This window comes from Leopardus geoffroyi, chromosome A3 (genome assembly GCF_018350155.1).
Source record: "Leopardus geoffroyi isolate Oge1 chromosome A3, O.geoffroyi_Oge1_pat1.0, whole genome shotgun sequence".
Taxonomy (NCBI): Eukaryota; Metazoa; Chordata; class Mammalia; order Carnivora; family Felidae; genus Leopardus; species Leopardus geoffroyi.
Genome location: NC_059336.1, coordinates 134802863 through 134947041, shown reverse-complemented (window position 1 = coordinate 134947041; position 144179 = coordinate 134802863). Strand labels below are relative to the sequence as shown.

Genomic DNA, 144179 nt, shown 5'->3' with positions numbered 1-144179 from the left:
TTTTGGGTATTTTTAATCATTTTTAACATTTGACTTTATGGCTTCTTTCAGATTATTCTGTTTCAGACCCTAGGGCGCGAATTTCATGTTCATTGCTTTGGCTGACTGTCTGTTACGGTTGTTCATTTTCTCAAATGGTGCATAATTTTGTTATATAAGCTCCCTTCAGCAGGGTCTGGGATTTCTGTGGGTGTCCCCTACACCACACCGTAGTTATTCCTATGGAGCCGTTTTATATTTGTTTGCTGTTGGCCTAGGGCTTGGAATTTTCCTGTACTGGATTCCATGGTCACTTCTCAGCACCTCTCTTCGTTGTGCCACACTACTCACAGGCATAAGCCTGATTCCTTAGTAGAGACATTTCACCTCCATCCAGAGCCCTGGGCAAATGGTAAGCCTCCTTCTGGCTTCTCCAGGTCCCACATGTGGTTTTTCTGGTACATTCCATTGAAGCACTGATCATTCCTGGATCCTATCCTTTTACAGGGACTCCATCTTCTCCTCTCCAGCTGGCCCAAATCAGGATCGACAGCGTCTTGTGTGAGCCACCAACTTCTAGGGCCCAGGTCCGATCACTGGCTCTGGGGATCGCCATGATTCCAAAAGAACCCCACTGCTTAGACTTTACATTCTCTTTTGCTACTCTCTCTTAGGTTTTGGTGTTCAAATACGTTCTCTTCCTCCTTTTGAGCATGCCTCAGTATTTTGCAAAATTGTTTTGATATTTGATACTCAGAACTTTTTAAAAAGATATTTATTCATTTTGGGGAGAGAGAGAATGTGCACAAGCAGGGGAGGGGTAGAGAGAGAAAGAGAGAGAATCCACACCCAGTGTGGAGCCCAATGTGGGGCTTGATCCCACAACGCTGGGACCATGACTTGAGCCAAAATCAAGAGTCAGATGCTCAACCTACTGAGCTACCCAGGTGCCCCTGTGGCTATACGTATTTTTAAATCACAGACTCAGGTATGAAAAAAATATTACTTTATTCATTGACAATTTAACTTCATATCCATCTTGCGCTTACCTTTCAACCTATCACCAAAAAGTAAACCTCACTAATTCAAGGACAACTCAATCACTTCTGATCTCTTTTTTCAGTCTATCAGTAAATTCAGATTGTTTTCCCCTTCCTTTCTTCTCCCTTCCAACATGGGCTTATAGCACTCCCGGTGTGCCAACATTTCACACGACATCTGGAGGAAGGTGGCCGTATTGAGGTCAGACCGCATCCCCCGCGGGCATCCCTCAAAACAGAGCCCAGTCTCTGCTCAGCTTCGCTCATTGGCCCTTAGACCCGCTGCAGCCCCTGCTACGTCCTTTGTCCAGCCACCATCTCTGCTCTGGGACACGTGTAGTCTGTGTCACAACTAGAAAGACCATTTCATTGGCTCTTATCTCCACTGGCAAAGAGTAAAGACTCAGGACATGTTAAAAAGTCTACGGGGCCCTCCCCCGTGCCATGCGGATGCCTCTGTTGAGTTCTCCTGCTCTGGCACCAGTCTGGATGGGAGACTCCCCTGGGGCGTTAGGATGAATTCTGTAGAAGCGAACCACAGGTTCCCTGGCTTTTGCATTTTGCCACACTGAGGGAGGTTCTGGGACTAACTGCTCACATGCTCCATGAAGCGAGCACAGAAGCAGGAGACCCCCACTCTCTCTAACACTTACCTGTAAGCAGCTCTCCAGAACAAGTACTGCTTATACGACGAATCCAGTTATGTACATGTTCTATGAAATCCTGTCATTTGCAGATAAACTAGATGCTAATTCCTTCAAATGTTGGTTCCCGATAATCAAAGCTGAATTTCGAAACACTCAGCTAAGTTATGACTAATGTCTTTCTCGCTGACTTTCTCCAATAAGGACCCTGCTGGTAGGGGCAGGGGGAAATATGGAAAGAAGGGATTTTACAGTCACATATTTTCATTTCAGATCCTACCCTCACTGCTCTTGCATATACCGTACTGCCATTCTTCTGGTATGTATTATTATTACGGTGGTCTCCACAAAGAGAAGCGAAAGGACATGCCCATCTCTTCGAAATACAAGGCTCTGATGGAATGACTTCGGGCGCCAGTCTAACCAAAGCTCAGACTTCAGTTCAGTTCTAGCACTTGTGACTGTTGAAACATCTGCCACTATGGGCATGGGGACAAGTATTATCTATTCCACATCTGAAAACAAACCATTCAGCTTTTCTTTTTAAATTAATTTTTCCGTAACGTACACTGTAAGTATGGTAACAGGTGTCCAACGAATATAGTAAAATGCATACTCATTAACTACATGTAAATTTCATTTTTTTTTAATTGCGTACTACTCCAGTCCTTAATTACTGTGTCATCCTTGGCTCTTCCTGAAGCCCAGAACTCACCCTGGTATTAGCAAGGGGCTGATGGTCAAGGAGGAAGCGAAGATTTCTGTTACATTACTCCATAATATCTTTTCCTTAATGAGAATTTAAAGTGATTTCTATTTTAAATAACGAATTAGGTGTGAACATTCAAATGCCCGTAGAATCAAAGCAGCCTCGTCGTCACAAACACATCCGCAGTGATAACTCAGCACTTACGTTACATGTAAATGACAGAATAGGTGTGAACTAATATTTCTCATTCTCCATCTAAACGTCTTCCCACTGATGTCTAAAGTGATGGCATTTTATGTGACACATCAGTATCTTAAACCGTTTCTCTAGCTACTGTAGAATGAGCATTAATATTAATACTATAGAATGAGCATATTATAATACAGACTTAAAACTTGTAATCAACTTTCTAATTAATTGGTGTGTTTTTTTCCCCCTAGGAACTGAGTTAATGAAGCATATTTAATTAATGATAATAATGACTAGCTTGTGTAGGGTGAACTGGATTCATTACAGACACCATCGCATCGCACTCTGGCCACAACCCTGAAGGACTGGGGCTCCCCCTGTGCTTAGCCAGAACTGGGAACACAGTCAGCTTGAGGTATTTGCCCCAGTCCCCCGGCCAGTAAGTTGTGGAAACAAGATCTGAACCCAGATTCATCATTCTACTCCTTCTTCTACAACTAGCCGGCTTTCCCAGTTAAATCTATAGGTCTGAGTTGGGCAGGGAAGTGGTTTCTCTTCTCGTTAAGTTTTATCTGTTTTTTGCATTCCCCTCCCCGCTCCCTGCTGCGCCCCCCCCCCCACCGCCCCGCAACCAAGCGCCTCCCTCACCTTGTTAAGGAGAATATGAAGGCTTCTGTCTACTCAGACATTCCTCTGATGGAAAGTGAGATCTTTGCCACCTTCCTCTCTAAAATGAGAGCATCCCAGCCAGTGTTTGCTGGGGATGCTCTGCTGAAGAGATCATCCCAGCTCCCTAATGGTGTGGAAAGAGATTTCACATAAGCCTATTTCAGAGCTGCACACTCCTTCCATTAGCCAGTCAGAGAGAGAGAGAGAGAGACAGACAGAGAGAGAGACAGAGAGACAGAGAGAGAAACACTAAACACTCCTTGCCTTAAAGACCACTGTAATTAGAAACAAAATGGATGCGGTATATTCTAAACCTTGCGAGGAAGTCAGCTTTCCCTGGGAAACCTGTTTGCAAATGGTACCATGCTCCTGCATTTTTCCACTCTGTGGGTTTTCTGCATCTGCCCTTTAAATATAACAGCACCTATGGTAGCATCGTTTTGCAAAGCGGCATAAGAGAAGATGAAAAAACCATTACTCTCGCTGCTTCTGCTCCCCGACCCAGCCCTGGCCGTGGGGAGGTGCTGGAGGGCAGCAACCTGGTGGGAAGAGTGAGGGCCACACTCGGCCTACCTTCCTTCTCCTGTGTCACCTGCTCCCGGGGTTTCAAGTTCTCTCCCGCCTGATGGTCCAAAGCCCATTCATCGTGGATTAGTAGGACCCAAGTAGCACGTTTCCCATGTGCTCTTAACACAGCTATTTGATGATCGATGGAATCTTCATACTTGCTTTATGTGGGTCTGTTTCAGACATGAAAAAGCTGTTCGAGTTTCACTTGGTGATGAGTTGGGAGCATTAAGAAACCTCTGCGGTCACCTCATCTGCCCTTCCACCAGCACCTCCTGTCGTCTACACCCACTCGTTCAGTGACACAAGCGGCCGCTACTGGCCAGGCAATCATTCCATGATTGAAGGAGAACAGCCTTCTCCAGTCTCCAGCTGAGATGTTCCTCTTCCAATTGGGAGTCTGCTAACTCTCAGTGAAGGGGGCTTCCCCCGGAATGACGTTTCCTCACCTTGCACGCGCCTGACACTCCCTCCAAGAGCAGGGGAAGCTTCAAGCTGGGCTGGGCAGGACGTGCAGGGAAAAGTGAAGTCCCTAACGTCCACCAACTGAGCAGAGCAGCTCTGAGACCCAGGAAACTGGGATAGGGAGGCAGCCTACCCCGAGGACAGGCTCAGGCTAGACACACACCCCGCCCAGGGAACCATGTCAGTTTCTCCCAAGTTAATTCTGGAACAAAGGACCTCGCGCCTCTCTGAGGTCTCGCTTCCCAGCAGGTGACGTGGGAGACAGATGCGACAGTCAGCATGGCGCGGAGCCTGTTAGGAAGAAAGACTCTCAGGTCCCACCCTACAGGTACCGATTCCAAGCCACCGGGTCTCCAGGTCCCTCCTGGGCACATGGACATGTGAGAAGCACCACACTGAAGCCCTGGTTTTCAAACCTGACCTCAGTGGAATCACTCAGGGAGCTTAAACAATTTCAGAGGCCTGGGTCCTGCCTCCAGAAATTCTCATTTAATCGGTCTGGGATGCAGCCGTGCATAGGAATTTTTAAGTCTCTAACGGTCAGTGGCATGTGAGAACCGCTTCTCCGAGGTACACGCCCCACTCTCAAAGACTCCTCATGCTGCTGTCGCCAACCCCCTGGCAGCTCACACTCCTGTGGATGCTACACGTCGCCGCCCCCTCGTCTGGGGAACACAGTGAGGACACCGCAGGCTCTGATCTGGCTCTGCCGCCCTGGTATCTGGCTTGCCTCTAACAGGCGACCAACGGCACCTGCCTCTTCAGTTTGATGCGCGGGCGAAATGAGAGAGGCAGGAGGGGGCAGGCCGAGCCTTTGTGACCTCTCCTCCCTCTAAAGAACCGTCGAACCACCACTGCAGAAACACCCATAAAACCCAAGTTGTCTCCAAAATGGGGAAGGGGGCAGAGGTTGGCGGTCAGCAGGTACAGAGTCTCAACCAACTTCTTTCCGAAAGATGCAAAATGGCTGGAAACCTGTTCCAGCAGCAGGGGGGGGCAGTGTGGAAAATGCTGGAAAGGGATCAGCAGTGGTGCGGGAACACCCTCCAGGAGATCCGGGGCTGACTCCACGGGACCAGGAGGTGGGTGAGAGGGGCCAGTGGAAGCACGGGCATTAACCACCAGCCACGGTCCCGCTCGGCGCCCACCCTGCCTTGCCCTGTCCCTTGGAGAAGCTGTCAGTTAGGGTTTCCTTGAGCAGCACAGCCCTTTGTCCCACAGATAATGGGTCCCCTTTCTGGGTCTCAGGTGTGTACCTACTAGCAAACGTGTCATGCAGTCCTGACACATGCCTTTGTCACCTTGGTCCCATGCAACCCATGATGGCAAACGGTCCACTCAGATGGGGGTTTGTGGAAGCAAAGCGCTTTCTCTGATTTGCGTTCATTCTAGTCCATAGCCTGGCGGCCGCTCTCTCACCCCATGTGTGACACACGCCTCCTTAAGGAAGCTTCCTTGAGAGCCGCCGTGCTCCTCTCCTGGCGCTCCTCTCCAGGTATGCCACCCCTTCCAGGAACCCTACTTTCTAGCCACGCCAAATATGAGAGCTCGAAATAAAGGCATGTTTGGGCAAACGGCTAGGCAACGCATCCCGGAACCCAACGACCCCTAGCTCGTCATCTCCCGTGAGACGGCATTTCCTTAGCAAGGCACCCTCCGTCCTCAGTCTGCTCCTGGGTCCTACCTGCTTAGTCATCATCAAAATAGGCAGGCTTTAACTTTTTTGACGGTCTCCCATCAACCAAGCTAGCAAGACTGATTTGTAAACCAGACGCCGACTTGTTGCCGATCGACCCACTTTGATGCGTCAATTCTGCCTTTAGATATTAACGCAGTCAATCAATGCATTCAGTTCATTAAAGCTAAGACGTGCAGACTTGGAAGCTATTCTGATGTATGAAAGTGCTCTTGCCTGTTTGTGTCTCCGGACCCATGTGGTTTCTCGAGGAGCGCTAGAGTAGGGCCGCTAGATCTGGGGGGCCGGAGGGGGGAAGAAACACCTTGATGTAGGCCACAAGAGTCCAATTAACTGCTCGATCCTGAATGTCCCAATCTGTGTCTTCACAATCATTCTTCTCTCTATCGGAATGCCCCTTCCAGATTCAGCTATTTTTAGGGCCCAACCCAAATGATACTCTTCTCATCAGCTTGTCTTGAATCCCTTAAGCAGCTCCTTTGAACACCTGCTATGCTTGGCTGATATTCCTATGATAGAACTCATTTTATGTCAGGTAACAGAGAGCACTGGGTTCTAGGGCTGTGGAGACATATAAGGTGTGATCTCTGCTCTTGAAGAACCAAACGTTAGCGAAGGAGATGGGAATTTAAACACCGAGTGGTTTTATGATTTAACCCAGCCTCGGGTCTCGTAACAAGGTCGTAATAAGGAAACCCCATTGTTTTGTCCGGTTATAACCAGGGCAGCGAGAGCACTTAGTTGCAAGCCCAAGAAACGGCGTCTGGCTGAGTGAAGCATAAAGGGACTTATTAAAATGTTGCAAAATGAACTTGCAAAAATCGCCGGGAGGACTTGAAGAGCAGACTTGGCGGGCAGCTCCCCAGGAGCGGTGCCCCCCAGTCAGGCCGCAGAACCGGTCCGCTGGAGACGACCCTTTGCTGCTGCCCGGCAGTGGGCTCCCCATCTTGCCCCCAGACGCCATCCAGATGCTGCTAGTGCCGCCTCCCAGTTAGCAGCTGGGCCACAGCCACCACTCCCACACCACGGTTGTCTGTGGTCTCGGCATCGCTGTTTACGCCCGCGGCAGGCTTGTCTAGTGGCGGATCCCAAGTCTGCGCCCTTGCTGCACGGAGGTCCTCATGGCAAAGTATCTGACACTTGAAGCTTCTTCACTGAGAGGCAGGTGCATGTGGCCCCTATGGAAGTGACCGAAGGTCTCCAGAGAAAGATGTTCAGCCAAAACAACGAGAGAAGACCATAACGATAAATATCTGGGTTTTTTATGTTTATTTATTTTGAGAGAGAGAGAGAGAGAGAGAAAGAGAGGGAGAGCATGTGCACAAGTGAGGGAGGGGCAGAGAGGGAGACAGAGAATCCTGAGCAGGCTGCACGCTGTCAGCACGGAGCCCAAATCGGGGCTCGATCTCACAAACCATGAGATCATGACCTCAATGTCAAGAGTCGGATGCTTAACCAACTGAGCCACCCAGGTGTCCCAACAATAAATACCTGGTTTTAAGGAAGCAAGACACTTGAGGAGAGCTCCTAACAATGATGGAGGCCAATGTCTACGTGGGAGCAGGACTGGGGTGGGCGGGGTGAACAGGGACAAAGATGGAACCCCATCTTCCTCCTTCTCCTTAAAAGGGTCATAGATACAAATACACAGAGAATGAAGTGTAGGATTGAGAGGAGCCCCAGAAGGTGTTTAGTCTAACTGCCTCACCTTATGTATTAAACTGGGGCCTTGAGGGGCACCGGATGGCTCTGTCAGGTGAGCATCCAGCTTCGGCTCAGGTCATGATCTCACAGCTCGTGAGTTCGAGCCCCACGTCGGGCTCTGTGCTGACAGCTTGGAGCCTGAAGCCTGCTTCTGATTCTGTGTCTCCCATTCTCTCTGCCCCTTCCCCGCTCATGCTCTGTCTCTCTCTCTCTCCTTCAAAAATAAATAAATGTTAAACTGGGGTCTTGAAAGTCTAACGGTCTTACCCCTGACATGCAGCAGGTTGGAAGTCAAGCTCAAACCAGACGTGAACTCCCCAGCTTTCTATCCAGTTATCTTTCTAGTAATTACTTTTTTGAAAACGTTTACTCCCTAAATCACCTCTGAAAGATCGGGCACAATACAGATTTCTGTGCAGGTTGGTCTTTGGCAGGTCAAAATTATATCAAGAAGGTCTGGTCCATAATAACTACATTTAACTACCAGCCTCAACAATATGTAATTAAATATGTCCCAGGAAATGTCCCAGATCCCCCAGGCCATCATTCTTACAAGCCCAGACACATAGTTTAAGGTAATTTCACTGCCCATAATGCAGGTTTAGAACCTGAACTATTTTGATTTGCTCTGGCCCAACAATATAAAACTGCACACTCTGGTTGGTTGATTGGCACATCTGAGTGGTTCATTCTGGTCGGGGGTGAGATATAAAAAGCATGTTTGGGACAGTTTTCTAGCAACGAATGCTCCACGCAGACTGTGTGGGTGATGGATGGTGCATCCGAAGCAGCATTAGACATTCGGGTTTCAATCTCTCCTTATGGGCTCTTTAAAATCCAAGCTGTGAAACAGCAGCTGAAGCTTTATGTCCGGCCACTGAAGCCAAGACCACACAGAATGAGGCGAACACGTGTGCAAAATGTGGGGCGGGCTGCTGTGGGCACAGCCCGGGGCTTTGTCAGTAGGTCATGCTCAGGAGTCCGTCACTCCTGATTATTTTACAAGACCCTCACTCAGCCTCTTCCTAACTCAGAACCGAAGGGGAAGGGTTTAGCAAGAAAGAAGCAAGTGGTCTCAATGACTTGAAGCCTAAACTGGAGGAAGGGTTTCGCCATCACTGAAGAAGAACAGAACGTTTCAACACTGGAGCCAACTTCTCCAGTCCTGGAAGCTCTCACGTGATACTCTGAGGTCTCAGAGGGACCTCACCTGGAACCATCCCACAGCTGGACTTTGCACCTTCCCTGCAAACCTGCTCCTTCTCCAGAATCTTCCTCGATCTCTGGGGCCACCTCCTGCTCAACCCCTGTGCTAGTGGAGAGTGAGGTTAAATGTGTTGTTTGCTATTCAGAGGGCTAGAAGCTCTGATCACGGTCATGTCTCATTCCTGGAGAAGTGACTTGATTTCTTGGAGTCCATAATTCTTTTACTTAGCAAGATACCTTAACGGGACTGTTCTGCACTGGGGCAGTTGAAGCCCCCGAGACTTGGCCTGGAAAAGAGGAGGTGAATTACTCTGCAATACAAAGTAAGGATGTTCGGGCACTCTAAGCAGGCAAGATGCTCCGAACAGAAAAATGGAAAAAAAGCAGGAGACGCATAATGAATCATGGAACACATTTTGTAGATAATGGTGAAGTCAGAGGAGCAAATTATCATGAACAACTAAGGAAAACATATGTTAACAGCTCTATACCATTCTGAGGCCAAGCACAGTCTTACATGGACAGATTTGAGGAAGACAGGAAGACAGTCCCGGGAATGAAGGGCAAAGCTCCGGGGATGGGGGGCAGGGGGTGGCCAGCTGTCCCAGCGGGGCAGGCAGTAAGAGCTACATTAGGTGAATGTGGCAAACACAAGTCATTGCAGACAGACAGCTGCAATCCAGAGGGAGGGTACAGGGAGGACCTCAGTGTGGAGTGACAGACCTCTAAGTCACAGCTAGTCCAAGTCATGAGCGGCACCTGCTTCTGATCAAGGCTCCCATATCCTGTTGTCAGGGTCTCTACTCGAGGGAGTAGCCACTGGACTTCCTCTCTCTTCCTTGGAGTCTGATATTCACCCAGATGGCACTGGCATGTCCAGATAGAGTTGGACATTTTGGGGGGGAAGAAAGGAAGTTACTAAATCCTTCTCAGAAAGGCTCCATGGGTAGAGAATAGCGATAGAAATGGAATGCTATTCAGAGAATTGTGACCAGTTTTAAGAGAAATTCCCAGGCCCCCATGCCTTGTTATTTCCTAGGACTAGATTCTAAAATTTTCAAAAGGCTAAAGAAAACACAGTGCTCGTACAAATGTAAACTCATGCCGAAGATTTATTCAGCTCCTTAGTTGGTGAGGAAGCCACTGAGATGTTAATATTGGTTCAAATGAGAATTTGAGGAGCTGTATCTCTGTATGACTTAATAAAGGAATGTTCTAAAGATGGCTCAGTTAGATGCGTAGCTGCATAACATACTATAGGGCCCTACATATAATCTTTGTGGCTATTTTCCCCCCACTGGACCGAAATTATTTGCACCCCTCCCAGATAAAATCTACACGCTAATCTCTGCATCACAGAATTGTGCAATAGGCCAGTCAACAGGAAGTCAATCAAAGATGCAAACCCAGCCATGCACTGAGAAAACACCTCATAATCTTATGTGCATACTTCCAAATTTCACATAAACTTTCTCACACTAGAAAGCTCTCCAGTACTCCCCTTAGGATGCACAGACACAATTGTTAGCATGAACGACCAAAAAAAAAAAAAAAAGGTTCAAAGACCCTATTAATTTCATGAAAGACTTTGAGGTATGGATGAGATGAGAACAAACATGCCAGAGAATGAGGCTCCAAGAGCCTAGACAACAGTTGGCCAAGTGAAAGGAACAGACTGCTCAGGTGCACGTGTATGAAAGGATGTTTCTTCCCCTTCTGACACAGATGGAAAGATTTCGTGGAGCACAGACTCCCATAGGAATGCCTTCTTTTGCTAGTCCTCTAGTGGATGAGGGTCAAGTTGATCTTTTTTCCACATAGGATGCATACATCAAATTTCACATCTAGGGGAACTTACTCTGTTTATGTTTGTTGTATTTGTTTTGTCTCTGAGCCCAAAGGACTGGATGGAGTCATCCATCAATGAAAAGGAAGAAATTATTGGGCTCCATAATGCTGGCCTCTGTTCTTTTTTACATGCCTTTATTACCTCACCCTTCAGAAGAGATGTGTTTTCTCAGATACAGGTGTCAGCATAATCCTTTATTTCAGAAGACTACCTTAGCAATTGCATTTTTAGCTGGTCCTGCATTTAAAGCTTGAGCAGACATGCATGATTTTGTGAAATGGTGAGTCAGGAAGAACTTTGTATGATAACAGGTGTCCCCCTGAGAGCTGAAATGGCCCCTACTCAGCCTAGAGGAAATTCAAGATCCCCCCAGGTAAGGTGACTTGGCAGAATCTCTGTGGAGGGCCAGCAGACCTGAGTCCCCCTCTTGAGAAACAGACGCAGGCCCAGGGGACACATCCTGCCCTCTGGGTCCACAGTTTCTAACACCTCTGGTCTTCCATCGGATGTGCAATAAACAGACAAGACAGAAACCTTCCCTGGACCAGGGGTGCCCCCCAACCCACACCTGGGACCAATTTGGGGTCTGGCCAGGCTCACCAAGTAATCTGAAATTGTTATACTCTGGGATTTTTTCTGCTCTAGGAATGCTCAGCCAAATATCTTTACAGCCAGAATTTTCAGTATAACAAAAAGATTTCCAAGTCCTAGTCCCATTTAGATCAAGGCACATTAACATAACAGATTTCTAGGTCTCACTCAAGAATTTTGATGATCTATTACAGTTTGTCATAATGGGATTTGGCCTTTACTCTAACTGAGGGTAAGAAACACAGAACTGGACCCTGAGCCCAACAATGTTGTGAGGAAGAAGCTCTCTTCAATCATTTTATAGAATGCGTTGATGGCTGGAAATATCATCTTACTCATTCCATGTGTTTCTAGATTTCAGTTTTCTAAGTGCCATAAGCCTACCTAATTTTACCATGGGGCATCTGTAGATATATTTCTAACATGGAACAAAAACTTCAATAAATCTATCCAGTTAGCTGTGGATGCCATTATAACTTCAAGGTTTGTTTTCTTCTCTTTTTCTATGCAAGTTAATAATATTTAAACTGTTTAAATGACCCTTTTCCTGTTTCTAAGCAGAAATTCAGAACTTATTTGCGTATAATGCTAAAATTCTGGCCAATAATGCCTTGGCCTGGCATACTCTAAATCCTCCACTTAAATGGAAACCGATACCTTCAAAGTCATAAAAGCTCTGCCAGTGAGAACAGCATCAACAAAACCAGAAGCCCTCATGATGCCTCAGCTCCGAGGCAGTACCTTGGTCAGGGCATGAAAGCTTGAAAACTCAAATCAATACGGTCTCCAGAGTAAACTATAAAGTGGACCGAGGAAAAGTGTGGGCCCAGCGTCCTCTATCAAGGATTACAGGAGCAGTTTTGTGACCCTCTCAAACACCACTCACATATTTTTAGCCTTATGGAAACACATCCCTTCTCTTTTATATTCACATCTGTTTCCTATGTTGGAATATAAACATCTTCAAGGAACATACATAAATCTTTTTCTCTACTTCCACATATTTAAGACAGGCATGCCCTGTAATTGCATGGACCGATGGTACCGTAGGAAGGCTCTGTGTATTCTTTTCTGGCGAAAAGTATTCACATTAGTACTTCCTAAGAAGAATGTGCAAGAAGGAATGGATAAAATGAGCCTTTCTCTCACCATTTAACATTATACATGTTGTCACTTTTATCCCCCAAACAGAAACACGTGAGGGTAAGAGAATGGGTTCTTTACCTGAGGTTGCTATTCTCTACCCCATCCCCCACACATACACGTGTGTGCACACACACCCACATACATGAGTCACACGTGAAAAGCTGCAAAGATGTGGAGCGGAGCTTGAGCGTGAGATCAGGGTGCTGAGTCTCAGGAAGGCAGGGAAGGGGCGAGGGGACTCCAGAGGTCAATGAGGTCCATGTGGAGACCTTCTCAGGAGTGGGCTAGGAGTCCAGTCTTGCCTGAAGCGATGGGAGGAGGACCCTCCATCGGGTGCTGACTGTTGTCTATTGTCAAGAAGTGATGCTGAATGAAAGGCGTCTACAGTACCTCAGAGATGTCATGAGTGTGAATCAGGGAAGAGACCATGACTCAGAGAGGAAGGAAGTGTTTCTTCACACACTGTGAGCAAATCCGAGTGATCGGCCATGGCTGGAGGTGGACAGAGAAGTGTGAAAGCCCAACAAGACACCACACAACTGGGCTGGGGGCACAGCCGCGGGGACAGTGAGAGGAGGATCGAGCTGAGGGGTCATGGATGCTGTGCAAACCTCAAGTCCTAGCTTAAGAGAGACCCCTCCCGATCCTCAACAAATGGTGCTGAGAAAACAGGACAGCAACATGCAGAAGAATGCATCTGGATCACTTTCTTACACCACACACAGAAATAAACTCAAAACAGATGAGAGACCTAAATGTGGGACCTGAGGCCCTAACAATCCTAGAAGGGAGCACAGGCAGTAATTTCTCTGACATTGGACGTAGAAACATTTTTCTAGATATGTCTCCTGAGGCAAGGAAAACAAAAGCAAAAATGAACTATGGGACTACACCAAAATAAAAAGCCTCTGCACAACAAAGGAAACAATCAACAAAACGAAAAGACAATCTATGGAATGGGAGAAGACACTTGCAAATGACATATCTGATAAAGGGTTAGTATCCAAACTATATAAAGAATTTCTACAACTCAACCCAAAAAACAATTAATCCAATTTAAAAATAGGCAGAAGACATGAACAGAACATTCTCCAAAGAAGTCATACAGATGGCCAATGGACTTATGATCAACATCACTAATCATCAGGCAAAGGTAAATCAAACCACAATGAGATGTCACCTCACACCTATCAGAGTGGCTAAAATCCCAAACACAAGAAACAACAAGCACTGGTGAGGATGTGGAGAAAAAGGAACCTTCAAACACTGCTGGTGGGAATGCAAGCTGGTGCAGCCACTCTGGAAAACAGTATGGAGGTTCCTCAAGAAACTGAAAATAGAACTACCCTATGACCCAGCAATTGCACTAGTGGGCACTGACCCAAAGAATATGAAAACACTAGCTCGAAAAGATACGTGAACCCCTATGTTTACCATTATTTACAATAATCAAATTATACAAGCAGCATCATTAGATGAATAGATACAGAAGATGTGAGATTGTACACACACACACACACACACACACACACACACAATGGAATATCCTTCAGCCATAAAAAAGAATGAAATTGTGACATTTGCAACAACATGGATGGGTCTGGAGGGCATTATGGTAAGCGAAATAAGTCAGAGAAAGACAACGTTTTACTCATATGTGGAATTAAGGAAATAAAACAAAGAAAATAAGAAACAAACAAACAAACCAAAACAGACTCTTAACTACAGAGAACACAATGGTGGTTACCAGAGGGAGGTGGGTGGGGGACGGAATCGGTGAAGGGGGCTGAGAGAACACTTATCATGATGAGCACTGAGTCATGTACAGAATTACAGATGTACAGAATCACCACACTGGAATTAAGTTAAGTCTATTGGAATTAAGAGTTAAAAAAAAGAAAGACCTCTCCTGCTGCACAGACCATGGAATATTACTCAGCCATGAGAAAGGAGACTACCATTTGCAACAAGACGGACAGAGCTTGAGGGCATTGCACCAAGTGAAACAAGCCACAGAAAAGCAAAGACCACATGATGTCACATGTGGAATCCAAAAGTCAAACTCAGGGAAACAACAGAAAAGTGGTTTCCAGGGGCTGTTGGGGGGGAGGGACTATGGCAGGGAGAGGTCATTTCAGCTATAAGATGAATAAGGTCTAAGGATCTAATGTATGATATAACATGATGACTATAGCTGATAACACTGTATCGTATGTGAATTTGCTGAGAGAGTAGGACTTCAGTGTTCTCACCAAAAAACCAAAATGGTAAGTGTGTAAGATGATGGAGGTGATCACTGACTACATAGGAGGAACCTTTCACAGTGGGCCCACAACTCATCCCAACATGCACTTTAAACATCTTACAATTCCAGTGGTCTATTATACCTCGATGGGGCTGAAAAAGATTAATGACACTATTAGGGGAGGAAGGAAGGAAGAAGGAAAGAGGGGAGGGAGGAAAGGAAGGGGGAGGGAGGGAAGGAGGAAGGAATGAGGTAAAGAAGGAAGAAAGGAAGGAAGGGAGGAAGGAAGGAAAGAGGGGAGGGAGGAAAGGAAGGGAGGAGGGAGGGAGGGAGGAAGGAATGAGGGAAGGAAGGAAGGAGGAAGGAAGGAAGCAAAGAGGGGAGGGAGGAAAGGAAGGGAGGAGGGAGGGAGGGAAGAAAAGAGGGGAGGGAGGAAAGGAAGGGGGAGGGAGGAAAGAAGGAGGGAAGGAAGGAAGAAGGAAGGAGGAAGGAAGGAAAGAAGAAGGAAGGAAGGAAAGAGGGGGGAGGAAAGAAAGGGGGGAGGGAGGGAGGGAGGAAGGAAGGAAGGAAGGAAGGAAGGAAGGAAGGAGGAAGAAAGCAAGGGAGGAAGGAAGGAAGAAATGAAGAAATGAAAGAAGAAGGAAGGAAAGAGGTTAGGGAGGAAAGGAAGGGGGGAGGGAGGGAGGGAGGGAGGAAGGGAGGAAGAAAGGAAAGAAGGAAGGAAGGAAAGAGGGGAGGGAGGAAAGGAAGGGGGAGGGAGGGAGAAAGGAAGGAGGGAAGGAAGGAAGGAAGGAAGCAAAGAGGGGAGGGAGGAAAGGAAGGGAGGAAGGAGGGAGGGAGGAAGGAAGGAGGGAAGGAACAAAGGAAGGAAAGAAGAAGGAAGGAGGAAGGAAGGAAAGAAGGAAGGAAGGAAGGAAGGAAGGAAGGAAGGAAGGGAGGAAGGAAGAAGGAAGAAAGAAACGAAAGAAGAAGGAAAGGAAAGAGGGGAGGGAGGAAAGGAAGGGGGAGGGAGGGAAGGAGGAAGGAATGAGGTAAAGAAGGAAGAAAGGAAGGAAGGGAGGAAGGAAGGAAAGAGGGGAGGGAGGAAAGGAAGGGAGGAGGGAGGGAGGGAGGAAGGAATGAGGGAAGGAAGGAAGGAGGAAGGAAGGAAGCAAAGAGGGGAGGGAGGAAAGGAAGGGAGGAGGGAGGGAGGGAAGAAAAGAGGGGAGGGAGGAAAGGAAGGGGGGAAGGAGGAAAGAAGGAGGGAAGGAAGGAAGAAGGAAGGAGGAAGGAAGGAAAGAAGAAGGAAGGAAGGAAAGAGGGGGGAGGAAAGAAAGGGGGGAGGGAGGGAGGGAGGAAGGAAGGAAGGAAAGAAGGAAGGAAGAAGAAAGCAAGGGAGGAAGGAAGGAAGAAAGGAAGAAATGAAAGAAGAAGGAAGGAAAGAGGTTAGGGAGGAAAGGAAGGGGGGAGGGAGGGAGGGAGGGAGGGAGGGAGGAAGGGAGGAAGAAAGGAAGAGAGGGAGGGAAGAAGGGAGTAAAGAGGAAGGGAGAAAGAGAGAGAGAGGAAGGAAGGAAGGAAGAAAGGAGAGAAGGAAGGAGGAAGGAAGGAAGGGAGGGAAGGAAGGAAGGAAGAAAGGAAAGAAGGAAGGAAGGAAAGAGGGGAGGGAGGAAAGGAAGGGAGGAAAGAGGGAGGGAGGAAGGAAGGAGGGAAGGAACAAAGGAAGGAAAGAAGAAGGAAGGAGGAAGGAAGGAAAGAAGGAAGGAAGGAAAGAGAGGGGAGGAAAGGAAGGGGAGGGAGGAAGGAAGGAAAGAAGGAAGGAAGGAAGGAAGGGAGGGAGGAAGGAAGAAAGAAGGAAGAAACGAAAGAAGAAGGAAGGAAAGAGGGGAGGGAGGAAAGGAAGGGGGAGGGAGAGAGGAAGGAAGGAGGGGAGGAAGGAAGGAAGGAAGGGAGGAAGGAAGGAAGAGAGGGAGGGAAGAAGGGAGTAAAGAGGAAGGGAGAAAGAGAGAGGAAGGAAAGAAGGAGAGAAGGAAGGAGGAAGGAAGCAAGGGAGGGAAGGAAGGAAGAAGGAAGGAAGAAAGGAAAGAAGGAAGGAAGGAAAGAGGGGAGGGAGGAAAGGAAGAGGGAGGGAGGGAGAAAGGAAGGAAGGAAGGAAGGAAGGAAGGAAGGAAGGAAGGAAAGAGGGAAGAGAGGGAGGGAAGAAGGGAGTAAAGAGGAAGGGAGAAAGAGAGAGGAAGGAAGGAAGGAGAGAAGGAAGGAGGAAGGAAGCAAGGGAGGGAAGAAGGAGGGAAGGAAGGGAGGGAAGAAGGGAGTAAAGGGGGAGGGAGAAAGAGAGAGAGAGAGAGAGAGAGAGAGAGGAAGGGATGAAGGAAAAGAAGAAGACAGACAGACAGACAGACATTACCCTAATTTCAGTGACTTCTGTGGAATGTGTCTTGTTCTTACACAACTTCAGAACCGGACCTAAGAAAGACCCTACGAGAGGCGACTGAGCCCTCTCCCTCCAGTTTAGGCACCCCGATCACTTCTCCTTTCCTCCCTCCCCCTCCCCAAACCAGCCTGCTCAGTCCTTTCTATGTGGGTGGGGTTGGGGGGGGGGAGGTCACATCATTTACCAGCCAGAGCTCTACGGCTTATCACCTGCACTGGACACTCGGGGGGTAAGATGGCAAGAATTAACAGTCGTTCCGGGACATGCCCACAACCTGGGGCTCAATCCCAAGGATGTGATCGTCAAATTTGTTCTTCAATGTGGGTTTAAGTCAATAATTTAGCCTTTCACCTGGACACTTCTTTTCTAGATTTTCTCCCATATTACTGTGGCTTTTAGGAATCAGTGAGCAGATGCAGAGAGTTTAGTTTAGGTGGCAGAGAAACGTGGCTCTCTTCCTGAGGAGACAAGGAGGAGACCCTTACCCTGGCTCCACCGGTCATTTCTCGTGTAACGTGTGCAATCTCCCATAAGCCCTCTGCAACTCCATTTCCTCATCTGCGTGGTGAGGAGACGATACTAAAAAATGCTGAAAAAACAGTGTGACGATTTCATGACCAAAGTGACGCCTGCTGTTCTATTTATGGTTGCTGGCACGGTCATCGCCATCACCCTCTGCTCTGAGGAAGGCTAAGGGCACCCTGAAACTACCCTCTGGAGCTTCCGTCTTGTTCCCACTTACTCTGCAAACGGCTTCACGCTTCCATTTCACCCCCCCAGAACTTCACGTGGGCAAAGGGTAACGTGGACACGTAGGCTAAGAGGCGCGTGAGCCCAAGACACGCACAGACTTTGGGCGAAGGCCACATCCCAACATTTATGAGGAGGCGTGAGCGTTTACCAAAGAGCGCCATGTGAAATCCATTTTCTCAATTTCGCACGTTCAGTGCTCCAAAAGTTAACCCTGGGCAGCCTTAGAAGTGCGTGTGTGTCTGGGGGCAGGGGGACAGTTTAAATAACTTACGTGAAAATATGTCTAACATCTCAAACCTCAAAATACAACACAATGAAGTTGAAAGTGAGCGATTTATTCTCAAATAAAGAAAAAGCCAAAGAGAGTTTCCTAAAAGAAGGGAGATGGGAAGGGTCCTGGGAACAGCAGGAAGAGAATCAGTCCAGCATCTCAGCCAACCGAGGGCTTTAGGACTGAGAGGTCCCCTCTCACTTCTGGGCGGGACACATCCGGGGGCCTCTGGCTCTCCCCTAACTCCTGCTAACACCCTGTGATTATTCGAGAAAGGGAAACATGACGAACAGTAGAGCGAAAGACAGCTCACAATTCCGTACCGTCTGCTCCCCGCGTGACGGGGAAGGGGAAGGGGAGCCGCTCAATTGTGCGCCTCTCTTTCATGTCTTAATGATGATAATGTGACGATGATTATGTTGATAAAACATGCTGAGGAAACCTTTTTGTGTATAGAATACAATATTTTCCATGGCACTTTTCTTTCCTAGTGGGAATTGATTTGAATCACGATGCGTTACACGCAAGTTCCTTATCTGTAAAATAGTCAGGAGAGATTTGGAGTCAGACAGAAACGGGTTCTGCCAGAACTCTGCCGAATCCTCAGAAGTGGCCATGTTTTCTCCATCTGTAAAATGAGATTAATTCCTTACCATGGAGTGCTACGTGCAGTATTGTGTGAACAGCATTCAGCACGGTGCCTGGAACACAGAAAAGCTCAAAGGGTTGGCACATTTCCCTCACCCAGAAACTGGTATTCACTACTGCCTACCAGCCCTCTCCTGGGCACCTGGGACGTGACGACAGAAAGAACTGTCCTTGCTTTTGCTTTCAGGGGTCTTACAGCTGATACGAGGATATCAAATAAATAACAGCAGTACTACAAATATAACTGCAAATTTTGACAAGGGCTGCTATTGAGGAAGAGAAGGAAAAAAATGAAACCAACGGAAGCACTGAAGCCAAAGACCTAATCTAGTCTGAAGGGTTGTGAAGTCTCCTCAGATGAAGTCACATCTGATGTAAAATCAGAAGAAAAAGAATAGACAGAATCGGTATGGAGAAAGAGTATCTTTGTATGAAAACGGAGGACGTGCAAAGGCCCCGAGGTGGGAGGCAACCTTTAAATGGAGTTTTACATAATTTTCACACCAAGGAAATCTTTGTGTTCCAACCTTTTGAAAATATAAAAACCAGTCTTAGCTCATGAGCTGTACTTTGCCAACCTGAGCTAACCAATTGTTGAACTTTCTTCCAGGCATTCTGTGTTGCGCTCAGGGCACTCCAACGTCAGGCAGGGGTGAGGGTGGTGATGAGTATATACCGACATGAGCCCCCACTGTACCTACCCACGGCTAAGCTCTGATCTAACCAGAGGTCCTACCACAAAGGAAAGAATTCAACTGGCTGGTTGAATGAAAAAGTGAATTAAATATGAAATGAGTGAATGAATGAATGAATGAATGAATGAATGAATGAATGAAAACAAGTAGTTAAAAAAAAAAAGAGGGTTTGCCTGGGTACTAGAAGCATCTGATCCGGATCTACCTCATGACTATTCTTATACTTTCATACACTTCCCTGACAGTTTTCAAAAGCAAAGCCCCAATTTGCATCTCTAATTAGAAACATTTTGTGACTTGAGAGGGGGAGTGGAGACTGGTCTGCATGCTATTATATAGCGTTGGGACACTAAAAATTATCAAGAAAGAAGGCCATGGGTCTGTGCTAGGAGATGCATCTCCGAATCCCCCCAAAAGTGGGTTCAATCAAGCCAGCATATGCAAAAGATTCACAATTTTGTATTTCAAATAAGAAACATGCTAGGGAGCAAACAAGAAGCTCTGCGGTTACAGAGAAAAGGAGAGAAACACACAATCCCTCTTAGTCTGTCATTTCCCCCACAGAGCAGTAAATAAGAGCTTTGATACATAAAAGCAGTTATCAAACAGTAACAAATTAGTTCTTCACCATCTGTGATCCATGAGAGGGGGTGACAGTTTTAGTGCAAGATTTTAAAATATGAAATCAACTATTTATGAACCGGGTTCAGAGTCTCCATGTCTACCCGGCCTCTTAAAGCAGAACCACAAGAAAGCGCTGAGGTTTTCAACTAACAAAAGCCAGCAGTTGTGGCTCCGCTCTTTAAAATATGCTAATTACCGCCTGACATTTGTAAACAAGATGTTTCCTTCCCGACTACAGCTCACTCTGCTTTCATACTCTGCACATCACTTTAAGAACCAGCTTCACACGAGAGTCTGGTGATTACAGAGCCTCCAGGCAAAGGAAGTCCACACTCCCTTGCTACCTTGGTCTGGATCTCATCCAGACACGGATCAGCCAGATTCTTTGCTACCCAAAGCCTCGCCCTTGGGCGCCCCTGAAGCCCAGCTGGGACCTCCCACCTTCTGCCTCAGTGTCCTGCATGGCACCATTGGCCTTCCACAGTGCTGGGGGTCAGGCTGTGCCTGATTCAGGCAGCCCCAGAGGCCTTGGACTGAGTGACGACCTCAAGTGCCTCCTTCCCAGGGTCAGGGAGCCACACTGTCACCCAGTCTCCCTACCACCTACCTGTATGTTGGCAGCAGAAATCAAAGAATGCCGGACGCTGGTCTCCATCCTGGCTTGCTGCCTCTGCTCCCTAATCTTATCCTTGTCCTGTAACGCAAGCCATTTCCGAAGGATAAAGGGGTCCATTCCGAGGGAGGGGGGTACAAATCCTCAAAGGAGCTAGTGATTCCTATTTTGGGAAGTGGCTATAGAGTTCAGAAATGAAAGCAAATGGTTTTCCAGAAACAGAGAACACTACCACCCCCCCCCCAACTCCAGGATGTTAGATTTAACTTCTCTTTTGCGTTTTTCTTCCTCAATGAGTTATTGTGGATGTTCAATGTATGTCCCTGCTTCTATGTTTTGTTCTCTATTTTCTTCTCCTTTGTTCTTTTCCTTTTCCAAGTAGAGGCAGAATGGAAGTAAGTAAATAACAACTTACTCTATTTGCAATTCACTATAATGTTATGGTAAGATAATGACTGGCTTGCAGTCAGAGAGAGAGGTGTTCACATCTCATCTTGGTGTCACAGCTCAGCATGTGAGGCAGGCAAATCGCTCCAACATATCGTGCCTCTATTCTCTTGCCTGTAAAATGGGAACAATTTCAAACAGATCAGCGAAGGGAATATATACGAGAGCGGTTCTTATACCGTCTCGGACGATGGGAGCCTACAGTCATGCGGGCAGGTGAACTTCGCCTGTCTGCAGTTCAAGAGCGATCTCGTAAACGGGGACCCTCTGCAAACTGCAAAGTGCTATACGAGCAAAAGCCAGCACTCGAGGCTCTGCAAGCAGTTCGTGGGGGAAGCTCAACCACATCATTGAGGTGTCCACATCTGACAATTGCTAAGGCCCCTTCCAGCTTCATCAACCAACGGACCCCACCGGTGGGGATTTTTAAGACTTTTCAAGAGGTGCTGTGAGACACGTACTTGAGGACTTGGGAGGACTCGTACTTGGACCACTCATCAGCCACTGACCGCACGATTTCCTGCACTCTCTTTCCTGCTGTCTCTTTCCTTCCGGGGCGATTCGCAAGAGCCCCGGTTTTCAGTAACTCTATCTGGAAACTGGCTGCGTGTTTATAATTCCAGGACAAAGCGTACTTAGATTCCTCGGCTCTAAAATTAAAGGGTATCTCTGTTATTTATTTACAGTATTTATGTTGTACTGCCATAATTCAAACCAAATCAAACTCCAGCCCCAGAAACAATAGCCTGATGAATTTTTCAAGAAACTTTCCAAAATAAATCTATTTTCTTGGCTTGGGTAAAGCAGGGGAAGTTTCCACCCCTAAGGAAGAGCTCTGCTTGGCGTACTTGCTTTGTGAACTCTAGCAGGCATTCAGTACATCATCACACAAGGCGTCCCGCTGTCTCAAATAGGATACGCCACTGGCAGCCAAATATGCAGGAAAATCATCATATTAAGAGCTATTATTTGTCGGCATTGAATGGCTTGCAATGTGTCAGACATCACTTAAAAACTGCACATCACTTAAATTCTGCAATACTAATGTTATTATCTCTATTACAGCCGTGAACGGAGTTCAGAGAAATTTTATGGCTTGGACAAGATCAGACCACGATGAACGGAAACTCAAACCGAAACATTTCCCCTGCAAACCCCACGTCTTTTCCCTTGACTCGATCACACGGCCCGTCTTCCACACAGCTGCTCAAGTCTTCATTGTTGTTGGTCATTTTGTTTTGTTTTGTTTTTCCCCTAGTGTGTTTTCTAGCGAATATTTTCAGGAAGTCCCAGAAGGCATTCGGATCCCTCCCTAGGAAGACTGTCCTTTTCCCAGTAAATTTTTGCCCACAATCTTGCCTGTCTTCAGTATGTTTCTCAGTTCATATGGCGTCCAAGTCAGCCCTTGGCATACCATATTGCACCTGAGAAAATGCAGTTAACAGAAACAGATAAGCAATTATTACATGTAAGGGAACTATTTTAGTGGTAACTCCAGATAAAATCCCCAACAGAAACGTCCCCACAGAACCATCAGAAATGCGACTGCATGAACGAGACAAGTGAAGAAATGAAAAGGGGAAGCAGGACTCAAATATAAACTCACGGCTTCACGAAAACCCAGCAGAATCGAATTCTCACTTCGCCACTAATTCTCCTTCACTTTGCTCCTGTGGTTACTGAAACATAATTTATTGAAAATGTGTCTCTGTGTTGCTTCCTCCGCCAGAAAAAGAAGTTAAGTCGGCCTTGAAGCTTCCTCATCCCTCCCCCCAGCCTTTCACCAAATGCCAGTCCCTTGCACCCTGCTCCCCGCAGTGTCACCACCTGGTCTGGGCCACCAACTAACTGGTCTCTGCTTCCACTCCAGTCCAATCCAGATTCAACCAGGGGTGAGAACAAGGCCTGTCAGATACATCTGACCTTGATGCCCCTGGAGGAAACCCTTCGAGGGCCTCCCGTCGCTCCCAGTACCTGTAAATCCATGAAGAAGGGCCCGGACTTCTCCCTCACTACACTCCCAGCCCATGTTCAAAGCCTAGTTTTTAGCCACATGGTCTTTCCTCCTTCTCTCCTTCCTTCCTTCCCTCCTTCCTTCTTTCCCTCCTTCCCTCCTCCTCCCCTTCCTTCCTTCCTTCCTCCCTCCCTTCCTTCCTTCTCTCCTCCTCTCCTTCCTTCCTTCTCTCCTTCCTTCCCTCCTTCTCTCCTTCCTTCCCTCCTTCTCTCCTTCCTTCCCTCCTTCTCTCCTCCTCTCCTTCCTTCCTTCCCTCCTTCCTTCTTTCTCTCCTTCCCTCCTCCTCCCCTTCCTTCCTTCCTCCCTCCCTTCCTTCCTTCTCTCCTCCCTTCCTTCTCTCCTACTCCCCTTCCTTCCTTCCTTCCTTCCTTTCTTCCCTCCTCTCCTTCCTTCCTTCTCTTTCCTTCCTTCCTTCCCTCCTTCTCTTTCCTTCCTTCCCTCCTTCCCTTCTCTCCTTCCTTCCTTCTTTCCTTCCCTCCTCCTCTCCTCTTCCCCTTCCTTCCTTCCTTCCTTCCTTCCTTCCTTCCTTCCTTCCCTCCTCCTCTCCTCTTCCCCTTCCTTCCTCCCTTCCTTCCTTCCTTCCCTCCTTCTCTCCTCCTCCCCTTCCTTCCTTCCTTCCTTCCTTCCTTCCTTCCTTCCTTCCCTTCTTCTCTCCTTCCTTTCTTCCTCCCTCCCTTCCTTCCTCCCTCCCTCCCTTCTTTTTGAGCTAAACACACCTCTTGACTCTTCCTTCAGCCTGAACTGACATTTTCCTGTTGCCTCACCACCTGCTATTCATCTTCCAGTCTCTGGACCGTGATGTCCTCTGGGAGGCATTCGCTGTACCCTCTTCAGACTTGGTGTGAAGCCCGGGCCATGAGCTTCCACTGGCACAGCGTTCCTTCGTTTGTGTCACAGCGACTGCTTGTCTTCCCCACGATCCACAGGCTCCGTGAGAACAGGTTCTGTGCCCTTCTCACAGTCTGAGTTCCAGGGCCTAAGCCAGCAGTCAGCACACCATGTGCACCCTGTCAGTGTTGCTTACAGGAACGAATGAGTTTCAAATATACTGAAACATTAAGTAAAAAGGGGTATGCCATCCAGCATGAGCTTAGGGCACCAGCCTCCCCAGGTGACTTTTGGTGCAGCTACAACGAGAGCTCTTCTCTTCAGACTCCTCGCTTAATACTCTTGTAAATGCAGCTTAAAGACATGAGCTTGGTGTATAGGACTGGGTCTGAGCAATATCATAATGAGCCAAGTGACCTTAATCAAAGAATGATCCTCTTGAGCCTCAGTTTCCTCATTGGTAAAATGGGCATAATCATACCTCTCTTGTCTTCCTCTCCAGGCCATTAATAGGCATCTAATGTGATAAGGCATAAATGAAATGCACTCTAAACCCCAAAAGGGCTAAAAAAATAAATAGTATCTGGGGCACCTGGGTGGCTCAGTTGGATAAGCATCCAACTTTAGCTCAGGTCATGATCTCTAGGTTTGTGGGTTCAAGCCCCACGTCGAGCTCTGTGCTGACAGCTCAGAGCCTGAATCCTGCTTCCGATTCTGTGTCTCCCTCTCTCTCTCTCTCTCTGCCCCTCTCCCACTTGTACTCTGTCTCTCGGTCTCTCTCTCAAAAATAAATAAACATTAAAATAAATAAATAGTATCTTATTGGAAGGAAAGAAAAGAAGGGAGGGAGGGAAGGAGGAAGGGAGAGAGAAAGAAGGAAAAAAAGGAAGGGAAGGGAAGGGAGGAAGAAAAAAAAGAAATGGAGAAAGAAAAAGAGAAACAAAAGAGAATACCAGCAACTTTAACTCTAGGAAATAAAAGGTAACACGTACTGTCCGTTCCCCGTGTGCCAGGCACTGGTCCATGTTCCGCCCACTCATTCCTACCAACCCCTCTAGGCCTAATGAGTGGTTTTCTCTGCCTACAGCACTATGGAGGAAGAAAACTTGTAATCAGACCCTCTGTCTTCCCTCAGCAACACTCGCTGGTATCTGCCGTGTGACGGCATCGGAAGTCCCCAGCGATCACCGTCCTGGAGGCCACGTTCAACAGCAGGGCACCACTGTGGCGACGTGCACTCAGTGTATGGCTCTCCGGGGCTGCCATACTTAATTGGCACAAACTGGGCAGCTTACGACAACAGCAATGTATTGTCTCACAGTTCTGGAGGCCAGAAGCCTGGAATCAATGTGCGGGCAGGGTTCGCTCCCTTGTGGGAACTCGGAGGGACCATCTGTTCCTTGCCTCTTCGGCCGTATGATGGCAGTCAGAACCCTGGTGTCCCGTGGCTTGTAGGGACATTGCTTCAATCTCTGATGCCATCGTCACGGGGCACTCTCTTCTCTCTCCGTTTCTGTTTTCACATCTCATAGGGATGCCGGTCACTGGATAAAGCCCACCCCAGTCCAGGATGACCTCGTTTTAACTAATTACATCTGCAAAGACACCAGTTCCAAATGAGGTCACTGCTATGAACTAAAATATGCCTTCCCAAAATTCAAATGCCGAAGCCCGAACCACCTATGTTTGCAGATAAGGCCTTTGGGAAATAATTGAAGTTAAATTAGGTCTTAAGAATAAGTTGCTAATCTGATAGGACTCCTGTCCTTGTAAGAAGAGAATGAGACACCAGAGCTCTTTCCCTCTCTCTTTGCACCGTGTGCGGACACAATGAGGAAGGGAATGTCTGCAAGCTAGGAACAGAGCCCTCGCAGAGATCCTCACAGAGCTCGACCATGCCAGTACCTTGATCTTGGACTTCAGCCGCCAGAACCCTAAGAAAATACATTTCTACTTTAACCCACCCAGTCTGTGATACATGGTTATGGCAGTCTAAGTGGCCTAAGTCACACGACAAATTCTGGGTGGACACGGACTTAGAGGGACGCCGCTCACTTCAGCATCGTCATAAACCCCGTTAGCTTTTATGTCTTCCGAGGTCAGGGAGGCAGAGGAGACGATACGTTACTTTCAGAGATCTTCATTGAGATTTAGAATGCAAAGTCTCATTTCTGTGCCAAAGTACGTCGCAAGGATCCGTGTGTCTGGTCATGCAAAACAAACGAGGAGTCCCTGTGATACGGAGAATAATGGCTATTCTTATTATGGCTCAACTTGGGGAGGGGGGGTACACATTTGCCGTAGAAATGGTTGCCTTTCGCGGGTTTGCGGTTTTGCTCGTTTGGAAATGGTATTTCCGTGGCAGTCGAGTCTGCCTCTGCACATGCACTCATTATCCCGTTCTCGCATGGACATATGGCACGGAGAGCTTAGAAAATAGTGCCCAATTTGTCTAAATACCAACTCCCAGCCTAAGTCACCACGGCGCCCGTCCTGCCGGGAGGGCACAGCTGGTATAACCTTACCAGCACTGGCCGAAGGAGGGCCCGCCAGTTCAGGGCTAAGCCAAGACTCCTATTTGCCTTGGCACTTGTGGGCTGCGTGTTTGGAATGAATGGGCGATGAAGGAGTCTGAGGGGCCAGGGGAGGGAAGGTGGAGAGTCTCGGTGTTCCTGCCCTCTCCGTAAATTCAAAACATGCAGCCAACTTCGCGATGCCAGAGAATTTCAAGATGATTTTACCCCCTCTGGAATCTTCTCCAAGATGAGTCCCTTGGTTTTGTTGTTTGTCTTTTTTGTTTCGGCACAGGACTCCGCAATCACCGAACTAATGATTTCCCCGAGGGGGGAAGAGGGTGCCCCCTTCGCCCATCCCAACTCACATTCGTCTGGAAACCAGAACTGACGCGGAGGTCACGAATCTCTGATGGCCTGTTTTCCCTCCTGGACTAGCCGAATACGGGGGCAGGGAAACATTCAGATCATTTAATCGATGGATAATTTCTAACAAACAGTATCAAGCAAAGCACGCGGATAGTAAAGAAGATCATTTCTCATTAGAAACGCACGAATCCAGTCCCTGGATGTAAACTGAACACTCGCTATGTGTCAGGTGCCGCACTCCTAGGGGAAAAGGCTGGAGCCATGACGCCAGCTCAGAAGGACCCTGCACTGGGGGCTGGGTGGGGAGACACACAGCTTTGTTCTTCCTTGCAATGCAGCAACATGATCTGGGGCAATTTGCGCTACTCTTGGGGCCTTTGTTTTCTTATCCATACAGTGGAGACAGCAATAATAATACCGTGAGTATAGAGTGCCGTGCGGACGAAAGAGACTAAAATTAGGGTCACACTTAGAATGGTTCCTGGCTGGGAGTCTGAGGAGGAACCTCACTACGTGAGGGTACAACTCTTACCACCGAGAGCAGGACAATTTTGGTTGGCAGGTGAAGTGGAGGTGAGCACAGCTTCAGGGAACAGTCCACCTGAGCGTGTGTCTCTGGGAACCGGCCTCAGGCGGGCCCACCAGCTCTCGGCCTCAGACGACCTGTGCTCCCACGCTTCCAGAACTGTCTGGAGGGCACTCGGGGCCCTGGACTTGAACACCCTTGGGGCTGCTTGACGATTTCACCATGAGCGTGCTTTGCCTTGCTACGACCTTTGAATACAGAGGACGTTCTAGCTAATGTCTCAAGGCCATTCTCCAGCTCAGACGTGTTCTACGGCCTTTGTCAGCCCTGGTTTGCCCCCGTCTCCACTGACCAGAGCACAAGGGATGCGGGTGCGGGGGGGTAGAAGGTGGAAAAGCCTTGCAACGGGAGCCCACACACGAGCTCCTCCTCTGTCGGCTCTCTCGGCACGACGCGTGCCATGTCAGGCTGGGGAAGAAAAGGCTTGTTTTCTGGGCACTGCCTCAGCCCAGAGGAGGAAGGAGTGGAGGGCCTCGGGGCGTGCGGTCCACGTTTCCCCCATGGACGTGCCGTACATCGGGCGCGTGTCATGTCTCGGCGTGGCCACGGACTGGGAGCCCCCCAGGGCAGGCGCTGTAGGAATCGGACATCGACGCCCCGACACCGGCAGAATGTCGCAAGGGCCGCGAGGTAGGTGCTGACCAAATGCCTGAGGGACCAGTGATGCCGGGCGACGGGGGCGACCCACCGACCCAGGCAGGGCTGAGGCGGCTTTCCTCCCAGGGTCTCAAGCCTCTGCTTCTGCAGTTAGGGCCACTTTTGGGAAGACCCCAAACTCACTGACTGCGGGGTCCACCCTGGGCCAGGGGCCTCGGAGAGAGGCTGTCCCCTGGTGGGAGCCTGTACCAGCCGGCTGCTCCTCAGGTAGGCACAGACTTCCTCTGCGGGTCTGGGAAGCTCCGGGCATGGCTGTCTGAGAAGCCATGGGGAGGGGACCTGCCTGTCCTGACCCCCAGATAGGCCACGCAGGCCTTCCTGCAGGGAAGTGCAAATCTGTCACTTCTACCTCCTCGCTTCCCATGAAGCTTTTGGGAGGAAAAAAGGACAAAATCTGCAGGTGTGCAAGCCTGTGTGACAGAACAATTGGTGAGGTTTCCTCTGGGTTGCGGAGGACAGAGGAGCTGGAGACGGGGGAGGTCGCAGGGCCGGCCTAGCCCTGCCGTGAGCTTCGTGCACGTTTGGGGAAATCATTTACACTTTGAGGGCCCATCTCGCCATCTATTACATGAAAAAGTCGCCTTGAGTACCTCCAGACAAGGGAATACTATTCAGCACTAAAAGGAAAAGATACGGAGCAACCTTAAGTGCGCATTCCTAAGCGAAGGAAGCCAATCTGAAAAGGCTTCAGACTGAATGATTGCAACTACATGACATTCTAGAAAAGGAAAGAACTACAGAGGTAGTAAAACAATCAGTGGTTGCGGGGTTTGGGCAGCGGGAAGGATGAAAAGGCAGAACACAGAGCACTTTCAGGGCATGAAACTCCTCCGTGTGACACCATATGACACGTGTTGCCATCCATTTGCCCGAACCGACAGAATGGACGACACCAACAGTGAAGTCTAACGTCAGCTATGGGCGTTGGGTGCTTATGGTGAGTCGGGGTGGGTTCACCAGTTGTAATAAATATCCCACTCTGGTGGGCGATGTGATGTGCACGTGGGACAGGGACTACGTGGGACATCTTGATCTTCCTCTCAATTCTGTGAACCTTAAAATGCTATGCACCTTAAAATGCTCTTAAAAACAAAGTATTTAAAAAAAAAAAGTCACTTTGATGATGTCTAACACAGCTTCAGCCATAATTTCTGGTGTTCTCATCCCCCAAAAGGGGCCACTATTTCCAAAGAAGCCTACTGGGTGACTGGCGCCCCTCCCTACAATTCTCCTCCTGGGGCTTTAACCAAGAGACCCAAATATGTAAATGCTCCTTTTTGTTGTTTTCTGTTTTTTTTTTTTTTTTTTTTTTTGTCATCCAACAGACATGCTCATCTGATTCAACTCTAATTGCAACTAAGAAGAGCCATAGCAAGTGAATTATGCTCAGTTTCTGCCTCAAAAATACCTGATAGGGTTTCAAATGCACAATTACAAAGAGTTTAGATGTCACCACGGCCAAACCATATGTCCTGTGTTACCAGCTTGTGTTCTGCGTTATCTACTCAATGATCGGGTTTTTAAAAAATTGATTGCAGTGTTTGTGGACTGCAGTTAAATCTGCAGATTACATAAACTGGGGATGTTTTGTGTTTAGTTGCTAAGGAAAGTTGCCCTTAACTGGATAGACTAATTGCAAACAGATCTCTTCTGTTTCTTCTCTTGCGAAGATTATTCGTGGAGCTGTGACTTCACTGGATCTTCAGGCCTGAGCAGGAATAACATGGTACAGATAATACTATTTACTTGCAAAATGAACTGTCAGCCCATTGACCAAGACTTTGGAGGTAAAAATCACACAACAGGCCGTTTTCCTAGCCTGATGCTGGGAAAATCTTCAGGCCCTCCTCCACCAAAATATCCGAGATGCTGCCGTCATTAATTCACTTTGCATTTGGATGACCTTTGTCGTCGCTCTAATGGCAAAGTTGGAGGAGATCCACTCCGTTTCTTCAAACCCCTTTGCACCCAACTTATATTTCTTACAAGAACTTCTACTGACAAAATACGTTACATATACAACTACCAGCTTATGTAGTTACATATACAACTACCAGCTCATGTCTTTTAGAGCGTGTAACACAATCTTTAGGTGCAGGAAGTTGGAAAATCAAAACAATAACTCCTCTGCACCTTAACAAACGCCTCAATGGGTCTGGTGTCCTTGGGCTTTGGGCTACAGTGCTGATTTACATACATCTACGTGTTTCTCCAGCCCCCTCGGTGGTCTCCTTCTCCTCTACAGGCCCCCGCTCCACATTGATGATGTATCAGAAAGGATATGGCATCTTCGTCGAGTGTGGAAACAGATACAGCCCCATCACTCGTTTGGAATGACTGGTAGAGACGCTCAGACATGGGGATCTCGTTCCTTCATTCTTCCCGTCCCAAATCTTTACGGGACTAATTATAGGGGGGGTCCTCCATCCAGCGCCCCTGAAAGTCCATGCTTTCCTTCACTTTGCCTTCAACTCTCCCGCTGCATTTGAATGAGACTGACTTCTCCATCCTCCCCTACTTCACGCCCCACTCTGATTCTTCCTATTTTGTTCTAACACCTTCTGTTCCTTCCCCCTTTATTCCAGCCTTTCCAAATCCTGACTTTATCCACACCCATCAAGAGTCACCTGTTCGATACTGAAGTGTTGCTCCCGTGTGTGGTCACCTCCACCCCACCATTTGCCCACTCCACCGTCCAGGTCTGGCGGTGCCTACCTGCCCCTGGATCCTTTCTGCTCGTGCAGGCACTCCGCGTGCACAGGCGGGCTCAGAGCATCCAACTTAAGCCTTCAACTCTGGCTGATCCTTGCCTGAATTGATTTTCTTTCTTTTTTGTTCTTTCTTTCTTTCTTTCTTTTGCACTCTCTCTCTCTCCCTCTTTCTTTCCTTCCCTCCTTCCCTCCCTCCCTCCCTTTCTCTCTCCTTTTCTTTCTTTTCTTTCTTCCTTTCTTTCTTCTTCCTTCCTTCTTTCCTTCCTTCCCTCCCTCCCTCCCTCCATCTCTTTCTCTTTCTTTCTTCCTTCCTTCCTTCCTTTCCTTTCTTCCTCCTTCCTTCCTTCCCTCCCTCCCTTTCTCCCTTTCTTTTTCTTTCTTTTCTCTCTTCCTTTCTTTCTCCTTCCTTCCTTCCTCTTTCCTTCCTTCCCTCCCTCCATCCTTCTCTTTCTCTTTCTTCCTTCCTTCTTTCCTTTCTTCCTTTCTCCTTCCTTCCTTCCCTTTCTTTCTTTCTTTCTTTCTTTCTTTCTTTCTCCTTCCTTCCTTCCTCCCCTCCCTTTCTCTCCCTTTCTTTTCTTTTCTTTTCTTTTCTTTTCTTTCTCCTTCCTTCCATCATTCCCCCCTTCTCTGTTTTTCTTTTCCTTCACGTTCTCTTACTCGATTATCTAAGTTTTTGTTTTGTTTTGTTTTTGTGGCCCCTTTCATTGGTCTATGGGCACATTTGGGCAGTCCTGTCCTTTCACTGACTGGGCACCCTGTGAGGAAGAGGAGGACTTCTTTGTTCCTTCTAGCTCCCCCCCTCCACCCAGCCTCATTAACTGCTCTGCATGCCAACACCATCAAAGTATTAAGATTTATACAAAACACATTCCCAGAGCTAATACATTCTCAGTCTCCAGAGCCCACGTGCTCAGTCGTGTTCCAGAGTCTGCCCTATCTATGGTGTTAGGCCCAAAATAATAGACATTTAAAAATCCATTCCATGTATGTGCAATAGAAACCAAGGACTATGTCTGCAAGTCGTTATATTCCTAATTGTTATGTTTCTTTTCATACACAATGTACATTTGGGGAATTGTTTGCTTAAGGAAAAGTCATTCATTCATTCATTCATTCCACAAATACTGAGTAAGAAACCACCATGATTTTTGTAACGTCCCTGGTGCCAGAGATGCAAAGATAACGCCCTCCCCTCATGGATGTCTCAACAGACATGCTTGTACCTAATGAGCGCAACACAGATGGTCACTCCAGCCACTGAGGGACACACGATGGTCACTGGGGGCTGCTGAAGGCACCGAGCGGTGTCAGGAAGTGCTACGCAGAGGAGGCGGCATTTGAGCTGAGGCCCCCGGACAAGGGGGAGCAGCCTGGCCGTACAGGTGGGCACAGGTGTGGAAGGCAACAGAAAGGGCACGAAGTTTCTCAAGTCTCATCAGCTTGGCAACCTCATACCCTGAAACAAGATGCCCATGAAGATGGTTCTATAGTGCTCTGACCGGCGCGTCCCAGATACCAAATTAGCTGCATTTCCAGTGGTCTTCGCGTGGGTTTCTATCAATGTTGGAAGCCCATCACTAGCTTCCTGGCTCTTTGCCACTCAATGGCATTTGACCAATTGTAGGCCCTTAGCATCCCTGGGCTGCTCACCTCAGTGATTCTAGCGACACCAACACTCAGCACGCGTTTGGTCTAATTTTCAACACTGCATGTGCCAGATCCCAGCCAGGGGAAACGAGCTGGTCCTATCATGTGCCAGCCACCAGGCGGTGAGAGTGGGTTTTGCCCCTCAATGGTCTTTCCACACTTGGCACCTTCCTTCGTTGCTGGTGAGCAGACAGGCACAGAAGTCTGTCCCCCACAAAGCTAACTGCCCCTTGCTGGCCTCACGGTTTGGCCACATCGTGTGGTCTCTTTGAGCCTCTGTGCCATTGCCTGTAAGATGGGACACTAAGAGTGACAGCCCCACAGTCACTGCTGTGAGGACAGCATGGGTTCACTCATGGGAAGTCTCAGAACGGTGCCTGAAAGCGACAAAGTGTCCAGTCATGTCATTTTATTTTCTTTATTAAGACAATTAACGTAGACTTATTTTTTCAAGACTAAAACTTTTCGTATTAACTGGTCTTGACTTTATGGGCAGGAAGTTGTGACCAGCTATAAAGGACCCAACGTCACCACCCAGGGACTCCCCGGCTCTGTCCCCATGGGGACTGGGCTGCAGGAGCATTTAGTTCAGGATTTGGGTTAGTCCATTCCTTCCCCAACTCCTCACTCCCAAGACTCCTGCCTGGGATTATGTGGGTCCCATTCGGTTGTGGGAGCCCGTGCGGTTTTGGCTTCCAATACCAACCAACCTACTCTCCGACACCAGCTGGATGTCCACCATTTCAGTCGTGTCCTGACATGAGCCCAGAGTCAGCACAGACCTCACGGGTTAGGGACTCAGTCCCACGAGATGGCCCCACTTCAGACACCAGCTGAGACTGCGGGGCTCAGACCACCCCACTTCTGCCTGGTCAACCGCAAATGTCGTGGTTCTCACAACCCCCTCCTCAAGTTCAATAATTTGCTAGAACAAGTTGTAGGACTCAGGAAAGCACTTTGCTGAGGCTACCCGGCCTGTTACCAAGAATAAAACTCTGCAACAGCCAAATGGAAGAGACACATATGGCAAGGTAAGGAGGCTGGGGGGCAAAGGAGAGCTGTGCACACAATCCTCCCCGCACCTAGATGTTTTCCCTAACCCAGAAACTCCCCAAACCCATCTTTCAGGGATTTTTATGAAGCGTCATTACAGAGACATGTTTGATTAAATCATTAGCTCTTGGCGGTTGAACTCCACCTCCACCCCTCACCCTCCCTGGAGGTCCAGGGTGGGGTCGAAAGATCTAATCCTTAATTCTCTAGTTGTTTTTGGTGACCAGCCCCCTATCCTCAGGCTATCTAGCCTTCCACCCCGACCAGGGAAATCATCTCATTAACATACAAAACACAGTAAACAGCAAGCCTTCTAGGCCCTCCAACCAACTAGGTTTTTTCTTATGCAGCACTACCCCAGCCCCAAAGCTGTGGTCCTAACTGGCTGTGACCTGAGTGGCAGGATGCAGAAGGGCCCATTTCGGGCTGTGCCCTGGGGGGAGCACACTCACCTCCTTGGGTTTGCTTGCTCCTGTGCCAAATGGGGGGCTGGAATCAACCCTAACTGGGAGGACCCAAATCTCCCTCTGGGAGCACCTCCTATGTACGGGCACCACCCTGTTACTCAGGAACCATTTCTAAACCTCACAACAGCACAGCCACGTGGCCTTAGCCATCTTGACTTAGGAGGTAAAGGAAAAGAAGTTCAGGGAGGTGAGGGGTCACGGATAAGGTCACTCTGCTAGTAAGCCAGGTTTCAGACCATTCCAGCAAAGACTTTCTCCTTCTACCACGTGCACAGTTCTCTAATGAACCTTCCAGTTTGGAACCACACCGTCAACTTTGACAAGAGGATTTCAGGAGCATTCAGGATTTCAGGGGTCTGCCCCTGGGACCCCTCTCCACACCGCTTCCCAGTCAAATTCTGTCCAAGGTGAGTCTCACTAGCCCTCCCAGAGTTTGTTCTCATTCTGATTTTTTTCCCCCAAAACTCCACCCACGGCAGCTGAATTAATAACAGCAAGAATTGATGTAGCCTACCTTTCCCGTTAAGCAGAAGGCGATTCTGAAGCATGCCGCTGTCCTGTGGACAAGCACGTGGCTTGGATGTGTGAGGCCTTAAGCCCTTTATGCAATCCACCTGCGGGCTGACCCCAGGGGCTGTCGGGGCACCAGATTCTGGTCACAGAAGACCTCGGGCTCTTTCTGGCCAATGCATATTTTAACAGGTGCAGCCTTTGGAGTTGCCGGCCATCTGTCCGCTCCAGTCCCTGAAAACATCCCTTCGTCAACTCTTTCATCTGGCTGAGTTTTCTGAAGCATTTCCTAACTCAAAATCCAGCGGAGGTCTTTTATTACCTTCTAAATGCCTTCAATGAACGCCGAACAGGGCTCCCGCCCTGGACTGACCAACCCAAGTTCCACCACGCTGAGACCGCCTTACCAAAGGCCCCCTTCCTCGGTTTGCCTTCTCACACCATGTCCTGGGCCCGTTTTATAAACAGTAGATTTTTCCTGTCTCCTAAGCTCTTCCCAAATTGTCGGACATCCTAGGATAAAAGTGAAATGTTTTTTGCAGAATGTCCCGGAAGAGCTAGAAGTCCCAAACCCTGAAATCCCCTTGTGCCTCCTTGACCACTTCTAAGCTGACCTCAGAGGGGATGGAGACTGCTGCCACACCATGAGTAAATGCGAGTCTGAACTAAAAGCTGGCGTGATTGTCTGAAAACAACGCACGAGTGTAAATAAACATGCCAAGGAGTCACTGCCCAAGCATCAACAGTCAGTTGGAATTTCCTGCCAATTCTCTCCTCTCCAGACAGTATGTATTCCTAGAACGTATGATCCATCCGTGTTGACAATCAACCCGGGTTGGTTCAGGGCCCTCCGTGGCTCCCTGTGCCCCGACCGTCCTGAGGATGCCACCAGAGTCCAGCACTCATACCCACAGTCCCCAGTGAGGGCTCGGGGCATAAGACTGCAATCATTTCGTTTTGGTCCAGATATTAGAACCCAATCTCACCCACACTTACTGACATGAATCATATACATTCTTGTCTACACTTGCTGATGTGAATCCACGGAACTCTACTTGGGATGTCTTTATGCCAACACATCACTTTTTTCTCTGATTCTGAAAAGGTTTAAAGCAAATTCATCAGCAAGACACAGATGGGGATAAAGTTAATGAAATGGAGGTAGAAAATCAGAACCGAGAAAAGGAGGAAAACATAATGAAAACAGCAATGGTTTCGCTTTCGGATCATGTCCTTGCTTACCTTTCAGTCGAAGGTTGCTTATGAGAAGCGGTCATTTTAAAAACCAAACTTACTTGGTCATAATTGTCAAACAGGAGCCCATGATGCCGTTCAGCGTCACCCCTATAATACTGAATGTGAGAAGTGGCTTCTCAAATCTATTACTTATTCAGTTACACAATTTTGCCTACTCGGTTTGTTGTGTGCCCTGTGAAGTCGGGTGCCTTCCGTTCTTCTTCCACACTGGCTGTGAGGACGCACAGAGCAAACTCCAGGACTTCCTCCGAGCAACTACACCAGCACCACTGAGCACCCAGTACCTCTCTCCTCTTTGCTATGTCTCACTTGATTAACGGACACGTTTACCGCACGTAGAAACAGTATTACGAGGGCGCTGGGAGCATATAGCCAAATAACGGACCAACAAAGACATCTGATTATTTCATGAGGAATAAGACCCATAGAGCTGGTACCGGGGCTGGTTCCGGGCGGACCAAACCTGCCTGGAACCTACGTTCTTCCTCCTTCCTGCTCCTCCATCCCCAGTGGGACCCAGAACGTCTCCTCTTAAGGTCACAGCTGCCGTGACTTCCAACATTACATCCTGGGAACGGCGTCTGGGAGGGAAGAAGGGGGCTGGGGCTACACAGCCTGCTCATCACCTCACTCTGCCATCAGACAGCAGAACCCTTCCCCAAAGTCGCCGGACAGAGTTCTCACATTCCATGGGCCAAAATCAGGATACGGGAGGGGAGAGGCAACGGGGTGGCTCATTCAGTTAAGCTCAGGTCATGATCTCACAGCTCGTGAGCTCGAGCCCCACGTCGGGCTCCGTGCTGACAGCTCGGAGCCCGGAACCTGCTGTGGATTCTGTGTCTCCCTCTCTCTCTGCCCCACCCCCACTCTCGCTCTGTCTCTCTCGCTCTCAAAAACAAGTAAACATTAAAAAATGCTTTTGAATTAAAAAAAAAATAGATACAGGAGGAGAACACTGGAAAAAGAGAGAGAGATAGGACTGCGTTACTCCAGTCACAAGAGAGCCCCTGGGCTGAGAGGAATCTCCCACATATAGGATAAGAAAATAATAGTGATATGATAATACATATCATTAAAATGTAGATAGCACTTGTTGTGAGCTAGAATTGCAAACATTTGCATTCATCCATTCATTTGATTCTTTGAACAACGTCCTGAGGTAGTTAACCCCAATTTAGGGGACTGGGAAACAGAAAGCAGGTCCCACAGCTGAGGAGTGGTTGGGCTGGAGCCCAGACAGTCGGTGCCCGTGACCACTGACCACTGCGCACCTGGCCTCTGTCCACTTTGAGCTTTCCTGACAATGTCCATCCTCATGGCATGGGCTTCTCCGAGCCGATCCAAAGACACAGTGTGAGGTTCTAGGAATCTTAAAAGGACCCAGGGTCTAACTTCGATGAAGCGAAAGATGAGCTTTTAGAGCTGACTCACCGGAGTGCTCCTGCGATCCCCTTTGTTGTACAGATCTGAAAAAGGGAGTCTAGTAAACCTGAGCGAGCTGGGCTTTGAGGCCAGGCTCCTCTCCACCGAGTAACTCACCTAAGTATGCTTCACCACTACATTTCCCTTCCTCTTGCCCTCCTGGAGCTTCCATTCTCTCCCCCTCCCCCACTGCACTGCCACAGTCCGAGCGGCTGACACACAGGTTGCACCACGAATGGCAGCTGGTGCCCGCGTACTTTGTTGAGGGGGCACCCAGGGACGCCCTGGTGCCATCAGCACGGGCCCCGCCCGGGACTGGCCTGCACACAGGAACCACACTCGCTGTGGCAACACAGCACAGCAAAACCCAAAGCCTTGCAAACGGACTTGTGCTCATCACGGCCTGTCTGAGGCTCCGTTCCTAACGCGTAAAACGGGGCTAATCTATCCCCCACGCATTGCGAATAAATAAGATTATTTGTGCGCCAGCATTTTGGTGACTGTAGAGTCACAGATTCAGTTTTGTTATTTTTTATCTTATTCTCACATAATCCCGGGCTTTGGAAAGCCGTTAAGTATGTTCTAAATCAACTTGCAGGTAGTTGGGAGTTCACTAATCAAAATACACTGAAACACCATCAGACAGTCTGGGTTGGCAGCCGTGGACTCAAGACAGTGGCGTTGAAGAGAAGTCAGGGCTGCTAACATGGGGCCTGCGGCGTGCAGCAGCTCGTGGAGCCGATGTCATCAAGCCCACAGAGGTGACGAGGTAGTAGAATCTGGGAGGCGCCCACAAGGCTCTCTGGGAAGGGGCGCTGTCCTTTCCATGGAAGCTTCCCTTGGGAACAAACAACGCGGGGCCTGGTCTCAACCGCGTCATCCTCTCAACTTCATGTACAATCTTCTGATTCTAACACCGACGGCAGAGCGGGCTAGAGGCAAGATAGCTTTGCAACAGAGAAAAAGCACACATGCCCAGTCTCGACGATGATGATCCCTGTCGCTGGAATTAACTGAGTTCCACGTGCCAGCACGGCGCTCCGGGCAGTATCTCAACTCCTTCTTCTGACAGAGGATGACGCAGACGGTTCCCTGCCTCCTGACATTTTCTCTAGGCCACTGGAATTTAACTCCACTCTTTCAGTACTGCATTCAAACGATCATTTTTGAAGGTCTGTCCCCTGTCAGGCACCGTGTGCAATGCCCCCATGGCTACAAATGACGCTAAACTACGTGACCTTCTCACCAGTCTCTTCGGAAGATTAGGAAGCATGTTAATGGTAGAGAAAGCTCCAGACATAAATCTAGAGAGGCTGCTCTATTTCTGGCTCTACCAACAGCGGTGTGGCCTTGTGTGGAGCAAAGCCCTTCTCCGAGCCTCCAGTCCTGAATCTCTAAAATGACGACGCCTGAACTCTTCTCTGAGCCCCCCCCCCCACGCTGACCTTCTCTGGGACTAGACCTAGAGAAGAGAGGTTTGGTTTGGGGGCTCCACAAAAAAGTCCTAGTGCAGGGACGGGCGTGTCACAGGAAAGCAGGCTCTGCTGCTGTTGCTGCTGCTGCTGGTGACAATGAAGATATTCCCACTTCGTGTGCCAAACAGGCTTGTCACAGATAAGTGTAGTGTGAGCCAGCATCTCCGCAGACTTCTGGCTCCTGTCCATCAGGCTCAGAAGGAACTCAGCGACTGGGGAGAACAGCTCATGACTCAAAATCAGAGCCTTGCTGCTCACCCGGCAAGACCTCCATCCAAAGGCAAGAGTGCAATCAGGGGACGCTGGGCCTTGTCATAATCAATGGGGACAAGACTTCCACTCTCTTTCCAGCCCTTGAGTCAGCAAACCTTCCATGGGGTCCATGCTGCTTATATTTAAGTATCTCCTCATCTGCAAGCCTCAGCATATATCACACTTCGACCCGCTGCCGTGCACGCGCACCTACTCGTGCGTGCACACACGTACGCACCCAGGCAGACTTGTGCGGGTACACACTCGTGTAGGTGCACCCGGAAACACCACCGCGGAACAACGTCAGCTGCTGCAATTCTGGTGACTAAGAAAAGAAAGATTTAATATTTACTTTTTTCTTTCACTTACAGGAAAAAGAAACAAATAAAAAAAATAGCTTGGGCGCTAGGGATTTTTACTGTAACTGTTGAAAAAATATCCCCGACTTAAAATACATGGTCCCTCTCAGTCTACAGAAGAGTCCTAAATACTAATGGACCTATATGGAAAGCCCTTGACTATTAAAATCTACTTATACACCTAACTGTACAGGCCAACGATGTCAAAATGTACTAAAGGATGTCGGCCCACATTATCATACGTTTTCATGTGGCTACAACAGAAATGCTACGTCTGGTCAACCTGCTAGACTCCTGCTGCCTGTTACCAAACTGGAAAATGACGGGTGCAGAAACCGAACTCAAACCAAACCTAATCCTATGACTGACGGTCTCGTTAAAAGCTCCACATGTCCCTTCGCGGCCACAAATGTACGTTTGTACTGAAATGGCAGGCAGACAGCTTGCAAGCTGTGACTTTCGATGGCTCAGGTTGTAGAAATGGCACACGCTACCCAGTGCTGTGGTCAGGGTTCTCAGGAACAGGACGGGAATGGCAGAAGCAAGGTCCTGACAAGGGCAGCAGCGGCTGGCGACGAGGAGTGCCACACACACGGTCTGCCACCTTGCTTCTCTCTTTTCCTCCTGGCAGCCTTCGGAAGCAGGCGTTGTCCCTATCCCCGTTTCATTTTGTTTTTAACATTTATTTATTTTTGAGAGAGAGAGGGAGACAGAGCATGAGCAGGGGAGGGGGCAGAGAGAGAGAGAGAGAGAGAGAGAGACACAGAATCCGAAGCAGGCTCCAGGCTCCGAGCTGTCAGCAAAGAGCCGGACGCGGGGCTCGAACTCATGGACTGTGAGATCATGACCCAAGCCGAAGTCGGACGCCCAACGGACTGAGCCCCCAGGTACCCCCCCCCCATCCCCATTGCATAGGTGAGAATGTCGACGCTCAGAAACCTAAGCACTTTCCCGAAGACAGGCATCCAGTACACGCAGAGCAGACCCACGACTCTAGACTGGCCTCACACACCTGGCCTCCTGCTCCGTGGCTGCCTCGGTTTCCCGCAGCAAACACCACGGGGCTTCGCGTCTTCCCCCAGGCTCTGTGATTTGGGCAGCTTTCAGGGACAAGAGCACCGTGGCCCCCTTCCTCGCCTTCCGGGCCAGATCAAATACACTCTACTCGTCTGTCTCTGATGACCTCAGACAGAATGATCTGCCCCCTCATTTCTGTTTCCAGAGAAGCTTATAGGAACCTGACCACTTGTCTGGCACACAAGGCTGGGAAAATGGAGTGTCAGGGAATGAAGTCAGACTGTTATGCTAACATCAGGCGGGAAGAGATTTCTACCCCACGGTGAGCAATTTCTTGTGCAGCTGTTATAGACTGAGTGTTGTGTACCCCCCAAATTCATATGCTGATGTGATGGTGCTTGGAGACGGGGCCTTTGGGAGGTAATTAGGTTTAAATAAAGTCATGAGGATAGAGCCCTCAGGATGGGATTGGTGCCCTTTTAAGGTGAGAAAAGGAAACTCGCGTTTCTCTCTCTGTCTCTGCCACGGGTGGACAGAGCAAGAAGGTGACTATCTACGAGCCAGGACGAGGCTGTCACCAGGAAGCAAGTCTGCTGGCACCTTGACCTTGGACTTCCAGCCTCCAGAGCTGAGAGAGAGAGAGATGTCTGCTGTTTAAGCTCCCCAGTCCATGCTATTTTGCTCTAGCAGCCCAAACAGACTAAAACAGCTGTCAGTGGGAGCACCAGATAGGTGTAAGGCAGGGAGTATCGTGGTAAGATCACACGGACAGACGGATATTCCTAATTTTAAAAGCCAAAGCCTATTCATTTATGTAATTGCAGGCATCGATAAATGTTTTCTGTAAAGAGCCAGGGAGGAAACATTTTAGGTTTGGCAGGAGATCTGCAGTTGCTGTCTTGTGGGCCGTAGGCCATGGTTTGCCAACCTCGACAGAATACCGTAAATTTTCCAAAAGAAACCTATAATTCTCAAAGACTTGCTTTTGTTTGCTGGGTAGACATCCAAATCATTATTCTTTATGGGAAATTTATTTAGGTGTCACTTTATTACAAATATAATTAATCAGGTACACATATGGAGAGTCTCTCTGTTGCTGTTGATTACAGCATCTTCGTGCCGGTGAGACACCAAAAAATGATCCACTGTGGTTAAAAAAGGAGAGCGACAGAGAGCAGTGCCCACGCGTTAAGGGTCTCTCAGATGTCACGCACACCGTGTCCGGGGAGGCTCGGCTCCTGAGGGACCCTACAGCCCGGTCTGTAGAAGTCACCAGCCCCTTATCAGAGCCGCACAGCAGTTTCATTTTATAAAAAGAACCAAGCGGAGAAAAAGATCCCACATGGGAAATGTTGCAGCCACGAGAATGCGGTTGCCTTTTTCTCTGTTACCTTATATCTAAAAGTAGGCACTGCTGCTGGACCCGCTTCAAAACCTGCTCATCGCACAGGAAGATCTCAGCACCCCCACTCTGCCCGATGCCACCCCCCCAACACACACACACACACACACACACACACACACACACACACACACACACACAAAACCACCTATGTTTTCAGCAACCATCAAGGCTGTGTTTCTCGCCTTGGGTCAAAGAATCACTTTCTCATCTGTGAGTGTGATAAGCCTGCTAGAAAACGAGACTAGGTTTTATTTCCCACCTTACGGCATTTCAGCGTACTGATCTATGCACTCCTCCCAACAGCTGTATGAGGGGTCTCTCTTCCCCCTAATTTCAGATAATGCATTTGAACCTCAGAGACGCTCAAGGTGACCCATCGGGTGTGATGGCCGAATGCGGACCTGAAGCCGAACCCATACACTCCAGCATCTGCGTCCCCTTCGCCCCTTTCGCCACACCGGATTCTTTCTCTCGACTTAATATGCCCCCCAGAACCCTTCTCTCCGACTCAGCACACCCCACGAGCCCCAACAAGTGGGACCACACGTCGTCAGCTCTCTCAAGCTGCAGTCAGAATTTCCCGCCTCCCCCCCCCCGCCCTCTGGCAGAGCACCCTGAGCACACGGGGGGTCACCGAAGGGGCCAGGGAGGCCCCTCCGGTGGCCGTCCTCCTCGGTGCATGGCAAAGCTGGGACACAGCGGGGCCGCGGGGGCTGGGGAGCCTTGGGACCCGAGCCTGCCCGCAGAGCCGCCAAGTCTAGACTCCAGATGTGCTCGGTTACCAGGCCAAGTCAGACCCATCCAGCGGGTAAATATTCCTACCAGATGACAGCAGTGCTGACAAAGGACAAAAATAGGAACAGAGTAAATACTGGGCACTGCTGTTCCTTGGGGGAGGTAAACACGGGCACACGCACACACGCAAGCACATGCATCCACACACGTGCACACACACTTGCTCGCACAACCCCACACGGCCATCTGCATCCACACACACTCCCACACGCTCACGTGCATGCATCCACACGCGTGCACACCACATGCATGCACACACACATTCTCCACATACTTTTTCAAGATGCTTTTATGTCGGTAGATCATATACACCCTTGTATTTCCTTGTTACGTTGAAATAGTCCCAGGATGAAGTGAAGACTATTTGAGTCAATTAGACACTTAAAATGAGCTGAAACTGGGTGCAGAGAGAGGACACACGCCACTTACCTCCTGACTTTTAACCTTTGGAGAGATTGAGAGCTGAGGAAAGAGACAGAAAGCAAGTTTCGGGGGTTTTTGTTGTTGTTAAGTTTTTAGAATCCAGGGCAATGAAGTATCAATTTACCTTGAGAGAGGCAGTTTTATGGTTTCTTTAGAGCCTCAGAATAGCCCTGCATAACAAAAACCTAAAAATAGGTCTGCCCTCCAGCTTTCCTCAGCCCAAGTTTTCCACTGTCTCCCACATCCACCCTGTCACCTCCATTACAGCTCATCCCAATGACGTCATATGCTAATTTCAAAAATGTGACTTTTTACGTCTGCCTCAAGCAATGGGAGAGAAAGAACATAGGCTTTCGATAATTCCAGAGTTGTAATATCTCTTTGCTTAAAATATATTGGCACCTGGTAGGAGGTAAGGTTTCACTTCCTTGTGAAATTACAGACTTCCATATGTCAGACACAGCAGCTAAAGATGAATGAAATGCTAGAATGTTTTCATAAACTCCCCAACTCAACCCACAGCACCCCAGGAGGCATTCAGGTATCCTGAATACCTTTCACGTTTCTGTTCCTTTACTTCTCCAGAAGATGGGATTTTTTGGGGGGTGGCGGGCACGGACCGAAAACTGTAGTTCAAATCAGCCCCTTTATTCCCATGTATCAATTATTATTTCCCAGACACCTCGCTTGTTTTTACCCCCTGTAATCTCCGTGGCAGCCCTAAGAAGTATTTTCTGGAATAAGCAGTTTCTGTTGAGTCACAGAGATGGTCTGTGACAGAGCTGAGACTGGAGCCCATCCTGTCTAGTTCCCCATGGAAGTGGAATGTATCCTGGGAAAAGGGTCAGCATGGGAGGAGGGGGTCAAGTCATACCGACCACTGCGTCCCCTAGCTAAAAATGCGCACCCTTTTATTTCTAAAACATGAGCTCTCTTCATGCAGTTCAGTGAGTCCTTAACTAAAGGCGAACTATTTCTCTCCATTCATTTTCAGATCAAAATTGAAGTTCACCCCCCAGATTTGTTTGAATGAAATTTCCACTGACAACAAACAAAACAAACTATATCTAGTAGATTCGGTATGGTCGTAGGGCTTCTGATCATGGCCAGCTTAATCATGGCTTAAAGTTAAAAGTAGCGAACTTAAATACATATTAATAGAGCTGAGTCTTTCTTTTGGCTTGGGCTCACTATAACAGAGCCTGAATTACCATTATATCACATTACAGTCTCCGAAAGTCAATTATTTAAATTTTATTATTTCATATTACATAGATATGTTGTAAACTACAGCGTAACTTATAGCGTATTGCTTATTCTTACTTCAGTTTCCCACTATTTGCCCATTTGTACAAAGGGAGCACACGTTACCCACTTCTTTATTTAAGACAGGGAACATGTGAGTCACCGAGACAGGTGAGAAAGAAATAGATGGTCTCCAGGTGGTTCTGTCCTTGGCCTTTTTCTGTCTGCTTTCTCATCATCAGAGCATCCCGTTCGCTCTCATAATCGCAGCCCCCTCCACTATGGATTAAATGTCTGTGAGTACACCTTGGCTCTAAGTATGCAGAGGCCCACCTGGCTGTATCCCAGACTCCACCCGGGAGGGTCAGCCGGACCCTGACCTTCCTTCTTAATGCCTCTGCTCTCGGCCACCAAGACCAGAAATGCTGGAGCTCTCGCCGACTTACTCTTCAAGCCCACATGCTGCCTTTCACCTGCCACCGGCTTGTGCCCACCTTCTCTCCCCAGGCATAGCTCTGGCTCAGACTCTGGCCAATGTCCTGAGGGCTGCCCTCCGTGTTCTCCACCTGTCCTGCTCTTTCCCTGCCTCCTGACTGTCCCTTCACCTCATCTGCTCTTCGGATGGCCTTTCCATTGTTCTTACAAAAGAACATTAGAACACACGGCTGTAGGCTTCCTACCTCTAGCCACCCCCCTCCCCCAATCTCCGGGCTCCGTGTCCCTGCACGACCTCAGGCCCTCTGTGAGGGGCTGCCCTGTATGTATGGTTCTGCCTGCACGGAGACTTAGTCATTGCTGTTCCCCTCACCTGCAGTGCCTTTCCCTGCACTTCGGCTAATTACTACTCATATTCAACTTCTGTTCATGCCTCGGGGAACATTTTTTTGTGCTCTCTGCTGCATGAAAGATTCCTGTTCTCCTCTACCTGTACCGTGGAGGGTCCTCTCAGTTACCTTGGGCCCAGTTTTGCCTGTATCCTGCAGGGATCTGATTTGTATCTGTCCCCCTCACCGCGTCATAAACTTCACAAGGCAGGGCCCTCATCTGGTCCTGCGGACCCCTGTGGCTGCAACTCCTCACACACATTCTAACACGTAATAGATGCCGATAAATATTTGTAGAAGGAAGGATGAAGGACAATAGAGTTTAGGCTGATCTGCAGGCGTATTGGTTTCCACTGCGCGTAACAGATGCCCACAGACACGGTGGCCTTAAGCAGCACACAGTCACCATCTCCAGCTTCCTCGGGAGCCTGATGTGCTCCCACTGGTTCTCTGCTCATGGTGCCGCAGGGCTGAGAGCACGGGGTCAGCTGGCTTTATCCTTGCATGGAGGCTGATGAGGAAAAACCTGCTCTCCCGCTAGCTGTCAGCCTGGGGACAAAGGCTGAGTCACGTCCTTGCTGGGCGACCCCATCTACAGGCCCTCACGGGCTTCCCCCTCTCTCTGACTTCAGGGAGAACCTTCATGAAAGCCTTTACAGAGATGACCTGGTCAAGTCAGCCTACCTAGATAATCTCCATTTGGATGAACTCCAAGCCAACTGGTCAGGAATCTAATGATGGAGATGACTCGTGATCATCACCTTCATAGGTTCTGCCGGCAGTGGGGGGAAGGCATTGGATGGTCGTGCAGGGGTCCTGGGGTCATCGTGGAAGTCCACTGGCAACCAGGTGGAAGAGAACCACTGCTCTCCTGGGCAGATTGTTGGTTGCCATAAGAGACCCTGGAGCCCTCAGAGCTCTGCCCTGTGCCGGCCGGAGATGCTGAGTCTTGGTTCCCAAGCAGATAAGACGGTAACAACAGTGATGCCCACTTCAGGAGTTGCCATGAAAAACGAAATGACATCCTGCACATAAGTCCCTGGGACACAGAAAGTGTTCACTGAGAGATAACCATCGCTTCTGGGATTCTCAAGTATGTTTTGCTTCTGGGAACAATGGCCACGGTATTTGAAACCCAGATCTTTCCCAGAATACCTAGAACATATGGTCTCCAAAATTAGAGAATCACCATCCAATAAGCAATATATTTCTGGGGGAAAAAAAAATTCCCTTGGAAACAAGAAGCTAAGGGGATTACTTTTTTTTTTTTTCAATATACAATTCAAATTCAGGCCTGGCAGCTACCCATTTTATTAAGTCTACTTTCCTTAATAAAAGAGTTTCAAGCCTTATTTGAGAGAACTGTGTAATGTCCTAAGTTTTGAGTAACATACACTGAGGGTGTGACTATGCAGGCAAAAGGGACCTGCCTGCTTCTATCTTGTTTTCACACAAGTTACCTCCTCCAAAATCAAAGTCAGTATCATTTCCCATTTAAAATGCCCCCAACATTCCTCGCAGTTACTTCTGATGTTTCAAATTCCCTTTCTTGCCGATGAGGACTTTCTTTTCACCCTAACTTATTTGGATTTCCTTTTCTCCATTACAATGTGGGAACTTCCTGCCGTGCTGATGAGATCACTTCCTGCTGGCTCAGCACACCGCCCAGCCTTCGGGACACTGGCCACAGGAAACCTTTAATTAAGACTGATTGTTGGAGATAATACAGAGCCTTGGGAAATGTCAGCAAAGGCCCGGAGAATCAGAGAGGGAAATTACCTTGTAGCACCATTCACTTATACCCAGTTATCCCACTGAAACCCCTGTATGGACTTGCTGCCTCTCTCTCCCCTTCCATCCGCCCTCCTCGCTGACCACTGAGCTACGATGGTATCTGAATCCTGGATGTGAGTTCCCGCGACCCTCGCTTGCTCCGTGGTGGTAGTCTGGGCTTAGAAGGAGGAACTGATGTGGCGGTTGGAACCTTGCCCCTAAGCCCTAGCATTGATACTGTTGGCCGAGATCTGTGTCCTCCCTCCTTGGGCTTGTGTTTCTGCACCTTCATAATGGGCAGCCCTGTTTGTGCCAAACACACCTCCCATCACTGCTGTTCATGTAACCAGGTGTTGGGTGGTGCTTTCTCTGCATTTGAAATCTGGTGAAAATCAGCCTAAACTCTGAATCTGGAGTAAGAGCTCAAAGCCTTCTGGATTCCTCTCCGTCCCTCTGCACCCAGTGCCCTGTGCTCAAACATTCTACTTAGCCTTCTGCATTCAATCCAATCACCTCTGCCATTTTAATTTAGCAACTGATGAAAGATCTGGGGGCAATTTGGAGGTAGCATAGAGCGCATGCATATTCTGCCATTTGCTCAAATGCACCCCCTTCCTCCTAGGCTTCCTGCCGAAGGATCCCGTAGGGAGGGTCTCCCAGTCGGGGCTCCTCCTGTGATAAGGCAGCCCAAGTGAGATACTCTCCTTCTTATGGTGGTCAGATCTAATAAGTTATCGGGGCCTTTGGAAGCACTTTGATCATTATGACGCCATTAATAAATGTCAGGTATAATTAGGATTTTTGTTTTTTAAGCATCATGGGGCATGAAAACTTTTGCAAGGACATCTGAATGGAATCAGCAGAAAATCTTGATGGTCCTTCCTCAAGGCAGAAATAAACCCTTTACATTAAATGTGTGTCTTTTGACTAAAGACGCTAGACATTGCAGGTATGTTCCTTAAATAAGGTCATTGACCTTGCAAAAGCAAAAGTCTAACTATAAGAACGTGTAGGCCAAGCATGGTTTGGTTAATGGCAACACAACTGAGTTGAAAAATAAAACCACTATCAAACTAAAAAGCTTCTGCACAGCTAAAGAAATCATCAGCATAATGAAAAGGCAACCTATGGAGTGGGAGAAAATATTTGCAAACCATCTATCTAAATAAGGGTTTACTATGCAAAATATATAAGGAACTCATTCAACTCAAGAGCGAAACATAAAAATAAACAAATGGATCAAACAATGGGCAAAGGATGTGAATAGATATTTTTCCAAAGAAGACATACAAATGGCCATGAAAGGTACATGAGGTACAAAGGTACACAAAAAGGTGCTCAACATCGGTGATCATCAGGCAAGTGCAAATCAAACCCACAATGACCTATCATCTCACACCTGTTAGAATTGCTGACATCAAAAAGACAAAAGACATGTGTTGGGGAGGATGTGAAGAAAAGGGAACCCTCATGAACTGTTGGTGGGTATGTGTATTGGTGCAGCCACCGTGGAAAACAGTACAGATGTTCCTTAAGGAAATAAAACTAGAACTACCGAATGACCCAGCAATTCCACTCCTGAGTATCTGCCCAAAGGAAGTGAAATCATGATCTCAAAGAAATCTCTGCACACTCATGTTCAGTGTGACATTATTTACAATAGCCAAGACGTGGAAACAACCTGTCCATCCACAGATGAATGAAGAAAGAAAACTGTATATATGAATTTTATCCAGTCATAAAAAGAAGGAAATCCTGCTCTTGTGGCAACACAGATGGACCTTGAGGGCATCATACTAAGTAAATCAGACAGGAAAAGGTAAGTACTGGGGTGGGGAGGATGGGGAGATGTTGGTCAGAATACACATCTCCAGCTGTAAGCTGAATGAGCTCTGGGGATCTAATGTGCAGCATGGTGACTCTAATTAGCCAGACTGATATATACTGGAAAGCTATTAAGGGAGCAGATTTTAAATGCTGTCACCACACCCTCGCAAATGATAATTACGTGAGGGGATGGAGGTTTAACTGTATTGTGTAATCATTTCACAATGTATATGTGTATCAAACCATCGTGTTGTATTCCTTAAACTTACAAATGTTACATCAGTAATATACCGATAAAGCTGGAGAAAAGGGAAAAAATGAAAAAGAGAATCAAGCATAGGTTTGATTACTTCTTCCCTTCTATTCTATTAATATTATTTTTAAAAGGATCCAATAAACACTGAATCAGTGACTACTCAAAATGTTTCACTATTCTTTTTCTAACGTTTTATGAAATATTCCATGTGAACAAAACGATATAGATGTAGAAGAGAATATAAATGACAAGGTATCCACCAGCCAGCCACAGGAACAAATTATTACCAATATAGTTGAAGCCTACCTTGTACCAATTCTTCCCCTACCTTCTATCCCATCTTCCCCAGAGGCAATCACTCAGGGGTATCCACTACGTTGAATTGAACTTTAATCATTTCAGTGACCTGAGTGGTTTTACTTTCCCTTCAGATGCACATATTCCCAAGTGACATTTCCACATCAGAGAAGTTTCTAACCACTGTCCTGAGGCACACTGATATGCATGGAATGGGTCAGAAATCATCAAGTGTCTCAGCCTCCTTGGGCTGCAAATAATAAAATATCGTAGACCGGGTGGCTAAGACAACAGAAGTTTCTTTTCCCACAGTTCTGGAGTCCAGAAGTTCAAGATCAAGGTGTCAACAGAATTGGGTTCTGGTGAGGCCTCACTCCTTGGTTTACAGATGGTGGCCTTCTCCCTGTGTCCTCACATGTTCTTTACTGTGGGTGTGACTCTTCCTCTTCTTATAAGGACACCAGTCCTATCAGATTAGGGCTGTATTTGATAAATGTACAGATTATGACCGTATTTAATCAGAACTATTTTGTTAAAGACACTATCTCCAAATACAGTCCCATTGGGGTTTAGAGATTCAACACATGGGATCTGGGGGAGGACACAACTCAGTCCATAACACCAAGTAACTGATCATCTCTGCTCTCTATAATCTTACTGATGTATAAACAAACATGAATCAATGACAGAAATCACTCCCCTGGGTACTACAAGATTTCTACTTACCTAGAACACTCAACCATTCTCTATTGCCTATTCTTGGCCATTTCTTGCAATATCCAAGACTCAGAATTTCTTTGAGCAGCTTCTTCTATTTTTTACACTGTGTGTTAGGATCTTATAATCAGACAATATTTTGGGGTCTGAGCTTGGTTTCTCCCCCATTATAACTCCATACTCTTTCCTTTCCTCATAATCATTCACAGGGATGGAGTACATGAGGAAGAAAAGAGGGACACTTTTCTCATTTTTTAAAAAAGTTTATTTATTTATTTTGAGAGAGAGAGAAAAATAGACAGAAAGTGTGGGAGGGGTAGAGAGAGAGAGAGGGAGAGAGAGAGAGAGAGGAAGAGGGAGAGAGACCCCTAAGCAGGCTCTGCACTGTAAGCATGGAGCCTATGTGGGACTCAAACTCATGAACCATGAGATCATGACCTGAGCTGAAATCACAAGTCAGATGCTTAACCGAATGAGCCACCCAGGTGCCCCAACACTCATCTCATTTAAAGTCTCAATCTATTTGGTGTACATCTCTCTAGCAGAATCTCTGCAACATGAAACTTCCCAATCCACGTGGATCCAATGTTCCTACTGGTGAGAAAAGCCAGACCAACTGAACTTTCTCCCAAGTTAGCCCACACTTACTTTCTGACCTTGGTATCAACGGTCCGAGCCCCTCAAAATATGAAGGCCAATCACAGCACCACCTGTTTTGGGCAACTGCCCCACAGTCCTCCCCAGAGCAATTCCACCAGCTGCTGACAGTTCACAGCTAAATCACTCTCTAGGAATTGCCCCAATTGCCTGCAATTCAAGACAGCCATCTCCACAAAGTCATTTCCCCTTCCATGTGGACAGCCTGCACCTGGTGACTGGTCAAGGCAAGGCATGTGAAGGCCCAGCCTCCTTGCCTCCAGGCAGAACAATAGCATCCAGAGCTCCCTGTGGATTCAACTGAGGCATTTGTGTTGACTGCATCTCAGTCAAACTCTTCCATTTGTTCAATTTTATTAGTTTTACTCTCCACAGATATTGATCCCAAGGATACACCCCTGATCGACTTCCTGCCCTAAATTTGTATCTCAGAGTCCACTTTCCCAAGAATCTGATTTATGGCAGCTGGTATCAGGGCTGGTCTGAGAAGACTGACCCTCAAAGAGGGATTCTGGAACTGGATGACCTCCTAGCTAACTGTCAATGAAGACTCCATCACTAAGGACCAGTAAAGGAAGTATGAAGAGCCCAGGGCACGTTAAAGTACAGCAGTTAAAGTTTCACAGTTATTAACCAGGAAGGGATATACTGAGGGGCATGAACTGGGAGTCCCATACCACATGAATTTGAGAAATTCAAGATGGGTCTAGTAATTGTAAGGAAAATGGTCTTTAATGGCAATTGTTGAATGTTACTGATACTTTGGGGTAGAAAATTGTAGACTTAAGTCCGTAATATTCAGTGTAGCAGGTTCCAAAGAAGGTTGAATTCTCAACTTCAGCAAGGCTATTTATCCCAAGGCCACATCTCTGTTTGGGAAGGTGGAACCAGATGTGTGGGGCGCTCACACCTAGATGGATGCCCTTGAAAACTGCAGATCCTTTGCAGAAGTGACACTCGCTCCTTCCTGGTAAAATCAAGTGGCTTCCATCACATAAGACAACAGGCATCCAATCTCGCTTCTGTCCCACCCTTGCCCCCTGCTTAAGATCTATCCCACTAATGTCCCTAGCCACCAGATCATTAATTAGGTTTAAGTCCCAGCATACATGGCTGGAGAGGTGCTGGGCATACAGACACAGGAAAGGGACTATACTCTAAAACAGCCACAAGACTTCAGCAAGAATTATCAGCAAGAGCTAAAAGAACGTGCATGAGACTTGATCTTGAAGGTGTAGAATCAAGGTCAGGCAAAACATAATGGAGGATAAGAAGAGGCTCTTCTATGACCGAGGATTTCACATGCTGGCAAGGACCATAAGAGATGGTGCTAATACACTGTAACACACTACAATGGCACCTGAGACCTGTGAGAAAGCAACAGCCTACATTAAGTGAAGTGGAAATCTCAGAATTTCTCTAGAAGCATGGAAGAAGGGATCAAAATCTCAGAGAACTGGGATTGCTAGAGTTGATATACTATAGAAGCCACTTGATTTAAACAGGGACTAGTGAAATCTCACCAATTAGGTATGGCAGGAGGGATTGGAGACCCTCTATTTGCCAACGCAAGGAGGTGTGCCCCAGTGAATGGTGCATCAGGTTCATGCTCTCTACAGATCATGATGAACTGTAGGAAATGCTGACACTGAATGGTGTTCCCTGATATCAGTATGACGTTAGGATCCCAGAATATCAAAAGTTAGGTGACAATGTTTAACCATTAGGAAAAAAAAAAGTAAGTGCAGTTATTGCAATGGATGGCAAAGTCAGAGTGGCATCCAGGGAACCTCATCTACCAAGAGCTATGGAGATGAGAAAAGAACAAGCCATCCCCAAGGGCAAGAGAGATGGCAGCCAGCGAGTCAGGAGGGGGATAAACAGAGTTAGGGATCTATGGTCCTGTCTTGTCCACGAGAGGACAAAAGCATTTGTTAATATAGACAAATTAAATACAGTTATAATTACTAGGGTAGCCGCTAATAGAATGCAGATAAGAAAGGAAAAAGAAACTTAAACAAAACATGAAGGACTAAAATCCAAATATATCGGTAATTTCATTTAATTAAATGAACTACGTGGTCCAACTAAAAGATAAAAATTGTCGGGGCGCCTGGGTGGCGCAGTCGGTTAAGCGTCCGACTTCAGCCAGGTCACGATCTCGCGGTCCGTGAGTTCGAGCCCCGCGTCAGGCTCTGGGCTGATGGCTCAGAGCCTGGAGCCTGTTTCCGATTCTGTGTCTCCCTCTCTCTCTGCCCCTCCCCCGTTCATGCTCTGTCTCTCTCTGTCCCAAAAATAAATAAACGTTGAAAAAAAAATAAAATAAAATAAAAGATAAAAATTGTCATAGTCTGAATAAGAAAATAAAATCCAAATATACTCAGTTCATATAAAACATTTCTAAGATAAAATGATAAAACTGTCAAAAGTAGGGGCACCTGGTTGGCTCAGTCAGTGAGCATGCTACTCTCCTAAATCTCAGGGTAGTGAGTTCAAGCCCCACATTGGGCATGAAACCTACTTAAAGTAAATAAATAAAAATTATCAAAAGTAAAAAGAAAGAACACCACATACTATGTAAACACTAACCAAAAGGAATCTGATGTAACTACATTATACATATTTTCAGGCAAAACTCACTAATAAAAAGGGTAAATGCATAATAACATAATGCTCCAATTGTCTAGAAGACTAAAAAGTTATAAATTTGTATGCGATTAATAACATAACCTCAAAACACATAAAATGAAAAAATCTAGAACAAGGATAAACATAAAAACCTACCACCATTCCAGAAATGTTGACACAACTCTTATAAATTAGTGATTTAAAGAGACAAAACAAAACAAAAACAGTGGAGATACAGAGATACACACAACCTTATAACATACTTGGCTTCTAAAGACAGAATGTTATTCCCCAAACTGCAGAATTCATCATCCTTTGAAGCATACCAGAAACAGCTATAAAAATTAACCACACATTGGGTCACAAAACAATGATTCATTTTTAGAGAAATGACTTTATAGAAAGTATGTCCTCTGATGACCACGCAATTATACTAGAAGTAAAAAAATAAACAAAGAAGATAATTTGACAATACATACATGTTTGGATATTAAGAATTACATGTCTAGATCACCCATTAACCTAACGGAAAATCAGAAAATAAGTTTAAATAATAAAATGCAAAAATACTACCTACCTATCAAAACTCGGGAGATGTTTTTAAATACATATGTTAGAAAAGAAAATTTTTTTTCAATATATGAAATTTATTGTCAAATTGGTTTCCATACAACACCCAGTGCTCATCCCAAAAGGTGCCCTCCTCAATACCCATCACCCACCCTCCCATCCCTCCCTCCCCCCATCAACCCTCAGTTTGTTCTCAGTTTTTAAGAGTCTCTTATGCTTTGGCTCTCTCCCACTCTAACCTCTTTTTTTTTTTCCTTCCCCTCCCCCATGGTCTTCTGTTAAGCTTCTCAGGATCCACATAAGAGTGAAAACATATGGTATCTGTCTTTCTCTGTAGGACTTATTTCACTTAGCATAACCCTTTCCATTTCCATCCACGTTGCTACAAAGGGCCATATTTCATTCTTTCTCATTGCCACATAGTACTCCATTGTGTATATAAACCACAATTTCTTTATCCATTCATCAGTTGATGGACATTTAGGCTCTTTCCATAATTTGGCTATTGTTGAGAGTGCTGCTATAAACATTGGGGTACAAGTGCCCCTCTGCATCAGTACTCCTGTATCCCTTGGGTAAATTCCTAGCAGTGCTATTGCTGGGTCATAGGGTAGGTCTATTTTTAATTTTTTGAGGAACCTCCACGCTGTTTTCCAGAGTGGCTGCACCAATTTGCAGTCCCACCAACAGTGCAAGAGGGTTCCCGTTTCTCCACATCCTCTCCAGCATCTATAGTCTCCTGATTTGTTCATTTTGGCCATTCTGACTGGCGTGAGGTGATATCTGAGTGTGGTTTTGATTTGTATTTCCCTGATGAGGAGCGACGTTGAGCATCTTTTCATGTGCCTGTTGGCCATCCGGATGTCTTCTTTAGAGAACTGTCTATTCATGTTTTCTGCCCATTTCTTCACTGGATTATTTGTTTTTCGGGTGTGGAGTTTGGTGAGCACTTTATAGATTTTGGATACTAGCCCTTTGTCTGATATGTCATTTGCAAATATCTTTTCCCATTCCGTTGGTTGCCTTTTAGTTTTATTGGTTGTTTCCTTTGCTGTGCAGAAGCTTTTTATCTTCATAAGGTCCCGGTAGTTCATTTTTGCTTTTAATTCCCTTGCCTTTGGGGATGTGTCGAGTAAGAGATTGTTACAGCTATGGTCAGAGAGGTCTTTTCCTGCTTTCTCCTCTAGGGTTTTGATGGTTTCCTGTTTCACATTCAGGTCCTTTATCCATTTTGAGTTTATTTTTGTGAATGGTGTGAGAAAGTGGTCTAGTTTCATCCTTCTGCATGTTGCTTCCCAGAACCATTTGTTAAAGAGACTGTCTTTTTTCCATTGGATATTCTTTCCTGCTTTGTCAAAGATTAGTTGGCCATACGTTTGTGGGTCTAGTTCTCGGGGTTTCTATTCTATTCCGTTGGTCTATGTGTCTGTTTTTGTGCCAATACCATGCTGTCTTGATGATTACAGCTTTGTAGTAGAGGCTAAAGTCTGGGATTGTGATGCCTCCTGCTTTGGTCTTCTTCTTCAAAATTACTTTGGCTATTTGGGGCCTTTTGTGGTTCCATATGAATTTTAGGGTTGTTTTTTCTAGTTTTGAGAAGAATGCTGGTGCAATTTTGATTGGGATTGCATTGAATGTGTAGATAGCTTTGGGTAGTATTGACATTTTGACAATATTTATTCTTCCAATCCATGAGCATGGAATGTTTTTCCATTTCTTTATATCTTCTTCAATTTCCTTCATAAGCTTTCTATAGTTTTCAGCATACAGATCTTTTACATCTTTGGTTAGATTTATCCCTAGGTATTTTATGCTTCTTGGTGCAATTGTGAATGGGATCAGTTTCTTTATTTGTCTTTCTGTTGCTTCATTATTAGTGTATAAGAATGCAACTGATTTCTGTACATTGATAGAAAAGAAATTTAAAAAAACCCTGAGGATTAAGGAGCTAGACATCCATGTCAATATACTTGATCTTAGCCAAAAGGCCCAGAAGCAATAAGGCATCCATGTCAATAATCTAGAATGACACAGGAATCAATAACGTTTTGTTTTTTTAAAGGCACACAAACACAATAAGGGCACGTGGGTGGCTCAGTCGGTCAAGCGTCTGACTTTGGCTCAAGTCATGATCTCACAGTTCACGAGTTCAAGCCCCACATTGGGCTTTGTGCTGACAGCTTGGAGCCTGAAGTCTGCTTCAGATTCTGTGTCTCACTCTCTCTCTCTGCCCCTGCTCATGCCCTGTCTTCTCTCTTTCTCTCTCAAAAATAAATAAACATTAAAAATTAAAAAAAATAAAGCCACACAATAAAGAAGGTCAAAAACCAAAAAGTTGATTCTTGAAAGAAACTAAGAAGATCCATAAATGTGTGGCACAACCGCTCGAGAAAGAAGGGGGAAAAAGAGGAAAAGAAAGGACAAGAGCCAAAATGAAAATGCAAGTGATTTTGCCACTTTATGCCAATATCAAAAATTTAGATGAAATTGAGTAAACTCCTAGAAAAAAACATAACTTACTAGAAGTGACGCAATTCATGTAAATGGATCAATAACAAAACCTTTCCCTCATAAAGAATATTCCAGGCCCAGATGGTTTCAATAGCAAATTCAACCATTCTCTCCCAAAGTCTTCCAGAGAATGGGGCGGGGGGGGGGGGGGGGGACAGTATCCTCCACAAATTAGAGGTTAGAAGAACCTTAATACCAAAAGTCAATGAGAAATTGTAAAACATGCTGATGTTTAAACATAAATGCAATCATCCTGGAAAAAATGCCGGCATTCCAAATCGAGCAGTATATAAAGGAATTGATACATTATGAGTAACCTGGCTTAATACCTGGAATTCAAGACTCATTAGAAATTCCATTAATATAACTCACCACTTTAACAGATTAATGGAGAAACTCCACATGATCTTAATGAATGGATGAAAACAATCTGATGAAATTCAATAGTAATTCATGATAAACATTAATCTACACAAAGGGGAATATGAAGAGAACACCTTAATCTAATAATAAGCATCAGTCAAAACACTACAAAAATCCTAGTACCTGTAGTAAAACAATGAAAGCTTTTCCTCTGAAGTTGTCAACAGGATGGAATGAAGATTCCCATTCTCACTATCTGCTTTCAACACAGCAGCTGTGCTTAGAAGAAGGGTATCCATAAGGGGAAAAAACGGAAAAAAACTTCTAATGGAGAAAAAATTGCACTGGATGTCTCCTTTCCATCCTGCACAAAAATCAAGTCTATGTGTATTATAACCCTAAATGTGGAAGGCAAAATTACCAAGGTTTCAGAAGATAATATGAAGTGATATCTTCATCCCTTGAAATTATCTTCATGGTTTTAGGGTAGGAAAAGATTTCTTACATAAGAGAGGCAAAAAAATACATTAAAAAAAAAAAAAACAACTAATCATAGAGAGAAAAAAAAAACGGATTTTTCAAGAACTAGCCATGCATGCCTCTCTCCCAGCTCTAACACAGCTCCTTCTAGAAGCTTTCTCCGGCTCCTCCAAGCATTATGATGGTTGCTGATTTGGTCCAAACTCCTGGAAAAGCCCTTATAATGTTGGAATACTGTATTACAGCTTTCACACCTGTCAGTTAAGCCAGACTTTGGGTTCCCTCGTGGCAGGAAGCCTGTCTTATCCAAGTCTATACTCGGAAGCACAGCAAAGTGTGTGGCACACTGAAGACGCACAGCGAACGTAGGGTGAACGGGTGTAGACGGAGGAGTGCAGGTATTGACCGTGCTGCATTCACCCGTGCACCAAGCAAAGCACTATTAAGAGCCTGGGGGTGCTCTGCAAGCACTTGCAATAAAAGGACCCTTTCAAATGCCCCTCCCGGAGATGCTGAAGACACCGTGTGTGTAAAATCTACACAGAGAATGTGAACAGGGCTCGGTATTTGCTCACCAAGCCTTTGAGTTGGGATGCTTCTAACGACGACACAAACCCAGCTTATGGAAAAATGTGTTTTTGTGTTCAAGTCCTCTGGGTTTTCACGGAAGTGGTTTGGCTGGGTACACAGTGTGTGCGTTCGAACTGCTGGAGCTCGCTAGATTGCTGTGTTTAATTGGGCAACAGCTGGCGATAATTTTCTGTGTATGGAGTGAGGGATTCAGTGACTGCTTCACTTTGCATTGTGTTTCATTATCTTTGTTTCTGCCCTTTCAGCTCTTGTAACGGGCCGGAAAGGAGTAGGGGCAGAGGACTGAGAACCACAAATGAGGCAGAATCTTGTCATCTGCAAGCTGGGTGATGTATGATGCTCCTGAAGGAAAGGTCTTTGTCAGGAAGTTCATTGACTCCCGAACGCTCAGCCCCCCCCCCCCAGGTACCCAGAGATCACCGGATTCAATGTCATCCTTTGGCAGCCTTTGAAACAGGTGAAGGGACCTCCCGGAAATCACCCAGCAATGCTAGCAGCTGAGCAGGGACAAAAGTCTCTCCCTTCACCCCCAGCCTTCTTCCTCAAACACCACCTCCACCTTTGCCATCCTTGGCCAAGCGATGGAACGTCTGGAAAACGGCAGTCCTGGCCAAGGGTGGTGTTCTAACCACGAAGTCCTCTGGCTCCGCCCAGTGACTCTGGCGGCCACAGCAGAGGTCTGGAAACAAAACAGAATGCAAAAATCCCCACGCACATAAGCGATCCTTTCCCCCTGAGAATCAATTAGTCAATGTTGTAAAGCATTTACACAAATGCTGTGTTATTACCGGGTGATGGTAGGGCATGTGCTGGCTGAGTGTGTTAATGGGAACGCTCACAGTCCGGAGACTGCTTGTCAATCCACAAGATGCCCAAGAGAAAAGCAGTTCAGGGTCGAAGTCGTTAGAGGAGGAACAGTAGCAGTTCATCATTAGAGGGTAATGGGACTCAATTTACCCCAAAGGCTCCATTCATCCCGGCAGCCAGGAACCTGGTGCCAGGCAAGTAAACTTGGCCTTGGCTCCCTCGGCTACTCCCTTTATTCTTGTGTATTATCTGCAATTTGATGTCACTTCACATGATTCACGGAAACAGGCGAGGGATATATATATATATATATATATATATATGGATAATAAATCAGCAAAGAGACTGAAAGGCAATGAAAATAGATGGCATATCAAAATTTTAGAGCAACAACTCTCCACTGGTTTCTGCTGGGCACAGGATGTGTCCTGCCTCGTGGCCCCTGAACTGCCATTTCCTCCCGGGCCCTAGAGCATTCTCTGGGTCCTGGTGACAGGCAAGGGGACAAGGAGTCCCAGCAGCAGGAGGCAGGTGTGACAGGAGACCCCAGTGCCCTGCTCGTCTTCCCCTCCAGCTGCCAGCAAGCAGGAGAGCAGCACAACCACACAGATGACGGGGGCTCCATACCCCTGTGGCCCACTGCTCTGCTCAGACACCAGGAGAAGGCAGGTTAACCACAGCAAACATCTCAAGCCACGGCTGCTCTGGGGAAGGATGACGACCCTGGGCAGAGGTAAGGGGGGGGACAGTAAAGAAAGCTCGGGGGGCCTGGTTACCAAAGAAAAGTCACAAGCTGTGGATTGAAGGAGATTAGCCTTTAGGTGGAAGGAAGTCAGGGAATGATACAACAACCTGGAGGGAATGTGTGCTGGCAAAATAAACTTACACTTCATTTAACGAGGGATATGGTATTTATGTCCTCAGACAAAAAGAAAAATCCAGAATATAGGGCAAAACATGGCCAGAAAAAACTTACTTTTGAGCAATTGATATAAATATATATATATATATATCCATATATATATTTCCATAAATATATATATAAATATAAAAGCATATATATATATATATATATATATATATATATATATATTTATATTTATGGATAGTGTGAATCTTCAACTGCACTCTTTCCCTTTTTGCTTTGGTTGCCGGGTAAAGTCCACGTTTTAACTTGCAACCCAACTTCACGAAAGTCAGGAGGATTTTACAGCAAAAAATCCCATGGCAAACTACCCCTCTGGTTTCTTCATACCATTTTATCTTTCTTTTCACACTGACTTTTAAAAGTCCACCTATGTATTGCCGTGTTATCATACCACAGTATTGTAAGCCATATCGAAAAAATTTTCGGAACAAGGCAGAACAGAAATAGAGACATGGATGCTGGCAGCATTTCAAAATTAAAAAAAGCAACAACCAATGAAATGAACAAGCCTGGATCCCACACACGGGGCCAGGGAAAGACCATGGCATGAGGCCCCCTGTAGTGAGGGGTTCTAGTCCCCTGAGTGACCAACCTCACAGTGCTGACAGGGGGCTGACTGTGTCCCCTCCCTGGAGCCCAGTTGTGCCAAGTGTGAAAATGGAAGGGCTTACTGACATCACTGATAACAATCCCCAGCAAATGTAATAATCGATGATTTGACATTTGTGCAGCTTGTGTGCACCGCCCCGGGGGGAGGCTGGAGTGTGTGGCCAGAGCCACCCTGCCATTGAGATGCTGCTCGAGGAAGGAGGTGCTGGAGACTGACTGAAGGGTAAGTAGAGGTTGCAAGGGCTTTATTATTCCAATGAGGTAAGAGTTGGCTTGGGAGTTGGCACTGAAAAGTGGAGAGATAGGAATTTGAGCTTCCGCTTTATTGAACTCACAAGATCCACGGGAGAAACAGCAAAACTCTCCCTGCAGGACGGAGAGCTGGCTAAAGGCATGCTGTTCAAACCTCGGGGTTTGGGAGAAGCATGGCTGGGGAGAGGAGTCTCACCCCTCACGGTGCCTCACACACAATGGCCACCCTCTGAGATATCCCAAATGGAAGCCCAGGGCAGCCATCACGCGTCCTCATGACCACGACATGATCACAGCTCTGGGGACACAGTCAGAATGGGTGTCTTGGGGGTGGGTGGAGCCTGCATCATAGGGAGCGGGGATGTGCAATTACGTTCCATTTGGAGAACCCAAAAGTGTGCCGCAGAATAACGTTCACCATGGCGATGTGGTACAATTATGGTTTTGATATTTTCTAATAACATGGGGAGATGGATGGAGCTTATTCGCTCCTTTGGGGCCTAGAAGACCCACAAGGCAGACAGAGGAGATTACCATCTTATCCGTGGCTCTTCGTGGACACATCGAAGACCTACATTGATTCATAATAAATTGAACCAAATAAAAGTTTGGCTAAACTTGCCCTCACTGCCACGTTAGGCCAGGAAATCTGGGATTTCTGCAAATAGGCTGAGCAAGGCCAAATAAAGATCAGTATTTCTAACCTCAGAATCCATGACCACTTTATCAATAAATGGTGGGTGGTGCCACCCCTTGATCACTGCGCTCCGACCCTTAGCATAGCACACCTCTTATCCTACTCGAGACCAGCTTGTCCTGTAAGGGGGCCAACCCAACCCAGGGTCCTGTGTGGCCCACAGAGGGATCTGAGAAAAGAGGGACGAGCGCCCGTGTCTTGGGACACGTAGCATTTCAGAAAGACAACAGCACGAGAAGATACTGGAAGCAATGGGAAGCATGGGGACATGCAAGATGGCGGCACCCGCCCTGTGTGCAGTGGGCGTGACGGTGTATGCCAGGTGCCTGGTGCCCAGGGAGTGCCCACCGTACGCTCCTCTCCTGTGCTGCCCCTTCCCAGACTCCGGAGAGTCTGAGCCCCTGCGGGCCCTCGCCTGCCCAGGCCTCTTCTGACACAGCTTCCCCCCAGGGAGCCCCCAGGTCCCTCGGGTGTTTAGTCTGGGTGATAAACGGGAGAGAGGGCCTGGGGGAGGGGACGAGCTGGGACGAGGTTTGCTGTGAGATGTCACCTTGTCAATACTCAGAAAGTAGCACCCTTTCAAAGGCCATAAATGTTCCTCAGTGGTAAACAGTGTTGGGAGAATAATGGCACATCGGGGTAATAATGACACTTCCTCCACTAAAGTGTTTAAGGTTACTAGATGGTATTAAACCCGCCTGCACGGGCCCCAAAGGGAACTCATTCCCTGCCCAGAGACAGATCATGGGCACAGAAACGCTTAATTTTTCTGATGCCCTTTCAGGGCTGGGCCTGACTTGTTATCCCTTCCAGGTGGTGGATGGGGAGGGTGCGGGGAACACTCGGGCCCAGGCTCCTGGTGGCACGCGGGCTGGCTTGCCCAGTGGGTAGGGGCACAGTCAGAGGAGGCCAGCAGGAGGGTTCTTTGGCCCAGGTCAGTAGTGCACGACAAGGCCAAAGCGATAACGGGAAGAAGAGCAGTGGGGGATGGGCAGAGACGGTTTGGGGGAATTCTGCCGCAGGACAGAAACCACCGTGATTCCGGCGAATGGGTTCATTCGTTGCACTGGAGACTCAGCAGAAGTCTGGGACCCTGCAGAGTGAGACACGGGGAGACAAGGCAGGCCAGTGCGGCAGTGTGTTCCTGGAGATCATGGCTCCTTCGGAAGACCCAGGACAGAATTCCTGGACCTTACGCCAGGGCTGCCTAAGCAAAACCAGTCAAACTTCACTAGTCCGCTACTCTGAAAAAAACGAATACAGAGGTGGTTGCTTAGTTGATTCACATGAGCACCATAAAATCTGCAGTAGATAAAGCTTTTTTTTTTTTTTTTTTCCTTACTGCTGGATCATTTCTGCATTTCTTCTACGTTTGCCCATGATTTTCAAGGGTGGGACCAGGTTCAAGTCCAGCACAGAACTTGGTATTAAAAGCACATGTGACCCGGGCCACCTCCAGCTGCTCATTCCACAAACCCACCAAAAGACCCCAGGAGTGTCTCCTTAGGAAATCAGTGGGCCAGCACAGGTGAGGCATTGTTCCGTCTTGATTTTAAAAGTTTGTGCTTCATGAAGGCTTTCTTGTCTCCCAAAGAGCTCCAAGACGGCGGATTAAATAAAATATATGTTTTGTATTCTACTTTCTACTTTCTACAAAGATTCTACTTTCCAAAGTTTTGGAAACTTGGAATATTTCCTGCTAAATTAGAGATATGTTGAATCTGGTAGAGTGTGGGATAACAGGGTGTAAGTGACCTGGTAAAATAATTTAACCCATTTCCGATACCCAAGAAAGATAAAAAAAATTCTCAAACCATTGCCTGAGATCTGTTGGAACCGATATTACTGACAGTCACAAGGTATTTATACTAACTATTCAGGAATCTTTTCTTTGGCTGTATTTTATTTTCCATTCCCTACAGTGATGAGCAGATATTGATTATGATAAAATGGTCCACACACATAACCCCAGTTTTTTAAAGTTTTTGCCAAATGTCAAAGCAAAGAAGAACATGAATGGTTCTGTAAGAAATGTATTCCTATTGTTATTTTCATACACTTTTAGTTATTAAAAAAAAAGAACAATTGGCCTTCTTGAGTTACTGTAGTTCTGAACTTACGAATTTTTCTAATCCTGTTAAGTAGAAGTTTTAAATGGAAATACGTCAATATACATTTCCATATGCATGTAGGACTCTCTGTTAATTAAATCATCCGTTCAATAAACAAATACTGGCAACAAATACTGGGTGCCTCCCATGGGCAGGCACCGTGCTGGGTGCTAAGATGACTGTCCTTGCCAGACATGACAGAGGGTGCTGTTTCCAAGGAAGGATAATAAACTTGGAATTGAACAATTTGCGTGGCCAAGGCCACATGACTCAAGGGTAGTAAGCCTCGGTTTTCTGGATGGTTTTCAGCTATGGTGGAGCAAAGCTGAAGAAAGATGACAGTAATTACAGACGGTGTCACGAAAACAGGGGCTAGCGTGGCCACCAGGGTTTCGTCGTCCCCCGTGCGGATCCTGGTGTAGCGGCCTTCCCCGAGACAGTTGTGACATTTAGTTAGCAGCACTGGAAGGTCATAACGTAACAAGCTTTCCCAGAGTCGACCACACTTTTTTTTTTTATTAAAAACTGACCTTTATCTGTAGGACTTTATAACCCTGAGAAACAAAAAATCATATTAGCCCTTTCCTCAAGAGATCTAAAAGTACATGCTTCTGATCTTTGTATGTCTTTTCGTTTCCATCTAAAACAGAGCAAAATGAAAATTTTACGAAGAAATGAACTGAGAAGTTGCCGAGTGACTAGCAGATGTGAAGAAGAAATAATCCCTGGGTGAGATTCTGCAAGTCTGAATGTCTGAACGTCTGAACGGAGTTGGCCACTCTGGGAGTGAAAATCACCCGGGTGGACCCCGGAGAGAACATCAGAAGCTGGGTCATCCGTGTTCGTCACACGTTGGGAGCAGAAAAGAGGAAGACTGAGGGCCTCAGCAGTGCAGCTTGGGGTTCATGGCAGGGAGGAACGTGAGAGGGAGTGGGGGAACTGTCTCAGGCAGGAAGATCGTGTCTTTGGTGTTTGAAATTAATTTTCAAGACCAGGTGCCCTGTACCTCATTCTTTTGGGCATTTCCCCCCAAAGTACTCCCAATGCACACGTCCAGCTGTAAGGATCTGGGTGCACATCACATGACAATCCCTCAAACATTTTATTTTACTTGAAAAACTTGCCTGAATCTAGAATATTCTTTTCTTTAAAATAAATAAATAAATAAATGTTTATTCTTGAGAGAGAGAGAGACAGAGACAGAGACAGAGACAGAGACAGAGTGTGAGCAGGGGGAGGGGCAGAGAGAGAGGGAGACACAGAATCCGAAGCCAGCTCCGGGCTCTCAACGGTGAGCACAGAGCCTGACGTGCGGCTCCAACGCACAAACCGCGAGACCATGACCTGAGCTGAAGTCGGATGCTTAAACTACTGAGCCACCCACGTGCCCGGATTCTAGTATATTCTATATACAGTTGTGTAACTGTGTGTGTGTATATATATCTTAACTTCAAATTCATGCTGTATTTCCCCCAAATTAAAGTAAAATCAACTCTTAATCAAGTTGTGCAGCACATGTCTACAGTTGTAAGCACCTCCCAGGGATGATGTGTGCTGTTCCCCCGGAAGAAGAGTGCAGACAACTGGAGAGGTGATGCCCATTCGTGTGGGAAAGAAGGCTATAGGGAGAGCCACTGATCCATGTGCAAAGGGAAGAGACCAGAACGCTGGGGGAGGGGAGAGCGACCAGGCCACAGACTATGGGGATCAACCTGGGAGGCTCAGGGAGAGGCCGGCTGCCCGAGAGCTGCTGGATGGGAGGGGAAGGACCAGTGATGGTACAAAAGGTTGACATGATCCAGAAGAATGAGGACGGATGCTCTAGACCGTGTTGCCCCCAAATTCATGTTGAAAGCCCAACCCCCAATTAGGGGGGTTAGGATGGTTAGGACGGTTAGGAGGCATCTGGAGGCGGGGCCTTAGGGAGGCGGTTAAGCCATGAGGGTGGAGCCCCCACGATGCCCTTCGTGCCCCTAGAAGTAGGGAACAAGAGACCTTGCTTCCTCTCTCTCCTTGCCATGTGAGGTACAGTGTGAAGGCGGCCGTCTGCAAACCACAAAGAGAGCCTCCAACAGAAATCAGGCCCGTCATCACCTTGATCAAGGACTTCCAGCCTCCAGTGCTGCGAGGAGCCCCCCAGCCTGCAGGATTTTGTTACATTGGCACGAGCCGATGAAGAAAGGATCTGGCAGTGGGGGGTCACCATCGACAGAGTGGACAAGGGCTGGGTGGGAGGCAATGGGGCAAATCCACGTGATTCGTTTGAGACGTTTGCTTTCGAGTTCGGGGGGAGTGGGAGCAAGGCAGGGGGTGGGGGGCACAAGCGGGGGCACCTGCAGCATCAGGCAGAGCACATCTGAAAGCTGGTGAATTCAGGAAGCCATGGAGGCAGGAGGGTCCCAGCACCAGGCTGACAAGTCCCCATGCCCTTCGACCAGCTCTGAGGTCCTGGTCTGGGCCCCTCAGATCTTCTGGGAGCACAGAAGGAAGGACCCTCGGAGCAGAGGTGCCCCCTCGTTGAGCATTGAGCATGTTCTGTATCTCCACATTGCACCCTCCCAGCAAGCCCACAGGGGAGGTACGGATATGACCCCTTGTTTCCAAAAGAGGGAGCTGGGGATAAGCAAGATTCAGAAATTCGACTGGGTTCCAGGTCAACAGAGACAAAGTACTGAAACCCAGTTTGCTCAGAGACTCTAACCTCCAGTTAACATTTTCTGTGTTCTCAGTTCTCATGCCCCTGGAAGGACCCCATGCTGACCTCAGGGACCCAGTTGTGTTTAATTGGGGTCACAGAGCTACAGAGCTGTGCCTCTGAGGCCAGACCCATCTACTGAGACATGTGTCTGGAGGTCTGCAGAGGTGTCCTTCTGTCCTGTGGATTTGTGTCACTCCAAATCGGCGATAATACAGTGCAAGAAACCTACCAAATTGGGGCTCACTCACTGGCTTACAAACATGCTTTGGCCAGTGCTGTATTTTATTTGAATAGTTAACGTGAATGTTTCTAGGCAGGATACGTGCCCTCTCCTTCCATCTCGGCCATCTTGAGCCCCCAACCCGCACCCCAGAAGCTTCCCCTCCATTCCTGCTACCTCTGTGCACTGGAGGCATTTGAGTTGACGGCCCCTGGTTAAATTAGTGCTGATCTATTCACAATCATTTTATTACATACTTAATACAATTCAAAAGAAGATCTTCCAGGTCGAAAGACCCCCTCGCTCAGGTAAAGGACTGTGATCACATGTATAAGACACAGGTTTTCCCAAGAAAATTTTGCAAAAGTCTGGTCAAGCAGAAATGCTTGGTGGTTTTTTTCTGTAACACACATAAACCACAAGCAGGATAGCTGCTTCTCAGCTGATGCTAAAACAAACACAATACTCCCCCCAAATGAACTGGGGTAAGTAAAATTTTAGAATGTCACCGAAGATGTGTTTCATAATAGGTAGAAACAGAACAGAACAACAGAATGGCCTCATTGTTCAGACTAATTTTTTTTAAAGTTTTTATTTAAATTCCGGTTAGTGAAACACACAGTGGAGTATCAGTTTCAGGTATACAATATTGTGATTTTGCACTTCCATCCATCATCCGGTGCTCTTTATGGCAAGTGGGCTCCCTAATTTCCCGCACCCGTGTAGCCCATCCCCACTCCTCCCCCCTCTGGTAACCATCAGATTGTTCTCTATAGTTGAGAGTCTGTTTCTTGGTCTGCCTCTCTCTCTTTTTTCCCTTCACTCATTTGTTTCTTAAATTCCACGTGTGAGTGAAATTATATGGTATTTGTCTTTCTCTGACTTTTTTTGCTTAGCATAATATACTCTGTCTCCATCCACATCATTGCAAATGGCAAGATTTCATTCTTCTTTATGGCTGAGTAATATTCCATCGTATATAGATATCATATCTTCTTTACCCATTCATCAATTGATGGGCGCTTGGGCTTTTTCCATAATTTGGCTATTGTAAATAATCCTGCTATAAACATTGGGGTACATATGATCTATTTGAATTCGTATTTTGGTATTCTTTGGGTAAATACCCAGTAGTGCAATTGCTGGGTCATAGGGTAGTTCTATTTTTAACTTTTTGAGGAACCTCCACACTTTTTGCCAAGGTGGCTGCACCAGTTTGCATTCCCACAAAGGCTGCAAGAGGGTTCCCCTTTCTCCACATCCTTGCCAACACCTGCTGTTTCTTGTGTTGTTGATTTTAGCCATTCTAACAGGTGTAGAGTGATATCTCCTTGTAGTTGTGATTTGCATTTCCCTGGTGATGAGTGATGCTGGGCACCTTTTCATATATGTTAGGCGTCTGTATGTCTTCTTTGACAACATGGAATGCTTGGGGCACCTGGGTGGCTCAGTCAGTTGAGCACTGAGTCTTGATTTTGGCTGAGATCATGATCTCATGGTTGTGAGATTGAGCCCTGCTCTCGGGGGGGCGGGGGGGGGGGACGGGGGCTCCACACTGGACACGAAACCGGCTTAAGATTCTCTCTGTCTCTCTCTCTCTCTCTCTCTCAAATAAATAAGGAATGCTGCACAAATTTTCAGGTCATCCTTGGGCAGGGCTGTGCTAATCGCTGTATGATTCCAATTTTAGTGTATGTGCTGCCGAAGCGAGCACCAGACTAATTCTTTAAAACACTTCACAAATCGGGAGACAAAAGGTTTGTTCAACTGGCTTCGGGTGAGCAAACCATGTACTACGTGGGATCCAGTGAGCAAACCATGTACTACGTGGGATCCGTGGGAAATGTGGGAAAGTGAGACGATAAAACACTTAAGATGCCCCTTTACTTCTAGCTGTGTTCTAGTACCAGGAAAGGACCTGGAAGTAAAAGAACAGAATCAAAACTGGATCTGAAACCTGGTCCTCTCGTTGAGGAAGAAGGGATGGCAGTATTCGAGTGTCTGCTGTGCTCCTGGAACCTGGCACCCGCGGGTCGTCCCCGCGAGACCTTGGGGCTGCCTAGTCCTGATGTTGCAAAAGAGCATATGCACGCTGAGGACAGAGGGCAAGCCCGCGCTAGTTGGCGGAGGGGTGGGCACTGCAGTCAGGCCTCTGGGGAACCACGGCCCACACTCTCAGCAACCACACCCCAAGTCTATTTGGATTGTTGCAATTCGGCACCACCCTCCACGGCCTGCCGCAAAGCCGGGCTGAAGATTCGGTCCAGAGGCAGGTGAGTCTGAGGAGTTTTACCACCTGTCCCCTTCCCGTGGACACTCTGGCATACACAGCTCTGCGTGCAGGCAGATGATGGTCATGGCCCCATTGGAACACAGCTGTAGGAAGACCAACACTTCGAGGGCAGGGCTCTGGGCCAAGTGCAGACTGGCCCTGTATGCAGTTTGCTTGTGCTCTGAAGCCTGGTGCTTGGGGGAAGCTGCAAAGAGGTGGGGTCGGGGTCCCTGGGGCTCACCATGGGGCAAGCACATGGCCATGAGATGTGCTACTGTGGTCACAGAGCTTCAAACCAAGGACAGTTTATTCCACAGACACACCCTATGCATCAACTGTGCAAATGCACAGTTGTGGTTCAAAATGCAGAGGTTTTCAGGTAGAGGTTGGTCAAAGGTGGAGCTGTGTAATTGCCCATTTATTCGGGCAATAATGATTCACCGGTCCTCTGTGCCCAATTATAGTTGCATCGCCCCCAAGTCTCCACTCAAGGATAACGTTCTTCCTGGATGATTTTCTGACTCCTCCTGTGTCCTCAAAATTCAGCAGCTTGACTGGAGCATGATCATTGCTCAACGGCTGGTGTGTGGGGAGCCCCCATGATGCCTATTTCCCGTCGCTCTCGCCTCTGTGGAATCCCTCCCCGCGAGTCTGGGCAGAGCTGATCTGCTTTGGATGAATCTAACGTGGAGAAGTGATGGGATGTCTCTCTGGAGATAAAGTTATAAAGAGACTGGCGTCCACCCTCCATCTTGCACACCCCCCGCCCTCGGAAGCTCGCTCCAGAAGCTACCGTGTTGTGAGCAACAGAATGGGGACGCCCATGCGGCAAAAAACTGCTGTCTCCGGTGAGTGGCCAGTGGGACCCGAGGCCTGTTCACAAGCACAAGAGTGGGTTTGAGCCTCGAGACGCTGACAGTCTTGTGAGCGACCCTGAGCCAGGCCCGCCCAGCCGAGCCATTCCCAGGGCCATGGCCACACGAACTGCGAGACAAGTGTTTGGTGCTCTCACACACCAGGTTTGGGGCAGTTTGTTACATGGCAATAGATAACTGATCCAGACTTCTAAGCGAATCATGCCCAGGTGACTGGACTGTCTAAAAACGTGTGCCCGTCCTGACACTCAATCCCCGCTGGCTCAGACTGATCAGAGCTCCAGGGTCCCTGCCGCCCCAGTGTCCCCTGGCGGCCCCTCGCCCTTCGCACTGGCTGTGCTCGTCCCTGCCGCCCTGCTGGAGCCGAGGCCCAGAGAGGCCCCACAGGGACGGAGCTCCTTCACAGCTGCAGAGTCTGGCAGGTGCCACCATTCGCGAGGAGACGGAGGAGAAGAGACAGGGCGGGGCACACGCTGCCTGCAGCCCTCGCCACTCACAGGTCAACCCCAAGTCCGGGCCCGGCCCTCAGAGCCCGCACCCAGACGACGAGGCAGCGAGGATTCCACTCGACCTGGTCACACGCAGGGCGCGACGGTCCAGCCGAGCCCCAGAAGGCAGTCTCGGTCTCCACCTGGCCAGACCTGGTGGCAGGGATGTGGCCTCAGCTGCCACCCGACACTGCAGAGCTATGGGCCTTCTGATGTGGCAGAGGACGGTCTCTCCAGCCTGCGGACTCATTCAGCCAGGGGGCTCAGCACCAAAACTGACAGGCAGCTTCAGCTTTACGAATTGCACTGGCCTGACCGACACGGGTGGGGGGGGGGGTGGAACTCTACCCCCAGAGGCCCGGATTGGGCCGGCTGCCATGGCAACTGCCTCACAGCCCAGAACTGCCTTTCCTTTGAGACCAGTGAAGGCAGGGCGGGAGCCAGCCCATGGCACCGGCTCTCTCTCCATGTGAGCTTACGGGCATCGCTGCCTTCCCTGCCTCCCCGGCCAAGGTCAACCCAATGAGTCCAGCGTTCATGGATCTGTTATCGTGCAGAGCAGCGGGGTGGGTGCTTCTGCTCTGCCCTCCTAGAGACCCTGCTCTCCTCTTCCCCCTCAGCCTCCAGCACTCCCCAGGCAGCACTCTGTTCCACCTTACTGTTCCTATCTTGCAAAAAAAAATTCTCGGCAAGTCTCCACTTACCAATGAGACACATTCCCTGGCCATGCCCAGGGTTATGGAAAGCTTAAGAAGAAACAATTAATTTTGTTTCAGCAGGTGGGTGTGGGGCGGGTGGGTTAAAGGGACACTATACACAAGATGTGGGTTGAGCCTCAGCTCTGAAGCCTGGGAGACAATTTTCCCAACAGAGAAGCTGAAAACAAGGACAGTCAAGGCAGAAGCGGCCACATGGAGTGGAGCAAAGGCACGGAAAGCAGAGAAGGCAGCTGTGGGTGAAGGGCAATCTTGAGCGTGCCTAGATATGGGGATAAGAACCCAAGAGACCCAGTGGAGGGGGGCGGTTGGGGAGGGCCACACGGCTGTCAGCTGTGACTTACTTTGCAAGGGATCTTGAATTCCCGGCAAGGGATTTGGGGGATTGGCCTCTGGGTGGCCAGTTGTCAGCGGAGATGCTAAAGGTGGGAGCTGTTCAAATCTGATACGTGTTTTGGATGAACTCTTAATAACGTCTAACCAGTGCCTATTCATCAAAAACCTACTACGCTCCCAGCCTGTTACAAGAAAGCCAGCGCCGTAAATAAGTTTCGTGTCTGTCGCGGGCTAAACCGGTAGATCCCCATAGCAGCCCAAAGCCCCAGAGAAGCACTTGTCCACATGCAAGGGAGGTATGAGGTCTCCTGTGTTGACATTTGGTCACTAAGGTCCCAGGGCAACTTTGACCATTTGAGTCTTCGTTAGTAAACTCTCATTATCCCATCGACGTGCCTGAAAGCTGTAAAAATTGTATTTCCTCGACCAGAAGGATTTATGACTGCAAGCTCTGGTTGGTTCAGACCGGCACCTGTTCTCCAGCTCCTCCGCCCCAACCCCCAGCTTTGTGAATGAAAAGGTGTGAAGTGAAAAAGGCCTTCTTCCATACTCAAAGGAAGGTCCCTGTGTAGAGGCAAAGGGCTTCTCCCAAAGAGCACTGGGTTTACAGCGTCTCGTATTTATCGTCTCCAGTCCCAGTGCTCACTAACTATGTGAACGTGGACCTTTGGCTTGACTGACTAGAACCCTGGCACCCTCGTTCAAACCAGGAGAGATAACAAGAGCTCCCCTGTGGGGGCTCGGGCTGCAAGTTTAAGCTTGTGAGAAGGCCTGTGCCCTCAGAGATGCCCCTAGTCTGTCCGCATGGGGAGTGCTGGGCCATACTGGGGATACAGAGTTCTATCCAAAGCAGAGACAGGGGTGGTTTTATTAGTGTGCATTCTGTCTGAGTAAATATATGATTCCCATCAGGTGTTTTCAAATACTGAAGATCTCTTTATAAACCACTTCTGTTCTCCGGACCTCAGGACCCTCCATTGGGAACCTATTGATAACATGACCCCTAATTCCTTCTAGTCCTTTCACGGACAACCTGTTTTTGTATCCTCTGCCGGAGAAGTGCACAGTGGAATGAATGAATGAGACACAGTCCTTGACGTTCCTGGGGAAATCACGACTGAGGATTGTCAAATCCATTGAACCAGTCCCTGGGTACGTATTTGTATGAAGATTCCCCAAGCCCCTGATCAGATGGATTGGCAGAATATCACCCATGGAAGGGGACAGACAGCTGTCGAGTCACACAAAGGGTGCAGAACAAAGCATATGTTCCACTCAGACAGCTGATTGTGGAGTGCTGAGGAAACCCATCTACTTACCACTCAAGTGTCAGATTTCACCACGGATACTTGTTGCCATAGTGTTTGTTTTAATTTTGTTCCCCCAATTCACGTGCTGTTTGATTTGGTAATTGGCCCATGTATTTCCAGCTGGTAAGCGTCTCCAACGGGCCAGGCAATGGGTTCTTCCTGCAACCCAGCCACGGGATGGCTTTCACCCTCAGGACAAGCGAGAGGAGATTCTGGCCCTGACCACCTCCCAGGGAGGGCTGTCCGCTTAGCCACGCCCCCAGCAGGCATGGCCGCTGTATTCATTCATCTGTATTCAGCCCAGCGCGGACGCACGCAGCCCCTCCCTCACCGTAAATATGATATTCAAAGGCTCCCTCTGTTTTCACATCTGCAAGCATCGCTCTTATTTAAATAATGTTCCAACGGCCTCGGGGGCCCACAGGTCCTAAGCAGAGCAGCACCAGCTTGCCAGGTGCCCCGACCCGTCCCCTGCGGCGGCCCGCGGCCCCCGCTGCTCTGGGCCAAGGTGAAGCTTGAGTTATCAGGCTGAAGCTTGGGCCCGTGTGACTTGTGACATCCTCCACAGAAACCAGGGGCGTCGAATCACGTCCTCTGTCAAGCTGCATTGAGACTCACATCCACCCCGAGCTATCAGCATACCCGAGAAAGTTCCAGAACTGCAGAGGTGAAAACAGACCTCAGGTGCCCGATGTGTGATATGGCTTTCTCTGGTAGATCTGCATGTGTATCAGGGAATTCTCTGTTCCTCCCAACAACCGCAATGCCAATGAAGAGAATACGATAACAGCAGCAACAAGCATTATTACCGCAGCTGTGTTGGCTTCAGTTACCTGGGAAGCGGAGCTGAGACCAGAGGTTGATTCGGGAGGTGAGGAAACGCTGGCGGGGTGGGAGGAGACTCAGGGAGGGAGACGCCTGGCGCCCATCTCCTGGGGCTGCCTTGGCAAAAGTGACGGCGAGCGGCCGGGAACAGCCGGAGGCTATCCTCTCACACACGTGGAGGCCGGAAGTCTGAAATCGAGCTGTGGGCAGGGCCGTGCTCCCTCCAAGTCCTCCAAGAAGGATCCTTCCTGCCTCGTCCGGCTTCTGCTGGTCCAGGTGTCCTTGGGCTGTGGCTGTGTCCCTTTAAGCTCTGCTTCCCTAGTTGCACGGCATCTTCCCTCGGAGAAAGGAAGTTCCAAGAAGTCCCCGTGATGAGCAAGCAGCCGAAGTATATTTTCCCCAGAGCCTGATCCCTGAACTAACATCCTAGATCCCCTGGATGCGAAACAAGAAAGTACCGCGGGGCATTCGTCATCCCTGCCTGCTTCCGCTCTGAGACATACTGTCCAGCAATCACAGAGCTGAAGGCTACCCCAGACCACCTGTCTGGATCTTCTGATCTCAGTCATGATGAAAAAAAACCCCAAAGCTGGGCCAGTGGGCCCAAGATTCTGAGCCAGGAGGAGAAGGGCCAGGGACAAGTGTAACAAGAATCCTCTGCGGCTGCCCTGTCTCCTTTCCTGTGCTGGGCTTTGGCGAGTGGGTATCTCAGACTCCAGACAGCTCACGAAATTGCCAGTCCAGCTTTACAGATGAGGAAGCTGATGAGAAGCATCACTGCGTCTGACAGATCCTAGTCACGGGGGAAATGACTATGAGAAAACGTGGCTGCCCATTTGGGGGAAAAATAATAATGAAGCCATATCCTCTCCTCATCCTTCATATCAAAATAAATTCCATATGGATCATAACAATAATGCAAAAAACTTAGATTAAAATCACTATAAAGGATTTGGGTGAATACGTTCATAATCTTGTGATATGAAAAGCCATTTTAAGTATGTCGACACAGGCCAGAAAACTATTTTAAAGAAATAGTAGTATGGCCAAGAAACACAACAAACAAAGCTTATAGAAAAAATGACATCAGGAGAAAGGTATTTTTAGATAATATTCTTAATGTACCGTGAATGCATTAAAAAGAATAAGTAAAATATTAGTGTTCTCAAAAACATGGACAATTCATGGTGAAAGAAAAGAAAAATTAAATAGGCCACAGACATATAAAAAGATCTTCGACCCTTCTTCTAATTAAAGAAACACAATTGAAATCCTATACTTTCAGATAAAAGTATTGATATGTTGGAAAATTCAAAACATTGACACAGCCATGAACTGTTGGTACCAGTCTGGGGATGACCTTGAAATACATGCCAGAATCTTAAATAAGCATAACACATGGTCCACTCATTTCAGGGTGTGCATTTATCTATAGGGATCACTGCTTTTTTTTTTTATTTTAAATGTTTACTTATTTTTTATTATGGAGAAAGAGAGTGTGAGTGAGTGAGGGAAGAGCACTGAGAGACAGAAAGAGGGAGACAGAATTCGAAGCAGGCTCCGAGCTATCAGCTCAGAGCCCGACACAGTGCTCGAACTCACAAACCGTGAGATCACGACCTGAGCCGAAGTCAGGCACTTAACCGACTAAGCCACCCAGGAGCCCCCAGAGATCACTGCTTTTTAAAGATTTATGTTCAAGGATATTTACTGTAAAGCTGTTAGAGCAGAAAAAGAGCAAAGAAAAACACAAACAACTGAAATCTCCATCAATAAGTGGTTTAAAAGCTTCTGGTATATTATTTTGAGGGATAGAAGGCAACCAGTAAACATGCTGGTATAAATCTATATTTATGGAAATGGAACAATGCTCACATGCATTGATTAGGTTAACACTGGAGCTCAAGAAAGCTGGAAGAAAGAGCTCGAAGGATCAGCAGATAGGTGGTTTGTGTTGCTAGGAGAGTGGAGGGAGCCTACCCAGAAGCATATACATAGGAGGGAGGAAAAAAGATGGTCTGGACTAGAATACCAACGTTTCAGTGATGGTACAAGGAAAGGGATCCTCAAAAAAACTCAGAAAGATGGCCAGGGAAAAAGAAACAAAACTGGAGAAAGGGTCATCATGGAGGCCAAGGGACCAGATTTTTCTCAAGAAGAGGAAGTTCAACAAAACCAAATGCTGTAAAAAATCAAGTAAAATGAGCACTGACATATTTACTGAGTTTGACACACACACACACACACACAATGGCAATGGTCTGAATAAGCCTGGTTTCATGGCAGGAAGTTAAAGGGCACAGAGAATCCACATTGCAGCAGGTTTAGAAGTTGATGGAGTTGAGAAAAGACAGAAAATGTAGACAAACAGTTCAGGAAGTTCAACTGTAAATGAGAGGAGAGCTGCAGAAGGGTGTTTTGTCTGCCTCACTTTTTTCTTTTAAGAGGATGGAAGTCTGAACGTGCTTCAGTGCTGACGGAAGAAGATGTTGAAGAGAAAATAAAATTCCTGGGTAAGTGGGAGGAGGCGGCCCTACACCAGAAGGAAAGGCATCTCCTAAATATAACGGGAGGGGAGGAAAAATATGGGTGGACATCAAAGTAAGTTTTAGGGTTTGTCGTCAGTTTACTTAGGTGGAGACTCTTGGATCTGATCAAGCCAGTCAGCCGAAGGGGGGAGAAAAAGAAAACTCAGATGCTGCAGGAAAATTTAAGGGTCAGACTTAAAAACGGCATTCACCACTTTCACCTACAATTGCACTAGCCAAAATCCAGTCATTTGCCCAAAAAAGCCACAAGGGGAGTACAAATGTTGTCTAGCAGTGTACCCAACAAGAGGAAAGAGACAGATGTTGGTGAGCATTAGTTTTCTCTGCTGAAGGGGAAAACATGTGTTGTTGTAGTTGTTGCATTGGTTTTGTGTTGTGTTCCTAATGGCTGACTCTGTGACTTGAACATGGTAGGTCTTCAAAAAATCTTTGAAAAAGAAAGAAAGGAAGGAGGAGTGTGGGAGAAAAAGAGAGAGAGAGAGAGAGAGAGAGAGAGGGAGAGAGAGAGGTGTTTTTTCTAGAACTGAGCCAGATGATTCAGACATAGATATAGAAGGTAGCTGCTTAACTGGTGTGACTTGAGTTGTGGTCTTCCTATCAAATTCCTGTAACAATGAAAACCCAGTTGTGGCAGTTACCAGCTCTACCCTAAAAACTGAAGACAGCTGATACAGAATCGAAGCCTATCGACAAAGTGCCCAAAGTTCTGTAAAAGTAAGAAGGTGCCAGAAACCAAAAAAGGTAGGTCACAAATGTGCAAATGTTATGATCAGCCCAAGTGTCCTATAGAATTAACAGTTGGTGGCACTGATGTTGATAGCTATACCTTTTATGCCCCTCAAGGTCTCATTTAGCTTTTTCCTTTACTTTCCATCCATCCATCCATTCATGCATTCATCCAATTGTCCAAAAAAAGTGCACCATTCTGAGTTAGTGCCAGTGATGGCGTTTAGGTTCAAAGAGTTGATTAAGACTACTTTACAGTCTAGTAGGGAGACAAACATGGATACCAACAAGTGCAATAAAGTGGATTCCAGGGGAGGCCAAATGAACCAACTAATTCCATAAGAGGAGTCAGAAAAGTCTTCAAAAAGATTACGACTCTCAAACCAGATCTTGAAAGAGAAGATGGTGTTCACCCGAGGATCTCAAGGACAAGAGAATATGGAGCAAGAAGGAAAGACATTCGAAGCACTAACAGAATTAACAAAGGCATGATGTGGGAATGTGCACAAAACAGCATGGCGCATCGATTGTCCTGCGTGCCATTCTATGTGGCTGGCTACCTGCACGAGGGGGTGTTGACTCACCACTTCTAGATGTAGGGCTGGTACTCATTCCTCACACTGGCAAAGCAGCCCCAGTTCCCAGGAATCAATGGGAAAAGTGCGTTTCCATCTTGTTGGAAACTTCATAATTCTGAAGGTCATATTTATGTCTTTCAGTGTAACACACTTCATAAAATGACTACAGGTTATATCATCCCTTTCTAACATTTATTTGGAGCTCATCCCATTCTCTCTATATGTGTGGTCTGGCTTTTGTTTTTGTTTTTTAATTTTTCCATTTAGAGAGGGAACAAATCACATCTTGCTCAAAACACTCTGTCTTTAGTATTTCTGTATCTTCAGATTGTCTATAGTGATGTTAATGTAGCACTTTAAAATGCCAGTATGTTTTAAGAGCATAGTATACCTTCGTCTCTTGCAAAAACATCACATTATTCAATGTACACAACTGCAAAAAAGATATGACTCTTATATAATTTACGTGTCCTTGTGGTGTGTTATTAATGTGTGCACTTTATAAGGGTATAATTTTGGAAGCAATTTTCCATAAAATTGTGATAAGTGTTATCTTATAAATTTGAGATAATTTGGCACAATATTCATTTAACCAAATTACCCCACTAATAACATCTCTTCATCTGTAAATACCAGTTCAGACTGACACTACACATTTTCTGGTAAGACCTTGAGGCTTGTAGACTCACCCAGGTATTGTTGCATACTTAGGGTGAGGAACCAGCTCTGTTCGCCTAGGTTGGAACGCAAAGCCATACGCTACTTGGCCAACACTAATACTTCCGCATAAAGGCTAAAACTCTAATAACATTTGCTTCTAGGAAGTCATCAAGGCAGGAGTATGTATCAAAATGAATAATGTATTAATGTCAAGGTAACTTACCATCATGTGCTGACTCGGCTTTTTGGTATCGGTTCTGTGGCTTTGGACAAGATCTTACATGTCAATAATCTTCAGACTCTTCATTGATTATATGAAGATAATGGGACTTGACTGGATCGAAAAGGTTTCTTAGAGCATAAAATCAATGATCTCTGATTTACTTTAGTACTTAATTACATGTTACTCTATCCTGTGTGTTTTTAAAGTCCAACACAGCTCTACAAATTTACTTCAAAGTCATCCAAGCCATGGCACAGATCATCCATTCGTTCATTTTATAAAGCAGTTTAGAAAGATTAGTAGCTAGGACTGAGGAGTCCCAGAGGCCTGTCTTTAGCTCCCATCTCCACCACTTACTGGCTCTGTATTCCTGAAAAATTTTCTTCTCCTTCGTACAGGTTGCTTTGGGTATGTTACACAGTCTCCCTGACCCTGAATTTGAGTTTCTTCATCTGTAAAGTGGAAATGATAATGCCTCTCTTCATAAGGAGATAGTGAAGAGGCTAAGGGAATGCCAGTGAGGGCGGCGGCACAGTGAAATGTAGTTCATAACCAAATGTAGTTCATGACCAAACATGAAAAATACTGAGGAAGGATAGATCTGAGAGAAAATCCACTCTCTCTTCCTAAACCCAGCCTAGCATGCAGGGGAAGACAAGCGTTCCTCGTGCTGCTAGTTACCATGAATGAAGAATCACTCTCTATCTCCCATCACAGTGCACTAGAAGCACTAGCCAAACACTTCTTGAATTAAACTGAAACCGCGTTCTCATTTTATTTAAAACTATGCAGCAAAAACGGAACAGGAAGATGAACGCCATCATTATACCCAATGCTGCCTTGTATTCCGGGAAGGCAGAAGCATGCCACAGAGTTCTGCTCAACCACAAAGCCACCTAGAAGTAGCAAATGCAAGATGCCATTCAGGAGGAATCTTAGAACGAGGTGGTGGGCAGGTGGGAGGGCTGGCAGGGCTTCCAAAGACCTTGAAGCCAGGCTGGGACAGGATGAATGGCCTTGGTGGTTAGGAACAAAGGCATTACTGTGCTAATTCTCTTTGTGATGTTGAGGGTAAATGTCCTGGTCCCTGGAGTCTACAGGCATGACAGATCATAACTAATGGGCCAACTGCTCTCCCTGGCCCAGGCTGCACTGACACCTGGCCTGCATCTTTGAACGATGAGTGAGGTGTGGGGATAAAACACATTTTGCTAAGCTGTGTCCATTACCAAGTAAATCATGGCATATCATGGTTAGGCAGATATCGAGAGTTCTAGCCTCCACGCCTAAATTTCTGTGCATATTGAACCTTTCATTGACAGCGAAATCTCACACACACACACACACACACACACACACACACACACACCCCTTTAATCCAGTCATTCATCATGTATTCATTAAATATTGTCTGACGGCCGACTACGCCAGGAGGAGAGAGTGATAAGACGCAACATTGTCTTCTGAGAGCTTAAAGCTGCCACGGTCAGCAGGCCTCACTGGTTTTTCCTTAGCACCTTCTCCTAAATCCACACTTCCCTTCCTAGTCCTAGTGACAACTGAAGTAGGGTAGGGGCGCTTATCCAAACTCTCCTGAAAAGAAAAGGGTCTCCCCAATAAAGAAATCTGGGTCTCCAGAGAGGCCAGTGCTAGCCGGCTACCAATTAGCCAACAAAAACGTCTCAGAGTTTTGCCACCACCAGGCAGCAAAGAAGAGGGTAAAACAGCATAAATTATTAGGCTCATGGCACCAAAGGGGACCCAGCCTAGACCGTTGTGTATCAGTACAAACCTGTCCTTAGTAGCAGGTCAAAATTGTTTTCACTGGGGTCTGAAACTACTTCTAAGAGCCTTTCCCCGTTCAACCTTTGGTATACGCTGGGCATCGGGTAGTGTTTTATTACAAAGAAGAACTTGAATTTGTTTCCCCAAAATAGGTATGTGGAACGGTTGAATCTCAACTCTCTGTTTACTTAACTCCTGCATAATCCTCATGTGAAATGCTTCCAAGCTCTAAGGATGAAGTTAGCTGTAGAGTTAGCAAATGTTCAGAAAGAAGCCACTTTTCTTTTTAACGCTTATTTATTTTGAGAGAGAGAGCATGCATGAGTGGGGGAGGGACAGAGAGAGGGCAAGCGGGGGTAGGGGGCAGCAAGAGAGGGAGAGCGAATCCCGAGTATGCTCTGTACTGTCAGCACAGAGCCCAATGTGGACTCCATCTCATGAACTATGAGATCATGACCTGAGGTGAAATCAAGAGTCGGGACGTTCAACGCACTGAGCCACAGGCGCCCTTGAAAGAAGCCAACTTTTACGCTACTCTACACCTGGCCTTCCAAGACAAAAAATAAACATTTAAGACAGGACTGCTGGACAGAGGAAACTGCAATCCATGAGAACAACACAAAAACAAGTTACAAGAGAACAAACAATTCGGGTGAGGATACATGTGGCCCTCAGTTGTGTGGCCCCCCTAAGGGCGGCTGAGTTAGGGCAAGCTGGGAGTGGCTAGAGATGGCCGAGGTAGGGAAGATCGCCTTCGGAATGTGGTGCGCATGTATTCCTACTCAGAAAGCCCCTCTGAGCCCCTATGGGGGCCTCTGCACTCGGAAGCAGATGAAAAGACAGAGCTAGCTGACCCAGACCTGGGCACGCGCTGTGAAACCACAGAAACTCCACGGAAGTTCCAGAGAGGAACCTTTTAGTTCCACCTCGGCAGAAGGGAGCGTTCATGTGGATACAAAAACCACGCTTCTCTAAAAGTTTGCAAATCCCCACTTAATTCTCACCCTTTTACAGCTGTGGCAACACGGTGGTAATGTCACAGGAATGTTGAGAAGTCGCACACAAATGCAACAATTACTACAGCTTGGAGACTAGTCATACAAAGTCGCGAAACCTGGCAATACATTTGTGTGTAGCTGACGGTGACCTGACAGCCAAATTTCCCACAAGCTTCGGAAAGAATTTTCACTACCCATGACGCCAGCCAACTAGCCAAGGCTGTCTTGGGTGTCAAAGGGTTCGGGCAATGTGGATGGCAATCGAGGCTCTGAAGTAAGATCCTCAGAGGTTGGTCAAATTCTGAAATGCTTAGCTACGCTTCATCCAGGGAATGCTGTATTTTCAGACTGGTGCAGAGAGCTTCAGTGCTATATTTTTAAAATGTGTTTCAATGCTACAAACCCATATTGAGCATATATTGTGCCAGGCACTCTGCAAGACACAAAAATATAGACATAAATAAACTGTATTTCCTGCTCTTAATGAGGACCTAGTCTGACAAGAAAAACATAAGCAAGTAAGTACAAGGGATGTGACAAGTATTGTGAAAGAATTACATAAAAGAAGCTAAATGTTTTACAGGCACCATTTATATCATCATCACTGCAGAACAAAACTACAAACCTATTAAGTTGTCATGGAACCATTTGACCACAGTTTCCTCCTTGATCATAAAACTATAAAATATTTGTATAGCAGAACATAGCTTTAATACAGTATCAGCTACATCAATTTTCACAATCCCTAAAGTAATTCTTTATGTCTGGTGTCATAACACCCTTCTAAGAGTAAATAAATTGAGGTTCAAAAAATGAAGCCAAGACCCCAAACTAAGAAGTCTCTAATTAAATAACTGGCCTAGAACCTTGGACCTCAAACCACATGCTCTTCTCAAAACAACCTATGGTTCTATCATAGCTGTAATTCCTCAATGTATAACCAATCACATAAGTAATTACATTAAATGTAAATGGCCTAAACCTGCTAATTAAAGATGGAGATTGTCAGATTGGATTAAAAATAAAATAAAACCAAAAAGCTAAGCCCAAATATCTTCTTTTAATAATGGGTTAAAGGGGCACCTGGCTGGCTCAGTCAGAAAATCATTTGACTCTTGATCTCAGGGTTGTGGGTTTGAACCCCGTGTTGGGTGTGGAAAGTATTAAAAAAAAGTAATAAACTTAAAAAAAATAATATTTTGAAAAGATGAGGAGACCAAGGACGTGGGGAAAAAAAATGTTGTTCCCATCCTTAATTCAAGAAAAATAGGGGTGCCTGGGTGGCTCAGTCAGTGAAGTGTCTGATTTTGGCTCAGGTCATGATTTCGCAGTTTGTGAGTTCGAACCCCGCGATGGGCTCTGTGCTGACAGCTCAGAGCCTGGAGCCTGCCTTGAATTTTGTGTCTCCTTCTCTCTCTGCCCCTCCTCTGACGCGTACTCTGTCTCAGTCTCTCTAAAAAGTAAATAAACATTAAAAAAAAAAACAAAGAAAAAGAAAAGACAGTAACCTGTAAGATCACAATATTTCCTGAACCCATAAGAGACCAGAGGTCTCGGTACAACTAAGAAATTCAAAACACAGGCAAAGATGGGAACTGGAAGGGAGGTGGATGTGAGCAATGGCTTCTTGGAGTGGATGTAACTGAGGGTGCACTACCAGAGGCTATGGAATCCCTGGGTGTCCCAATCTCAGGGGGTTCACAGCGAGTTCCACTTCCTCTCTGTGGACCTCAGTAGGTGCTTACAAGAGCACTGCGGAGGGGAAGGGGGAAAAAAAAAGAGAGGGAGGCAAACCAGAAGAGACTCTTAAATACAGAGAACAAACTGAAGGTTGCTGGAGGGGAGGTAGGTGGGGGGTGGACTAAATGAGTGATGGGCATTAAGGAGGACACTTGTGATGAGCGCTGGGTGTTATGCCTAAGTGATGAATCACTAGGTTCTACTTCTGAAGCCACTACCACACTATAGGTTAACTAACTAGAATTTAAATAAAAACTTAAAATAACAACAACAACAAAACACCACTGTGGAAGGGCAGGAACGTGAGGAAGCCCCCTGGGCAGGTGTGTGTGGCGGGGAGTGAGGGGATGGCAGCAGCAGGAGGCCATAAAGCTCCACTCAGACCTTGCCCCCACCGCTCCATCTACTTTAGGGAATATGAGACTTAAGACACTAGAGGAAAGAAAGACAGCAAACCTGATTGCTCCAAGGCCCCAGGTGAAACCCACTGCAACTTTGGCAAAGGAAGAGGAGAAAACATATTCTACCCCCAGAGAGGGTGTATCAGAGACTGTCCTGGGCTGGGAAAATTAGACATCCCCTGCTGGTGGGAGGACACAGTTGTTCCCTGAGAGGGCCACCCTGGGAACTAGGGGCACGGGATCTGCCCGAGATGCAGGCTGAACCAGGACAACAGAAGATTGTCACTGGGCAGGGGTGAGGGTGCGCAGGGAGAGTCTCTCCAAGGCAGGAGCACGAAGGAAAGGCTTAAGGCTAATGGTGAAACAGCAGAGAAAAGGTACCAGGCAAATGAAGCCCAAGGTCACGCTAGAGGAGCTGGAATCCTGTGACCTGAGGCACCAAGGACAAAGACAGCAGCAACAAATCCCGCTCTCACAAATTCCCCGCTAAATTGACTCGCATCCCTTTGCTGGAGGCCTAGCAAAAGAAAAGGCATTCTGCTAACGCGACAGTTGCCAAACGTGAGGTGTTCAATAATAAGCCTACATTTTTAGGATGATTCCTGCAACATACTCCCAATTCGTTTTAGGGTTTTATTCTGAGTAAATCTTCATTTTTGGAAGTGGAATATTTATAATTAATTAATTCCATGAATTAATTCTCCGTGATGATATTTTAACAACACAGGCTCATGATGGCCGGCCTCCTGCTTCTAATTCTGCATGGCTGACCCTCACTCCTCGTCCAGCCTGGTCCCTCCGATCCTTGCTGAGACCACTCACTGTCCTGGGGGTCCCCAGATGTCCTCATGTCTGTCCAACCCCACCCTTCCCATGTGCTCTTGTCTTTGGGATGTTCTTATTCTCATTCTTCTCTGACTGGTTCCTTTTTCACCTCTCAAGTCATAGTTTAAATGCTACCCTCCTCAAGAGGGGTCAGGCTGCTAGGCAAAAATCCCATGGGCCAAATGGCTTAGACAAGACTCTCTTTTAAATAAAAAAAGGATCAGATTGGGGGTGCCTGGGAGGCTCAGTAGGTTGACTGTCTGACTTCAGCTCAGTCATGATCTCAGGGTTTGTAGCTTCAAGCCCCACATCAGGCTCTGTGCTGACAGCTCAGAGCCTGGAGCCCGCTTCGGATTCTGTGTCTCCCTCTCTCTGACCCTCCCCTGCTCTCTCTCTCTCTCTCTCTTAAAAATAAATAAAACTTTAAAAAAAATGTTTAAGTATCAAATTGATTTCAATATCTAGTTTCATTTTTAAATTAAAGCTGCTGGCCATTTCTTTTATTTAAAATTCGTTATTAGAGGGGAGGAAAGCACTGATAAGCCATTAAATACTGACAGAAAATGAAATTAGTGGACCCTGCATTTCTAAAAGCCATGTTTAATAGTAAGAGGGTCCAGTCATATGCCTTAACTGAAGGAAATATCTTTCAGCTTTTTATGTCTAGTTATGACACATTCTCATACTGACATAATAGCCTTTTTCCACGCAATTACTGTCACAGTTCTGGAGGTCGGAAGTCTGAGATCAAAGTGCCGGCAGACCCAGCATCTGGTGAGAACCTGCTTCCTGGGTCACAGACCGTGTCTTCATGCTGTACCTTCCTGCGGGGGAAGGGAGCTCTCCAGGGTGTCCTTTGTAAGAGCACTAATGCCCTTCATGAGGATCCCACTCTCAAGACCTAATCACCGCCCCCATGTCCCACCTCCGAATCCCATCACACCGAAAATTAGGATGTCAGCATTCTATCCTTGGGTTCACAGTCTGCGTCACAATTTAAAATAATACATTTGTTTTGTGTTCACCTGAGGAGTGTCTTTCCTATAGACCGTAAACTCTGTGGAGTCAAGGAGCCTGTCTTTTTCTTTTTCTTTTGGTACCGGTTTCTTGTTGTTGCTGTTGTCACATTGTTTTTAAATCACTGAACACACAATGCCGAACACACAATAGGCAGTTAAGAAAATCTTTGTAATACATTTATGAAATGAGTAGCCAAAAGGGAAGAGTTTCCAAATCAATGAAACTCACAAAAGAAAAGAAATAAGGGAAAGTGGGAAAGAAAGAGAGAAAGAGAGAGGGCAGGGGGAGATAGAGAAAAAGGGGGGGGGGAGGGAGAGAGAGAAAGAGAGAAAGAGGAAAGAGAAAGAGAGAGGGAGGGAGGGAGGGAGGGAGGAAGGAAGGAAGGAAGGAAGGAAGGAAGGAAGGAAGGAAGGACGGACGGACGGGAAAGAGACTGAGAGCTGAGGAGAGAGAATGCAGGGAAAGAGAAAAAGAAACTGCACAGATGGTTTGTTTGACAGGAGTCTATGTTTCCCTTAAACCAGGGGGTTCTCAAGGTTGGCGGCTGGCAGAATACACTGAGGCCTTTACAACTGACTGATGCCTGGGGGCCACTCTCAGTGGCTCCCATTTGCTTGGTCTTTGGTGTGGCCCGGACACTGGAGACTTCTAGAAGCACCTCCAGTGAGTCCAACGGGCAGCCGACTCTGAGAACCGCAGACCATACCCAGGGAACCACTGCCGGCTCACCCACGCACTGTGAGGCTGAGCGACCAAGGGGCTGGTCACTGCTCTGTGTGCACATCAAGAACGCGTGCCCTCCCCTCGGGGGGTGCTTGCCGAGGACACAGGCAACTGAGCCATTCCGCCGCGGCTTCGATTCCATCCAGGGACAGATTAGGCCAGACATGCGGGCCGGGGGGCATCGGCTAGTGTGGCCCTAGCCCCAGGCCACCTGTGGAGGCTGGCGGGGGCTCTGAGAATGACAGAGCTGGGTCCACAGGGAGGCTGCTGAGTGGACTTGTGCCCTCGGGCGACGCAGCAGGGTGGGGGCCCAGTGCCATGGCCTTCTCCAACGTTCCGGGGAGAATCCGGCCCGCCTCCCAGAGCAGGATCGCTGGGCAACACCACCACCGGGAAGAGGGCCAGGGGAGACAAGAAGGGCGGGATCCAGGCCTGTGAGGGTCCCGCATCAGGTGCAGGGAGTCAGGGCAGGAAGAGCAGTGAAACAAGGCTTTCCAGCTTAGTCCCCGAGATGGATCCCCTCACAGGGAAACAGCTCCCAGCTTTGTGCCACACAGAATGCGTAAGGACGCCCCTGGTATGAGGCCTGTCGCACAGTCGTGCATAATGGGCTGTATTTAGTGGATTCAGGGTGAAGGCACGCTGTTCTAGGCCGACTCAGAATGAGGTCCGCTCGTGTCATCCTCTCTGCCCCTAAGCTCAGGACCCAGACCTGCAAGTCCCCAGGGCTTAGAGCTGCCTGGGACGGGAGCAGGTAGGGCCATGTCTCAGGCTGGGGCTGTGAGCCTGGCACAACTCCCCCGCAACCCTCCCCTGCCCCACCACTGGCTTTCTTCACAGGGAGCCCCTTCTTGGCCCGGGGGGTCTTCCAGAGGTCCCTCCCGGTTTCTGTGCCTCAGCTTCACACGGCCATCTCTTTCCTCTCTTAAACGCTGGCTCCCCTCCCTCTGTCCCCAGAGTCCTTCACCCTGAGGCTGACTGCAGACTGGGGGGCTCTCCTAACTTTCTTGCCACTTCGGTAGACAAACAGCTTCCCACCCTCGGGGAAAGACGGTGGAGGAGCAGCCTGGGCAGCTGACCAAGAGTACAGGTCCCTGCTCTCGACGACAGGCTCCTCCTGCCCTTCCCCCCCCTCTACCCCCTCTCTGAACGGAGAGCTGCAGTCAGCCCCACCTCTGCAAAGCCCTCTGCTCAGCCAACCAGGAGCCCTGCATGTCCAGAAGGTACCCAGAGAGCAGCACCATCTGGGGTCTCTTTGAATACCCACACCCCCCCCTCCCAGCAAATCTCAAATGAGAGACTGGTATTTCTGGGGCCCTGAAAACAGGTGGCCACCATCAGGGGGTCCCTGCCTCATGAAGGAATGGTTCCCCTGGGTGTTCCTCACCCTGAATGCATCTCTGCCCATACCTGGACCTCAGTTTCCCCACCTGAAAAGAGAGATGGACGGTCGAGATGATCTCTGAGCTTCATGAAGGTTTCCATGCTGGTTTCCTTCAGTCTGGCCTCGGCCCCCATCTCCACACCAAGCCAGCTCCCTGTGTCGCTCAATCCAGTGGAAACAGTCAGTCCCCATCGAACTGTATCTCTCAGCAGCTTTTCCAACTGACCACCACTCCCTCCACGTTAGAACAAGCCCATTCCCTTGGCTGTCCCGGAACACACAGTCTCCTCCTCTGCTACAGGGCGCCCTCTCCCGTGAGGCCCCCCGATGCCGGAGCTCAGGGCTCACCTTCTCACCTTCACGTCTCTGTCCTGTGATCTCACTCATACCTCTGGCTTTAAATACTAGGTATAATCAAAGGACTCAGCATCAGGGCTCCAACTCAGATCTCTCCCCTGAAATCAGATAGCCAAATGCCTACCTCAGAAATCTAGTTGGATGTTTGAAAAGTACCTCAGATTTGTGCTATTCTCCCTATAATCCCTATAATGGTGGTCTTCCATTGTCCCCACCCCCCTGAAACATCGTCATCCATCCTCTGGCATAAGGCAGGAACCTAGAAGTGACCACAGCTTCCCTCAACTCAATCTCCATAGTCAATGTCTCACAGAATCCTCCTGATGTTACCTTATAAAGGTCTCTCAAAACCACCCACCACCACCCACCTCCGTGCCCAACCCTGGCCCGGCCACCGTCACCCGTGGTGTGGATGCGAGTAACGGGCATCCGGTAAGTCTGCCCCCACCTCGATCCCTGCCAGAAATCCATGCCTGCGGTCCCACCCTCCCTGCCCACTCTTCTTACAGTGAGGACAACATGTTTAAAGGCTCTGGATGGTCTGGCCCCCTACCTGTCTGGTCTCACCTCACCATAGACCACCCCTGTTCTCCCCACTGCAAACACACTATTCTTCCAGCCCCCAGAGCCATGCGGATCTCTCACAGTCTGCTCACACCCCCAGGACATTTCTCCTGTGTGTTCTTCCTCCTCTTCACCTGGTTCATTTAACCCCTTCTCACCCTTCACATCCCAGCTCTAAAGCGATTTCCCAAAGGAGGCTGCGTTGGCAAGTCGATGATTAGAGGCCCTCCAAAAGTTCCATACTCCTTTTTCATGATGCTTTTATGGTCCCGAGTCCATAACCATTGCTTGTTATTTACTTATGGGCTATCTCTCCTGCTAGACCAAAGTTTCATAAGGGCAAGCTATGTCAATTTGTTCACTATTCACAGGGTCCAGCACATGGCAGATGCCTAATACAAATGTGCCTAAATGGTGAAATGAATGATGCCACACCACGAACCAGATTTCATTCATTGAAATCAAACAGCAGGCCCATCAGGAGTAGCAACGGATTGGGAATGAACAGTTGTGGCTTCAAGTCCTGCATCTTTGGTATTTTCCGTGTGATTGTAGGTGAGTCACTTCCCACCTGGCCTCAGTTTCCTCATCTGTGACATAAGGGTATCGTTCTACTTGACCACTAGGTCAGTTCAGGTGTGGATGTTTGGAATTCTCTGATCCACCTCGGCATGAACTTAAAGCAGGGGGTCCTCCATGGGGGGAAGCTGTACTAGAAGATCCAGGGCCTTTCTAGGATGCTTTAGACGGGTTTCCTAAGGCACTGGTGTATCACCTTTTCAGTTGACATACCCAAGGGAACCTTGCATCAAATGTTGTAGGGGCTTAAATTCCAGCACATCTCAGAACCCATTAAATGTCATATGAAGGAGTTTGGCAACAGAAACCACTCCTGTCAGTCTGTCAGTTGGTTTCCAATTAGTCTCCTTGATTTCACTTATAGCCTAATACCTAGAAAAACTGACATTCAAGTGAATCCAAGACAAGCAGGTGTTTGTTAACTATATAACCACAGGTCAGTTTCTTTAATTACTGAGAATCAGCCTGACCTTTGATAAACTGAATATAAAAACATATTGTATACATAAAGTAGTGTTAATAGAACTTTCTGTGGCAAGGGTAATGTTCTACCTTTGTGCTATCCAAAATGGCGGACACAAGTCACAACTGGCTCTTGGGGGCTTGAAATGTGGCTGGTGTGACTGAGGAACTGTTTTCTGATTGTACTTAGTTTTAATTTCAATAGCTACTTGTAGCTAGTGGCTATCCTATGGGACACATAGATGCAGTGTCATATTATGCACATAACAGAACCACAGGAATTGTTTTCAACTACCACCAGCTCAACCCACACGAAAGTGACAATGGCAATCTTCCTCAATCTGCCAATCTCTTGATGTCTCTCTTTAACTTACTGCATTCAAGGAATCCAGACTGTAAAAACGAAGACCCAATGATGTTACAGAAGAGAATTGTAACTTTGGATGTCAGTGAGTCTCACAGATGCACACATTTATTCCATCATCTATGTGTCCATTTCACAAACACTTTCTGAGTGTCTACTATGCCAGGAAAAAGAAGATTGGGAGGGGACACCTGCATCTGGGGAGGAGAGGATGAGTCCCAAAGGGTAACTACTATGCTCCACAATGATACTCCTTTAAAGAGCTTCAGCTCTCCCTGAGATGGGCTCCCCAGTTAATTCCAACTTTAGAACTGTCCTCTTTCTTTGTTGATCAAAGTTAGGAGCAAAAAAAGCAATAAAGATAGACCCCCTCTACAGGGCATAAATGAAATCTGTGAAGCCAATTTCTGATACTTAATGTTTAACAGAAGCAACACACTCACACACACACACACACACACACAGGAAAACTCGCCAGCAGATCCCTGCAATTCAACACTGTAAATGATCACCAACTGGAAATGGAAACCCAAGTTATGAGTGAGATTTACCACACCCAACACGTCCTGCCGATTGGAAACTCTGGACAATATCAAAAGACAGAGGAAACTAAGGCTTGATGAAGCATGGATAATTAAGATCAAACCAGGACCAAAGAGGAGGAGACTCCAAAGCATAAAATCAATTTGTAAACATTAGGGAATAGAACTATCTGTGGCTCACATTTATTTCCAGCTATGACATGTGGAATGTTTGCCTGGCATCTGTCATCAAAAGGCAAAGTTCATTTTTCTGACTGCCTCAATACAAATCTCCAACTAACCTAGATAGCTTAGAATTCTAGGGCTTAAAGAAATAAGAATCCTAAAACATGTAGACAATTGAAGCCAAGAACAGAAACGTGCTTTTCAGTGTGAACTAGAAAGTCCATTTTGGTTTCTGAAAATACAACCCACCCAATGCTGTTAGTCATTAAAGAATAGATGAGCTCCCACTATAAACCCTCAATTCCTTGCACACTTCTTTCCTTCTATCTCTGCCTTCTACCCACAGCACACATACATTTATAATTACACCACTATTTATTTAGGTGGTTTTAAGTTCAAATGATTAAAGAGAGATTTCAAGACCGGTGCTATAACTTGGTCCAGGGTAAGTCTGGAAATGGCTTAGGGCTTGAATCTAGTTGTAGTGCGAGAGAAATGGATGTTTGTAAACCCTGTTGATGACTACAGGAAGCTCAGGTTTTACTGAGCACTGATTGATCAGATCTATTTCCTTTTCTACACCATCCACTTCCTGTCGCAGCATGGGGAGGAAGCTGTGTGCTCTAAGGGACAACCAAACCCTGGAGTCAGCTCCCAGTGGGACCAGATGAGCCAACGGCTTCTGGACACATGAGGCCAACTGAGGGGCCACTATGTTCTTACACCTCTGTGTCCATTCAGCAAGATCTGCTCATCCACTAGGAAGATGGGTTCCAAGATAAAGATGTGTTTAATTGAGTGTAAGGATAGAAGCACCTCTGTTGCCTAGACTGACAATTGTGAGAACCATGGGGACAGGGCCACTGTGCAAGGTGTAAATACAAGAGGGGAGAGTGATGGCTCAATGCCTTGGGGTATGAAATTTCCAACCTGAGACTCTACAGCACTGCTAAGCTAGGTGGGATGCCTGGACAACAGGTTCCAGATGGAACTGGAACACCAGAGCCCCCGCAAAAATCCTACACAAAGAGTCATACAAGATAGTCTATTTACTGCTTGATTCCCCTTTTTTTATTCTTCCTGTCTGTAGGGGCCAGCCAGACATGCATGGACATTCAAATAATTTCAGAGTTGATTCTGTATCTACCTTATGTTTATGTCTGGTTTTTATCTATCTATCTATCTATCTATCTATCTATCTATCTATCTGTTTATTTATTTCTGAGACACACACACACACACACACACACACACACACACACACACACAGTACGAGCAGGGGAAGAGCATAGAGAGAGGGAGACAGAGAATCTGAAGCAGGCTCCAGGCTCTGAGCTGTCAGCACAGAGCCCGATGTGTGGCTCTAACCCATGAACACGAGATCATGACCTGAGCCAAAGTCAGACACTCAACCGACTGAGCCATGTAGGCACCCCATGTTTATGTCTGGTTTTTAGATGACAACTTCTAAGGTCTTGTTAACAACCCTCTTTAAAGAAAGGGGAGGGGCAGAGGTATGAGAAAGTCCAAAATCCTTTCAACATCCTACAGGATACACACTTTCAACTCATGATTTACATTGCAAAAACTATCAATTTAGTCATGTTTGGGGAAATGTGAGGGCATTTAATCGTTTTCTTTTACCAAAGCAGCCAGAGACTAAAAGGACGAAAATCAAAAATAATTGTGAGATTACCAATTTTAATGATGTGTACATAATAACGAATAGGTTACATTTCTGTACATAAAGGCATTTAGACACATTAACTTATTCTGTTCATGACACAGGCAGAACATGGAACACAGATGAGTGTTTCCTTATGTTTGGAAATGGGTTTTGCTAGACAGACAACACACACACACACACACACACACACACACACACACAATCTGGTATTTAAAACAATCTAAGAAATTCAGGCGTTGCTGAATTAGGGGGTCTTCCCCTAATTGAGATACAATTGACATATAACACTGTGTTAGTTTAAGGTGTACAACATAAGATTTGATATATGTACGTATTGCAAAATGATTACCACAATAATTCTAGTTAACAGCTGTCACCATACTTAGTTATAATCTTTTCCCTGGGATCAGAACTGTTAAGGTCTACTCTCTTGACAACTTTCCAATATACAACACGGTATAGTCAACTATTGTCACCATGCTGTGCATTACATCCTCAGAACTTACTTGTCTTCTAAGTGTAAGTTTTGTACTTTTGGACCACCTTCATCCATATCTCCCTCACCTCCTCCCTCCTCTGCTTCTAGCAACCACCCATCTTGTTTCTATGCGTGTGTTTGTGGTTTGTTTTTGTTTTTGTTTGTTTTTAGATTCCACATACAAGTGAGATCATATAGTATCTGTCTTTCTCTGTCTTATTTCACCTAGGTACCTCAGGATTCATCTGTGGAAGGACTTCCTTCTTTTAATGGCTGAATAATATTTTATTGTATGTACACATCACGTTTTCTTTATTTCATCTGTTGATGGACAATTAGGTTGTTCCCAAGGCTTGGCTATCGTAAATAATGCCGCAATGAACATGAATGTACAGACATCTCTCTGAGACAGTGATTTTGCATCCTTTGGGCACATACCCAGAAGTGGGCTTGCTGGATCATATGGTAGTTCTATTGTCAATTTTTTTGAGGACCCTCCATACCTGCACACCAGCATGCATTCCCACCAACAAGGAACGAGGGATTCCTTTCCTCCACATCCTTGTCAATACTTGTTATCACGCATCTTTTTGAGACTAGCCATTCTAACAGGTGTGAGGTGACATCTCATTGTGGTTTTTATTTGCATTTCTTTAATGATTAGTGATGCTGAGCCTGTATCATACACCTGTTTGCCATTTGTATGTCTTCTTTAGAAAAATGTCTATTCACTTCGTCGGCCCATTTGAAATATCAGATTGCTTGGGGTTTTTGCTATTGAGTTGCATAGTTCTTTGTATGTTTTTGATATTAACCCCTTATCAGATATACAATTTGCAAATATTTTCTTCCATTCTATTGGTTGCCTTTCACTTTGTTGATGGTTTATTATTCATTGTGTTTTTGAAAATAAGCAAAACATGCCTTTTCCCCATCCTTTATCAAGTTTTCTAATAAATGCAAGGCAAGGTCTCTCTTAGAAGATTTCCTACATTAAGAATATATATACTAAACAGGTACAACACCAGTTTGTAAAAAAAAAAAAAAAAGAATTTTATGTAACGTAACCTCAAACTTTCTCTTTGTATATATATATACGTATACATTTTTTATTTTATTATTTAATTTACATCCAAATTAGTTAGCATATAGTACAACAATGATTTCAGGAGTAGATTCCTTAATGCCCCTTACCCATTTAGCCCATCCCCCCCCCCACAACCCCTCCAGTAACCCTCAGTTTGTCCTCCATATTTATGAGTCTCTTCTGTTTTGTCCCCCTCCCTGTTTTTATTTTTGTTTCCCTTCCCTTATGTTCATCTGTTTTGTCTCTTAAAGTCCTCATATGAGTGAAATCATATGATTTTTGTCTTTCTCTGACTGGCTAATTTCACTTAGCATAATACCCTTCAGTTCCATCCACGTAGTTGCAAATGGCAAGATTCCATTCTTCTTGATTGCCGAGTAGTACTCCCTTGTAAATATATACCACATCTTCTTTATCCATTCATCCATCGAGGGACATTTGGGCTCTTTCCATACTTTGGGTAGTGTTGATCGTGCTGCTATAAACACGGGGGTGCATGTGTCCCTTCGAAACAGCACACCTGTATCCCGTGGATAAATGCCTAGTAGTGCAATTACTGGGTCGTAGGGTGGTTCTATTTTTAGTTTTTTGAGGAACCTCCATACTGTTTTCCACAGTGGCTGCACCAGCTTGCATTCCCACCAACAATGCAAAAGAGATCCTCTCTCTCCACATCCTCGCCAACATCTGTTGTTGCCTGAGTTGTTAAAGTTAGCCATTCTGACAGGTGTAAGGTGGTATCTCATTGTGGTTTTGATTTGTACTTCCCTGATGATGAGTGATGTGGAGCATTTTTTCATATGTAGGTTGGCCATCTGGATGTCTTCTTTGGAGAAGTGTCTATTCATGCCTTTTGCCCATTTCTTCACTGGATTGTTTTTTGGGTGTTGAGTTTGATAAGTTCTTTATAGATTTTGGATACTAGCCCTTTATCTGATATGTCGTTTGCAAAGATCTTCTCCCATTCTGTCGGTTGCCTTTTAGTTTTGCTGATTGTTTCCTTTGCTGTGCAGAAGCTTTTTATTTTGATGAGGTCCCAGTAGTTCAGTTTTGCTTTGTTTCCATTGCCTCCAGAGATGTGTTGAGTGAGAAGTTGCTGTGGCCAAGATCAAAGAGGTTTTTATCTGCTTTCTCCTCGAGGATTTTGATGGCTTCCTGTCTTACATTGAGGTCCCTCATCCATTTTGAGTTTATTTTTGTGTCTGGTGTAAGAAAGTGGTCCAGGTTCATTCTTCTGCATACCACCGTCCAGTTTTCCCAGCACCACTTGCTGAAGAGACTGTCTTTATTCCATGGGATATTCTTTCCTGCTTTGTCAAAGATTAGTTGGCCATACGTTTGTGGGTCCATTTCTGGGTTCTCTATTCTGTTCCACTGATCTGAGTGTCTGTTTTTGTGCCACCTCAAATTTTGAAATTGAAAGAAGAGCTGTGGTAATTCATCATCTTGTACACCATATCTGTGCATCTCACTTCCTCATTCTCCCAAAATAGAAATAGTTGCCATCCATCCCTAATCCATCAAGACCTCAATTTATTTTTGTGTAATTGGCAGATCTGACTGGATATCTTCACATTTCATTTTGACTCTGAAATCACCAATGTATTAAGTATCCACAGAGAACATGCACGAGGTATGGTGGGAAAAGTACTGGCCTTAAACAGACAGAACTGGGTAGGAGTTCCTCCCTCTGCTTATTGGCCGTGTGCCCATCTCTCTGTCCCTAAAGTGAGGTTAACCATCCTTCCTCTAATCCCAGTTTTAAGGGTTAAGTGAAATGACAAATGTGAAGTGCAGCGAGAAATGACTTACCATCAGCAGTAATAGTATGCAAATTACAGAGACGTCGTCTTGTACAAATGGAAGTCTAGGGACAGTACAGGATTCAGGCTCAATGGATCTCATGGATCCTGAACTTGCCATGTCGGTTCTGCAGTCAGAAGGCCAGTCACGTTCTGACGGTTGCTGCGCGTGGTTCGAAGACTGCCACCTGTCCAGTCACAGCTCTGTGCTCCCTGGGTTCGTGGCTGGCCAACTGAGCCACAGGTGTGGAATGCTGCTTACCAAGTGGCTTCTTCCTCCATGACGGCCCCTTCCCATCCTCCCGGTGTCTTGCCCTGGAGGGCTTCCATGGCAATGATCCCAATTTACGGAAGGATCATGAGTGATCAGTTTGTTTCTAAGTTCTCCTGATTGGTTTCCTTCAAATGAGGCAGATTTTTATAATAGACATTATTTTATATCTAGGAAGGAATCCATTGTTTTTGTTGGTCTCACAGAAATACCGCTCAGCTATCTGGCCAGCACGTGTGTATTCACTTTCTACGCTGCCTAACTACCACTGAACTAGCGAAGCGAAAGAACACACGTGTTTTATCTTACTGTCTCTGTGCTCGGGAGCCCGGGTATGGCTTAGAAAGGTCCTCTGCATCACGCTCAAGGCGTGATGAGGCTGCACGGAGGTGTGCTCCACGCTGTGGTCTCGTCAGAGGCTCGTGGAGGGAAAGAGAGGCCTCTGAGCCCCCTCAGCTGCTGGAAGAACACACCTCCTTCGGCCACTGGCCTTCGGCTGAGGCCGCTGTCAGCTCCCGTCAGCTCCCGTCACATGGTCCCTCTCTCAGGCCTCTCCCAACCTGGCAGCTTCCTTCCTCAAGCTGCAAGACAAGCCCTGACAGGATGTGTGGAAGGGGCAACTGTACATCCTTCTGCTTTAGACACGTCCCTGTTTCAATTTTTTTTAAGTTTATTTTTTGAGAGAGAGCGCGCACGCACGAGTCGGGGTGGGGCAGAGAGAGAGGGAGACACAGAATCGGAAGCAGGCTCCAGGCTCCGAGCCATCAGCCCAGAGCGCGAAGCGGGGCTCGAACTCACGGACCGCGAGATCGTGACCTGGCGGAAGTCGGACGCCTAACCGACTGCGCCACCCAGGCGCCCCATAATTTCTAATACAATAAATATAAGCAGATATGACCCAAGTACACAAAAGCTCTACAGAGTCCTCGGTAATACTTAAGAATGAGAGAAGATTCTAGACCGGCAAGTTGAAGACCAGCCAGCAGCTCTGGAGAGATGTGGCAGGATGTGTGTGCCAGCAGACAAGCCTGGACCCCAAGCGGCATATACTCCCGAGGAGCCGAGGAGCGGGCTTTTGTCTTCAGTTGGATACAGAACCCCCAGAGCCCTGTGATTCCAAGGAGTGACAGCGTACAGAGCATCCGAACAGCCACCCGCTGCGGGCCCAACACTCCGAACGGGCTGCAGTGAAAGCTATTATTAGGAAAATAGAAAGGAAGGCTGAGGAGCACCTAACGGGAAGAAGACAGAAGCAGAGAATGAGAAGTATGTAAGCCTGCCTTCTTCTGAAAGCTGGAGACGATGCTGATCCTCACCAGAAGAGTGTAACTGGATGCCTGTACCAGAGCGCTGCACTCTTAATTAAGATCCAGATATCCATCTACCCCAGCTATTTCAAATGAGCCTAAATTAGGAAGGAAGGAAGTTAAAAAAAAAAAAAAAAAAGCCTCCAAGTATGATGAAAATGGCTCTTGGGAAGTTCGTGCACCACGCTTGCAGGGAGAGTAGACAGGAGGGTGCGGTCACCATTTTATTCTGAAACGGGGCTCATTTGTCACCAATTAGTACAAACTATATCCGACTCCCCCTAACTGCCTTCGGGCCTCTTACAGATTGGTTCCCTTCAGTAAACTTGCACTGAAAATGTCATAAAAATTATTTTTGGGGGCGCCTGGGTGGCGCAGTCGGTTAAGCGTCCGACTTCAGCCAGGTCACGATCTCGCGGTCCGGGAGTTCGAGCCCCGCGTCGGGCTCTGGGCTGATGGCTCAGAGCCTGGAGCCTGTTTCCGATTCTGTGCTTCCCTCTCTCTCTGACCCTCCCCCGTTCATGCTCTGTCTCTCTCTGTCCCAAAAATAAATAAACGTTGAAAAAAAAAATTTTTTTTAATAAATAAATAAATAAACATTGAAAAAATTAAAAAAAAAAAACTAAATCAAGAAAAAGTCATCTTATGGGGCACCTGGATGGCTCAGTCAGTTAAGCGTCCAACTCTTGATTTCGGCTCAGGTCATGATCTCAGCATTGTGAGATTGAGCCCCCCAGTTAGGCTTCAAGCTGGGTGTAGACCCCGCTTAAAATCCTCTCTCCCTCTTCCTCTGACCCACCCCCCAAGCATGCTCTCTCCCTCTCTCTCTCTCTCTCTCAAAAAAAAAAAAAAAAAAAAAAAAGGCATTTTCGTATTTGTGTAAGAATTGACAGAAATAAACAAATGAGAGAAAATAGCAACAGAAGACAACACCCCCCCCCCCAACACAGAGAAATGTACAGGGGCCTCTGCTACAGAAATCTACGGAAATATCACAAACCAGAGAGAAAGGATGGCTTATTCAATGTGACCAGTGTTTCTAAAAAATTTAATGTTAACTAAAATCAAGTTAGAACTTTACCTTCTACCAAAAATAAATTCTATCTGTATTAGAGTTGAAAGAAAATTTAAAAAGAAAGCACAGAAAGGGAAATACATGTAAATCTAACTGATCTTTATAGAAAAGGACTCCCTAAACATTTAAACAATGCAAAACAAAACAAACACACCACTGGTAAGTCTGAATGATGTCTTAAGTATCATAATAGCCACATTATAAAGCAAGTAAGGTAAAGAAACTGGAAATATAGTTACAATAGGTATGATAAAAAGCCAATGTTCTTAATATATAAAGAGCACTTACTCATCAACAATAAAACCTCCGAATATTTAAAATTTTCTTTAAATATGAAAATGACTAAACGCAAGTTTTACACAATCAATACAAATGGCTAACACATTTGAAAATGGGTTCACCCTCACCAACTGGCAAAATGAGATACCCTGTCTTACCCATCAATGTACTAAGGATTCGTAAATGACACTTTTCAATGCTGCATGGTGCATATGGTGCAAGTGTATACATAGATTTGTCTTCAGTGGAAAAGTCTGGAAATATAGATCGAGAATTTTTTAAAAGACCTAGAATTGAAAGAAACAATCCTAGTCAAATAGAGATTCTTTCTAAGTTTTATGTGTAGGACCTAGAACCAAAAGAGACAATCCAAATCAGACAGAGATTCTAAGTTTTATGTGTAGGACCGCTCTCCAGAGCGATTTTATTTGTATTGCAAACTGAGACAGTACTAAATATCTCTGAGCCTCAATGCTTCAAGTGGAGAGCTGGAGTAATAATTCGCTTTGTATGTAAATTATGTATGAGCTTCTAAGGAGGCCTGGCACATAGCGGGCATTTGATACGTAATTGTTGTTACCATCTTTTGTTGTTCCGACAAGATTCTGACAGCAGCTTCTCACTGCCGATTCATGTCGAGCTTCCCCCCAAGCACCACCTGGTCCGATGGGGTGCTCACAGCTCCCGGGGAGGCCATCAGACCGATTGCCAGCCAGATAAACAGTGACAACTTTGAAAATTTTACACGACGAAAAGGGACGGGGCACCAAAAGCTCACTCATTGAGACTATTCCCTTGAGATGGTAGATTACTGAGGAATATCATTTGTAACAATGTTTATTTACATTCACAATGCTTGGTTTCCAGTTGCCAGTACATGCGGTAACTTTGGTGGCTGGCAGGTGCTCAAGTGCAAAAAATACAGGAGATGATAGACAGTTAGATTTATATTCGTATCCATAACAGATATATAAATACATGTATAATAGAGAAATGAGAGAAATTCTTCCCATCATGGGAGAATTGATGGAAGGAGCAGATCCACCATGAAAATCCTAACGTCCTACTGAAACTAAAATGTAATTAACTGGACTTTTAAAAGTACAATCTATAGTTAGTATCTCAGGGGCACATATATTTCATCACATGGGACACATGTGGGGAATACTTCATCTTGATTTACATTTGAAAATCATAATTATTAATGCCTACGGCTCTCTCAACACCATTCTGAAATACCAATACATAGCTATAAACGGCTTCAAAGCATGACCGCAGAGAAAGTGCCCACAGAAAGATTACCTCAGGAGATTAATCTGTGTCTTAATTCAGTCAATTACTTAACAACTAAAAACTAAGAGCTAACACTTTCAAAGTGCGTACGGTAATGGGCTCAGAAAACTTGGACAAAGCAAATGAGGTAATTTTAAGACCGTGTCCATTTACAAAAGAATTCAGAAAGAATTTAGTTTGAAGCAAAAAGCTTAAACAAAACAATTATCTACCTGGAAATAATTATTTGATTGGATGTGTGTGTGTGTGTGTGTGTATACATTTTTTTTTCTTTTAAACCTCACACGAACTCCTGTGTCTGCCCGAGCCTCTAAGCATCAGTTCACTACAATCACTTATCAGCACATCCACTTTCCAGAGTGGAGACTAGTTAAAGCTTCTTACATCAGCATGTTTTTAACCTTCTCTCTATCCATGGGGTCTTTCTAGAAAATGTGCAGTGACAAAAAGGATCTTTTCATCTCTGACATCTGAACCACACTGAGATCTTTGATCTCCAATCTCAAGCCACTAAAACCCAACCCAAGTTGCATAAATGATGGAACCAGAGCCGTAAACACCGCCTCTTTCCCCTAAACTTAACATAGTGATTTTATTCTTTTTGGCTTTGCCTCAGACTCTTCTATAAACCAATTATTTTCCCCTGAAACTCAGGAATAACATGAGGTAAAACCTCTCCTTTTCCAAATTACAGAGATCTAGACAAGCAAAGGTTGAGCAGAAAGAAAAAAAAAAAAAAAAGATGACTGTAAAGTACGTGTAGAGGTGAATGCACCGAGCTCCCAGCTTTGGCCCACCAGTACACACACGCTCACCACGCTTCTCCTTTGTAGATTCTGAACAAGTTTCATGAGCCAGTATCTCACAAACATCTGCCTTCATTATAATTATATTTCTATTTCAGCTGCACCAAGCTATTTACAGATGAGCCTGTTCATAAAGAGCTTTATAATTAAGCAAACAGAAATATCTTTTTATAGGATGCAGATCTAGGGGTGATAATCACACACAAAATACACAGCAACAGTTGCAAATAGAGTGTTTAACGCTAGTTATATAGTTAGTGATGTGCTCAATAAAGCCTGACATGTCTTTGTTCCTAAATACAAGAAAATATGGTCTTTGCTACACAGCAGTGTAAACTGTCTTCTTCTCCTATTTTTTTTTTTTAAGCAAAGGCCATATTTTTTCAGGGTGGGTTCTTAAAATGTGTGTGCATGTGTGTGTTTTATATAACAACAGGGTTACAAAACACACACACACACACACACACACATCCTCTGGCTTAGCAGGATCTGAAACCTGCCTGGTTCTTGGAGAGAGAGAACTGATTCTAAATATAAGCAGCAATGTATGGAGGCACAGAGTGTGACAGATTAAATTAGTAGATAGTAGATATTATGTGAAGATACCATGGAAGTAGCTGCCAGACAAAAAGAAACGTAAAATACTAATCACAGCATAAAAGAAATTTCTTGTGTTCTAGTTAAAACCTGACTAAAGCACTCGGTTTCCCAGGAGGACCAATCTTTGCTTGTGTGCATTTTGGTAACTCTTTAGTCTGTGAGTCCCAACACTATGCTTTGAAGTTGTCCTTTGATGAAAGTGTTTGCTTTGCCATTTGTAAACTTTCTGGGCCATCCAGAAACTATGCAATCCCAAAGGTTTTGAATAGAAAACAGCCATTGTTGGGGTGCCTGGGTGGCTTGGTCGGTTAAGCATCTGACTCTTGGTTTGGGCTCAGGTCATGATCTCATGGGGTCATTGAACGGGAGCCCTGGGCCAGGCTCCACGCTGTCAGCACAGAGCCTGCTTGGGACTCTCTCTTTCCTTCTGCCCCTCCCTTGCTCGTGCACTCGTGTGTTTTCTTTCTCTAAATAAGTAAATAAACTTTAAAAAAAAGAAAATGGCCATTGTTTGCTAAGATTCAGCTTTGGTATAGAAAGATTCATAGATCCATATATATCACATGATGCTATGGTCCTAAAAGTTATATATCCAGCTCATACATTGTTCTTGAGAGTGTAAAATGGTGTAATGTTTTAGAAAAATGATCTGACAAGGGCATGCATGTACACACACACACACACACACACACACACACACACACACACACACACATTGTCTTAAAATAGCCATGTCCTTTGACCTGGTAATTTCTTTTTTTTTTTTTTATGTTTATTTATTATCAAGAGAGAGTACGAGTAGGGGAGGGGCAGAGACAGATGGAAACACAGAACCCGAAGCAGGCTCCAGGCTCTGAGCTTTCAGCACAGAGCCCGACTCGGAGCTCCAACCCACAGACCGGGATCGTGACCTGAGCTGAAGTCAGACATTTAACCGACTGTGCCTGAACCACCCAGGCACCCCACTGACCTCGTAATTTCAAATGAATGAATATACATGAAATACAAAGAAGCCCAAGAAACATTAATAAAATAGCTTTTATAGAACACGATGTTTATCATATTATTTACTATTGTTGTAAAAAAGGAAATGTTCTCAAATGTCCAATTGTAGGGGAATTTAAAGCTTATTTATGGTACACGCATTCAATGAAATGTCTTCTAGCCTTAATAAATTAGTTTTCTAAAACCTTATAATGATTTGGAGGAAGGTTTACTCTATAATGTTAAGGAACAAAAACACAGTAAATTACGGGATATAATCTCAACTATGTAAAGATAGAAGCGCAAAAAAAAACAAACAAAAAAAAAAACCAGAATGAAACGTATCAAGATGCTAACAGTGGTTAGCTGAGAGATGGGTTATAAGTGCATTTTATTTCATTCTCTTTTTAAATGTTTACTTATTTTCCAGAGACAGAGTGCAAGCGAGGGAGGGGCAGAGACAGGGGGACAGAGGATACGAAGCTGACAGCACAGAGCCCAGGGCACAACTCCAAGTCAGGAACAATGAGACCATGACCCAAACCAAAGTCGGAAGCTGAACCAACTGAGCCACGCAGGCACCCCTCATTCTTTTTAACAAAGTGAATTTTCAAAATTTCAAATAATAAACTTTTACTAATCTCAGGTTCAGTAAAGGCTATTTAAGAAACTACGGGCAACCTCACCATGCACAGTAATGATAAAAGTTGGAACTGTTTAGCTTTGCTTTAGAAGGCTTGCCTCGTTGACTGGAGCTGGCAAACACTTTCCACTTACTTATTGAATGTTGCGGTGTCTCGGGGCCCATGGCCTGCCCGGTCTCTTAGAATAGGCATTCTGTAGACACTAAGGGTTTGTGCGTGTGTCCCCAACACAGCCACACTGGTTCCTCAAGCGAAGAAAAGTGAGACCGCTGCTTGAAAAGGCCATGGGCTCTGGGTCTGCCAGTTGTACCATTTTAACACATTTTCTCACTCGTTTCCCTGGGCTTCTCTCTTGTTCTGTGTGCACGTGTGTTTCTCTTTGCCCCTAATTTTCCTCCAAGCCTCTTCATATCCTATGGCCCCCACACCTACCTCTCTCTTCACAACTCATAAGGAGGAAGAACCGACATGGAGTTTGGGCAAGATGCCAGGTGATTTTCAATTTGGTGAAAACTTTTCACTTCACACTGTCCATGAGGAGTGGTTATTCCGACTTCATTTTAAAGGTGAGCCATCAAAGGCCCAGGGATTTTGCCCCAAGTCATCTGGCAAGGAAGGGGTAAAGTAGAAATTCAAATTTCTCATGTGTCTCTGACTGAATCAAGTCCTCACCCATGCCATTCAAAGTTCTCTGACATTAGACTCCACAAACCCACTAGAGGGGGACTCTGATGTGAACCTCAAAAATTGGAATCTAGTTCCTAGGCCCATTTCAAGCCAGCGGGTGTGAGTCACCCACCCATCTGCCGAATCCACTCTATCTCCTTCACCTGCTTCCACAGACAGCTTTGATCACTTGCAAAATTAAACGTTAACAATGAGCAGGAACAAAATAAAAACAAAATGATACCAAAGCAGTTCCGAGGAGCAGATTAATTAATGTTACTTGACATCAGATTGACCTGGCCCCTGGGTGAGTCCCTCCTTGAGCTCTGTAGGCACGTATGAAGAGCTGTTCCCTTTCAGTTTTATGACACTTGCTTGTTGTTTGAAGAGATGTTTTCTGAATGTTGTCCAGGGTTTGATAAATTGATTAATATTCAGGTCCACCACCTGTCAAGACGTTGTGACCTGGAACACATTTCCAGAACTTCCAGGTCAAAGGTCGGCTGGCTTGTCCACAGCCATCGGGCCACATCGGTCCATCTGACCTCTGGATCCTCTATGATGTCCTAAAATGCAAGTACCTAGGTTCGCGCACCATGTTCTAGATTTGGGTAATATGGCTCTTTCTCCAGCATTTTCAAGTCACTGCTACCTGCATTCTTCCCTGAGGGGGAGAAAAAAAATCCCCAAATAGCCTCATCTCAAAAAAGGAAGAGCTTTTACTCTCCCAGACTCCTCTCTGCCTTACCATCCTGGCTCCCTCCTTTCATAACCCATTTATTAAAATCCTTCCCCCGGGGTCCTGTCATTCATCCGTGTCCCGGCTGAGCATCACACAGGAGCAGGGCCAGCCTCACGGGTGTACGATCTCTGCAGCCACACCCAGCCTCACACTTGGTAGAGCTCTGAATTCCGTTTAACACTCCACCGTCACTGCGTCGATATTCTTAACGACTCCAGAACAAGGAACCCTCTGTTTTCATTTATCACTGGGCTCTGAAAACTGTACAGCCAGATGTGCCCAGTAATCTACTTGTGATTCCACACAGGGCGGCCCCTTTCTTGGGTTCTTCTGTGGGCCTCCAAAATACACAGCCCGCCAGGCCCCTCAAAGCTTTCTGGGTGCTGTTGTGTTATTGTCTGCTCTCCTGAAATCATAGCATCGCAGATCTCTTATTCCAAAACCATGGCTGCTCTGCGTGCTTTCCCTTTCCCTTTGCGCGGCATCCCAACAGGGCAGAGCCCCCACATTTCTACGCCGGCCTCCTCTTTCTGTCTCTTCTTGGTTGAAGTTCGCACGACTCCTAAAGCTTCATCCATCGCCTCAATGTCAATGGCTAAAAAAGAAACTTGCATTTCTATGGCCTTCCTCTTCACCCCTTCAAACCTGAATTTCCACATACAAATTTGCTTTGACTTTTAGCTCCTCCAGCAACTTAAATTCAACAAGTACAAGATCCTACTCCTCACTGCTGTCTTTAAATTGGTTCTTTCTACAGCCTTCTCTTTATGGTCAACAGAATGTCCTATCATAGGAACCCATACCTCAGTATAATTTCTGAAACCCTTCACACTGTCATCTTACCCATCCAATCAATCCTTTTCTCTCCCCACACATCAAGTCTCATAACAAACCCATTGCTGCAACCCACCCAAAGCCAAGTGGGTCACAATTACAATTACGAGACACTTTTTGGCAAATATCTGAAGCCACCGACAGCTGGAGTCAGGTAAGGACTCTGGGTTTTTCCCCTGAAACATCAGATGGTACACCTTAATGAAAGTAAGTCTCCGCTGAATTCTGACACACACATTCACCTATAAGGAGGCAAACACACATCCAACAACCTGTTCTGTTGGACTGGAGAAGTCCAGCCCTCTATGCTTTCCAATGCTGAGTATTTCGCATGAAATGTCCCATCGGTACTGATGTGACAATATTCTAGCAGCATCACTCAGCCGATCTTCTAGTTCAAGTCATGTGACAGAAATCTTCCCCGCATCAGCTGAACACAGAAGGGCTTGGAATCCTTAGCCTGGGGCCCTATTCCAAAGGATGTTGGCAATTAGGCCCACTGGGTTTTTCTAGCTTGTTCACACAAGGGCAGAACTGACTGTGTAATTTATCTAAGCAGTCCATATGTGTTTCTTCATCAGTTTTATTTAATTAGTAGTTTTAATTATGTATTAAGCACCAGTGGACCCAGCAGCTAAAAAATCATAATACAGGCTGAGACCTTGACAATAACCTACATCTATGGTATTTATGGTGCTTCCATTCTAAACTTCACCTTCACCAGGCGTAACCAAAATCCATGCCCACCATTTCTTGCTCTCCTGTTTACATACTTCTATTGCATCTGTATGTGTTCCTAAAAATAAGTGTAGACACACAGTTTTATTGTAATTATTTTTAACCAAAGGAGATTATGTCGGGTGTGGTCTTTCCGAATTTTCCACCTACAGTAACTTGCTAATGTACCATCACCATGTGGTGATAGTTTGCTTTGACTATTTAATGTCATTGCTTTACCCATCCACATTCTAGGTGGTGGCCACTTAGGTTATTTCCGGCTTTTGTTTTTTTTTTCTCTCTCTCTCTTTTGGACAACACTGCTACAACCATCCTTGAACAAACCTCTTGTTATACATATACAAACATTTATCTTGAGTATAAACTGAGTTTTGGAACTACTAGGTCAATAGAGTAGGTGAGTGTTTGGAAGAAAATGCCAACTGTCCCCCACCACGGTCTCAGAAGTGGACTTTCCTACCAGCAGTGTAAAAGAGCTCTTCTATGATATGCATCTCTCCAGCATTTGATATTGTCCAATTTAAAAAATTTTTTTAACATTTATTTATTTTTGAAAGATAGAGAGAGACAGAGTGTGAGCAGGGGAGTGGCAGAGAGACAGAGGGAGACACAGAATCTGAAGCAGGCTCCAGGCTCTGAGCTGTCAGCACAGAGCCTGATGTGGGACTCAAACCCACAAACCACGAGATCATGACCTGAGCTGAAGTCGGATGCTCGACTGACTAAGCCACCCAGGCGCCCCAATGTTGTCCAATTTTTAACTTTTGTCAACTGAATGGTATAAAATGATATAAAATTATTGCCAACTGAATGGATGTCAGCATGGTCTTGATTTGCATTACCATGATCACGAAATAATCAAATATTTATTGGCTAGAAGGAGTACGTTTTTCTTTTGACTTTTTCTACTTGGTAAGTTCTTAATGAGTTTAAAGAGTCTTTTATGCATTCTTGACATGAGTCTATATACATATCTTAAACACCATTCACTTCACCAATAAAAAACCCCCTACCTTCTAATAATATTCTTTATGTTATTTAACAAATATTGAATATAACGGCAGTAAACTATAGCAGCAAGGCTTTGGTCAGCTTCCTCAGTAGTATGGACCTTTGCTTAACACATATCCTCACTTAGTGTATATGAAATGTGAACTAAGTGCCCCTTTGAGTATTGTTTAAAATCTGCAAGTTTGTGTGTGTTTACCTATGCGCACACACACACACACACACACAAAGCATATGCACATAAACGCATGCACACACACAGCACACTGTCTAAAGTAAATGACCATGCTCATCTTTTCCAACCCCATGGCTACCACCCTGTGTCCCCACGCCAGGACCCTACCCACAGTCTCTCTCTTCTCCTCACAGCCTATACAGCAATCCCAGACTCCTCTCTAAAACATCAGTGGTGCTAACTCTCAAAATCAAAGCAGTGCTTAAACCTCTTCATTGCCTAGCAAATAAAGTAAAAATTCCTAACCCGCTGCTTGAGTCCACTTGACCCTAACCTACCCACCCCGGCAAGCCTACTCCTGCTTTCTTACTCGAGTGGGAAACCAACTGGACATGGATGGTCTTGAACTCTTGACTACCTCTTCCATTTCTCCATATATAATGCAGTCTTGAATCACACCTTTCTCTCTGCCCTTATCCCTCTGTTTTCCCAGACCACTCAAGGGGCAGACCTTGAGTGTTTTGTTTTCATTCTGCCTGGCTGGCTGCTTCTCTGGAGAGAATGTTCCCATTCGTTGCATCTTCTGCCTTTTAAATTTGACCAAGGAGGAAAAAGTGAGGCCGATAATCCCATGATTCCCTGTTGTGGTCAGAACTGGGGAAGGGAGGCGCAAAGCGTTGCATGCCAACACATCAATACACATTGTTGTTTTGCAACATTATCATGCATTCATATTCTGTCTAGGATAGACCACATTTATAAATATAAACTATTCTACAAACCTAACTGCAATGTCTTTAAATACTCCTTTTTCCATCACTCTTTTCCTAGCCTGAGACAAGTCACGTAATGCAGGCTGTCATGCTTTGTCTTCTGTCATTCACCATCACTAGATTGCTTGATTCATTTCATAAGATAGAAGGCTCAATTCAAGGAGCTATGGTTATGGTCAAGGCCCAACATACAACCCACAGCTGGCATCCACCTGCAATGTATGTTCACACACAACAGAACAAGACCCTTCATCTGGGCGAGAATATTCCTCGAGATCACAGTGGGATGCTGTATTTACTCGGACGTTTCAAATGACACATTTCAGAGGGGGAAAGAAAAGACATCACCTATTATCTGTTTTTAAAATTCTATTACGTTAAGGGTAAAAAGAGGAGGCAGGGCGATGTAAAAGAGGGTAACTGTATGCAAATGATGCTATGATTATGTGCATAATCATCTTCTCAGAGCTCATTACTCAGGATTTCCAGTCTATCTCTGCTCTGTGATTGTTATGCGTCAGGATCCAGCGCAGGAAACGGAAATGAATCCGCGTATTTGTAACACAAAAAAGACTGAATGTAAGAAACTAGGTGCTTACAAAATCCTTGAACAGACCAGAGGAATGCGCGTGAGAGAGCCAGCCTCCGATGAATGCGTGGCTCCTCCACAGTTAAGATCCAGAAGAGCGGAGGCTGCTGGCACTTCCCAAATCTGACACACGTACTTCTGATGCTCGAGGACAGCTCTCGTCCACGACTCCAGCTGCTGAGCCTTCTCGCATCCCCACGCAGAAGAGGAGAACAGAGAGGCAGCTCGCAGTGTGTGACGCGGAAAAGAATTGCCACAGCATGCGGAAGGCAGGTTTAGGCTCAGACTACCCTTGTGCAAGTCTGTTAACATCTGCGAATTTCGGTTTTTACGCCGGCAAGACAGAATCAGTACGATTGCTCTCGTCAGGTCGCTGGAAGTAACTGGAGACAACGCATACAATGAACTAGTCGAGTCCCTGGAATACATCGCTGCTTGATAAACTGAAACTGTTTTTGCCCTCGCTCAAGAATAGCACTGCGGCAACGTTGGCAGTCAAAAGGTTGTTTTCCCAAGCTCAAATGTGTAACTGCGGGCGAGAACAAACATTAAATGCCAACTCTGTGCTGGGGGCTCTCCTGACCCAGCTGGTTGACAACCACAACAAGCCCAGGGGCTGTGTCTTGCCATCTCTATTCTGCTGCTGAAGAACCAGAGGGCCAGAGAGAGCATGTAACTGACAGCACATGTAACAGGACCCCCTTCTCCCACCCACTCCCCACCATACGCACGCGCGTGCGCACACACACACACACACACACCAGCCAGCTGAACAAAATGCCATCTTCTGTGCTTTATATGACTCTGGAAGGTCTAACATGGATGTCAGAATCTCCCTCACTTCGCTCCTCATTACCCGCAGGGACAGGGAAACTGAAGACATCTCTGATCACAGCCTTTCTACAGAGTGACAGCCATCTCCTTAACTCTCCATGCTTTATTTTTCACAGCTTTACGTGAAACTTCTGCTTTACTCATTTACACTGACAGAATTTCCAGATATGCTGATTCCTCCTTCTCCCCTAGCCTCCCAGTCGGGAAGGGCTCATTCGTTCACTGGGGCATCATCTTACATCCGTGCCTACAGAGCTGGGCTTCCCAATGGAGATTCAGAGACCAACAGAGCTCAGACCCTCCCTTCAAAAGCACACAGTCCTGTGAACAAGAGAGACACGCACCCGAGTTACTGCAGTAACATCTGAACACACGTTACCTAAATGCCAGACTCCAGAATGCAGGGATCCTGGAGAACAGGATCAAGCGTACTCCAGGCGGCGCGGAGAGGGCACGGTGAGGGGCGGCTGCCCCCAGAAATGACTTTCGACCTGAGCTTTGAAGAATGATGTATTTTCCCAAGCGGAGGAGCAGAAGAACATTTGTCTGGGGGCTCTAAAGCTTAGGATGCCCTGAAAAGGGGCTCGGTCTTTCAGTGTCGTCACATGAGTCAACTCAGCTGACAGGGTGTAGGTGATGTCGCATGTTATGGGTCAGTGCATTTTAGGAGAAGACGAGACGTGGCAAACCTTTCTATTTATTTATTTATTTATTTATTTATTTATTTATTTATTTACTTGAGGTGTAATTAGCATACGGTGCTATGAGTTTCAGGCGTAAACTACAGTGATTCAGCGATTCTAAACACTGCTCGGTGTTCACCACAGTAAGTGTCCTCTTAATCCCCTCCACCTCCCGTATATGTATATGTGTGTGTATGTGTGTGTGTATATATATATATATATATATATATATATATATATATATATATGTGTGTGTGTGTGTGTATGTATATCCCAAATCTTCTTTGTCCATTCATCCATCAATGGACTCTTGGGTTGCCTCTATAGTTTGGTATAGTTTGGTTATTATAAATAATGCTGCGATAAGCATAGGGGTATATATATCTTTCCAAATTAATGTTTTCATGTTCTTTGGGTAAATACTCAGCAGTGGAATCACAGGACCATATGGTAATTCCATTTTAATTTTTTTTAAGTTTATTTATTTTGAGAGAGAGAGAGACAGTATGCGCACACACAGGAGAGGAGCAGAGAGAGAGAGAGAGAGAGAGAGAGGGAGAGAGAGGATCTCAAGCAGGTTCCATGCTGTCAGCACAGAGCCCGATGCAGGGCTTGATCTCATGAACTGTGAGATCATGACCTGAGCTGAAATCAAGACTCAGACACTTAACCGTCTGAGACATCCAGGCACCCCTCTATTTTAACATTTTTTTGAGGAACCTCCATACTGTTTTCCACAGTGGCTGCACCAATGTGCATCCCCACTAACAGTGCACAAGGGTTCCTTTTTCTCCACCTCCTCACCAACACTTGTTATTTCTTGTCTTTTGGATTCTAGCCATTCTCATAAAGTGATTATCTTTGTGGTTGTGACTTCTATTTCCTTAATAATTAATGATGCTGAACATTTTTTCATGTATCTGTTGGCCATCTCTATGTCTTCTTTGGAGAAATGTCTTCTGCCCATTTTTTAATTGTATTAGTGTTTTGGTGCTGAGTTGTAGAAGTTCTTTATATACTTTGGATATTAATCCTTTATCAGATATATTGTTTGCAAATATCTTCTCCCATTCAGTAGCTTGCCTTGTCATTTTGTTGATAGTTTCCTTTGCTGTGCAAAAGCTTTTAATTTTGATGTAGTGTCAATAGTTTATTTTTGCTTATGTTTCACTTGCCTCAAGAAACATATCCAGAAAAATGCATCTATAACCAATGTCAGAGAAATTACTGCCTGTGTGTTCTTCTAGGAGTATATAGCGTCAGGTCTCACATTTAGGTCTTTAATTCATTTTGAGTTTATTTCTGTGTTGGTGTAAGAAAGTCGTCCAGTTTCCTTCTTTTGCGTATAGCTGTCCAGTTTTCCCAACACCATTTATTAAAGAGACTATCTTTTCCCCATAGTATATTCTTACCTCCTTTGTCATAAATCAATTGTCCCTATAAGCGTGGGTTTATTTCTGTGCTCTCTATTCTGTTCTATTGATAGAGTGTCTATTTTTGTTTTTATTACTGCAACTTTGTAGTAGATCTTGAAATTTGGGATTGCGTTATCTCCAGCTTTGTTCTTTTTTCTCAAGATTGCTTTGGCTATTCGGGGTCTTTTGTAGTTCCATACAAATATTAGTATTATTTGTTCTAGTTCTATGAAAAATATGATTGCTGTTCTGATAGGGACTGTATTAAATCTAGATTGCTTTGGGTAGTATGGACATTTGAACAGCATTGGTCCTTCCAATACATGAGCATGGAATAACTTTACCTTTGTTTGTGTCCCCTTCCAATTCTTTCATCAATGTTTTATAAGTTTCAGAGTACAGGTCTTTCACCTCTTTGGTTCAGTGTTTTTCCTAGGCATTTAATTATTTTTTGGTGCAATTGTAAATGGGATTGTTTCTTAACTTATGTATCTGCTACTTCATTACTAGTGTAATGAATTACAACAGACTTCTGTATATTAGTTTGGTATCTTGTGACTGCATTGAATTCATTGATCAATTCTAGTACTTTTGGGGGGAATCTTTAGGAGTTTCTATATATAGTATTGAGTCATCTGCAAATAGTGAAAAACTTACTTCTTCCTTACCAATTTGGATGCCTTTAATTTCTTTTTCTTGTCTTCTGTGGCTAGGACTTCTGGTACTACGTTATATAAGAGTGGTGACAGTGGACATTAGAGGAAGTGCTCTCAGTTTTTTCACCATTGAGTATGATGTTAGCTGTGAGTTTTTCCTATATGACCTTTATTATGTTGAAATATTAGTAAAACTTTTTAAATGGCCTTTGTCTCTTGGGTCCTGGAAGTTCTAACCCATTACTATTTGAAGAATGGAAATACCACCTGGCCCCAGATATGACAGACAGCAGGACAATACTCAGAAAAAGTGAAAACATAAGCTGGAGCCTAGAGCAACGTGGCGCCCAGTGCAAGAAATGGTGAGCCTCCAGGTACCTGGTGTGGTTAAGGAATGGATGGGGGATAGCCCTTAGGGAGGAGAAAGTAGCAGCAGTGGGCACTGGCTATGTCCTTAAATGCCACACACACACACACACACACACACACACACACACACACACACCCCTACTGTTTTATTATCTTGTCATGCATATATAATGTCTTTTTGCATGGAACTATGTTTAGGTTAAGAAACTATATCTGATTCCGTTTTTTTATTGTTTTCTCAACAGATATATCTATATATATCCCAAAAAAGAAAAATACAACATCTCTCAAATTACTATAAAGAAATGTTATTTTGTTGGTATACAACTCATTGTGACTCATGGTGCTGGGTAGGGTAAGAATCTAAATATCAGTGAAGTTTTCATGAGACCATCATTCTCTGCCCCCTGCCAGCCTCTTCCCACCCACTGACAGCAGGAATACCTGGCAGCAGGTAAGCAAGCAAACACAGTACCGAAAGACTAGCCAGGAAAAAGCCTGGATTTCCTTTAAACGTCTGGTAGAACTCCCCTGGGAAGCCATCTGGTCCTGGACTCTTATTTGTTGGGAGATATTTGATAACCGATTCAATTTCTTCGCTGGTTATGGGTCTGTTCAAGCTTTCTATTTCCTCCTGATTGAGTTTTGGAAGAGTGTGGGTGTTTAGGAATTTGTCCATTTCTTCCAGGTTGTCCAATTTGTTGGCATATAATTTTTCATAGTATTCCCTGATAATTGTTTGTATCTCTGAGGGATTGGTTGTAATAATTCCATTTTCATTCATGATTTTATCTATTTGGGTCATCTCCCTTTTCTTTTTGAGAAGCCTGGCTAGAGGTTTGTCAATTTTGTTTATTTTTTCAAAAAACCAACTCTTGGTTTCGTTGATCTGCTCTACAGTTTTTTTTAGATTCTATATTGTTTATTTCTGCTCTGATCTTTATTATTTCTCTTCTTCTGCTGGGCTTAGGCTGCCTTTGCTGTTCTGCTTCTATTTCCTTTAGGTGTGCTGTTAGATTTTGTATTTGGGATTTTTCTTGTTTCTTGAGATAGGCCTGGATTGCAATGTATTTTCCTCTCAGGACTGCCTTTGCTGCATCCCAAAGCGTTTGGATTGTTGTATTTTCATTTTCGTTTGTTTCCATATATTTTTTAATTTCTTCTCTAATTGCCTGGTTGGCCCACTCATTCTTTAGTAGGGTGTTCTTTAACCTCCATGCTTTTGGAGGCTTTCCAGACTTTTTCCTGTGGTTGATTTCAAGCTTCATAGCATTGTGGTCTGAAAGTATGCATGGTGTAATTTCAATTCTTGGGCTGTTTTGTGACCCAGCATATGATCTATCTTGGAGAATGTACCATGTGCACTCGAGAAGAAAGTATATTCTGTTGCTTTGGGATGCAGAGTTCTAAATATATCTGTCAAGTCCATCTGATCCAATGTATCCTTCAGGGCCCTTGTTTCTTTATTGACCATGTGTCTAGATGATCTATCCATTTCTGTAAGTGGAGTGTTAAAGTCCCCTGCAATTACCACATTCTTATCAATAAGGTTGCTTATGTTTATGAGTGGAAGAGAACCAAAGCATAAGAGACTCTTAAAAACTGAGAACAAACTGAGGGTTGATGGGGGGTGGGAGGGAGGGGAGGGTAGGTGATGGGTATTGAAGAGGGCACCTTTTGGGATGAGCACTGGGTGTTGTATGGAAACCAATTTGACAATAAATTTCATATATTGAAAAAAAAAAAAAAAAAGAAGATGCAAGGCTCACAGCGGGCATTGTTCACACCCATCAAGCTTGAGACTGGCCACAAGACTCATCTCTGTGGTGGAAAATAAATGTAAGACTTTCCAGAACTCTGTGCACAGTCCCACAACGGCAGTTGTGACATCCCAGCTCTTGCTGAGAAGCACGGCTAAATCTTGCAGGTAGCTGGGCTGCCCCAGTGCAATGACTTAGGCCCCGAGGCAAGAGAAATGACTCCCTGCTGTAGCTCTCCTCCCACTTTTTTTTTTTGGGGGGGGGGGCGGGCTCTGAAAACTTCCCCGGCTGGGGAGGTTTCCCAGGAAAAAGCCTGTCTAGGACCATTTGCCCAGGACCCAGACACCAACATTCCAGCCAACATCTCCAGAGCAAAGAGGGTGTGCCAACCCCGGCTGCTGCTGTTGTCCTTTTCCAATGTTATGTCAGAGTCAAACGCACCCCCTACAAAGGGGATTTCAGAGCTTTTAGCATCATTCCCTCCATCTAGACTAGCCTGATTTGTTCTGGAGAGGTGGTCTACCTGGGGGGATTCTGGAACACTGAGGCTGGAGGAAGGAGCATCACACCAGATTTATGAGGACACCACCGTCAAAGTGAGTGTGCATAGTGAGAAGAGTGGAGAACTGATCCCAAAGGAAAACCTCAGTAATTCGCCAAAGAAGACTATCTTAATGAGTCGTTAAAACTGTGGGGCTAAAAGGCACTTATCAAGCCAGAGCATTAAGCTAGAAACATTTCTGAGCAATCATACAACTTACAACAGAGGAGCTATGACGTCATTGGCCAACAGCATCCGTGTCTCTGTGGCAGCCTACAGTGGCCCACGTGTTGCTACAGCTTTGGAGTGAGCATCGGGCACTTCCGTTACACTCTGCTGAACCTCCCTGTTCTTGCGAGAAATAAAAACCAGACATACAACGTAGAGGCAGGTTCTCCCAGGTGATGGCGGAGCCACTGACCCTGGGTCAGAAAACATCTCGAAGATGAAATATGGGCAGTTGTTCGGTGACAGGCCCCCCAATCACAAACATTACTCTGGACTGAGGTCTCGTGGGTCACCGGTCCCCCAGCTAGGAAGGCTATCTGTACAGCCAGGTCTGGGTCTGGTATGAAGCAGAGCCCCCACCAGTACAGACGGTGGTCCCTAAAGTTTCTTTAGCATTCCGTGGAGAAAAAGGCAGGATCCTCCTGTATCTCGATTCATCCCTGTTGGATCTCTTGGGTGCCAGAAAGAAAAGACTGAATACTTGAATGAATAAATAAATGACAGAGCAAAGGAATAAGTAGAAAATGAGTGACAATGTAGCATAACCTTTTGAAGCAGGTCTGCCTGCAGTCGATTATCTGTTGCATAAAAACGCCATAATTATGGGCTTCTTTTCACTGCCTAGATTTCCTCTGGCTAGGAAGTTTCATCTATGCCCTTGGTTGAATCTTCTCCTATGTGTGCATGCCTCCAGTATCCCCATTTCCAGGTCAGAGTCATCCCCTGAGTCTCAGACTCAAATGCATGATTTCTTCATCGTATGTCTCCTTTCTCCTATCCCATGAACACCTAAAGTTCCCCATGTTTCCGACTCATGACTTTTCTGCTGCAATTCAATTATTTGTGCTCCCTTGCTCAGTGAGAAGAATCATTTCCTTGTTGATCACCCAAATCAGAAACCCCAGAGTGGTCCTTACTCCCTCTAACTTCCACATGACCACGACCAGTCACGCCCTGGTACTTCTGTCATAGCACTGGCTCGAAATATGCTGACTCCCGCCACCCACACTGGCCCTGCTCCGACCCAGGAGGCAGTGGAGGCTCTCTTGGGTCATTTCAACAGTCTCCAGGGCTCCCTACCCGCATTTTGTTCTACTCAAATCTATTCTCTACATGTCAGCCAGGGTGCTCTATCACAGTAACACCACCCCATGATTACAGTCCTTTGGGTTTCCTCTCGTGCCCTCAGGATAAAGTCCAGACTCTTAAAAAATGAGAATGCCCTTCCTGGTCTCTAACCCACTTAGCATTAGACCCAGTAAATTACTGCTTCCTACTCCTTGCAGTGTCTAATCATGTTAAACCACTTTCAGCCCTCCTAAGATATGGCTCTGAGGCCCCAGGCTTATTCACATCGGGCTCTTTCATTGTGAAAGACCTACCCTCATTCTTCCCGCACAGCCTGCATACCTCCTAGCTCAGGTGACATGCTGTCTCCTATGAGAGCCTCCCTGGTCCTCTGGGTTAGGGCTCTCCTGTGTGCTTCTGTAGGACCCTGCACCGGCTGTACCACAAGCACTCACCACATAACCACAGTTTCCTGCTAATTAATAGGTCTGCCTTCCCTACCACTCTGGGAGCCACTGGAGGGGAGGTGGAGGGGGGCAGGAGTTCATAATTGAGCATTAGCAACCTCATAATGTCCGCGAGAGTCGCTTTCGGGTAACTGGCCATTCCTCAGTCACTGCAACGCACATTCAGGCTTAAGACGAGTCTCCCATACCTCATGTTTCATCCATCCTGCTTTCTTCTGTTTCTGAGCTCTTCTGATATGTACATGACAGAGGTGCACTTGTGCTCCAGGAAAGCAGATATTTTATCAACCTCATCGATGATTGTATTTCTAGGACTCAGGAAAATGAGTTTAAAAAAACATGTGTAGGATACTGAATGAATGTCAAACCAATAGGTTACTTGCCAATGGTCTGTACCTCTCAGAAACAGAGCTGTGATCCTAGGGGGATCCAAAGATGTATTTTCTGCCCTTTGGAGTGGTAGAGTCTGGTTGGGAACACACAGAGACCTATAATAAACCATTGCTATGGCACAAAACATTCTTCCAGGGATCTCTGAGGATCACTTGGTGCTTGAAAATTCAAAGAAAAAGCAAAGGATGATAGCCTGAGCCCTAACGGTTAGCACATTACAGGAATAAGAGATCAATTTGCACTGAAGCATATTGTAGGATAGGGAAAGTGCATTTTGAAGACCGCAAGGCAAGACAGGACTTGCATGTGTCGCACACTTGGGGGCTATGCAGAGAAGGATGAGTAAAGAAATAAATGTTGGTTGAACAATGTCTACGTGGAGGCTACAACTCATATCAATTACCCATGCTGTCTCACGTAATCCGCTAGATTAAAAAGAAATGTTATTTATGAGAAAATGTTCCCATTTTGCCAGATAAGGAAAATGAATCTTGGGGAAGCCAAGGAAGTTTCCCAGGAGCCTGCAAAAGTTAACAGGACTAGGATTTTCATCCCAATTTGTTTGACCACAGAACTGTTAATTCCCCTAGCCCAGCAGGCGCAATCTGGACTATGCCGATCTCGTGCAGGGGGACAGGAGGAGTTGACCTGTCAACCTTTGATGACCAATTTTAAGTGCCTAGTTCTCTATTATTTCCACTTTTTCCTATCTGAATTTCATATGTACTTTGCTGATTAGTGAAAGCTATCAGAGTTTGGTGAAAGCCCGCCATTAGACCATCTGTCATACTACAGAAGTGCGACAATTTACACTAAAGATCCAACCTCGTGGACTATCCCATCGCTCTTTGGAATTTTCAGAGCTGTGCCTGCATGAATTGGTGCCCAGGTCACACACATGAGGCATTAAGAAGCTGTCTCACGTTGGACACTCTTGCTCTTACAACGATGAAAAAGTCACAAGAAAAGCCAGAGGTCTACCTACTAGCATCATTATTTACTTCAGGTGTCCGTCACTCTCTTGACGATGCTCACCGCATCAAACCCCATGGACAAAGGATTTGCTGAGCATCCTTCACCATGTGCTCACAGGACCTGGCTTAAGATCTGCTTCAACTATAGGGGCATGAGGTTGGCTCAGGCTTTCAAGTGTCTGCCTCTTGATTTCAGCTCAGGTCATGATCTCATGCTTTGTGAGTTCGAGCCCCGCATCAGGCTTTGTGCTGAAAGTGTGGAGCCTGCTTGAGAGTCTCTCTCTCCCTCTATCTCTGCCCTCCCTTGCTCTCTCACTCACTCTCTCTCTCAAAATAAATAAATAAACTTAAAAAAAAAAGATCTGCTTCAACTATAAAAATGTTTTCACCTTTCTAATATAGAATGCTACTTTGTCCCTTTAGAATGTATAACTATGGAATTCTTAGGACAAATCATGCCAATAAATATTCCCACATATTGCCAATAGTTGTATCCATGGATTTGATTCTTTTGGAAAGCAATCTGGAACTATGTATCAAGAACCTTAAAAATGTCCCTTGCTATAATACGAGGGCTTCTTTGACTTTACCCTGCGCAAGTTACCCTAGAGAGAGGCACTGAGAAAAACGTTGAGATAAAAGATATTCATCATGATGCTATTTATAAGAGACACCATGGATGACCAACAATAGTGTATAACCACATAGTAATTTGTATTTTGATGGTCATATAATGGCCTGAAGCAGACAACTTGCTAAGTAAAAAAAGGAGGAAACTAAATTATAGATAAAGAGCTGTGACAACTGTGAGAATACGTGTGCACCGAGGAAGAGTCAATTAAATAAACCAAAATGTAGTGTGTTTGGGTGGTATAATTATAATCATTTTTTCTACATTTCTAAGTAATACATTTTCACCAACAACCATGCTTGTCTTTTATAATCAGAATAAAATGTATTTTTGAATGGGCTTTTCATTCGTGATGTTAGACTCAAAAAAGAATGGTAGGAATTTAGAGATACTAGTTATATAAACAAAAAAACAACAGAAAGACTTTTAGGCATATTTCAGAGGAGACACTGCCATAAGAAAGTTAAGTGGCAAAGTCATCGTGGAGGAGTGGTCAGATGCTGTAAAGATCTAGAATGATCTCTGGACGCTTGGTTGCCAAGAGAGGGAAGAATCTAGCAGGTAAAACTTCCCGACAGAAGTCCTGAACAACAACTTGCACTGCCTCCTAAAATAAAGACAGAGCCTGTGGGGTTGAATCACATTGCAGAAAACAGAGGGCTGTCTAACAAACAGATAATGAGAATCTTCTAAGGAGAGGGAAGGTGTGGCGTTCATGACTAGCTTTAAAAATAGTGATCCTGAAATCCCCAGTGGTGTCAGGATCACATGAGAACAGGTGGAACCTTGGCAGCCCCGTCACACAAGTAAATATAGAGTGAGGACCTCGAGAGCTGCGGTTCGGTGACCGTGTGCTTCAGGAGACTCTTGCCCAGCACCCGACCGAACCTGTGCTGTCTGCCCTGGGGGTAAGTGAGAGCTGGAGGCTGTTCACGAACAATGGAGCCCACCGAGGCTCATGGCTCCAGAGTCTGGCGGGGCCAGAGGTGCTGCGCTGGAGAATGAGAGCGGCCACTTCATGCAAGCAATGCAGGACAGCTATGCTCCCAAGCTAGCAGTGACTAAAGCCACAGTAATGCGGACATCATGCAGGCACCTCGTGGAGGGCAAAGACGCTCCCTGGCCCAGACTGAAGGCTGCATCGTAAGAAGGATCTCATGAGTTAATACGGATTTTTCCTAAGAGCACCAAAAACCTCTCCGGCGTAACTTCACCAGCATATCACTTTAAGCATATTTACCCATCGGGGAGCCTGGGTGGCTCAGACGGTTGAGCGACTGACTTCGGCTCAGGTCACTATCTTGTGGTCTGTGGGTTCAAGCCCCGCGTCGGGCTCTGTGCCGACAGCTCAGAGCCCAGAGCCTGCTTCCGATTCTGTGTCTCCCTCTCTCTCTGCCCCTCCCCCACTCATGCTCTGTCTCGGTCTCAGAAATAAATAAACATTAAAAAGATATTTCTACTCATGCTCTGTCCCACAGCTGTGACACCAAGCCAGACGTAGCCTGCCGGTCCTGGACCACCGCTCCAGGCCTGGGCTAAGGACAGCCTAACTACTTGACTCATTCGGGCCCCAGTGCTCAGGAAGTCACCTGTTAAGATGCACATCCACCTGTGTCCGCTGGCAGAGGCCTCAAGTGAGACCCAGGGGTTCGCATTTTAATAGCATCTCAGTTTATTGAGACGGAGGAAATGCACAGTCTTAACTCCAAGATCCTGTGCTGGGATGTCTGCTTATCAATCAGTGAACAATACTTTCTACACGACTGCCAGTTTCACACATGGGTCATTTAAATGCCGAAGCACTAACACGGGCTCTTAATAAGGGCTCAACCCAGCTGCTATCGGTATCTTCACCAAACTGCTGGATGGAAATAAACCAGAAGATTTCATGACTCTGAAATTTTCAGACGACACTAGGTGGGGAGAGATCGCCAAGACGTTATTAGATGGTTGGACAAGGATTTTAAAAGGTTCTGGCATTCCTGGGGGAAAAAAATAAGTCAAAGCTAACTAGATGAAAATAAATATGTATAAATAACCAGGCCTGTAATTTGAGTCAAGAATAACATGCCCCCAAGATGAAAGAGCCTGGTTTAGCAGGTAAACAAGGCTCAGAGGTTTGAAATGAGCTCACCTGGGCGGGTGTGACTGGATGCGAAAGTTCGGTGCTCGTGGCAAAGGGAAAAGAGTAGCCCTGAGACGTCACACTTTGAAAACCACATCTGGAGTGCCGGATTCTGCATCAAGAGCCATATTTATAGGGAAATTTGCAAACTGGAGTATTTCCAACAGAGAACACTGAGATGGTGATGGTCCCCAAAACCATTCCATATGAGGAAACGGCAAAGGCATGGGGGGTTACTCCCATGGATGACGGAAGACCTGTGATGGGTATCACAGCAAGTGTCAAATCTGTGACAAGCTCCAATGAAGGAATAGTTCATTTGCTCTTTGTTTTTCTAGGGAGTGAGACTGAGGTCATGGGAAGAAATAACACGAGAGAGAATACCACTAAGAATGGTATTTGTCTGTTACTCTTGCCGGCTCACCTCCAACATGGGGCCCACTGGCATACGCCCCCCCCCCCCCCCAGACTCATGGATAATCACTGTGTCACTCCTCCAGCCCTGCATTGTTCTGTCGCATTTGTCTCCCAGAATGCACCTCTTCATTATTGTCTCCTCCCCTGCGAATCTTGGCCTGAATGTCTCCTGCAGCTCAACGTCTCTGCCATCCGGGCACTATCCTCTGTGCTCCCTCAAGCTCCCCAGTACTTCTCCATCACAGCAACCTCACTGGTGTACTAGCCCCTTATGCACATCTCTGCTTCATTCACTGAGCAATGACCAGCTCTTACTGATTTTTATATCCCCAACAACAAACAGATTCTTAAATGCAGAAGCAGAGAGGGGAGAGAGAGAGAGAGAGAAGACAGACAGAGAGGAAAAGAGTCTAGGACCCATTACTAATTTACTGACACCTCCCAGGTGTGAACTAAATCAGGAATGGGACCCAAACTGGAAGCTTTACTCTTAGAAGAGGCTTTTTAAAAAAAATTTTTTTTCAACGTTTATTTATTTTTTGGGACAGAGAGAGACAGAGCATGAATGGGGGAGGGGCAGAGAGAGAGGGAGACACAGAATCGGAAACAGGCTCCAGGCTCCGAGCCATCAGCCCAGAGCCCGACGCGGGGCTCGAACTCACGGACCGTGAGATCGTGACCTGGCTGAAGTCGGACGCTTAACCGACTGCGCCACCCAGGCGCCCCTAGAAGAGGCTTTTAAGGCATGATTGATGACATCCTTTTAGAAGACATCAGTCTAAAGAGATGGGAACTCAGTCTGGTGCACTGCCATGAACTCTCTCCATATGAAAACCACATGGGAAATTGGCAGTGAACTCTTGGTAAGAGATCCAAAGAGAAAGAATAGAAATGTTGTTCCTAAGAATTCTGTAGTGGCCCCTGAAGCAGCAGAAACATAATCTCGATCATTTGTTTTACTTTAATTCTCCGATTTGATTGCTAGTATTTCTAAGATAAACTAAGGATCTTTTTATACTTAAGGCTGATTTGTCCTGAACCAGTAGTATTTCATTATACACAAAGACAATATTATGAAAACGAAAATTACCCTCATCAAGTATATAAAATGAAGACATTAAAGTTGAAAGCTGGACTGGATCGTGCTACACTGCATATGCATGATAACAAATAATGCTTTCTCATAAAAGTAGTTATATATTACTCTTCTTTAAAATGGAGTCAGGGAGCAATAAAACTATTTGCCATTAAACCTACTGTATTACAGCTCCCAAAATCTGCAGACTTGAAATTATTTGCCAAATGCCCCATCCTGCAGCCAGAGGACAGAAGGCAAGTGGCACTGTGATGTGTGTCCCAACAGAAGAAGCCGCAAAGACAAATTTCTCCGCCGAAGATATACTAAGGGCCAATGAGCACATGAAAAGATATTCAACCTCATAGTCACTAAGATAACACAAATCAAAACCTCGATTACGTACCACTTCACACCCTGGGAGGATGGCTGTAATAAAAAAGAGAGACTACAACAGGTATTGGTAAGGAAGTGGAGAAATCAGAACCCTCATCCGTGACTGGTGGGAATGTAAGACGGTGAGACTCACTTTAGCTAAGAGCCTGGCAGCTCCTCAAAAGATTGTACATAGTTACCATGTGACCCAATAATTCCTCTCCTAGGTATATACCCAAGAGAAGTGAAAATATGCCCACAAAAACACATGTACACAAATGTTCACGGCAGCATTACTTACAATGGCCAAAAAATAAAAACAACCCAACTATCAACTCAACTGATGAATGGATAAACAAAACGTGGTATGGCCACACAATGAAATATTATTTGGCCATTAAAAGGAATGGAGTACTGATGTGTGCTACAGCACAGGCAAACCCCGAAAACATGCTAAGTAAAAGAAGCCAGGCACAAGAAAACACATTATTATATAATTCCATGTATATGAAATTTTCCGAACGGACAAATCAAAAGAGATAGAAGGTAGATTAATGGCTGCCTAGCGCTGGGGGCCGGAATGGAATGTCTTGGGGAATGTTAGCTAAAAGGAAGGTACTTCTTTCTGGGCTAATAAAAATGTCCTAATATTGGTTTTGGCAATGGTCGCATAACTCTGTGAATATACTGAAAACCATTTAAATGTGCATGGGCTAATCGTATGGTATGTGAATTCTACCTCAACAAAACTGTTACAAAAAAGATAATCAGAAAACTACAGGCAAGGAGAAATTCAATAAGATATTTCTCAAATTGCAACTTGCTAATTTTTTTCTAATTTAGAAGAGAAACTATAGGAGAGATGTGATTCTAAAACGAAGGGTCTAAATAACTTTCCTGAGAGTTTAATCTTAAATTCTAAGAAATTGGGCAAGAGTTCCCATTGGAAAATAATACAGGGCACCAGAAAAATTTTTAAACTTTGGAACTTAAAAATGGGTTTGAAATTCAAATATTTAGAAGAAAATATAAATTACCTGGGAAATAATAATAATGTCCCTGGAGAACACACATATTAAACCGCATCAGAAATTACATTCTCAGAGTAAAATCTCTGTAACAAGAAAATACATCTCTGCCCATCCCGACATTGAAGTCTCCTGGATTAAGAAATATTTGTAAAACTAGGGGCACCTGGGTGGCTCAGTCGGTTGAGCGTCTGACTTCAGCTCAGGTCATGATCTCGCAGTTCGTGAGTTCGAGCCCCACGTCGGGCTCTGTGCTGACAGCTCAGAGCCTGGAGCCAGCTTCGGATTCTGTGTCTCCCTCTCCCTATCCCTTCCCTGCTCATGCTCTGTCTCTCTCTCTGTCTCTCAAAGATGAATAAATGTTAAAAAAAATTAATAAAAAAAAAAAGAGAAATGTGTAAAACTGATAAAACCATCTGAAGACAAAGAGATGATCTTTCTATCTTTCCCAGAATTTTAGGGTAAAGAACAGCTCCATCAACCCTCATATTTCCTAGAGGAAGACACCAAGGCCAGCCTGGTAGTAGCAGGGTCAGCACTAGGTCCAGGTCTCTACCTTCCCACCCCCACTTGCTCTCAGCCTGAGCCAGGACTTCCGAAATGAGCGCCTGCCACGTCTGTCTGCAAAGAATTCACGTGTGCCTCCGGTCTCTCCCGCATCTGTGCTCCACCTCTGCTGTGCTCCGGGGCAGGCTGGGACGGAGGTCAACTAACTGGGCCACACTTCATCATTTCCAAGAGGAGATTTCCATCTAGAGGCTTCCTTTCACCAGGACCCTCCTGCAAGTGTCTCTCATCTCTGGGGCCGTTTCTTCATCTCCGTTCAGGAAAAACATTTATCCATGGCGCTAAACTCCCCATCTGTCCTGCGCTTTGTGCCCAAGGGGGAACAGACCAAAGCTCTGAAGCATGGGTGCGCTATGCCCGCCCTTCATTAGCTCCTCCTCACCTATTTTGCATCTTCTATTTAGTGAATTTTCGATAGACAGAATACATGACGAATGAGCAGGTTTTCTTTCCATCTGCCCAGTGACACGGGAAGATAGGCAGGAACCGGAACCCATTTGCCAACTCTCATCTGTCTCCTCCCGGACCCCAGGCAACATCCTGAACTTCTCCCCTATTGTTGCTTATATGGATTAATAAAAACATCCATTCACGGCAACTGAAGTTGCAAAACACCCATTTTCCTAAGTACCGTCTCATCTGCTCCTCCCAGCCACTGCGTGCAGCTGCTCGTTAATGAGCATGTCACAGTCCAGCAACATGGTCCTGGTCACACGGTGATGAGGGGGTGAGCTGGCATTCTACCTCACAGCTTGCCACTTACCTGTGTGTTTCCTGTACCGCAGTACCTGCCAGTAACTCAGACCATAGCTAGGAATATCATATGCCAGACATTAAACCCTCCGATTCCTATTCTCCCATGATTCTCTGTCACCAGGGACATAAACAACGCCCTCGTGCCACGCATGAAACACCTCAACGCCTCCTTCAAGGCAGGAACTCTGGCTCTGAGGGCTGGCCAGCACCCCTGTACAACGTTGACACAAAAAGCAGACGTGAGCCTATGTCCATGCCCAGCTTATGTTTTGATCACAACAAAGACCTACGCTGCTTCTCGCCTGAGAAGCAGTTTTTTTTACCAACATGGAGATCTGAGGTACCCGAAGTGATGTGTTACCAATGGATCTATGAGTAGGATATTCAGGCTTAGAAGCCAATAATCCTAAGGACATCTAAGACGACTCCAGCAAAGAACTCTTCCCAGATTGTACTGCTCCCATCTCAGTGTAAACATCTATGCAGGTGAGATATGCTCAAGAGAGTCACAGGCTCTAACAACAGCCACGTTTCTGACTTAAGGACTTCTAAGTCCCTAGCACCTCTGGAACTGTTATACACAATAGCTTTGACATTATAACCAGAATTCACGGGCTCTTCATGTAACATTTTTAAACAAAGTGCTAGATTTCTATCCAAAACTCATAGATTTCTATAGCCAAGCAAGAAAAACTAAGAGAAAAGCGTGCTTTTTCTATGAATTAAACAACTGTTAATCACCTGCTTTTTCACAGATTTTCTGCTCGGAAAAAGAGATACAAAACTGAATGAAGACGTGGCATATGCCTTTAAAAGACTCAGAGTCTAGTATAAAAAACATATATAGTCTGACTTATTTCACTTAGTATAATAGCCTTTAGTTCCATCCATATTTTCACAAATGACAAGATCTCATCCTTTTTTATGGCTACATAATGTTCCTCCACATGTGTGTGTGTGTGTGTGTGTGTGTCTATGTGCGTGCACGTGTGCACGTGCATGTACACAAGCACAGTGGGCATCACAATTACTTTATCTATTCATCTATCAGTGGGTACTTAGATTGCTTCCATATCTTGGTTATCGTAAATAATGCTGCACTAAACATCAGAGTGCATATGTCTTTTTGAATTAATGTTTTTGTTTTCTTTGGGTACATACCTAGTAACAGAATTATTGGATCATACGGTATTTCTATTTTTAAAACTTTGTTAATGTTTATTATTTTTGAGAGAGAGAGGGAGACAGAGCGTGAGCAGGGGAGGGGTAGAGAGAAAGAGACACAGAGAATCTGAAGCAGGCTCTAGTCTCTGAGCTGTCGAGACAGAGACTGACATGGGGTTTGAACACAAGAACTGCGAGATCATGAGCCAAACCTGAGCTGAAGTCATACACTTAAACGACTGAGCAACCCAGGCACCCCTGGTATTTCTATTTTTAATTTTTTGAGGAACCTCTGTGCTGTTTTCCACAGTGCTGCTCCAATTTGCATTCCCACCAACAGTGCAAGAGGGTTCTTTTTTCTCCACATCCTCACCAACACTTGTTATTTATTGTCTTTTTTATTTTTGCCATTATTATAGGTATAAAGTGATATCTCATTGTGGTTTTGACTTGCATTTCCCTGATGATTAGTCATGGTATTTCACTCATATGTAGAATCTAAAAACAAAACAAAACAAATGAATTGTCAAACAAAAAAACAGAATCAAGCCTATAAATACAGAGAACAAACTTATGGTTGCTAGAGGGAAGGAAGCTGGTAGATGGGCAAAATGGGTGAAAAGGAGTGGGAGAGACATAAGCTTCCAGTTATGGAATGAATAACTCATGGGAATAAAGGTACAGCACAGGAAATATGGCCAATGATATTGTAATTGCATTGGATGCGGACAGACGATATCTACACTTGCGGTGAGCACAGCATAACCTATAGAGATGTTGAATCACTATAGTGTATGCCTGAAACTAACATAAAATTGTGTATCAACGATACTCAAATAAAAATTTCTTAGTTAAAAAAGGGAGGAAATACATGCACACATAATGTAAACATGATGTGCTAAGGGTGATTAGATAGATTTTTACAGTGCTGTGAACACAAAAATGGGAGCCTCACATTTTGGAGAGGCTTCACCAATGAAGTGATATTTGAGCCTTAAAGAATTAAGAAGTCTTTAACCTATATACCCTTAACAATGTTTCAGTAGCTTCCTGAATGGATTCCAGTGACTACCTTTTAGAAACACCAGAAGGCCAGCACAAGTCACATCCTTATGTCCCAGCCTGCTTTTGTAAAGAACAGTATGGTTGCTTGTCTGACAAGGAGAAAAGAGGCTTTCAAATCTCCACATGGCCCTTCAAAGCCCAGTAAGTAAGTAAGTAAGTAGGTAAATCCTATCAATGACATAGAATGCCTTTCCATTTATTGAGAGAATATTTCATGCCCTTATTAAATATTCTTGTTTAAATTAATCACCATTAGGTTTACTATTGTGAATACAGCTACTATCGTTTATTAACTTTTCCAGTTGGTAATTGCTGAATACAAGTAGTACTGATTTCACTGATTTTGTATCCACATGCCTTGCAAACTCTCTTATTAATTTTAATGGTTTCTTGATTCTCTTTTTCTTTGTTTTTTTCTAGGTTTATGATAATATCAACTACAAGTAATGAGTTTTACTTTTCCTTATATCTCTTATTTTTCTTAACTAACAGCACTGGTCACCACCTCTAATTCTATGTTAAATAAGGTGATGATAGTCAGTATTCTTTTATTATTTTCTTTCTTTGTATGTGTTAGTTTCTAGTATTGGTGTTTCTCTCTTTATTCGATAGTTTATTAAGCATTAAAATTTGGGGACAGAATACCAGAAGCTTCTATAGTTCACGAATATGACAGCTCTCTCTTGCTTTTTGTGATTCTTCACACTGGCCTTTTCTTTTTCCTGTTCATTAAAATCTATATGCTTTTTTCCACCTCTAGTCATTTGCACGTAAGTGTTTCCTTTGTGTCATGCTCTTTATTTTATCCTTCAGAATTTATTTCAAATAAAACATTTTTTAAAAAGCCTTTCCTGATCTGCCCTTTGCATACCAAACTTCTGATTCACTTGCTATCCTCTCTCTCCCCACCGTGTAATCCTTTGTAAGTTCTACCAATCAAGTAATAATAATTTCCAATAAGATAAAATTCAATTAACTAACAATAGTGTTTTAATAATGGCTTAATCTTTATCTTTCCCACTAGATTGTGAGTTCCATAAAAATGGGAATATGTTTAACTCATTATCCCATATATCTCTATATATGTTCATAGTGCCATGTACATGGTACATAATGAAAGTTTATTTAATAAGTAAACAAGGGTATAGTGTAATAGAAATAAAATACAAATACTAATAACTTTTAAGTTCTAATTCATTTACTTTTTAAATATGTCATTTTTAAATCCAGTGACTTCCTTCTGAAGTTTTTAATTGCTGAATTAAGTTTCACTGTACGTATATGTAAGTCTTATCTGTGAGCTTACCAAAGGCACAGTCCAGCTGCAAACGGCAAAGGTGACGTACTCTGCACTAACTTTGCACATACACATATGCATACATCGTAGCTGCTCATCTATTTCCCCAAGCCTGTACTCTGAGACATTTAGAGAAATGCTTTCTTAGTTGGAAAGAATAATGATTGGTCATTAACGATTTTTTGGTGGTGGCTCCTCTAGTATAGAGTATGCACGGTTCTTAGTTTCAAAGCACTAAGCAGATAGAAATCTCCTCACATTATACTCCTGGATTTCTCCATTTTTGTTATTTTTCTTTGAGGTAGCAATGTCATCATTAAAAGACTTTCATTTATATCGTGAAAAGCAGACAAATAATTCATTTAAAGTGTCAATCACCATTAGTGTCTACACTTTCCTGTGGTTCTCAGCACCATGCCCTCCCTAGTCTCCCTGAGCTGGAAATCTAAGATTGTCAGTGCCCTCCCCTCCAGCCACTCAGTGCGGCCTCTGTCCTTGGTGGGGGCCGCTTGGTGTAGCTCTAAGCACTTTCATGCATTTACTCATTTAATCCTCCCGGTGACCCGTTCTGGTAATGAGAAAACAGAGTTGGAGTAAAATTAAGTGACTTACCTATGAAAGAGCTTCTTACTTGGTATCTTAAACTCTCCCCTAAACAAGGCTCTATAACAACTAAAATACCTGTCCTTCTTTAGAAACAAATAAATTAAACCCAGCCTCTGAAGAGGAGTTCCTAAACTCCAGAGAAGAAACACACACACACTGTAGTACTTGACAAAGCATCCCCTCCATAGCTCCTCAGAACAGATACATACATAAAGCTTAGCACATAAGACATATTTTTATTGTCTTTCAGCCTAAGAAAAATGTTTTAGGTACACACCAAGGTATAGAAGTCGAAAAGAAATTTTAGATCTAACTTCCTACTCACTGCCAACAGGAAATCTTACCTAAAGTTCTCAATAAACAAGGAGGCCCAAGACATTCAGGAGTCAATAAAGTTTGAAGAAAGTCAGTCATTCAAAGACCAGATGGTGGCCCACTTGGCTCCTCTGCCCTCACTCACCACTCGTTTTTCATTGACTGAGCCTGCAGCCTATAGGTTAACAGAGAGAATTATGGTAGCAAACCTAGGGTCATGGATCATGGTTATGTTTCTTTTTTTGATATAAAGGTTAATCATATGTGAATTTAAGAAGGATATTATATCTGGATTATGATACCAGCATAAAATATTAGTTTTTCTCGGATCCCTGGCTTAATTAAGAGGATGTGTAGATATCTAACACATTTTCTGAAATTCAAACGTAGTCACATATGCCCACCAGGAATTTAAGTCAAAGAAAACTCTGTTAAAACAAATTATTAATCTTGACACCTAAGCAGATACAAAAGTCAGAAATAAGTTTCTTTTTCTTCCCTGTTGAGAATATTAGCCAACATCCCATTGTTAACTCTTGTGTGGGTAGGTTAAACCAACAGACCACAGTCTGTTTAGCATAATATTAATCTAATCTTCAAATTAGCAAGACTTCAGCCATTACTTATGACTCTCTGACATACACAAGGGCACATAGTATAGATTTCAGCAGAGGTCATTTCAGAGACTAACTCAACAGCAAAGTTAGTTGGACTGGAATTCATTAGGGATGGACAGTATTTGGCTGATTATCCAAAATTCCTAAGGTTTTGCCTATTTCTATATCAGATTTCAGCTTTACTGGGTACAACTCTTTGTGTGCTATTTTGTTTTTTTTTTAATGATGCTAAAAGGATTTTGGTGTTTCAAACTTTGTACACAAACCTAGCAAGCAAAATCTCCAGTAAATGTATTCTAAGCTCTTGGCATACTTTCCCCACGAGCAAATATTAACTCCAGATAGTGTTTGTTTGCTTTTATAAAATAATCACTGTAATAGTGGCATGTAATTGCCAGAGGTAAAAGTTTATCCAGACTGAGAATTAATCAAGTTTAAGCTCCTTAAGAGAACTTGGTCAGAAATAATTTATTTCTTGCACAGTTCACATTTTTTATATGAAATGTATTGTCAAATTGGTTTCCATACAACACCCAGTGCTCATACCAACAGGTGCCCTCCTCAACACCCATCACCCACCCTCCCATCCCTCCCACCCCCCACCAACCCTCAGTTTGTTCTCAGTTTTTAGGACTCTCTTATGTTTTGGCTCCCTCCCTTTCTAACCTTTTTTTTTTTCTCCTTCCCCTCCCCCATGGGTTTCTGTTAAGTTTCTTAGGATCCACATAAGAGTGAAAACATATGGTATCTGTCTTTCTCTGTAGGACTTATTTCACTTAGCGTAACACTCTCCAGTTCCATCCACGTTGCTACAAAAGGCCAGATTTCATTCCTTCTCATTGCCATGTAGTATTCCATTGTGTATATAAACCACAATTTCTTTATCCATTCATCAGTTGATGGACATTTAGGCTCTTTCCAACACTTGGCTATTGTTGAAAGTGCTGCTATAAATATTGGGGTACTTGTGTCCCTATGAACCAGCACTCCTGTACCCCTTGGGCAAATTCCTAGCAGTGCTATTGCTGGGTCATAGGGTAGATCTATTTTTAATTTTTTGAGGAACCTCCACACTGTTTTCCAGAGCTGCTACACCAGTTTGCATTCCCATCAACAGAGCAAGAGGGTTCCCGTTTCTCCACATCCTCGCCAGCATCTATAGTCTCCTGATTTGTTCATTTTAGCCCTATATCCTGTCTCACATTCATGTGCTTTATCCATTTTGAGTTTATTTTTGTGAATGGTTTAAGAAAGTGGTCTAGTTTCATCCTTCTGCATGTTGCTGTCCAGTTCTCCCAGCACCATTTGCTACACAGACTGTCTTTTTTCCACTGGATATTCTTCCCTGCTTTGTCAAAGATTAGTTGGCCATACTTTTGTGGGTCTAATTCTGGGGTTTCTATTCTCTTCCATTGGTCTATGTGTCTGTTTTTGTGCCAATACCATGCTGTCTTGATGATTACAGCTTTGTAGTAGAGGCTAAAGTCTGGGATTGTGATGCCTCCTGCTTTGATCTTCTTCTTCAAAATTACTTTGGCTATTTGGGGCCCTTTGTGGTTCCATATGAATTTTAGGATTACTTGTTCTAGCTTTGAGAAGAATGCTGGTGCAATTTTGATTGGGATTGCATTGAATGTGTAGATAGCTTTGAGTAGTATTAACATTTTAACAATATTTATTCTTCCAATCCATGATCACGGAATGTTTTTCCATTTCTTTATAACCCGATAGACTCCACTAAAAGTCTGCTAGAACTGATACATGAATTCAGCAAAGTCGCAGGATACAAAATCAATGTACAGAAATCAGTTGCATTCTTATACACTAATAATGAAGCAACAGAAAGACAAATAAAGAAACTGATCCTATTCACAATTGCACCAAGAAGCATAAAATACCTAGGAATAAACCTAACCAAAGATGTAAAAGATCTGTATGCTGAAAACTATAGAAAGCTTATGAAGGAAATTGAAGAAGATATAAAGAAATGGAAAAACACAGATTACATTTTAAAAAAACGACATGATTTTCCTCCGATTTTGCTCTCCAACCCCAACAGTGACTTCACAGAGTTGCGTTTCAGCTTCCTGTACTGTCCACATAAGAACACAGATTAGTGAGTTCTGTATCATCTAACACAGATAAAGCTATGGGAGACACCATGATTTGGCTTCTTAGCCTACATCTCTAAGACTGATCTAAAACTTAGAGAGATTCTTCCAAATTAAAAAGTTGTTATTCTTGTGAATTTAAGTATCATTTCTACTTTCCTAAATGTTAAGTACATCCTGATATGAAACAACTGCTCTCTATAAGGCAATCATCCTACAAACATCCATATAAAGGTTTTTGTGTAGACATAAGTCTTCAACTCCATGAGCTAAATACCAAGGGGTATGATGGCTGGATCATAGGATAAGAGTATATTTAGTTCTGTAAGAATCTGCCCAACTGTCTTCCAGAGTGGCTGCACCATTTTGCATTCCCACCAATGGTGAACGAGAGTTCCTGTTGCTCCACATCCTCACAACCATTTGGTGCTGTCAGTGATCTGGATTGCGGCCACTCTCAGAATTGTGTAGTGGTATCTGATTGTTATTTTAATTTGCATCCAATTTATTTGATGACACAAGATATGGAACGTCTTTCCATGTGCTTATTTGCCATCCATATGTCTTCGTTGGTGAGGTGTCTGTTCAGGTCTTTGGCCCATTTTTTTTTTTTTTTTAATGATTGTGTTTCAGAGAGAGAGAACACAAGTGTATGCAAGCAGGGAAGGGGCAGAGAGAGAGGGAGACAGAGGATTCGAAGCAGGCTCTACAGTGACAGCAGAAACACGATGCAGGGCTTGAACCCACAAACCATGAGATCATGACCTGAGCCAAAGACGGACACTTAATCGACTGAGCTACCCAGGAGCCTCTCTTTGGTCCATTTTTAAAGCATGATGTTTGTTTTCTTATTGTTGACTTTTAAGTGTTCTCTGTATACTTTGAATAACAGTTCTTTATCAGATGTGTCTTTTGCAAATATCTTCTCCACACAGCCAGTCTGTGGCTTGTTTTCTAATTCTCTTGATGTTGCCTTTTGCAGAGCAGAAATTCTAAATTTTAGTGCAATCCAGCTTATCAGTCACTCATGGATTGTGCCCTTGGTGTTGTACTTAAAAAAGCAGCCATACACAAGATCATCTAGTTTCTCGCCTACGTTATCTCCCAGGAGTTTTATACTTTTGCTTCTAATATTCAGGTCTATGATCTGCTTTGAGTTAATTTTTGTGAAGGGTGTAAGGTTTGTGTTGAGATTATTTTTGCTTTTTTGCATGCAGATGCCCAGTTGTTCTAACACCATTTATTGAAGAGATTATCTTTGCTCCATTGTGAAAGAACACTTGACTATACTTATTTATGTGTCTATTTCTGGGCTCTCTATTCTGTTCCATTGATCTACCTGTCTATTCTTTTGCTAATACCAATAACAGTATTACTTTAATACTTGATTTATAGTATATTACTTGTTCACTTTGATTACTCAATTACTATAGATTTATAGTAAGTCTTGATGTTAGCGGCATCAGTCCTCCAACTTTATTCTTCTTCAATACTGTGTTGACTATTCTGAGTTTTTTGCCTCTCCATATAAACTTTGATTCAGTCTGTAATATAATAACTTGTTGATATTTTTATTAGGATTGCATTGAATCTATAGATCAAGTTGGGAAAAACTGACATCTTGACAATATTGAGTCTCCCTATTCATGAACATGGATTATCTCTCCATTTATTTCATTCTTCTTTGATTTCACTCAACCTCAGAAGTTTTTTAGTTTTCCTCATGTAAATCTTGTACATACTTCATTAGATTTGTACCTAAGTATTTCATTTTTGAGGGTGTGTAAATGATATTGTGGTTTTAATTTCAAATTTAATGTTAATTATTGGCATATAGGAAAATGATGTCTTTTATATATTAACCTCATATCCTGCAACCTTGGTATAATTGCTTATTAGTTCCAGGAGTTTTTTGGTAGATCCTTTCAGACTTTCTACATAGACAACCATGAAATCTGTGAACAAAGATAGTCTTACACTTTCCTTCCCAATCTGTATACCTTTTATTTACTTTTCTTGTTTTATTCAATTAACCAGGCCTCATAGTATAACGTTAAAAAGCTATGAAAGGGGACATCCCAATAGCAACATTTTATGTTTCTGTTTACATAAACCTTCATTTTGTGGTATGTGTCCACATTCATTTTTAGGTAAATGAAGAAATCTTTGGGAGACTTGCTCCAAAGAATGGCTGAGAAAAAGTTGAAATTAGAATAGCAATTCTTGGTATGCAAACAGGAGTCTTAAAAGAGCTTAAAAGTTTGTTTTGCCCAGGCAATTTATATATTTTCCTGCAATATTACCTTTGTCCTAAGGAAAACTTCTGAACAAACACAGACCCAACCTAACTTTTCTGTACAGTAATTTTTGAAGTGTCTGTAAGAGGTAGATTTACCAAGAAGCTAAAGTCATAGCAATGTTGTCTTCCATGAGTTTCTTGAGAGGTGATCTTACAATGCATCCATATGGTTGAAAAATTTATAGTTTTGAAAAACTTGTCAAACAAAGACATTTTAACTGCAATCAGTTAAGACCTCTTTGTACTTCCCGCTCCTCCCATCATGTTTCTCTCAGATTCTTATTGGCATGGCTTATACATTTTTGTGTTTTGGATTAGAAGTTGAGTGAAGATACACATAGCTTGGATTTCCTGGGGTATATTTATATGATTCTGTCCCTTTCATGTGTAATAAAGTTCTTGTTGTCTGTCCCAGTATAGGAACACTTTGCCGGAGTATTCTAGCTGCCCAGTGTGGCAACTCCTACGGCACAGCAACATGAAAGTCCAGGACCAGAGATCATATAGTCTTATAAACGCATCATACCACATTTGGCACTGGAAATACGTTCTTGGAGTAGAAAGGTCTGTCTAGAACCAGAAGCTAATGTGCGAAAAATTCTTCTAACCATTATTCATGTAGAGTGGCAAACTGAGGAGGCAGCTCTCGTCAATACCTACTGGAAATGGAAACTGTCTCCTAGAAGAATTCAGTCGATAATGCAGCCCATGCACTTAAAAATGCACCATGAATTCACTGCTGAAAATCCAATGAAATATACCCTTTCTCAATACCCTTATTTGTGAGATGCAAATCTGCAGCTTTAGTATAAACAGCAAGGCCATTTGTGTGTGGAGCTGTATGTTTTATGCATTCCAACTATCAATAATTAAAATAAGTGTTAAACAACTATATTAAGAAGACTGAGTTACTCTTCTCTAATATTATAAACCGCTGTCCAATGAAGAAGCATGCATAGGATGTACAGCCAAAGATGTAGGAATAAAAGTATTAGAGAAGTGTCAAGTAGTTAATTAGTGAAAATCTTATGCTATTTTTCAAGATTTTTGTGATAGTTGTGATACTTTTCAGCTTCTTAAAATTTGTTTTCGCATTCTAAATAAATGTTCACTTTCATTTGTATTTGTCTATCATTTTTATTCTTTTCCTTTTAATTTTTTAATGTTTATTTATTTTTGAGAGAGAGAGAGAGACAGAGAGACAGAGAGCGAGGAAGGGAGAGAGAAAGAGGGAGACACAGAATCTGAAGCAGGCTCCAGGCTCTGAGCTGTCAATACAGAGCCCGATGAGGGGCTCGAATTCACAAACCATGAGATCATGACCTCAGCTGAAGTCAGACACTTAACCGACCGACCCACCCAGGTGCCCCAATTCCTTTTCTTAAAAAGAACCGAACACCTTTGCTACAATCTTCAGGCCACAAAAACTGGACCTTCCCCTGGTCTCCATTATTCCACTTACCACAATTTTACTATAATCTAAATGGAAAAGAAACTATTGCAGCTGAATGTAAAATTGTTCAAGGAGTTACTAACTACTGTCCAGATTTTGCAGCAACTCATTTTCTAGATGGTTACTGCTTTCACCTCCAATGTCTGGATTGAGCAAGAGTAGGTAAAGGAATAAAATCTCAGGAATTTTCTACAGCTGCCACTCTATAGTGGAAGCATGCAGGGCCCTGGGCCATATGCTACCTGCCTCCACCCATCAGCCTCACTGAAGCCTGGAGAGCCTCGGTAGTGGAGGGCAATGGCCAGGCCTCAGGGTCTACCTGGTAACGATGACACACATGATCTGAGCACTCTTATCATCTGAGCAGGAACAAAGATGCCCCTCACACAGCACCAGCTTGTCCCTGGGGGAGGCCACGTTCTACTCCCATCTTGAATGTTTGATTTTCTTCTGAGATCACAGATGCTGAAGCACTCTCCTAAGCTGGGCTAAGAGGAGAAGAAAGGACTGTCCCCATGACTGCAGTCCACTGCCATGGCTCTGCTGTCTTACAGACACCATCAGGGTTCTCCTGAGAAACAGAACTCTGTGTGTGTGTGTGTGTGTGTGTGTGTGTGTGTGTGTGGTGCATACATACACAGGTGTATACAAGCATACGTAAAGAGAGAGAGAGAGAGAGAGGGAGGATAGATTTATTCTAAGGAATTGGCTCATCCGATTACAGAAGCTAAGAAGTCCCTAGATGTGCAGCTGGCAAGCTGGAGACCCAGGAGAGTGATGGTGTAGCCCCAGTCCAAGCTGGAGACCCAGGAGAGTGATGGTGTAGCTCCAGTCCAAGTTGGAGACCCAGGAGAGTGATGGTGTAGCTCCGGTCCAAGCTTGGAGACCCAGGAGAGTGATGGTGTAGCCCCAGTCCAAGCTGGAGACCCAGGAGAGTGATGGTGTAGCTCCGGTCCAAGCTTGGAGACCCAGGAGAGTGATGGTGTAGCTCCAGTCCAAGCTGGAGACCCAGGAGAGTGATGGTGTAGCTCCAGTCCAAGCTAGAGACCCAGGAGAGTGATGGCATAGCTCCAGTCCAAGTTTGTTGGCCTGAGAACCAGAAGAGCCGATGGTGTAATTCCCATCTGAAGGCCGGCAGACTTAAAACCCAAGAAGAACCAATGTTTCAGTTCAAGTGCAAAGGTCAGAGAAGACCAAGGTCCCAGTGGGGAAGTCAGACAGGAGTTCCTGCTCGATTTTTGCTTCTGCACAGTCTTCAGCCAATCAGATGATCACCCTACACAGGGAGGGCATCTGATTTACTCAGGCTACTGATTCAGCTGTTAATCTCATCCAGAAACTCCCTCACAGGCACACTCCAAATAATGTTTGACCAAATATCTGGGCACCTTGGGGCCCAGTCGAGCTGACATAAAATTAACCATCAGGGACAAGCAGCAGCACGGAATCCAACACCCCCAGTTTGGCTCTCAGAACAGGCTCTCCCTCCTCCCCCACCACTTCCACCTTTAGATCAATTCTGAGACAAATGTCCCTGCTCAATTCATTCACACAGCCAGAAACCATCTACTAAGCACTAAGGTACCCAAATCGGGTTTGATCCTCATGCCATCTCAAGGAGTTGGCACTTTCCTTTTTGGGCAAAAGGGAACCTGTCTTAGCTCAGGTTGCCATAACAGAACACTGCAGCCTGGGTGGCTTAAATCACGGACCTTTGTTTCTCATAGTTCCGGAGGCTGGACGTCCAAGATCAAGATGCCAGTACGGTCAGGTTCTGGTGAGATTCTTCTTCCTAGCTTGGAGACAGCCACCTTCTTACTGGTCCTCACAAGGTGGAGAGAGAGAGCAAGCTCTCTGGTATCATAAGGGTACGTATCCTAACGTGGGGCTCTACTCTCATAACCTCAGCTAAATCTTCTCACCTCCCAAAGGCCCTACCTCCAAATTCCATCACATTGGGAGTTAAGGCCTCAGTATAGGACACAATTCAGTCCCCAGAAGAATCCATGGAGAATTTGAGAAGGGACATGACTAGGCTGGGTTTCATAAAAGTTACTCTGATGTCAGCAGGGAGGGACATCAAAGAGGGGTAACCAGGCGGCAGGGGGCTAGGGGTGGAGATTGCAGCAATTAGAGGGGGCATCACAGAGGTATTTAGAAAACATCACCCAAAGCATTTAGTGATTTAGTGGCCAATTAAAAGTGTGACAAGATGGAAGCAGAAGTGTGTGTGTGTGTGTGTGGGTGGGTGGGTGTGTGCGTGCTGGGGGAGGGTAGGTTCAGTTAATTCTGTGGAGATAAAAATAATCAAGGCTAACATTTCATAGAGTTTAATAGGATACAAATGAGTAGTTAGTGTCACTGTTCTGTTTTGTTTTTCTTTTCCAGTTTCATGGGGGTAGCCAATTGGGCTGGAGCCTGACATTTTGAACTTATGACCAAGTCCGGAAAGATGTTAAGATGCTGGTCCCTAGACTAGCTGGTCAGAGACGTGATGGGTGGGGGCAAGGGAAGAGAACCAACCATACTGTCTTCAGAGAGTCTGTGGGCTCCATGTGGTTGCAACCATACACGGTTGTGCTCTGTGTCACGGAACAAAACGCTAACCCCCCGTGGGTGTGGTTTGTCCAGTTTCATGTTGAAGCATGGGGGTGGCGGGGGGCCTCCGTGGTTGCCTGCAGGTCTGTGACTGCAAGACACCTAATCTAATAAGACTTGTTCCGGGAAGAAAGGGAAGGCAAGTCAATTGTCAGCAACTGGCATCAGGTCCCGGGAACGTGGTACAAAGTTTTCAAGTCGCAACAGGACTTCTTCCTAAAGGGATATTGGTATCAGCAGTGTTCTAAAAAGGGGCCCGTGGTAGCTTAGGTTATTACAACAAAGTTAATTTCAAAATCGAATTCTGCTTTAAAATCTGCCTTCTCTGTACTTCCTTAGTGCAGACAGCGGAGAAGTAGGCCTGGTAAGTAGGCCACTGAGGGCTGTGTATAATCAGTGCCTCTTCCAGGATTTCAAATGTGGGCTGGCGTGGGGCTTCGTTTCCACCAGGGAGGCTCAACTTTGTACTGCACGTGTTAGGTGAGCTTCTAAATCTGGAAAAACCTCTAGGAATTATAAAACCCTGGGTTCATAAGAGCTATTTTGACTCTTCACTCCTTTCAAATAATTTGCCTACGGGGCCCAAATTGTAGGATCCTCATCACCCACTAAATTAGTTGTCATTCTCATCAATTCCCTTTAGGTTAACCCAGGATGCACAGACAAGGTGATGTAAATGGAGGCCAAGTTCACTGAGTGTAATTTATTTGATGTCAGGAAAATAAATCATCACATAGCAGAATTTATACAACATGCATGATTCACACCCACAAACTTACGCTCTTAAATGGAAATGTGCTGTTGCCAATGCGCAACATGGGTGACTGGATTGCTAGTGCTACTTTCTAACCCGGGCTGGAAGGCAGGGGTAGCTCCATGTGATACAAGGTACACGTGGAGATGATTCCTGGGACACAGGGCACCAGGTCTTACACAGCACTCAAACCCTCAGGCCCAGGAGACATAACACTTTCACATTTACATGAATCCCACCCCTTGCAGACAGTCCCCTTCTATCCCGTTCTTTACTGATGTAACCTCTCTTGGGCAGTGATGTGACAAATTGCTCTCATGAGCAATTTAGCTGCAGCATGCAGGTAAACATTCTCAGAGCTAAAGTCGGACCGGGTGAACCTTAGCAGAAGGCTCTAGAAGCCCCTTCGAGTGGAATCTTGAACTCAGAATTGCAGATGGAGCTGGCAAGTCCATGGGATGGGAAACACCCTCCCAAGGGGCAGGGGGCAAGCGGAAGAGAGGATCCCCTCCCAGAAAAAAAACAATCACGGTAATAGATGCCACATGAGCATCTCCCATGTGCCGCTGTTGGGGAGGTCTTGTAGGTGTTACGCCATCTAAGTTCATTCCTGCAGCAGCTCTTAGGAAGTGGCTTATACTGTGCCTGATGTGTAAACCAAGTACCGTGATTCAAAAGCATGAAATGGCTCGTTCAAGCGCTAGAAAATGATGAAAAGGGAGTTCAAGCGAGGTCTGCTGGACCCCAAGGCCTGCACTATTCCCACCGGGCTGTGCCGTCCTTCCCCCTGGGCCCCATCTGGGTTCTTTCCTGCAAGGCTGTGCACCGGGCTGAGCGCCACGTGATGACCTCCCGTGGGGACCCCCTGCTTGAGATGTTTCCATGTCTTGGCTCAGTTCCGAGACCTGCTGACCAGTTTCTGAACTGGGCAGGGAAGAAGATCAGTTATATCAGGGCAGATTTCTCCTCGGTTCTAGTTCAACACGTGTTGAAGGGGTAAGGAACAGTAACAACAAAAAGGAAGTCATAAAAGGCATTTTCCAAAGAAAACACCGAGCTGAGCATCCAGTGTGGCAGGTGTCGGGGGTGTTTAATGGTAATCCTGTGACGTATCATCCCTGGTACTCCTCCAAACATCTCCAAACATCTCCAAACAAAAGCTACTTGAAAAAACAATAGTTGCTAACCATGCACAGCACCCCCAAATGCCAGATGACAAAGAGAACAGAAAGCAGCTAAGAAAATTTCACTGTGTCTTTCAAAAACAGCCTGAAAAGCAGGATCTCTCTGACGTTATGGGCAGTGGCGCCAGCGATCATCGGAGGATAAATCAGTTTGCAGCAGCTGTGGGCTGCTAGTCGGGTCCAGGGCATGGGGCCAGACTCATGTTAACGAAAAACAAAATCTGGGTTGTAAGTCCCCACGGTTTCATGGTGTCCTCTCTATCGGCCTGTGGCAAGTCTGTAGCCTGTATTTTCTGACTCCCAATTCTTTTTGTCTTCAAATTATTGAAAGGAGGGGTCTGGATGGAATGAGATCCCATCTAGTTCACTTTGCCCCCACAAGGAAAAGAGTAGCTTTTCCATAATTTCCTTTCCAACCTGGAACAGAAGGCAACAAGGAACCGGGTTGAGACATGGAACCAGCAAATTCCCTCGTGAGATCTTTGCTCCAGATACCTTTTAGAAGATTTAGGCAAAACGGGATGTTTTCATGCCACGTCTATGATTCAGCTACTTTTCCAGAGATGGGTGTTATCTCCCACCTACAGATGAGGAAACCAAAGCCCAGAAGGCTAAATCAATGAGCCAGGCTTAGAGAGTAACCATGTAGTTCCCTGAGTCACCTGGGCCCGGCGTGCCAGGTCTCTGGGCCTTTGTCCCCGAGTTCCGGCAGGTAGAACGTCTTCCCCTCCCCTGCAAACCTCTATCGGTCTGTCAGGACTTCTCGACCTCCTCCTGTCTCCACCCCAACCCTGGAAAAACGGCCCTCTGTGCCGCTGGAAGCCTATACACACCTGGAGCCTTCCCAGGTTCCGGCTCGGGGGTGAGGCCGCCTGTGCCCGGGGCCTATGAGCTGCTGGGGGCAGGGGCTCTGAGTCCGTGCTGTCCCTCAACACGAGCAGAAGTGCCAGGAAGCCAGGAAGTGTTTACTGCATACCCCCCACTGTGCCTCCCCCACACAACCCGGGATGACAGGCAAACCAGGGGCTACACACAAGGGTCCCTTCCAGCAGGCCTGACCGGCTTTCCGTTCTACCGAGAGGTTCTCCCCTGCCTCGGTTTTCCCAACACCGCTCAGCAGTGGCGGGTTCGCTTCCTCGTTCCTGGGCTCCTGCTTCTCAAATCCTATGTGAATTCACTTGGATGCGTAGACTAGGACAAAAGAAGACTGAGCCCATCCCTGATTCCGGGAAATTCAGAAATACAGTGACAATATGTGGCCGTATTTGTACCGGTCGAAAACATTTTGCACAGATCAGCTGTAAAGACTTCAACACGGAAGTTGAAGGCATCCTCCATCAGAGACGGATACGTAAGGCGGCTCTGCAAATCAGCCAGCATTTGGGAGCTGGAAAGACCTCTGGTTAGACAGAGGAAATGTCACAACATTTGCCGAGCCCCAGACTGAAATGCCATTATCTGACTGAAAACTGTATTCAGCGCAGCCGTGAAGGTTGCCCTCAGACGTGGCTTTCCGGGGGGAGCTGTTCTGACCGTGAACTTGAGGAGAGATCCATAACCGTGACTAGCTGTTTTCAGGCCTCGCTGGTTGTCAGAACTCCTGACAAATCTGCCAGAGATAGAAACCACAAGAAGTACACAGACATGACTTTCTCCCTGTGTCTGAGCCCCCTCTCCGTCTGGCTGGAGACCCTCTCGGAGAGAAGGCGCGGCAGCAACAGAACACTGGGATGACAGCAATAACAATTTCCTCCAGGATTAAAGACTTCCTTGGCTGGGGAGAGGCCAGAGGTAACTATATGCCCATGTGGGTGCAGATGTCGAAAACCCGGAGTCAACCAGGTAAAGCCGGGATTTGAGTGAATATAATTCACTAGTCCAGCTGCAAAATGAATCTAACAGTGTGATTACACCACTCTGAAACAGCTGAGACCGTTAACGTTCAAATTGGCAGACTTGGACTTCTTACTGAGGGAAGAGAGGCAGCCAGGTTTTAAACAATTACAGTCTATCACTTTAAAAGGTGTGCAGGGTGCCGTGAAAATACCTGTGTGTGTTCGGGAAGAAGCACCTCCCTCTGGCGTCTTCTAAAGCTGTCTACTCTCTTCAGAAGTTGAACACAGGAAGGCAGGAGTGGAGAGCAAGTGGAAATCACTTAGCCCTTTGGAGAGTCAAACTCCTTTGCTGATGAAGGGGGAAACACCACTTTATTCCAGAAGCTAAACATCAGGACACTGAGCCTTGGCCTTTCTAGGAGCAACTTCATTCAGATAGATGCAGGACTTCCAAATATTGTACAACCTTTTGAATTTGCAACAAAGCCTGAGTATCAGTTCTGAAAGCAGTTGGGACCCCAGACTGTAATTGTCTGTGGCCAGTAGTGAAAGAGAAAAATCATGTATGTATACATATATACATATACGTGTGTGTGTGTATATATACATATATATATATAGGTATATACGAATACCTACACATGTACATATGTATATATGTGTATATTTGTATATATACACGTATAGGTATACGCATATACCTATATATATACGTGTATATATATATATATATATATATATACATGCACATACACACAGTACACTTAAACTCACAAATAATTTTTTTCATGTTTTATTTATTCTTTTTGTTTGTTTTTGTTTTTGTTTTTAAATATGAAATTTATTGTCAAATTGGTTTCCATACAACACCCAGTGCTCATCCCGACAGGTGCCCTCCTCGGTATGTTTTATTTATTCTTGAGAGAGAGAGTGAGTGGAGAGGGGCAAAGAGGGAGGGAGACACAGAATCCAAAGCAGGCTCCAGGCTCTGAGCGGTCAGCACAGAGCCCGACGCGGGGCTCAAACTCACGGACCTCGATGTGACCTGAGCCGAAGTCGGACGCCACCCAGGCACCCCACGAATGATCTTTATTGATACCGCTTCCCTTTTTCTTGTGAACATATTCACATAGAAGTGCAGAGCTCGGGATTCTGGGCAGGATGCTGACCTCGTGTGCCAGAAAAGAAGAGCGAGGTAAATCAATAGGTGAGGAGAGGACTTCAGTTCCTGCTGACTAGAATTCAACCAGAGCGTTTCATAATTATGTGGAAATTTTCACATATGGGCCAGGGACTGGATTTGAAAAAAAAAAAAAAATGTGCTGAAAATGTGGCCTGGAAATTCTAGGAGGATATTTGTGGATCACAAGTTCCACTGAAAGCATCCTACAAAACATCTCTTTCAGGATGTTCATTCCCATGAGACCAGTCTCGGACAGAATGGGCTGTTTGGGCACTGGGACGCCCCTGGCTGACACCCCTCAGCTCCCTCGAGGGCGCCCCAGGCCTCCACAGAGCACCTGGCCTGCCCATCGGGGTCTCTGGGTGAAGGCAGGGAGTCGCATTGGGTGCCAAAAGGCACCCTGGGGAGAAAGGAGCGCGTGTGAGAGTCCACTGCCCCCAACACCCCTGCAGCAGCTATACTCCTACTTATTTTATGCGACAGTTTTCCAGGGGCACACACTCAAAAAAAAAAAAAAAAAGTCTCACGGTTTAATAAACTGGGGGGTGGGGGGAGTTTGGGCATCCACCCGGCTAGGGGACTTCATAAGCCTTTAAGCTTAAATCACTCTTACTGGCTTATCTCAGTGTTTCCTCTAGATATTCTTTTGGCTTTCTTAATGCATCCTAAAAACAAAAAAAAAAAAACAAAACAAAGAAAAAGAGGGCCTTCTGACTCTTCGTCACAAAGGATGGGATTTTTAAAAGCATCTCAATGTCCCTTGAAAGGCAAAATCCAAACTGGTGTTGAGTGCTGGCATCCAGAAGAGCCACTGCTCTGGCAATAAAACATTTTGGAACTCACTGACCTATGTCAACACTGGGGTGGAGGACACAACTGTCACTCTTTGGGGTCCCTTTCCTACCTGTGCTTGTGCTTGCCAGAAATTTCTAAAATGCATCATTTTTTTAGTAACCAAATTTTACCATTTTCTCCCCGACCTTCCATATCTACTTAGTCATTCTGACAAACTGTACATTTATACAGTGCTCTATAGCTTATAAAATGTATCTATAGATGTTCTCTCATTTAGCCTTTTACCTTATCGAAGGAAGTACCAACCACATCTACCATGCCTTATCCAAAATGAGCTCCTTAAGTATGAAAAAGTTATAGCAAGAGAAAAGAAAAATTACTGGCACAGATATTAGACTTTTTCCCATCGCAAATTATCTTTACTAACCGGCTGTCTGGGAACTGCTCCAACCTGACCTGAGTTTCCCTTCGATAACACGGCGTTTCTAAGCAACCTTGTTGGGCGAGCACGCATGCACGAGTGGTCAGCTACCACTGTGACTTCCCCCAGTACGCTTCTTTCGCCGGACATGCATCTAATTTGATGCTAGTTTTGACGGACACCAATTTTTACGGCAGACTTTTTCACAGGTACCACCAAAAAAGATGCAAATTCAGAATTCCTCCTCATACAAATGGCTACCCAGTATACATGACTAACCCAACAATGTGAAAATCAAACTCTCCCGACTTCCCTTCAAGTGGATGAGTAGCTAGGTCGGCAGGCACTCACAGCCCATTTACAAAAGTGCTTTCTCTGCAGGGTGCTGCCCAAACATGACCAGGTGGTGATTCACCAGGTTCTTTCGCTGGGACTGCCTCGTGAAAGCCTGACACCTCTCGCCATGGAGGTGTAGAGGGGTTCTGCTCAGCAGCTACTGTTTCTGGGCAAATCTCATGGGGTCATCAACTTAAAACATGGCCTTCAGAAGCTCACCCTCTCCCTGTAGCAACCTAGAGGGTCCACCGTCCCAGGATTGTATTTAACATCACTGCGACCCATGAAAATGATGGTGGTTTTTATCTGTATGGCATTTACTGAATATATACTCTGTGTCAGGCATTGTAGGGCTTGTTTCTTTCAATACCCACAGCAGTTAAAAGTTGAGACAGAGACTAGCATCCGTATTTTAAAGACAAGACACACGAAGACTGGAGGTCTAAGCATTTGGACCGAGGTCCTGTAGCAAGTGCATAGAACCTGGGCTCCGACTCAGAC

The 144179-nt window shown here is 45.5% G+C and overlaps 1 non-coding gene across 1 annotated transcript; it reads right to left on the bottom strand.

Moving 5' to 3' along the window:
• Window positions 1-67589: 67589 nt before the first annotated feature.
• LOC123581737 lies at window positions 67590-67692 on the bottom strand. The gene has a single exon (XR_006703974.1). It is a non-coding gene; the product is annotated as a U6 spliceosomal RNA (small nuclear RNA).
• Window positions 67693-144179: the final 76487 nt, after the last annotated feature.